Source organism: Solanum verrucosum, unplaced genomic scaffold, assembly GCF_900185275.1.
Source record: "Solanum verrucosum unplaced genomic scaffold, falcon-dt-bn FXZP01000205.1, whole genome shotgun sequence".
NCBI lineage: Eukaryota > Viridiplantae > Streptophyta > Magnoliopsida > Solanales > Solanaceae > Solanum > Solanum verrucosum.
Window position 1 is genome coordinate 2,307,086 of NW_026019950.1, and position 144,179 is coordinate 2,451,264.

Here is a 144,179-nt window from a genome sequence, read left to right on the forward strand (position 1 = left end):
GGATGATCTGGATGAAATATCTTCCTTAAAGTCTTTTCTTCATTTCGAGTTTCAGATCAAAGATTTAGGCCTTGCTCATTATTTTCTTGGTTTGGAATTGATCAGAGAGGAACAGGGGTTGATTGTGACTCAGAGACAATTCACCACTAATCTCATTTCTGAGTTTGATTGTCTTGACAAGAAACCTGTTGTTTCTCCTTTGGAGCCTTCCACCAAGCTTCGTGCCTATGTTGGTGATATTCTTCCTGATCCGCTTATTTATCGAAGACTTGTCGGCAAGCTCAATTGGCACCAATAATAGATGTTTTTTGGCTCAATGAAGAATGAAAAAATATCACATTCGGTAGTTAATAATGAGATGGATGATATACAAGGTTTAGACAATATTCTTCCTTTGAGCTAGTATTTAGGGTGTGAGTTAGGTTCAACACCTAATTTACATGGTATTAAAATAGAACTCATATCTCCTAATGTTGGGACCCCAAATTAAAAATTATATTGCTCAAGCTTCATATATCCAGCCCAGGCATGAGGTGGGGTGGAGTGTTGAAGAATGAAAAAGTCTCAGATAGTTAGTTAATGCAATAAATAATATCTCATATATATGTATAAGGTCTGGACAATTCTCTTTTTTTATCTAACTTTTGAAGTGTACGAGTTAGATCCGAGATCTAATTTAGAGCAATGAAAATATCATTTTTGGTAGAGTGGCTGATGAATTTTGCTTTAGTAGGCTTATCACGTCTTGGTGGATTATGTCACATATTTATATCTGTATGTATAATGAAATTTATTGCAAATTTAAAATGTTAATGACATGTTAAGTATAAGTGGCTGATGCTAATATGCTTTTAAATTTACGGATTACGCTTCACAAAAAAGTGTGAAGACCAGCCTAATCCATTTATCATGGAATTAGTCTTCTTGATAATTATTCTGACATATTAATGTATACATTTCCATATTTGCAAATTGCACCTTATCAACTTGATTTTAATCAATTTTTTTCTTCAAAATCATCGCTATCAACGATCATATATGGAAATCAGAAATTGCTATATATCAACTCCCTCCATTCATGTTCCTCTTAATGTAACAATATTTCCTTATTAGTCCGTCTGAAAGAAGTGTATATTTTAATTTTTGAGAATAATTTAATTTTAAATTTTTTATATCAAGCATGTTTAAGACTACAATAGTTTCACAAATCAACAATTTTTTTGTTAAATCTCAAATAGTGCATCATATAAATTGAAATGAATGAACTATTAAATTCAAGTTAAATTTGAGGGGCGAAAGATACAATTGTTATAGTGATATTTAATGTTGAAATATATTTTTTTAGCAGCAATATTTATTTCTGCAAAAACATTTTGCGGCAGTTGAGTTAGTATCATTGCATTCAAAGTCGTTGAAGCCTTTAGCGGCATTTATATAAAATATTGATCATAAAATACTCATATTTTATTATTACCACTAAATATGATATAACTATAATTATAAATCATTTATTTGTTATATATAGTGGCATGGAATAATTAAATAGTGTGTCCAAATTAATATTCGCAATAGAAATATTTTCTAGTAATGCCTAAATTTGTGTATAATAGTATTGTCTTTTGAACTTCTTTTTTCCTTTAAATTGGATAAGATTTATTCCATTCCCTTTAAAATAAAAAAGGGAAAATGGTGGGAGACAATAAAACGACGAACCTTTACGAAAGAGTACTTTTTTTTTTTTTAATCGTATGTACAAAGCTTTTCTTATTTCACTTCTATGTTTTCTTTATCGTTTTCTTCTTCTATTACTTAACATATTCTCGAGTTGAATGCCTTTTGAAAACACTCTCTATCTTCATAAAATAATGATAAAAGCTGGGTATAATTTATCATTTTCAAATCTACTTGATAAAACTTCGAATTGAATTATGTACATTCTCAATTATTGAACAAAACACTATAAATTATATTTTGGTTATAAAATTAGAGTAAACAAGAAACAATACAAAAAAATGAGAGGTCTTGGATTTGATTCTCTCTGAATATTGAGTTGCTTTTTTAAGGAGCACTTTAAAGACTTTTTGGTGCAAATTCGAATTTAGTCGAGTACAGTGTAGATATCTGATACTGGATGGAGACAAGAAAAAAAAGGCAATAGAAATAGAAAAAAATGAGCTTTTTTTTTCTTTTTATTCAAGTGGGTATAATATAAACTCATATGTTTGTATTTATAGTACTGTTACATAAAGACATTCATACAAAAGATAGTCATAAATATGATGTATTAACCAAGAATGTTGAAAAGGTTACGAAAGTGTGAGAGATTATTACAAAGATTATGAAGGTGGAGAAGTAATTAATTACGTAATAATGGAAATTATCGTATACCTTAAAGTAATGGACATCCATTAATATAATAATATAATTAACAAGATTTTGTTATTTTGGGGGTTCTCTCTTTTCTTGTACAGGTTGCAACTTGCGACAAGAACAATTGGAAATTGTCACGGAACACTACGTAACAGGCAATTCTATTATCTATAATAGTAATAAAGTTGGTTCCGTCTATCAGTGGCAAAGCTAGAAATTTTACGATATTCAAAATTTTAATGTATATCTCTAAATAATTTATTTTTTATTTATATACACAATATTATTTTCTACTAGCACAAATCAAAATATAATTTTTCGACAAAAAATATCCAATTATCACTCCTTGGACCAATATAGCTATGCCACTACCGTCGACCACAAAATAGCTTTTATTACTCGTGGTGTTATAATGTTATTCTATACGTTTGAAACAAAAAAAATAAATTATTATTATACATATGACATATCGCTTGCTTGATTTTTATTCTTTGTAAAAAGGTTACATAAATTATTTAGACTTCATTCAATAATAAAATAGTTGATCATTTCATGTACTTTTTGAGGGATATATGGGAAAGAAGTATTAATCTCAAATAGTTTTATATTATTGTTCAGAATGTAGTTATTAATTACACCACCAAGAATAATGGTGATGGGTTGATTTATGCTGTGATATGAAAAGCTAAGTAGTGAGTTAACACGGTTATAATTAGTTAAGGGTAAACTAGTTTCCATCAGTTAGTTATAACAACCTTCAGAATGTTAGTTAAAAGAAGGTTAGTTACTAACAGATAATGTGATGTATAAATAGTCCTTCTAGCATTGTAATCTATTGTTTTTTTTTTATCAATAATAGAGTCTTCTTCTTCCCTAGATATTTTCTCTCTAATTTCTATATTCCTCTTTTACGATCATGGTATCAGAGCAAGGCCCGTCTCACCCGAAGTTGGGACCTCCAAAATCAAAATTGTCCACGAACCAGATGCTAAGCACCGGGCGTGAGGTGGGGTGTTAAAGAATGACAAAAGGCCCACATCGGTGGTTAATGAGATGGGTGGACTCCTTATAAGGTTTGGGCAATCCTCCTCCCTTTGAGCTAGCTTTTGAGGTGTGACTTAGGCCCAAGACCTAATTTAACATGGTATCAGAGCTCTCTTACCAATAGCTACTGGTGAAAACGAGTTGGATCTAGAATCAAAGGATCATTGTAGATCCATTGATTCATTGTTGCTGATTTCTTTCAACGGTAGATTACAGTTTGAAATTTGCATTTTTTTGCTTCCGCGAAAAGAGATTCATCAAAGCAGTTCCAGTCAGGTGTTGAATCAGAGTTTGATCAATGGCTCCTGATAATGTAGCAGTGGATCTGGCTCAGAATCTCAATATTAGTCAAAATGTTGGTACATCTGCTCATAACAATGGCAGTTCTTCTTCAAATCAAGGTATCGACTATAATCACCCTCTGTTTTTGAGTCCTACTTATATCAGTGGGATCAACGTGATTTCTTTTCAATTGCTTGGTATTAAAAATTATATGTTGTGAAGTAGATCGATTCAACTAGCTTTGTTAAGAAGAAACAAGTTAGGGCTGATTGATGAGAGTTGCAAGAGAGAAGTATATGGTGAGGAACTATGGGGACATTGGTAAAGTGTTAATGTTATAGTGTTATCCTGACTAATGAATTCTGTTTCTAAAAGCTTGTTGAGTGGTAGTGTTTTTGCTTCAAGTGTTTTAAATGTGTGGAATGACCTGAAGGAAAGACTCGATAGAGTGGATGGATCTAGGACATACAGTTTGCACAAATATATAGTTTCATTACAACAGGGTACTGCTTCTGTATCTGTGTATTCACAAGACTTAAGACTTTATGGGATGAGTTTGAGGTGTTGGTACCATCTCCTTGTTGTAATTGTGAAAAATCGAAAGGTTTTGTGGAACATATGAATAGACAGAAATTATATCAATTCTTAATGGGATTGAATGAATCATATAACCAGGCTAGGAGCCAAATTCTTATGATGAATCCTTTACCATCCATTAATCATGAATATGCTATGATTATGGGAGATGAGAGTCAAAAAGCAGTAGTTCATACATCCAGTAGTAGTTTGGGACTGAGTGCTATGAATATGGAATCTTTTGCCTTATATTACAAAGTTCGTAGTAGCTCAGGGGTGAGTCAAAGGTTCAAGAAGAACTCTCTGCTAGTTTGTGATTTCTGCAACTATAAAGGACACATCAATGAGTTTTGTTACAAAATTGTAGGATATCCACCTGACTTTAAGTCTAAAAAGAAGAGTCAGGGAAGTGAATCTGGACAGTACAGTCAACCTTCAGTAGCTCAGGCTCATTTCTCTTATGGTTCCAACACAAATGTACAGGTTCCTGAGTGGGGAAAGAAAGTTGAAAATTCTCCTTATCATAACTTTGGTGGTGAATCTATAGCTGAGAATACTAAAGCTAATATGCAGTTAAGTCAATCTGAGAAAGATGGCAAGCAACTACTTCAGGGTGCACGTTCACAAAGGATAAGTATGATCACATTCTCATAATGTTTAAGCAGCAAAAACAAGAACAAGCTATACCTGATTGCAGTGCAGTGAATACTGCAGGTAAAGCATTTTTTGTCTCTGCAAATAATAAGGTGTGGATTATAGATACGGGTGCTACAAATCATATGGTGTCTAACTTGGAAATGTTGTCCAAGAATTCTGTGACAAAACTTTATACTCTTAAAATTGTTTATCTTCCAAATGGTGATACTACTAAAGTGACTCATGTGGGTACTTGTGATGTGTCAGCTAACAGTGTCATTACAAATGTGTTTCACCTGCCAAACTTTCAACATAATTTGTTGTCTGTAAGTAAAATCACAAAGGAATTAGGATGCTCAGTTACCTTCTTTCCTCATTTTTGTGTTTTTCAGGAACTTTACACTGAAAAGGTGAAGGAGGTTGGTAAAGAAGAAGGAGGATTGTATTTGTTGTTAAGCCAGTTGACACATGGAACTGAAAGTGAAGTGAAGAAGTCTGTTTGGGCTGTTCCTAGAGTGCTCTCCAGTATAGAATTGTGGCATCAAAGATTAGGGCATGTGTTTTCTATAGTACTTGCTAGAATGTTTGATATGAATAAAGACAGTATGTGTAAGGTTTGTAAATGCACGGTTTGTCCTTGTGCTAAGAAGACAAGATTACATTTTCCTTCAAGTAGTATTAAAAGTAATGTTTGTTTTGACTTGATACATGTTGATGTATGGGATCCTTATAACACACCTACCTTTGGTGGTAGCAAGTACTTTCTCACAATAGTGGATGATTTTTCAAGAAAGACCTAGATTTTTCTACTCAAACTTAAGTCTGATGTGTATGTGTCTCTTAAGTTGTTCTTGCAATATGTTAAGACTCAGTTTGGTAAGACTGTTAAAATGGTAAGGTCTGACATTGGAACTGAATTTCTTAACTCAGTATGCAATACAATGTTTAAAGATTTGGGAATTATACATCAGAGATCTTGCCCCTATACCCCTCAGCAAATTAGTGTTGCTGAAAGGAAACATAGGCATATACGTGATGTTACAAGAGCACTCAGGTTTGAGGCTAAAATTCCTTTGACATTTTGGGGGCATTGTGTTCTGGCAGCAGTATATCTGATCAATAAATTACCAAGTAGTGTGATAGATCACAGACTCCTTATAAGAGATTGTATGGGTGCTCACCAGGTCTGTCTCATTTAAGAACAATAGGTTGCTTGTGCTTTGCTAAAAATCTATGTGAACATGATAAACTGATGTCCAGGTCAAGATCAACTGTTCATATGAGATATTCAGAAGTTCAGAAGGGGTATGTACTATTTGAAATAACCAATAGGTCCTTCTTTGTCAGTCGATATGTTATTTTTAGGGAAGATGTCTTTCCCTTTGCCTAGGAGAAGGAGAATAGCCTGAACACTCACATTGTGTTTGAGGACACTGTCCAAGGATTATGTGTGCTGTATGAAGATTTTAATCAGTTCTCTCATATGCCTGAAGTAGAACAGGTACAAAATGGAAGTGCTCAGGTTATTGATACCACTGTGTGTGACTCAACACAGGATGTTGTCCAAGCACCTACTAGAAGGTCCACTAGAACTACACATACTCCTAAATGGATGAGAGATTTTGTCTCATTGAATATCAGTAAGGATGTGCAATATCCATTATGCAACTACATGAGCTATGATCACTTGTCTCCTTCTTATAAATGTTATATTGATGCTACTTCAACTGTCCAAGAACATGTGTCCTATGCAGACACTATTAAAGACAAAAGGTGGGTAGAGGCCATGCAGATTGGGATTCATGCTCTGGAGACCAATAACACTTGGGTACTCACTGACTTGCCAATAGAAAAGAAACCTATAGGTTACAGGTGGATATACAAAGTAAAGTACCAATCTACTGGTGAAATAGAGAGGTTCAAAGGAAGATTGGTTGCTAAGGGCTACAGTCAGCAAGAGGGAATAGACTATCAAGAAACTTTTTCCCCTGTTGTTAAGATGGTCACTGTGAGAACCATAGTGGCTCTGGCTGCCTCTAGACAATGGCACATTCATCAGATAGATGTCTTTAATGCCTTTTTACATGGTGATTTAGAAGATGAAATTTACATGCAGTTACCTCAAGGTTTTGTTAGTCAAGGGGAGAAGGTGTACAGACTGACAAAGTTTCTTTACGGACTCAAACAGGCTCCAAGAAAATGAACCATAAGCTAACAAAATCTCTCATCAAACTCAGTTTTAAACAGAGTCCACATGACTACTCTTTGTTCATTAATAGATCATAATAACTGGCAGCAGTCTGAAGATGATTGAAGAGACAAAGAAATCATTACAACAAGCATTTAAGATGAAGGATCTAGGGGAATTGAAGTATTTCTTAGGAATTGAATTTATCATGTCAGCTGATGTCATACTTATGCATCAGAGGAAATATCCCCTGAAACTTATAACTGAAGTTGGTCTTTCAGCAGTAAGGCCTGCTGGAACTCCCATTGACATTAATGTCAAACTAACATCTAAGTTGTATGATGATCATATACATAAAGGACAGGAGGAAGATCCCTTAGTAGATGTAACAATGTATCATATGTTGATAGGGAAATTATTGTACCTCAACATGACCAGGCCTGATATATCCTTCAGCACTCAGACCCTACGTCAATTCTTGCAACAACCATAGAAGTCACATATGGATGTTGCACTACGAGTGGTGAAATATCTAAAAAGACAACCTGGACAGGGAGTATTATTAGCCAGTTCCTCTGATCAAAAAGTTACTGCATTTTGTAATGCAGATTGGGCATCTTGTCCACTTACCAGGAAGTCTGTAACTGGATAGATGATCAAAGTAGGGAGTTCTCTTGTGTAATGGAAAGCTAAGAAGCAAACCACAGTTCCAAAAAGTTCAGCAGAAGTTGAATACAAAAGTCTTGCATCTATGTGTCTGAACTAGTCTGGCTGCTTGGATTATTAAAAGAAGTAGGTGCTGAAATACAATTACCAGTTCAGATATATTGTGATAGTAAAGCAGCAATACAAATTGCTGCAAATCCAGTGTATCACGAGAGGATCAAACACATTGAGATCGATTGTCACTTTATAAGAGAAAGGTTGCAACATGGGCTAATCAAAGTCAATTACATACCTACCAAAGAACATCCTGCTGATATAATGACTAAAGGACTATCCAGACTGCAGTATGAACATCTTATATCCAAGCTAGGAATGCTAAACATTTTTGCACTACCTAGCTTGAAGGGGAGTGTAGTGATATGAAAAGCTAAGTAGTGAGTTAACACGGTTATAGTTAGTTAAGGGTAAACTAGTCATTTCCATCAGTTAGTTATAACAACCTTCAGAATGTTAGTTAAAAGAAGGTTAGTTACTAACAGATAATGTGATGTATAAATAGTCCTTCTATCATTGTAATCTATAGTTTTTTTTTATCAATAATAGAATCTTCTTCTTCCTTAGATATTTTCTCTCTAAGCTCTAGATTCTTCTTTTACGATCAATTTCATTCTTTAAGCAGAGGTTATGGATTCTTGAGAATAGAATTTTTTTGATGAAAAATGATTTTCTTTTCGATAATTTTTATATGGTATGAATTTAGATTAATCAAACTTGGGAAGACGCATTAGTTGAAGGAAGCACAATGCATTACATTGAACTAATTTTGTACTGTACATCTAACTGCGGGCCTAATTTTCATTACTTTAATTGGCTATAAAATTTTCACAATTCTTTTTTTTCTCTATTAGGGTTTTTATACAAGAAACAGATCGAAGGAATATATTTCATTTACCTTTTTTAGGGTGGATCCGACTTTGTGTTCATTACCTAATAATAAAATAATATGTATTTGATGTGATTTGCATGCATCTGAGATGTTAGATACATAGGAGAGTGGCGAGCAAGATGAGAGGGAGACGAGCGAGATTTGTTATGTATCTCAGATACATGCAAATCCACTTGGATACAATGTATTTAGAATACATTACACCTAATTTTGATCTCATGTATCCTGAGATACATGTATCTGGACGCACCAAAATCTGATAAAATTTGTAATATTGCAGACTAAAGTATCAAGTAATTAGCTTCTAAGCTAATGAAATTTATGTAAGCTAACCTGAGAAATATGTAGTTAACACACACTATTAGGTACATTTTCACGGTAAAAATCTACTTAAGTACTATTTGCAATTAAAATTTTAAAACAAATGAGAACTCGGAAATAGAATATCAAATACAGGAGGAAGTAATATTTTATATATATATATATATATATATATATATATATATATATAAGTACTATTTGCAATTAAAATTTTAAAACAAATGAGAACTCGGAAATAGAATATCAAATACAGGACGAAGTAATATTTATATATATATATATATATAACGTATAAACCATACATGATATCGTGATTAGTAGTATTCCAAATAAATTTGGAAATCATGTAACTCCTAGTTACTTTGTAAATATGGATCACTAAATCACAAAATAGTACATTACATACAATTGGACCATGAACATGTAGATATAGAGTTAAGGCCCAGTTTTTAAAGAAAACCTTGCAGAAAAGGGCACTCAATTATAAGGATTAGTTTAATAGCACCCTCCAAAGTATTAATGTCTTCCCACTTTTAAACTTGAGAGTTAATTTGGGAATCTTCAAGATTTTTAGCATCTTTACCCTCTCCATTTTCACTGTCCAAGGATGAAATATTAACTGGATAAACTTCGCAATTGACTTTTGTGGGCTGCTCTTGATCCACCTTTACCACGGTGGGTAATTCTTTTTCTGTTGCGACGTTGTTTGACTTAGAATTTCTGTATATTCCATATAATATCATTTGGAGCACTCCAAGTATCATTCCCGATATATTTGGTACCTGATTTTTTATTATGTGCCGGAAGAACAACAATTAGAAGAAAAACCAAACATTAGTCACATGAATTTATGGGGCACAAATTATGTTAAGCCAATTTAACTTATAATCCTATTAGGTTATATATCTAAATAATAATTATATGCATGTAATTGTTTATCCTAGATGACATTTAGTGTGTTTATGCGACATTTTTCACAGATTGAGAGTCAATTTGACTAATCTTCGTGTTAATTTGGATCAACTCAACATTTTAAAAATTAAACTTAGATTTTTTAAAAGTAACACAAAAAGTACTAAGACAAGTATCAATCTTTCTCATTACAGTTCAATGAAAACATATATTTTTAAATGACGATTAAAGCTCAAATAGTTTGAATCTCAAAAAATAAAAAGTGTCACATAAATTATTATCAAGGGAGTATATATTTACCGCGACATAGACGTCCTTCAAAAGCAAACCATACAAAAACCACATTACAGCACTAACTGTAAGAGCTAATGACAAGTTAAATGGCATGAATTCCACACTTTTGGTCCTTATTACACGTCCCTGCAATTTTACAAAAGAAAAAAAAACAGAATTAAATGGCGTTTATAATTAGAGAACTGTCAAGGGACTAAATAACTAAGTTATCATAATTTAAAATTTAAAGAACGCCGTAAGCCCCTAACTATAAAAGCATCAAAAGAATCATGACTTTTGAACTTTCACCTTATTAGTGAACGTTGGATTAACCTACCCTATTTTCCGTAAAACGAAAAAATAATATATATATATATATATTCAAAGTGAATTACCATAATGCTTAGAGGAGCAACAAATACACTGATAGAAAAAGCCATGCAAATCCATCCAATAACTTCAGTTCTTTTTGTTCCTTGGCATAAAATTTGTGTGACGAAAAGAATCAATCCAAAGACACCAAAATTCAACAGTAGGACAAGTCCTAGTGTTTTCATCTGCAAGACAATTTCAAATTTCATAAATCACAAAATCGCGTTACAATTAAATAGGCACACATATATGAAATTTTTATGTATATATACCCTTGCTTTTTTTGTAGCGTAAGTAAAATAAATCGCGACGTAAATGGTCTCAGCAATGCAGCCAAAAGAGTTGATGGTGATGAGAAGTGTAACATTGGTTTTAACCATTGCATAGTAAATCCAAAGCATTGCACTAAATAATCCAACAACATATGGTAATGAATGGAACCCTTCTGATGATTTCTTCTTAACGATCCTGTAAAATGTTGGCCTGCAAAATCATGATATGTTAAAATAAAAATAAAAAATCTATATGTGTAATTATTTTTGGAGAAATAACTTACACTGGGGCAATAAACACCATGAAGGAAACTAAGTTACCTGCAACATTGTCACAAATGGAAAAGACATATTAATTACTTCTCCTATATATATTTCTCAAACAAAAAAAATTATTCTATTTTAATGCATGTAATTATAATTTTATCTATTTTGAGGTGTTAATTTCTTAGTAAGAATTAGTTTAGATATACTTCCTTGATCCAACTAGATTGTTATTTGTAAGAGCATATTAATAGAAACAAAATAGAACCAACTTGCTTGAAAAGAGTAATTCTATAGCTAAACAGTAAAATTGGTTGCTGATTCTATGCTACAAGTGAAGTTAATAACTAATAAACAAGGCATGCACATGAAAATATGATTGAAAGTTTACCCAAAATGCCAAAGGTGAAGACCAAAGGATGAGTATGAGAGACACTAGTCATTTTTTCTTTTCTTTCTTCTCTTCTCTAAGAAAGAATTAGAATTAAAATTAAGAGTAAAATGTAAAGGCTAATTAGTGTTTGTTGATGATAAACAAGGATGATGGTCACATATTTATAGTACATGAAGAAGATTTGTTACTTAAGCACGACAAAATGCTGACACTATATATTAGTCCCCACTAACTAGAAAAAAATATAATTAAACTAGCTGGAAAACTCCCATCTCCTCCGCAACTCTAGCAAAACTAAATATTAAAAATTCGTTTAAGCACCGTCAATAAACAGTTTTCACACCATTAGACAGTAATAGTTAGGTAATAACAATATTTAAAATTCTATATTTTAAGATAGATATTTTTGGGTGATAGTACATGCAAATTTAAACTCTTTCATCAACTTCAAAAATAAATATTCATTTTTAATATATCAAAAAAAGATAATTATGTTTTTTTAGTTTCTCAAATCGTTTATTAATAAATATTCATTTTTAATATATCAAAAAAAGATAATAATATTTTTTTTATTTCTCAAATCATTTATCAAGACCTGAGACTTAAGTTCTACGCTTTGATCAGTAAACAATACTTCTTTTGTTTTCTTTTATTTGTCACATTTTGCTTCACGAGAGTCAATTTAACTAATCTTCTAAAAGTAAAATTGAATTAGATAAATTCAATATTGCAAATTTAAAATTTAGATATTTAAAAATTATATAAAAAATTTCATAGCAATATAATAAAATAATACATCTTAAAATATTGATCAAAATTCATACCATTTAACTTTTTAAAAAACAAAACGAACCACGACAAGTAACAGGGCAGAGGCGGAACGGGGGGGGGGGGGGGGGGTTGTAAATCGGGTCATTAATTAGGTAATTATAAATTAAAAAATAATGAAGATAATTGATAATTTAATAAAAAGTACAAAAAAATTATTATTACGGTTTAAATTTAATAATAAATAATAATATAAAACATCTTTTAAGATAACGATGCATGTAACTTAATTCGAAAAAGGAATGGGACATAGCATTTCATGGCCGTCTATTTTTGGACTGAACTTTTAGTCCATTGTATTTTCACCAGAAGCTTACAGTTACATAGGAGATCTAATAACGGAAAGAGAAAAAGAAGTGGTAAATACTTACTCGATATTTACGTTAAATCAATTTAAATTATTAAAATTGAATAATTAATTAAATAAATAAAATACACATTAACTAGTTATAATAAAATAATAGTTATGTATATTCTAATATATATATCATATATATATCTGATATGTTGATTTAACGTAAATACTTGATACGAATAAATTTTTACTGAAAAAGTAAAGCCATAGATCTTGGTTGTTAGATAAAAGTGTTTAATTAGACCTAGGAACTTTTTAAAAATTGGTGCTTTTAACCCAATATCTAAGCTAACCTAGTCAGCTTAACATCCCTTTGATAGAAACTATGCTGGATGGCAGCACTTCATAACCTTGTGTTTCCAAGAACAAAATGACAAAAACATCCCTTAATGATGGGATTAATTAATTAATTAATTAAACAATTACTTAAACATAATTCTAAGTAACTTTGATCTTTTAATTTCGTTGAAAATAATGGTCATTTTTTATTTTGTCAAATAGACTTTCTGTTGAAAATGGTCAATTGTCACGTACTTGATGGCAATATAATTTGTTCAATTAGCAAAATAATTATGTTAAGTATGGAAAATTAGCTAGTCAAACAAATGAAATAAATGTGTTAGCTATAGACACCACAAAAGAACTTGTCAAACAAGTCCAGTGTGTAACGAATGATCAAGTGATATATGGGTGGCTCATTAACGGACAAAATATTAGAATATCGTCTAATGTTCACAAAATTTTAGGCTATGATATAAAATTTTCAATTTAATCAAAAATGATTCTTAAATTATAGATCGTTGTCCAAAAAGACCTTTAAATTGTAAAAAAAGAATAAGATCATTTACTATATAAATAGCTGCCAAAAAAAAGCTCGAGAAACTTTTTGGTGATATATATTGTATTCAATGTGAGTGTGACATAATTAAAATTCTCGTGATAGTTTAACCATTTTGTTATTCATATCCAATATGGGCAGATTAGATATTTTATTTATTTTCAAGTGATTTACTTTATTAGTTAATATGTGCCTATTTACCACCCCTAAATCCTAATTGTATACTATCTTGTTACAAAATAAGTGGTCATTTAACCTTCTAGATAATACCTTGCAAAGTGCCGATTATTTAGATGCATAACATTCTTTTACGAGTGATCACACATTTTGCTCATTTCTTTGACTAGCTAGTTTTCCATGGTTGACATGAATCCCCCCCCCCCCCCCCCTTTTTTTTTCTAAGTGAATTAATTATATCAATTAAATAAGACATAATAATTTATGAATAAGATCTGAGACTTAAGTTCTACGCTTTGATCAGTAAACGATACTTCTTTTGTTTCGTTTTATTTATCACCCCTAAATCCTAATTGTATACTATCTTGTTACAAAATAAGTGATCATTTAACCTTCTAGATAATACCTTGCAAAGTGCCGATTATTTAGATGCATAACATTCTTTTAGGTGTGATCACACATTTTGCTCATTTCTTTGACTCGCTAGTTTTCCATGGTTGACATGAATTCCTTTTTTTTTTCTAAGTGAATTAATTATGTAATTCCATCAATTAAATACAACACAATAAAATACAATATAATTTTATGAATGAGATCTGAAAAAAATAGTATATACGTAATTTTATTTTTAACTATGTAAAATAAAGAAGTTGATATCGATTGATCCTCAACATTAATCCTCCTCTTTTATTCAAATAATGAGTTTGATACAGATAATATCAATGTGTTTCCCCCATTAGAACGTGACACAATTAATTCAACACGAAGTCTATTCCAATCTTGGATTAAAAGAAAAAAAAGTAACACATGCATAATAATTGCATATATACAGTACTAGTACTTATTTATTATTGACTGTCAAATTGAATGGACAGATATTATACCACCTTTTTATTTTTTATTTTTTACTCCAATAATTCAGCACTTTACGCCTATTTCATACTCTCTTTTTTTAATTGTTATTACTTTTTTTTCGAGACCCTTCAGACACATAGCAGTACTCTTTTTAAAAAAAAATTATATATATGAGTATTTATTTAACATTACTTGAATGCCCCTATAACTTGCATCTTTCATTAGCAAAAAGCACTATACAATACAATATTAATGTACCTACGATACAATATCTCTTACGGATTATTTGGTAAAGTATATTAGAAATTAAAAAATAATGTATGTATTAGTTTTCTGTATTATTAGTATTTTATTTGGAACATTTTTTTAGTCTACGTATCACTAGTTGTGCACTTTATTATGTATTGATATGTATATTACTAATATGAGTCTGGAGCCAAAAGGATAAATTTTTTCCTTCAAAAAACAAAAACGGCACATCAAAAAAAAAAATTAATCAAAAGGGAAAAATCGCTACTGCCGGAGCGATTTTCTTCTGATAAAAATTGACACCGTTCCGTTAAAAGAAATAAAAATCGATTTTCTCTAAAAAAAAATTCTTTTTTTCTTTAAAATCGCTGCTAAAACAGTGTTTTTATAAATTAAAAAAAAAAAGTAAAAATTTAAATAAATCACTGCATTTGTAGCGATTTTGATCATTTTTATTTATTTTTTTAAAAGTTAAATTGTTGCTATAGGTCAAATCAATTATTTATTATAATATAGTTATAATATAAATGCAGTGTACTTATAGATTTATTTTAATTTTTAATTTACAAAATGCTAAATTATTTTTTTACTTTTTAACTCACTTGAATGGCAGCGATTAAACTTCAAATTTCTTATTTATTCGATTAAAATGCTAATCGTTGTCAGGGCAGCGATTTATGTAAAAAAAAAATTAATTTCTAAAAGAAATCGCTGTTATAGCAGCGATTTTAAAGAGATTTTTTTTTTTTTGAGAAAATCACTGATTTTTATTTCTTTTAATGACGTCAATTTTTGTCAGAAGAAAATCGCTCCGTCAGGAGCGATTTTACCTTTTGATTTTTTTTTGATGTACCATTTTTGTTTTTTGAAGGAAAAAAATTACCCTTTTGGCTTTGAATTCTTACTAATATCATGAATATGCATGTATTAATAATACAAAGGGTTTGATGTACCGTTTAGTGTGAAGAGTATTTTACTAAAAAAACATATTTTCTAATAGAAGTTATGCAAAGTATTTTATGTTTAATACACGTAATCAAACACTGCATAAGAAAAATATTAGTATAATTAATACAAGCATTACTAATATATTCTATTCAACATTATTTTTATACACTCTATCAAACGACTCCTAAATATTTGACTATGTACTTACAATATTGTAGATAACTAGATATCAAAATTTTGTGGACTCTATGAGATGAATCCAATTTCAGCTAAGGTTCTTGGAGACTACTTTACCTTAAACCTTGGTTAATATAATGCTTATATACAGGGTAATATATTCTTTAAAAAAGACATCTCGAATATCCCATAAACTCTTGCAATATTTACAAAAAAATCAAGATATAATCGGACTCTTCTTCACAATCAAATACATCAGTAGATACACAAAGAGATCCAAATAATTCTACATTCGAGAAATATGTAATTAACGTCCTCAAATCAAGGAGAAAAATTCAGAGAGAAGAATCAAAGAAAAATATATTTATTCTCATATTATTTATTAATAAAATTATAATTTCTTTATAGTTACAATTTATTTTCTATCACTCTAAAATCGATCGTGAACACCTATATATCTCCTCAAATTAAGTGTTCCAAACGAACTTATAAACTGTCATCAGCAAAAGGGTATTGCGCTTTATCTCTATATTGCTTTTTAAATGTCACCTGTCATTACCCAATTCATAAGTTACAGACTTTGTGTTTGTGGTCGTCACATGTGGAACCACATGATCTCATCATTAAAACTCCTTGTATTTTAACACACTACTACGATAAAATAAAACATTAAAGATAGACAATTTTTTTATGAAAATAACAATAATTCCATCTATTTATAAATTAGCGACAGATTATACTAAAATTCAATTAGATAGAAGTTATTTAGTGATAAATTAGATAAATATTACTGATAAAATTCGTAGTTAATTTCATATTTTTTAAATAGTAGCATATAGAAACTCAAGAAACAAACTCTATTTCTTCTATATTTTTGTATAAAATATTAGGAGTATTTAATTTGTTGCCATAAAAGGTACTTTTGCCGAACCTTTGAACAAGTTAGGATTGATTTTTGAAATATTAGGTGTTGTCGATTGCATGAAGAAGATAATATTTATTTTACGTGGTAATCTTTCTATCAATAGAATAAGATATCAAGATTTGTTTACCCTATTAATTTTTTTTTATAGCCTTAGACAAACATAGTAAGAATTAATCAGATGGCGAATTTAAAATTTATTTTTTTTACGACTAAAATAATATAAAGATATTTTTATATGCCCGTGGTATATGTTAGTTGTTTAGCTTCCTTTTCTTTTGAATTATTAATATAGAATTTTATTTTTGCACTCAACTATCGCCGCTAAGTTTTGCATATTTAATATCACCAAGATTAATGGGTTAATTTGAAGATTAATCACAATGTATCACACATCATTTCGAGTATTTATGAAATCAATGTCTACAAGTTTTTTTTTTTTTGTGTCTCCAAATTACGAGCAAAGGTAACTTGAAGTCATTACTATGTCGTCGTGATCTCCGTCGTACTTGTCTTGATAAATCATTTATACTGATATTAGTTGTTACACTAAAATAACTTTAAAAAATACTATTCACATGGTGAGATATTATCAATTTAAAACAAAATTTGTGTGATTTTTACAAAATATATTCTTATACCTAATATTTAACTTCCTTTTCTTCTCAGTTACCTATATGAAATTTTATATGCATACTCAACAAATTTGGAACCAAATCATCCACCAAAATAATTATAATCGTTTTCTTAATTATTTTTTTTCTTTACAAAAATCATAAATCATTTTCTCATTATTCTCTTTTTCTTAATTATTTTTTTCAATATAAAAATCATAATCATTTTCTTATTATTCTCTGCATAATACATATATAGTTACGCAAAGTTAATGGATTCAAGCATACTTTGTCTTGTATGTAGATTCACCCCTGCATGCTCTTATGGCACAACACCTCCACCATCACTCGATAAGTAGAAATATTATTGATTCTCTTGTACTGAGAAAAATAAAAAAATCCATACAATATAATGTATAGTAACACTGGATTTAGATGTGTGTACTCTGATTGGGCAGAGTAGCACGTCGAGTTATTAAATACATCAACTATTTGTAATTATTTTTGTAAGTGATCTAATTGTGTAAATCTTACGGTATGTATTGTAATTTACTGAGTAGCTGAAGATAACAAGTCCTCGTCATAATAAAGTTGCATGTAATTAGGCTAATCACTTGTAATCTATTGTACTTAATGTTATGATATATTTTCTTAGTGAAAATCTGGGACCAGTTATAGATTTTCTTCTTTCCAGTTCATATCCTCCCTTCATTAATTTAGCCAATTAATTGATACAAAATAATTAATTAATGGATACAAGATTCACTAGAGTTAATGGGAACAAAAATCTCTACATCGTAATTTAATTATGGAATTTTAAGTGTATTCTTTATGCTTCCTTGATAATTCTCCGAGTTAGCTTTTGAGCATGAATAAAACCAAAAATCCATATCTTAACATGATGTAATTAGAGTCACACTCATTTCAATTCTTGATTTATCTGATGTTGGATACTCATATTATGTTGTTTACGCTTCAGTTGACAGATCTAGGCGGGCATACTACAGGTCTATAGAGAATGCATGTTAATAGTCGCACATAGTTTTTGACATGGGAAAGTGCACTCTTTATTTGATCTTGATCAATCTACAACTACCGAAATAAAATTCTAGAATTGAATCATGCCCAAAATTCATTTCTTAACCCAATTCAATAGCTGCATAAGGAATAAAAAGAGGAACAATTTGCTGCGTTATAATAACTTACTAAGTAATAATTTGAACCGTCACTATACAACAAATTTTAACTACCACTTAGTACTTGAGAATTAATTAAAGTGATATATAGTATCTATATACTTTGAAAGACTTTTTAATTTGATTGGAGTTGCCATCAGTTATTGTTGGAGAAACCAATAGTGTTAAAAGTGCACTTCCATTATATGAGTGTGTACAATCATATAAGAATTTTATTGTATTCTACTTGCAGTTTGGAGAAACTTTTTCATTAACAAAGTACTATAGCAAAGTATATTTAATGTAACATGAACCATTTCCTATTTAAGAATCACATAACAGAGTTCTTAATTTGACATTTGGAAAGTTACTTTTTATCAGATAGATTAAATAACATAATTTTGTAAGATTGGCGAACACTAAGAATCACATAAAAAAAAATGTTCATCAACATCTGGAAAGTTTTAAGTTGCTTTTATTTAGAAAATTATAAGTTCAATAATTATAGAATGTACTAAATTTGGTAAAGTTGGACGGCACAATAATATCACTTCATTCCTACCTAAATGATACTACAAAATATGGACACAACATAAAGTTGTAATTTGTGAAATATTTTCAGTTTAAATTTTATGCAGAGTCCAAGTTCTAATGTTAGTAGCTCCTTCAAACTTTCAAGTTAGGGGTGTTCACGGTTTGGATAAAAATCGATCCAAATCGAAAAATCAAACCAAACCGATAAAATAAAATTGATTTTATTTGAGTTTGGTTTGGTTTGATTTTAGATTTTTGAAAACCGATAGTATTTGGTTTGGTTATGATTTTATTCGAAAAAACCGAAGAAATAACCGAACCAAACCGATGAATAATATACATATATTTTATTAATATACATACTTAATATATTGTTTTTATAAACAATTTTGAAGATCTTATATATATTTTCATTATAATTTACTTATTGAAAGTAAAAATGCCCAAGATGAAAACATTTATCTTATTGATTTCATGTATATGAGTGTCTATATGACAATTCTTTGTGGGACTGAAAATGTTATTGTCTCTTCATTCTAGGCCAAATAGTGAATTTCAAAGCTTTATTGATAGTAAATTTAGTGATAGAAAGTTCAGTAATTTAAGTCATTCTAACTATTTTTCATTTTGAATGGATTGTTATCACTTTTTCATATTTTGAATGAATTGTTTCATTTATTTATGGTTAATAACCGAACCAAACCAAACCGAAATCGAACCACCAAATCGATAAATGTATATTATATTTGGTTTGGTTTGGTTTTGATAATTTTAAAACCGATTAAGTTGGTTTGGTTTTGGTTTTGACCAATAACCGATCCAAACCGACCCGTGAACACCCCTATTTCAAGTATATTCAGCTAGTTTTGAGAATAAAAGTTGATTTTTATAAAATAGGAAATCATTGCTAGTAGTAACGACTTGTCACTAGTTTATTAGCTTTGATAAGAGAGATAAAACTCGGAAGCATGATATAGTAGTAGTAACTTGTTACTATTAGATTTTAGGAGTAGCTGATTTGGTCTATACTAAAAAGATATAAATTGAAATGGTGAAGTTGACGTCATCGGTTCTATGGTGTAGTGGTTAGCACTCTGGACTTTGAATCCAGCGACCTGGGTTCGACTCCCGGTAGGACCTTTTTTTTTCTTTTTTTTCCGCTATCAATTTTTGGTTAATTTTAATAGCAACGCTATACACTGAGGGTGTGTTTGGTATGGAGGAAATGTTTTCTCGCAAAACAAGTGAGTTTCTTATTTATTATCTAATGTTTGTTAGCTAAGCAAAAAATATCATTTCAAGGGTATGATAGTTATATGTTATCTAGCAAAACACTATCGAGGTGACATATGGTGGGGAGTGAGAGCTCGGGGTGTCCATAATTAGGATTGTCACCGGGAGGGGGAGGGTATGGGAGTGGGATATGGTGGGTAGTGAGAGCTCTGGGTGTCTGTAACTAGGATTGTCATGGGGAGGGGGAGGGTATGTTGGATGGGAGATGAAGAGATAATGAACTAGCAATGACAGTTATGCAACTTGTTTTACTACTTTGATTAAGAAGTTATTTTTCTCAATTTTAAGGAACTTGTTTTTCTAGATAACGGAGAATTGTAAAATATTTTCCTCCATACCAAGTACCAACACACCCTGAAAGCCAGATCCTTGTACAGGCCCAACCCATTTCACAAAATTATAAGCCCAACAAATACAATAACTAAAAAGATCCAATAAAATTTTGGGCCACAAAGAAGGCAACATTGGTGGGACATGGCCGAATTCACAAAAACTAGCAATTTATTGAAGTTTGACCATCTCTAAATTATCTGATATTTCAATGGGGAACTTACTAAATATCCATTCGGTCATCTAGTTTATCGATATAGCCTAAGTATACACTACCTATATACTTCCGCTATATAAATCTGTGTGCACACTATTCATTTTTATGGCCGATCGTCTTTCTAAAATTCTTTTTTCGCTAGCAAAAGTTTAGTTTTTATACATATATATATCAATGTAACGTACTACAGGGAATACAAAACCGAGATTGCAAAATTATAAGCCCAGTAAGATGCACAAGAAGGAAAAATTTGGGCCAGAAAGAAGTCAATTTTGTTCGTTTTAACAACTAATATAACATATCATTTTTCTCCACTAATGGTATAACTAAGGATAAACAGATCCAATTCGAGTTAAGTTGAAAGTAGGTATTTTCATTTCGAGTGAAGAGCAAATCTAACATTAATTGAAATTCGAGTAACGAAAAATTTATATTCGACATCTTATTTAAAAGAACTTAATTTGAAAGATCGTTAAACCTTTTTGTAAGCTTATATGATAAAAGAACAACCTTTATCCTTTCCCTTTCTTCTTTCTCTTATAAGCTAGAGTGTAAGAATGTATTTCGCACGATTCTAGTATTGTAATGCAGAGGTGATATTTTACCTTCGTTCATGCTATCTTTGGCATATCTATTGATGCCCCTTGTGGGAATCTTTAATTAGGAAAAAAAATACAAAAAAGTAGGAGTAGTTTCGTGTAAAGTTAACAAGTTGTACATAACAATAAATAAATAAATATCTAAAAATAAATTAATGGTAGAAAACATAGAATATTTAATAGGTGACAAATTAAGAACTAACGATATATTTAGTAAAGGTGTAAATTTAACAATTGCTTATCTCGTTTCTAATTTTGTTGGTCTTTAATTTGACACAATATTAGATACCAACTACAGTACTTTTTATTTGTTTGAACTGTTCACTCATTTTTGTCTTATAATGATTGAAGATTGCTTATTTGAATAGACAAAAAAGAAAAAGGAGAAAAAAACAAACAAATAAATGGCTACATAAATTCAGTGGCGGATCCAGGATTTTGAGGCTGTGGGTGCCACATTTTATGAATAATAGCGTGATTTCGAAATTTACATAGGAGAACTCTAATAGCCCATTTGGCCCCAAAAGTGGTATTTGATCATAATTTTTAGGAGAAAACGAGTGTTTTTGACAAGTCGCAAAACTGTTTTTCAAAATCTAAAAGAAATAGATTTTCCTTGAAAAAATGTTTTTTTTTTAATAGTAGACTTTTTTATCTGGTTGATAAAAATTACAATTGGATATGGTTGATAAAAACTAATAACCATTATCAATAGAAATTGAGAAATATTTTTTTGTAAAAATTAGGTAAATGACATAGTATAAGAAAGAAATTACTTTCTTTCCCTACTCTTTCATTAATTACCAAAAATCCCTTTTTTTAGTGTTTTTCGGATACATAATATAGCAGTGCGGATACTTAATATAGCAGCACGGATACTTAATATAGCAGCGCGGATACTTTAATTAATAACAGGCGGATACTTAAATTATTAAGTTGTTAGCAACATGGATACTTAATTAACGGGCGGATGCATAATATACCAGCGCAGATACTTTAATTAACAACGGGCGGATACTTAAATTATTAAGTTGTTAGCAGCACAAATACTTAATTAACGGGCGGGTGCATAATATAGCAGCGCGGATACTTAAACTAATAAAGTATCCGGTTAAGTTGAATTGGGGGAAAATAAGGGATTTTTGTATTTTAGTAAAAGAGTAGGGAAATATTGAAAATAGGTAAAGAAGTGTTGTGTATTTAAGTAATTTTTCCTATTTTTTTTAAATGATGGGCCAAATACTAATTGCGATTCATAAGTGTTTTTAAAATTAATTGATCAAACAGAAACTGATACTTATCAAAAATATGTATTTTTAAAAACATTGTTGGAAAAGAAAAAGAAAAAAAAGAAATTTCAAAAAAATTTCATTTTAAAAGCTTGTTCAAACAAAGTATAATTTTTTTATCATTAAAATTAGCATACTTAGCATGTTGGTTTGTTTTAATATTAAAGGATGTCATGGGTTTGAATCTCGTCAACCTTAATATTCTTTTGTCAAATAACAAAAAGGTGTGTTAATTATATTTGTAAGAAAAAATGTATTAGTCAAGATTCAAACCGCTGACCTTAGGGGGCTTAACTTGACGGGCATGCCATTGGGCTACATGATCATTTGTTAGTGGGGGTGGCATGTACTATATTTATACCAATTCTGATACATACATACCTATATATATAGAGTTTCGATCAAAATCACTGGATGCCATGGCACCCCACGTTATTACGTAGATCCACCTAACATAATTGTCACTTGGCATGCATCATATTAATCTTCATTATGTTAATACAGTTCCAACTAATTAATACGACTTCGTAACTATCTTTGTTGATTAATATTTTTGGGACACGTTTGCCTTTTGCGTCATGCTTCTATACTTGAAAAAATGTGGTCAACTTTCCAATACGTTGGCTATTCATGTTTGGCCAGCTCCACACAGTTGAAAGATTTTATTTTTTTTCGCTCGGTGTCCGATATCCATCTTGGAAAAAATTTATCTGCATTGAGAACAAATTATGGAATCAAGATTAGACTGCTACTTACGAGAAAAAAAAATTATATTTAGAAAGAACATAATTCAGTAATTAGATTATTATGTGAATGTATGTGTTAGCTTGAGTCATCTTATTCTCTTCTCGTGTCATATGGAATTATGGATATGACATTGTGGTCAATGAAATGAATTACAAATTATGAAATATCATATTAAAATTTCACTTTAAAAAAAAAAGCGATTTTACTATTAAAAAAACATTCTTTTACTGATAAGGCTATCTGAATTCTGATGGACAAATTTTGTGCCGCTATTCTAAGAGACTTTGCTAGGTGTCTTTTGAAAAATCAAATACTTTTATTCTCAAATTTTAAAGATATATTTAGAGATGTCTCTCGCTCAATTATGATAAGCGCCTTCTTATAAGTTTTAATTGACTATTCCGTGAGACTCTCTAGGTGCAAAATAAAAATAAAATTAAAATTCCAGACACTATCCCTCAAGAATATTAAGAGATCGATATATACTTAATTCTTAATTTTAATAAATTAACGTACGTCTCTCAATATATAATGAGTACTATGTATCAATATTATATGATTTTGAAAGCATCAAGATCGTCCATTAGTATATTTAATTTTTTCTGAAGGTAAAATATCAATGGATGATCGAGGGGTTCTAATGGTATTTTTCGGAGTCCTTCTTGGTAAAATTAACCGATCACGATAAATATGGATAAAACTTGATTACAAATGGACATACCTCAATATATAAATCTCATATGGAAAAACTATATTTTTTAGTAGTGTATTCTTTTTTATTTGTCAAAAATTCTAATTTACAAATTAAAGATTATGATATTTATGTTGATGGAGAATATATATAGTTACAAATGCTTCATGAAATTAGTCAAGGTGCGTATGACATAACACTCGATACCGAAATTATTTTACAAAAAATGGATGCTAGCTTGCTAGTGATAGCTTTGCTACTCATGAAGACCCCACGTTCCATTACTCATGGATGGCATCGTGTTGGAAATAATTGGATATCTTGTGTTTTTCTTCTGGAATAACCTAAGCATCGATATAGTTTGTTTGTTGTAATAATGATAATAGAGCTAACAGCCTTCAACTTTGCCGGCATGCAGATGAACTCCAACACTGAATTTGGAATAATATTTGGGCTTGCTTTTGCTTTAGGTTTTAGTTCAAACTTTGTTTCAACTCTATTTCATTTTATTGACACCTTTTTTTTCTAAATTAAAATTCTAATAATGTTACTTTGACGTTAGTGAAACTATTTCGTTCTTTCAAGGATTACTTTCTTCCTCTCAATTTATTTGATCAAATAAAGAAAATTTTGTTATGTTATCAAATTGTTTTTATTAACATCTCTTTAGTACTTACTTTTAGTTGACTTTTCTTCACAATAAAGTGTTAAGTGTGATTAAATAAGAATAATACCACTAATGTGACTTTAAAAAAATGTGACATCCTCATTTAGACAAGCTAAAAAACAAATATTACATAAATTATGACGAAAAATAATAACGATTATGATACATTAAAAATACTTTGACTTAGAAAATATTACTTATGGCACACTAAAAATTAGGTTCTATTTTAAAGACAGTATAGTTTCTTATTTAAAGAAATCACTCCATTTGCATTTAATTTAATTTATTGTTAGATGTTATAAAAAAAATTTACTTTAATTATTAATTTGACTAAATAATCAGTGTGAAACGACATTTTTTGTTACATTGACCTGTTTCTTTTTACCCGCTATTTATAAGCCGCGTAAGTCACATTAAAAGAGTTAAAGAGAGAAGAAAAGAGGCAAAAAAGCAGAGTTTCAAATTCCCATATTTTGTTTGTTGTCACTTGTCCCTCTTCCTCCTCCTTCAATCATTTCAATTCCAACTCACACACTCTTCTTCCAGCTAATAATAAACAACTACATATCTACTTATCAAAATTCACTGCTTCCAACCAACAAACGCCGTTCGCCGTCGCCGGGATCTGGCGCAATGGCTACGCGTGGCTGACTTGTTCTACGCGTCGTCAGTTGAAGTAATACTAATAAAAAGTTGAGAGAGAAGAGAACGAAGTCGCCTTTTTTTCGTTTCCTTTCTCTTTCGTTTTCATTGACCTTTTCCTTATTCAACTTGTACTACTAAATATTGTATCCTTTGCTTTATTTTAATTGATTGAGAGAGAAGAAAAGGATAAGAAAAAAAAGAGAGAGATGTATGGAGTGGCTCCGCCCAAAAGTTCAGATTCCGGCGGTGGTGCAGCCAATCAGGCCGCCTTTATACGGACCTATCAGGCCTGGAAGGGAAGTAATGTAAGTGATTTGACCTTTTTCCTCTACTCTTCTATTTTGAGACTACATGTAGGTTTAAAAATGAGTATTACTGGGATCTCAAATTTTCTTTTGGAACTTCATACTTTTGTTTACCAGGAGTCTTAGCGATATGATTCTGTTTTTCAAAAGTTTGATTAATTTGTGATTATTCCTTTATTATTTTGTCTGTTACCTGTTTGAGATCGTTGAATAGCTACTATTGATTTGAATCCCCCCGTTTTTCCTGAACTTAGTGGATTGTTTAAGCTTTTGCCTGCTGAATTTAGCTTTAAATACCTGATACTTTTGGAATTATTTCGTAATATGCTGTAAATGTTAGATTTAGAATGATGGGGAAGGCAGACAGATAGTTACTGTTTGGACCTCTGATTGTCGTCCTTTTGAAACGACTAAAGAGCATTGGTTCTATGGCTTCTAAGCTTCACTTCTCCAAGTGGTGATCACATTATATCTTCCGCTGAGTCATAGCCACAAATTTGAACTCTTTCCCCTTTGAATTTTCTTTTAGAGTGTGATGGCATGGAGCGGAGTTTAGTGGATGCATTGTCATTTGGTTCCAAGATAAGATTATTCAAGTCAATTGAAATGAAAATATGATAAAAGATTTGAAAATGCAACTACTTTTGCTCTCAGAATAGCTGTTGCTGTGATAGTAGGCAGATTCCTGCAGTTTGTAGGGTTTAGTGTTCCATGGACTCTGAAGTGCAGGAAATATTTGGTGGTAAATATTTCAGGTTCCAATGTAGGCAAGGGTTTTGTAGTAGATGCAAAGTAGGAGAAGTCTCTCTGAAGGAAACAAAAGTAGCAATAATTGCGTTGATATTCCCAAGTCTTCTCTTACAAGTACCTACCCTAATTCGATGAGAGCTTAACTGCTGTAAAATTGACTCTAATAAAAGAATACACATTAAAGAGGCATTTGTAGACTCCAAATCCGAACATTTCCTATTCATATGATATACTTGAACAAATTAAGTTGACATTACCATACTTGACCAAAGAAGATAGTGAATATAACAATTTCACAATTTTTCTGTAAAATACGGCAAATCAGGTAAATACCAAATACCTTTATGAGGGTACCTCAGAAGGAAGGATAGAAAGTAAAAAAAAGAAACAAATAAGGTGAATGGAAATCAATACACTAATTAAAGCTCTACAAAACTTTGAGATGCCTCAAAATTCTAGTTGGCGCTAAAATTAAGCAACTACATGTACTGTTGACAAGCTATTCAAATTATATGTATTATTGCTATACTTTGACATTTCTTTGCAATAACAAAGCTTCTTAAGGCACATGTCGTGATTGTGCATACTTTTTTCTTGACATTAGAGCTTCTTGATTATGCAGAAATTTATTCTACAAGGAAGGTTCATCTTTGGACCTGATGTCAGGTCAGTCTTTATGACTATCTTCCTAATAGTCGCCCCAGTTGCTGTTTTTTGTGTCTTTGTTGCGAGGAAATTGGTGGATGATTTTGCTGGTGACTGGGGGTGGTCAATCATGGTTGTAGCTGTTGTTTTCTCAGTATATGTAAGTGTGTATATTTTTGCGTCCACTGACAACATGATTTGGATTTTGCTTGTGTTTAATTTCCTGATCAGAAACTATATATGATTTCTTCTATAATAAGTGAATTTATTGGATTGGTTTGATAATAGTCTTTGTTTTTTTGACTCTGTGCCATTGATTCCACTATTAGTAGTGAGGCATAATGGAGCAATTTCTTTATATTTATAGAGATAGGGGACACAATTCATATGGATATAGTAAGTCTTGCTAGGGCTGCTTTATGAAATATCTAACTTGATAGTTCGATGGTTGTGTGTCCTACTCAATACCATGATGCTAGTTCATTCTAAAAAGTAAAAACTTGACTACTTCCCCTAATAGTTTGACTACCTGTTCCTTGGTCAATGTTATTTATTTGCTCGGGCTATTTCTTTTTCCTGGTCACATGATTGTAATTCAATATTGGCATTGGATGATGAAGTGAGTAGTTGGAACCGATAGGTGATGAACATCTTTATTTTGCACCAGTAGATATATGGCAGAAAGCTTTTGTGATTGTGATGATTTAAGAATTCTGATTTTGATTGTAATGGATGTCGGCATTTATATCTTTGTACCTCAGACACATTTTAAAGTAAGAACACTATCTGAAGAGGTGAAGACATTGCCAAGGACTTGGCTCTTTTGATATGCCCGTAAAAAAGTGTTGGATCGATGATTATGTCAAACGCGTCTACTCAAAACAAGGGATTGGATATATCTTGTCCAGACAGTGCAGATTACATTTTGAAGATATGTTGGATTTGAAATATTTAGTTCATGTTCTTCCAATTTTTGTGGTTGCACAAACCGAACCATTGCCCTTAACAGATATGGATGTTGTTTTCGAAAGAGTGTTTACTAGACTCTATTGTCAACAATTGAAATCTACTGAGCAAAAGGGCATCGTGTATTCAAACAAAGTGAAAGTCCTCTTACAGAGAGCATGATGGATCTAGCATTGTCTCAGTGTAATTAGAAGCTTGGGAGGAGAGAGCCAATAGTTTAAAGCTCTATATGGTAAACAAGGTTTATGCTTTGCCAAGCTAGGAAGGGAATAGGCACGTATGTTTCTGAAGGTAGAGCAATGGTGAGATCCTTGTGCAAGTCCATATAAAAGCTGCTGATAAGTTGGGAGAATCAAGCTAGTTTGAAAAAACGGTGAAGATTGTATAGTGGCATCGTTGGGAGTAATGTATCACTGCTACTTTCTGATGACAAAAATAAGATTTATAAATCTTTACTTATCTGGGGGTCAGTGCTCTCCCGCTAAAGTTAGCTTTGAAGTTCTTCAGAGATGGGCAATTGTGTGAAGACCGAGCAATGAGAGTCTGATTGAGAAGTCCTGTTCTCTGGTGAACTTGCTGGAGTTGAAAAAAATCCTTCTCTTCATTAGTTTTAGAAGCAGAACATATCGATTGCCAACAGTTTTAGAAGTTTGTACTTCATTCTCAAAGAATGACGAATGCTTGACAGTTAACTTGGGTGAATGGTGTTTGGAAGAGATTGAACTAATTCCACGAGGAACCTAGGGAATATAGAGGAGAATAATTACAGTTAAATATTCACTTTATTGGTCTAGAGTGACGTTTTCTTCTTGAGAAATAACTGAAATGACAGAATTATTTACCATAAATGAATTTCCCTTTTTTTTTTTTTTTTACAGATATGGATATTTTAAAATCCACATTTTTAACTGGACACATAAAAAGTTTATGCCCAAATATTGAGATAATAATATGTACCTTATATGTGGTTCAATTTTAGCTAGCAGAAATTTGCCAGATTTCATTGCGCTTTCTCCGTGTGCAGAATTGCAATAATTGAAATTTTCTCGCCTTACTTGATCTTTTACTGTGTTGGCCATACCTTAGTGCTTTGGTGATACTGGCTTTTTATTAGCTTTCTAGGAGGAGTGCATTAAACTTCTGTAAAAGCATTACTCCTTGCATCTCATCTTGTTTTTGCATTAGTCAATTCATCTTGGAAAATTTGAAGTTGCTTGAATATTCTCTGTTGTACAACTGTACAAGGGAGTGAAACTAGGTTCTTGCAGTCTTATGTTTACTTTTTTTGTATCACATAAGGTGGACCTTTGTTTTCCCTGAGTAGCAGATAACCTTCTGAATTCTTAGTAGGAAAAAGTTCGTAATGTTTCAGGCTGATGTTTTCAAATAAATGAACTATTTAATGGGTAGTTTTTACTGTATCTTTTACTTTACCGCTACAAAATTGTGTAGATTTATGAGTAAAAACATATAATAATCATCATTTTTCTTTACAAAGGTCATAATGCTTCTTCTACTGACTTCTGGAAGAGATCCCGGTATAGTTCCTCGCAACCTTCATCCTCCAGAACCAGAAAACTTTGAAGGGAGTGCTCAAGCTGGACCTGGTCAAACTCCCCAATTACGTTTACCCCGCATCAAGGATGTGACTGTCAATGGAATAACTGTGAAAACCAAATATTGTGACACCTGCATGTTGTACAGGCCTCCACGTTGTTCACACTGTTCAATTTGTAACAACTGTGTGGAACGTTTCGACCATCACTGCCCCTGGGTCGGACAATGCATTGGATTGGTGAGTATCTCGTTCTAATTACAAGCATCTTCTTTTGCCAATAGAAGCTGTCAAAAAGAAATGCTTTTTCACATAGCTCTTGATCTTACAATGCATTCATGGCATTTTCCTTTAATAATCATCCTAATCCATGGTAATTTGTATCATACGGTGGTGGTCATTGATTTATTTATTTTTCCATTTAGTTCTGAATTCATTTGCAGTATGAGGATAAATTGTATGTTTCTTTTTTTCCTTTAGTTCCTCTTTTCTAGTTATTAAACTTCTCAGACTGTGGCGTAATCTGCACTTTTGCATGCACATCTAAGCTCGTCTTTATGAAAAAATCTGTAATGCATAGCTAGGCAGTCACTTGCCTTTCTCAAAAGATACTTTCTGCCATTTATATTTTGTTTTTCTTTCTCCTGAATCCATAGAACTTCACCCTAAAAACATATTCCTGGATAATAAGTTACTTCCTCTCTAAGTAATTAGGTTAGAACAACGCATGAAGGAGCTGCAGTTTGTCCATTTACATTTTCTTCCATAAACTCTTCAGGCTAAGGGTTTGTAGCTGATATTGCCATTCTTGCAGTGGTATGCTTTGACCAAGTATTAACAACAAAGCAGATTTGATATTTTTCTTTGCCCTGAGAATCTTTGTAACAAAACGGGTGTCCTCTTTTTATTTCATTAATATGTTTAACGAAGTCTTTTGAGACAACTTTTCTGATTGTGATGATTGATATATTTCCCCTTTATCTAACCCATTGAAAGAATCTTGCTCTTGAAGCTGTGATTTTGGTAATAGGGTTGAGACATGTATTAGACTTTGGGTTTTATAGTTTTACTGGCAGACATTATGCCAGTCACACAGCAAAGGCTTACTTCCATAATGTCTGAGCATTCAGAGAAGTTTTTGTAATGTTAGTGCTATAGTGTTCTTACTCTAACCATGTTATGTTTGTTGGTGCAGAGGAATTACCGTTTCTTCTTCATGTTTGTCTTCTCAACAACCCTCCTTTGCTTATACGTGCATGGCTTTTGCTGGGTGTATATTAAAAGGATCATGGATGGTGAACAGACGTCAATCTGGAAGGCAATGGCCAAGACTCCTGCTTCTATTGTGCTAATCATTTATACATTTATATCAGTTTGGTTTGTTGGTGGATTGACCGTCTTCCATCTATATCTTATTGGCACAAATCAGGTAGTGTTAGGTTCTTTAATTTAATCCCCTTCTTTTTCCTATTGTAAGAGTCAAACTTAACCTCATGTTCTAGGATGGCTTCCAAGTTTGGGGATTGGAGTACAACCTCTTTTGACATTTGCATCTTTTGTGTGCTTGCAGTCAACATATGAGAATTTCAGATATCGGTATGATCGGAGGGTCAACCCTTTTAACAAAGGTGTACTTCACAACTTCTTAGAGATATTCTGCACTAGTATACCTCCTTCCAAGAACAACTTCAGAGCCAAAGTGGCGAGAGAACCTGGAATACCACCTCGTGAAGTTGGAGGTGGTTTTGTTAGTCCAAACATGGAGAAAACAATGAGTGATTTAGAAAGGGGAAGGAAGCCTTCTTGGCATGAAGAAAGGAGAGGAGCAAATGAATTTGAAGGACAGACTAGAAATGATAATCAATTTGATAAAGACGAAGAGCTATCGGTTATATCCGCAGAGCTAAATGGTGCCACATTGCCAGATGGGCGTAGTATACTACATCCAAGGCGCTCTAGTTGGGGAAGAAGAAGTGGAACCTTGGAAATACCACCTGATGTAGTTGCTATGGCATCTGAAATTGGAGACTCAAATAGGATAACTGTCAGTAATGGCGCTTTCTCAACCGAAAACCAGCAATAGTGATTGACCTTGGTATTTTTCTAAGCTATTGTAAAAGAACTGACAATTGTAAAGATCATTAGCCAGAGTTTATGGGTGGGATCAACCCTTCTGACTTTATCTTCCAGGCTTCTTTGTGTGTATATTATTATTATTATTATTTTCTTTTCTTGTGTGAAAGGCAACAGAAATTCTTTGCAGTGTGTTTATTTTGCAATAGGTTCAATGTTTAATTACTGGCAACACCCAACAGCTTAAAGGCAAAATGAAAAAAAATTCATCCAGTCTGCCGTAATTTATAAGAATTGGGATTTAGGTATATATCAATTTGCCTTTCTCGTGAAGGGAAGGAAGTGAGTAAAATAAAAATGAGAGCATCTCTCAGCATTTAGTAATCAGTAACAACACCACATGAACTGTATTGTGCAACAAGAAAATTTTACTACAAATTTCTTCACTGCATGCTCTGAACCCGTTTCATTATGAGCATGCTCATCTCCATGTATCGTTGTGCACAGTGACTTAAGCAATTATATTCACTGGAGCTGAACTTGCTTCCAGGAGTACCAGTCATGCATTTGTCCCAGCAGGAACTTGTAAGCTTTGCAACTACTTCATTGACCATGGCTCTTTCCTTCTCTTGCTGCATAAAAGGAATAAATCAGGTGCTAATATTAGAAAACTGTACGCACAGGGAAAAGCAGACACCAACATTCAAACCGAAAACTGGCATATTGTCAAAATTATATACAAGTTGGGGCAACTAAATCAAATCAAGCGGTCAAGTCATGCACTGTCTTCTTACAAGTTCCAACACGACTAAGAACCTAATATTTGTGGAGACATCTCAAAACACTGCAGACAAGTCAGCATGGAACTTTGACATTGGCAAATATATAACAGCAAAAACGATAAGACGTGGAAAGACAAGAAACAGATTAAAGAAAAACCTTAAAAATAAGTATTGTTGGAATAACAGATGGGTTTATTTTTCAAAATGCAAATTGACTAGAGTATAACATTTAGCAGAGGCTGCAAGTTACTCAAACAAATAATAATGAGAGAAGATCACCTAAAATGGCTTGATAATGTCCTATGTACACCTTTATATGCATCGGGGCCAATAGAAATGACAGGTGCTGTAAGAAGTGAGATAGACTAAAATCACATAAAGAAATTTGTCGAAAAACATGTATACAATAACACAACAGAAGTGAAAGATCCATAACAACGGATGCCAAGCCTAGGCGTGAACTGATTTTTTTAGCTCAATTAGAACAGGATTTAACGCCTAGCCCACTAGTGCTACACTTAAATTAGTCTCCACTGTTGGTAAGGAGTCTTTTCTTCTGAGAACGTTGCAAGTAGTCTTTGTTGTCTCTTTAAAGATAAGTAGTCTGGTGTAAGAATAAGTACTACTTATAAGATTTAGGGAACCTCTAGTTTTAGACAATTTTTAATTTGCCTTAAAATATAAACTACTTGGTACTGAATAAAACACACTTGAACATTGTATAAGTGGATATAGATGATTCAGATAATCAGCCCCAAATATTTTTTGATTGAATAGTTGATTGACTAATATTGATTAGATTATATAAGAAAAATCAGCAATAAGATGTTCTTATCTGCTGTTGCACTAAAAGAGATGCCAAGTGCCAACCATAAAAGAGTCGCAAAGGACAAGTTTGCTTAGTAAAAGTTAAATCATACATCGATACTACTAACTCATACACACACGGACATACTGCATATGGTTCTCAAGCTGATTTCATTTGATTTACCAAGGCCAAACACAAGGGCGAATGGAGTGTTCAAGCACTAGTTCATCTGAACCCAATACTTCTGATGCAAAGTATAAATTTAGAGGTAAAAAGCAACTAAAATTGTAACAAATAGTATGTCTGAACCCATAATTTTAAAAATATAATAAGTTTGAACCCATTAAATTTAAATCGTGGATACACCTCTGGTCAAACAAACAATGGGGATCAAAATGACAGACCTAAAGGAGTTCACCGCACCTAATAAAATCTAGTATACTAGTACTGTTCTTCTCATTTCGTCACTAGTGTATGTGTCCTAGATACAGATTTCACAGCTTGAGAACTATTCGTGAAGAGTGCAAGAGAATCATCACATATTGATTATGCATATATCTTTCAAAATTATACCAACTACAGCCAAGATTAAGCCAAAAAAAAATTAAAATCAAATCAATAATTTTCCTATCCATAAAGTCATTCAAATAATATCCACAAGTGGATCTTAGTAGCTCAATTGGTAGGTTACCTAAACTTTCACCTTATTGGCGAGGGTTCGATTCCTTACCTTCTGGTCCTCTCCACTATTATTTTTCCCCAAAAAGAAACATAACTGAAAAGAATGAATCCTTCTAAATCCAGAGCAGCATCAAAGTATATATCCAGAGACATAATGCTCAAATAAAATTTTCAAATTATATCAATTTACAGAGAAGAAGCAAAACAGAGATCCTAAATACACATCAAATAAAATTATAGATGATATAAAAGCTTACATTGAGAAGTTGCTGCAATTCGGGAGACGACGTAAAGGCTGAAGGATCCATGCAACTTTTGGGGAACAAATGCTACCTTCTGGTTTCCGTGAAAATGGTTAAGATTTCTGCAAAACCCTATGCAAAACCCTAACAAAAAGTCGATCGAAGCCGACGGGTCGTATGAAATGGGCTACGATTGGATCCGAGAGGCCCGTTTTCTGTACCAAATTGAGATTATTAGCCCAATCGTTTTATCGTGTAACGCATAAGCCTGTTAAGGATTCATATATTAGGCTAATTTATGCAAATGCCTCTTTTTAGGTCACTATTTAAATTTTGTCTCTGTTTTAACTTGTACAAATATAACACTCATAAACTTACTCCTCTAGATAATGTTAGATTTAGATCAAATATTTGCTTAATTTTGTAGATAAAAGTTTGACGATTTAAAATTGCAATTAAATATTATCACATAAGACTTTTTAATTTGCTCAAATTAAAGCAATGTTCAAATCGTGAAAAAAGAAAGTGTGTCATTTACAAAACAATTATCCTAAAAATATATATATATATATAATAGCCAACAAAAATTTCACTTCACAATACAGTCAAATCTCGTTATAATGATAATGTTTATTTGAAAATTTCATGATTGCTATAGTGAGGTAGTGTTATACATGTGTATTGTCATTTGCTGTTTAGATCTCGTTTAGCTGTTATAAACAAAAGTACACAAAAAATTAACTTAATCATTAATTTGTGTATCAAGAAGAAAAAATGTAGTATTTGTTAACCAATTTAACCAAAAACTAGAAAGAGTATGAATGTAAAGTTGGTGCACCAGTAACCTTTTCTCGTGAACTTATAATCATAATTAATAACAATTTAAATATATTATTATCATTGAGGAATATGAAAATTATTTTCGAGAGACCCTCAACTCAAAAGTTAGATCCTATAGATTAAGTGGATGCATGAAATGAGGAGTAGAAGAGAGAGCTGACTTTTATGACTTTTTTTTATTTTTTTAATCTTTTTTAATCTTTTTCATATGATGAGCAGGCAGCTCTTTTAGAGAAACACTAAAGTTGGTACTAATTTATAAGCAACATCTTCTCAACGAAGCAAAGCACCTAATATAACCAAATCAATAGTCAAATGCCCCTTTCTTAATTAGGATCTTTGCTTTTCTTTTTTTTCTCAAAGCTAAAAAAGCATATAGCTTTTTCCTTCCTTTCTTTTAATTTGTTACTTTCGAGCCAAAAGATTTTCAAAAAAACAACTATGGCCCCAAAAGAAATGCCACTTATTCACTGTACCAGATTTCACTCACTAATTCCTTTAATTAATCAATAATTAATGTATGGGGATTAATTAATTAATTAAGGAAAAGAAATGATTAATACTGAGGCAATTATAACAAAGGAGAAGAAGATGTGGAGCGATTAGCCTTTTAAGTCAGAATTCCAATATATAACAAAGTGAAAGACTATGCATCTATTAGTTCAATCAAAAAGTTAAATAATTTGATATGAGGTCATTTTTAATTCGAAAGAAAAAGGCGGGAGGACAAAGATTTTTCTCATGTTGCAAAGCTACTCTCTCAGTTATTTAAAAAAAAATTAAAGACTATATATTTGAGTTCACACTAAATATAAGTTAGTTAGTTTAACGACTTTTGTATTATGATAAAATCATATAAATTGAAACAAAGAAAGTTATTTTTTTTCTTATTCTTCTTTCTAAATATTGAGTCTGATTAATAGAAGCTAGGAATGTATATTACCTACATATTTCAAACAGAATTTGGTCTCTTATTAAGTAGCTATTTGAAAACTTTACTTTAAACACATCCACTTTCATGTTTTATCATAGTGTATATGTGTCCTTATGTTTATTTTTCCTTGTATAATTTTCAGTCACTATTGCTTTTTATAGAAAAATAAAGAAACATTTGTAAGCGTGAATATTATAGAGATAGGAGGTTAGACATCCACTATTAATGGTTTACTTTACTGCTTTATATTACTTTATAAGTTTGAGACAAAATAATGCATTTGCTTACATATTGGATTATGACTCAATTGTATCGAAAATGCAGTCACAATAAAGTAAGTAAAGGAAAAATTACAAAATTTCCACATTTTAGTTTACTTATTACCATTATCTCCTATAAGTTTTACAAATCTCCAAAATCCCTCATTTTCGCGCATCAGATTAGTGTATTCCGCGCATCAGATTAATGTATTAGCGCTTAAAGATTAATGTATCTCGCGCATCAGATTAGTGTATCATGTATAAAATGTAATGTATCTTACTTAAAGATTAATCTATCTCGCGCATCAGATTAATGTATCAACGCTTATATTATTATATCCATTTGAGAGATTTCTGTAATTATAAACTTTTAAGGGATAAATTGTAATTTTATCTTAAAAGTATGTCATTTCTGTAATTTGCCCTAAAGTAAACCATAGCATTTTCTTTAAAGCAATAATCTTAACTTAAAATAAAAATAAAAATTGTCATATGCATTTACCTATGATTTGAATTATAATATATCAATAGTGAAAAAACTATACAATCATTACTACAAATTTGACTTATTCAAAATAATATAAAGGGAAAAAGGATAAATATACCCGAACTATCGTAAATGGTATGCAATATCCTCCGTCATTTTTTTGGGACATTGATGCCCCTATCATTCAAACACTAGAGCATATATAACCTTTATACTAACGAATATACATGCACGTATCATAATCTTATCCACCTATCCGACATTTATTAACGGATAAGATTGCGCCATGTGTCCATATTTAGTCTTTCGTTAGAGTGAAGGGCATATATGCTCTAGTTTTTGGATGGCAGGGGCACCAATGTCCTAAAAGTATGACAGAGGGTATCTGCATACCATTTACAATAGTCCGGGGTTATATTTGTCCTTTTTCCCAAATATAAATTGGGAGTGTCATGTGGCTTTTTTACATTTGTTTGGAATTATATCAGTACTCCACGCGCTTATGTTTCGTGACAACACGATTTATATGAAAATGAGTCAAAAGAATGTATTTATAGTGAATTTAGATAATTCCGTGAATAATAGAACCTTTGCAAACTTTAATAACTATTTTCTTAAAAAAAGGTCTTAATTTAAGGGAGGCTTTATGTTTTTTCTCTATATAAAACTATGCATACATATAAGTTTATAGGAAGTTTGGGTGGGTGGGACATTATATTACTATAGGTATTTATTTATTTATTTTAGTGAATATAGGTACTAATAAATACCAACTTTACTGCTTAAATACACGAGGGCGTGCAACTTTAATTTACCGGGCTCGTGCATCTCTTTTTCTTATTATATTACTACAATATTAATTTAATTTATATGTTGGATAAATTTTTATTTTTATTTTTATTTTTATATGTTGGATACTTAGTAGTCAATTCAAGGGCAAAAAGTCAAATGAAAGAGTCATTTCGTTTATGGCCCTTTAACATTTTCACATGCTTTTGAAATATAAAGTAAAGAAAAGATATATAGATCTTTTTTTAAAAAAAATTTTTTGTCCCTACACCTAATTTTATTATGTTCTAATTATTTCTGTAAGGTTATGTAGGGAACGACTTCCAAATGTATTAATAATTGGATATATAGTTAATCTATAAATAACCACTGTGATTTATCTTTTTCTGGAATTATCTATGAATCTTCCCTAATTCTCGGCTACTATAACAATATGATATATAGCTACGAAATTATTATCTATGATATGAAATTTATTGCAGATTATTTATTTATTGTTATAAAAATTATATTTCATATTTAAATAAGTGAAGAAATAAAAGGCATTTTCTGAATTGCTAGCTAGTTGTATTTCATGTGGAGGGGAATTGTATTCTCTTTGATGAAGTTGCTCGTGTTGTTCGCTTTCATTACAAGCTAGTATTACATTGTGTGCGGCCTCTAAAGAATCCCAATTAAAAGCTTTTGCTTCTCTTTGAAGTTTTTAAGGATACCATAAAATATTCTCTCTTTTTTTCACATGAATAAAAAAATACAGTTACCTAATCTAATTAACAAAAGTAAAAGATACCAATGTGAGTTGTGGTGCAGTAATGGGACTGCTTCAATCTCAATTGGAGGTCTCAGATTCGAGCCTTGAGTTGTGGTGCAGTGCTGCCTGCTTATTCCCCTTGGCTACCTCATCTTCATTTAGATGTTATTTGTTCATTCAATGGAAAAAGCGTGGGATCCACTTAAAATTTTAATTGTGAACTTGCCTTTCAGGATCCTTCATAAGATGGGGCCATGAAAGTTTTTTATGGGCTCCATTTATATTTTATACTTATTCTGTTTATTCTTATTTGTTTAATTTTAATTTTACACGTCTTTTAAATTAATATTTAATATGCGTATTTTATTATAATTTTCATTATAACTGATGTATAGTCTTAGATTCTGAAAAATAATTTAAGAAATAAGTAATTAATGTTGAAGATAAATAATGAAAAAAAACTTCTAATACTAAGAGCGAAAGGTAAAAGTAAAAAAGAAAACGTGTGTGCTTTTTCAAAATTATTATTGATTTAGGATATTTTTGTCATTTAATAATTTTCACTTTATTATTTTATTTATTTATTTTAACAAATCAAGACAAGTTTATTATTTCCGTTCAATACTATTTTTATCCTTAAATAATTGTATAAAGTAATAGTAATCAAAAATAAAATTTAAAAATAATTAATAATTTTAAATTAATAAAAGTTTAAAATAAATAGTATAATATTTTTATGTGAACAATTTTAATTAACTAAAAAAGGATATAAAAATAATTAGTGAAATAACTGAATAACTAATTATATTAATTATATATAACAAAATTGTTAAAAATTATAATTAAAAAAACTACATAAATATTTAAGGAAAAGTTGTATAAAATAGCAAACTACTAATTCAAATTAAATGCTATAACCACAGTTTCATTTAATTGTAATTTGTAGGAAACAATTGTCATTCGCCTCTCTCCCTAGAGAATCTCGCTCGCCACTCTTCCAGATCTCGCTCACCACTCTCCTAGATCCTGCCTCTCTCACTTTATACAAACACAAATGTATCAATTGCATTTCTGTTTGTATAAAGCGAGAGAAAATTGTATATACAAATACAAATACATATATTTTCGTCTTATAAACTTATAATTATACAAATATAGATCTTCCCCTACCAGTTCGTTTTTGCCTGTCTCTCTTTCTCGCTTTATACAAACACAAATTATACAAATTACAATTTATAATTTGTGTTGTATAAAGCGAGCGAGAGAGAGAAATTTGATATACAAATGTTTTATTTTGATTCAATTGTATACAAATTCAAATTTTATGTAGATATACAAACACAATCATTGATACATATACATAGTAATTACATATATTCAATTATCTAACTGATATACATATACAATCGCTGTGCTTTTATATAAACGAAAGGACTACTAGCGATTTATACAAATCTGATGCTCCATAGCAAACATAAAGTTTGCTATGAAACGCAATTATGTAAACTATAGCTATAACATACAAATATGATTTTTATGTTTGTTAAACCTAAATTTTACTCTATATTTACTAGTATCTTATATACAGAAAGAGTGAGACAAATCACTTATGTATTTTTTAATTAAGTATTAATAAGGTATACATAATATTGATATAATACTTTTTTTACATTATCAAGTACTACGATATGATTCATCAATTAGTTATGTTTGTAATCTATCTTATACTTCAGGTTACTAATTAATCTTCCTTAATTATAATTAGTTATATATCCAGATCTAGTAATTATCTTTTGGACGACATAATTATTGAAAGCAGAGAGAAGATTTGGAAATTTCTATTTCTTATTACTCAATCATGATAAGAATGTGTTACAAGTGTAAGCTCCTATATATACAATAAAATCACCAGTAAAATTGTGCACCATAACTAACTAACAACTTCTAACTACTTGAAGTCAATTTACAATTAAGTCCCTAACTAACTTTATGAATGACGAACTAACTAACTAATTAAACTACTATCTTCAATATTCCCCCTCAAGCTAGATGTATTGAAGACATTCAAAACACCTAGCTTGGCAAGCAAAAAATCATGTTGTGATCTTCCTGATCCCTTTGTCAGCAAGTCAACCAGTTGGTCTTTGGTGTTGATGTAGCTTGTTTTGATCAAACCTTGTTGCACCCTTTCTCGGATAAAATGACAATCAATTTCAATGTGTTTTGTCCTCTCATGGAATACATGATTAGCTGTTATTTGTATGGCAACTTTGTTGTCACAATGAATGATAACAGGATCATTCAAACTCTATCCCAACTCTTTGAATAAATTTGTCACCCAAACAACTTCAGCAATTAGTGTTGCAAGGCTCATGTATTCTGCTTCTGCAGAACTCCTTGAAACAGTATTTTGTTTCTTTGATTTCCAAGCAATTAAAGACTCTCCTTACTTCAGTAAATATCCAGTAACAGATCTTCTAGTGTCGGGGCAGGCAACCCAGTCTGCATCACAAAAGCCACTAAGTTTAGCCAACTTATCAGAACTCATAAGCAATCCCAGACCTGGTGCTGCTTTGATGAATTTGACAACTCTCAAGGCTGCATTCCAATGAGACAGTGTGGGCTTCTGCATGTATTGACTTAAGCATTGAACTGAAAATGTTATATCTGGTCTGGTATTGGTAAGGTAAAGTAGTTTCCCAATCAGTCTTTAGTAACTGCTTACATATGTAAACAACATATCATCTGAATCATGTTCCACACTTGTGAGCTTCAAATTGCACTCCAAGGATGTAGATGAAGGTTTAGCCCCTGCTAATCCAATTTCAGAAACCAATTCAAGTGCATACTTTCTCTGGTTCATTACAATGCCCTTTGCTGATCTGCAGAATTCAATTCCCAAGTACTCCAGTTCTCCTAAGTCCTTAATTTTGAAATGATAATGCAATACTTGTTAAGTTTCTTGTATCAATGTTGGATCATTTCCTGTTATCAGCAGGCCATCTACATACACAAGTACAATGACAAGTGTTGATCCATTCTTTTTTGTAAACAATGAATAATTTAGCTGACTTTGTATGTACCCAGAATTAACCAAGGTATCAGTCAATTTGGTATTCCATTGCCTAGAGGCTTGTTTATGTCTATACAATGACTTAACAAGTCTACAAACCTGATTCTGCTTCTTATGTTCAAAGCCCTTAGGCAACTCCATATACACTTCATCAACTAGATCACCTTGTCGAAAGGCATTGAACACATCCATTTAATAAATCATTCACCCTTCAAATGTTGCAATATCAATGACAGACCTTACAGTGATCATATTTACCACTGGTGAGAAGGTTTCTTGATAGTCGATTCTTTCATCAATCTGATTGTATTCCTTAGCTACAAGTCTAGCTTTGAACCTATCAATTTCACCATTTGCCTGGTACTTGATTTTAAAAACCCATTTACAGGCTATTGCATTCTTCCCAGGTGGCAATGGCACAACAGTCCAAGTCCCATTGTCTTCTAATGCTGTTATTTCCTGTTTCATGGCCTCCACTCATATGTGGTCTTTGATTGCCTTCTCATAAGTCCTTGGCTCAGTTTCAATAGACAGTTTACTCAGATAAGCCTGATAAGGGATGAACAAGTGGCTATAAGATACATAATTTGCCATTGAGTAGGGACACTCAGAGTCATTCACAAAAGTCACATATTCCTTCATCCAAACAAGAGGATGACAAATTCTGGAAGAAATTCTGGGATTCACTACATCAGTAGTATTTTGAATCTTAGTTGCTTCTTGAAATGTAACTGGTACATTTGATAAATCATCTTGGGAAACTTCAACACTGTCAGTCCTAACAGTTCCTTCCTCAATATCTTCATTGTCACATAGCTGACTGGACACACATGCACTAGTGTGTGTTACTAACTCATCATCATAGACATTAAAATCAGCGGCATGTACTGAACCACTAGTGTGTGTTAACTAACTCACCATAATAGACCTTAAAATCAGTGGCATGTACTGAACCTTTGATAAAAAGAGGCATGTGTTTGTCTTGCAACTTAGTAAAAAGAAACACATTCTTTTTGAAAATGACATATATGTTTACTATAAACTTCCTGAGATTCAGATTGTACTAGATATAACCCTTTTGAGTTGATGAATAACTCATCATAACACATGCTTAAGCCCTGGGAGAAAACTTATCATTTTTCACAGGTATAGTGGCATATGCTAGGCAACCTATTGTTCTCAAATGATCAAAGGTTGGATTGGTTTTGTGAAAAACCTGATAAGGTTATTATTTCTGTAAAACTTTAGTGGGTTGCCTATTTATAAGATACACATCAATGGTCACACATTCACCCCAAAATTTGATGGGAATAGACCCTTAGAATCTGAGAGCTCTTGCTACTTCAAGTATGTGCATGTGTTTTGTTTCTACCACTTCATTTTGTTGTGGAGTGTATGGACAACTACTCTCATGAATGATCCATAAAGATGTCAATAATGAACTACAATCTTCATTAAAGAATTCAGTCCCATTATCATACCTAATCTTTTTTATCTTCCTCTTAAATTGAGTCTCAACAAGTAAGAAAAACGATCTGAGTATACCAAGAACATCACTTTTCAATCTCATTAAAAATAGCCAAGTCATTCTTAAGTGATCATCTACAATAATGGTTAGAAAAAATCTGAAACCATTATGTGTAGTATGTTTATATGGTCCCCATACATCAACATAAATTAGATAAAAAATAACATTTGTCCTAGAAGTACTAACATGAAAAGGAAGCCTTGTTTGCTTTGTTAGAGGACAAACAGAGCAACCATCACATAGTCTTACAACTGAGTTACCATCTACTAAAGACAATTGCTTGAGAATCTTAGCAGAAGAATGCCTTGTTATGTCATATCATACAATCTGAATTATCTACCTTTGTCATGACTGCCTTCTCATTATTCTTCTCTGCCCTTGCTTCAACAAATTTATTAGGGAAGTAATACAAGCCTTTTATCTCCTTACCAATTTCCCTTCACCTCTCCATTGAAGAGGTCCTGAAACAGGCTAAACATAGGGAAAAAATGAACATAACAATTTAGTTGTCTTGTGAGTTGAGACACTGACAGTAGGTCATGCTTTATAGGTTCAAAGCTAGACTTGTAGTTAAGGGATACAACTAGACTGAAGAAATTGACTATCAAGAAACCTTCTCACTAGTGGTAAAGATGATCACTGTAACGTCTGTCAATGCTATTGCAGCAGTCGAAGGGTGGATGAAGATAAAAATGATGATTCCTCTTCGATTCAATCACTTCGAGTGTTTCCATTGAAGCGACCACAATTGAAGCCATTACTTGTTCTTCAGTTGCTAAATTCTCCATTGTAGAAGTGAAGCTTTTTCATTAATGGTGATTCCCAGAATTTGGCTATCAAGTTGAATCAAACAATTATTGATTCACAGTGCTCTGATACCATATTGAAAACAGAGAGAAGATTTGGAAATTTCTATTTCTTATTACTCAATCATGATAAGAATGTGTTACAAGTGTAAGCTCATATATATACAATATAATCAGCAGTAAAAATGTGCACCATAACTAACTAACAACTTCTAAGTACTTGAAGTCAATTTACAATTAAGTCCCTAACTAACCTTATGAATGACTAACTAACTAACTAATTGAACTACTATCTTCAATAATAATACTATAAATCTTTTTTATAAGAGTTTAAGTTATAAAACATAATTTCTCCGCTCATTTTCTATATCAAACCAATTCTAGGAAAATGGGAAACAAATTCTCATTGAAATAGTAGGAAGCTTTCTTATTTTTTTTTAATGAAAACATATTGATAGATCTAAATTAAATCTTATGCCATCAAAGTTGACATCAAGCTATTGACCTTTTATTTACCTCTTCCCTCGTACAATGACGTCTTTTATAAGAAAATATTTTTTTATTATATTTTCTTTTCTCACCATTCAATCAAAATATATGTAAAAATAGCCACGAAATATTTTGAGTGAAAAATAATGATATGTTAAAAGTATTATATACACATCATTGGTATAAACACTACAACAAAAACAACTTCTAGCGGCAATAAATATAGACATTAATAACGAGTGTTAAAGTCTTTACCGGCATTAGTTAAGTGTCGTCATTAGAACCAATGTCGCTAAAGACTTTAGGGACATATACAAAGAGTGTTAATTGCCTCTACAAATACGATTTTAGAGACAATTAAACTATTACCATTAATTAACTGCCGCTAATGATCATTTTTTATGTAGTGAAAAATAATTTGTCATCATGTCCCCCAAAGCATATTTATAAACAAGTCTTCTAAAAATATGAAATTTGTGATCTTGAAAAATAAGGTGCGTAACCTTTTACACTAACAACAACATATGTATAAACTAAACTCTTTTTTCGTAGTGAGTATGCAAATTAAAATTAACTGAACTCTTTTGAATATAGAAGGAACATGCAAAAGAGATTAATTAATTTGTGTTGGTGTTGACAAATATATTCTGCAGGAACTTCTAATAGAAGTATACGCAAGGAATCGTAAGGATTAAGAGTTCAAACTTAACCTTACTTTTAATATAAAAAAGATAAGATACTTTTGTCCCATGATCACATAGGGTCCCTCTTCTACACCTCACAAAAGATTTTTTTTTTTTTTTTTATTTAAAAAAGCTGCGTTTAGAAAATCCTTTTCCTTTGCTCTTACTATAAATACTCACTACGTACTGAATGCTTCTACTCATCAGTACTCTTCCAAGAAAGTCTCTCGATTCGTTCTCTCTTAAATAAATAAAGCTTGTGTTGATCGAGTTGATCGAATAATTTAATTAATTGATGGACAAGTTCAATTTTGTGAAAGATGGAGCGATAAAGCTACCTCCTGGTTTTCGATTTCAACCTACTGATGAAGAAATTGTGTTTCAATACTTGATACGTAAAACATTTTCTTGTCCCTTGCCTGCTTCTATTATCCCTGAAATCAATATTTGCAGTAACGACCCCTGGGATTTGCCTGGTAATTAACTTCTCACCCCTCTAACTCTTTCCTACTTCACTTTCGTCCCTTTTTGTTGTTAGTTGCATTATGCATGCAAAATAATTTGCTTATTCTTGTACTAATGGTATTTATCAGTACTGACAGCGTAAAGAATTTTTATATTATTAAAACAGGTGACATAGAGCAAGATAGATATTTTTTCAGCAACAAGGAAGCTAAATATAGGAATGGTAATAGAGCAAACAGGGCAACTATAGGTGGCTATTGGAAGCCAACTGGTTTAGATAAACAAATTATATGCAGTAAAAGAAAGCCAATTATTGGGATGAAGAAAACTCTTGTTTTCTATAAAGGAAAGACTGCTTCTCAAGCTTATAGAACTGATTGGATTATGCATGAATATCGTCTTGTTCTTCCCAAAAATTCATCATCCAATTTACATGCCCATTTCAAGAAATCATCTCAGGTATTTAATGCCCCATTTTTCTCTCAGTATTTAATTACGTTTCAATTCATGTGACACTCTATTTTAGTTAAGCCAGTCAAAAAGAAAATGACAATTTTTTATATGAGAACACACAAGTATAATTTCACAAGTGATGTATGGAGAGAGTAAGATGTATGCAGACCTTACAACTGAGTTATGTCAATCTACTATTTTGCAACACAAATATATATAACTAGTTTTTAGATCACAAATTTCAAAAAAAATCTTTTCATCTTAAATTTTTTACCCAGTTAAACACCAGTCTTCACACTAAAGAGAGTAATATATATGGAGTATATACTACTATCATATATATTAGTGGCATGCATAGAGTGTTGGTGTGTTGTCACAATTTTACCGTTAAATAGTTTGAGTCTGAGACTCAAGTGGGGGTTTCTAAAGTTTTAATTTATTTCATGTCCAAAATAAATATTTACATTCATTTATTTATTCAAAATGCATGGATCATGTCACCCCTTGATAAATTAAAAATGTCTCTCTAGCTAGCTGTTGTCAAAAGTTTAATCTAAAATTATCTATTTTTGCATTTTGCAGAATTCATTGGTTCAAATAGGAAATTGGGTTCTTTGTCATATATTTTTGAAGAAGAGAAATGGAAAATGTGATGAAGAAATTATTGAGGGTGATTATCATGATGATAATTACAAGGCTAATGATGAACATAATATAGTTCAACCAATATTGTATTATGATTTTATGAGGGAAGATAATTTGAGTGATAGTAGAGATGCAGCTTCCTCTTGCTCTTCTTCTTTGAGCATTAATGATGATGCAAATGAGGTTTCTTCATGTCCAAGTAATCTACTACAACATCAACAACCTACTAACCCACATCTTTAATTCATAATATTGTACTTTTCTTGTTTTCCCATTGTTTAATGCAATAATATTTTCTTCTAACAAATTAGAAGAAGGATTATCAGTGTTCTCACTTAGAGAGATACTTTATTTTCTTTCTATCGCATTAATTTTCAACATTTGACAAATGGTTATTTTAGTTCACTTGCTTTGTTAAGAGTTAATTACTATAGTATATTAATTCGCTTTAGCACGCCTTAATTTTATTCTTTAGATAATTGGAAGTTAAACTAATTCAAATGCTGATTTTGTAAATAATAAACATATATATGTAGTGTTAGAGTTTATTTTTAATTGTCCGGAAAAAAGAATAATCCATTTATTATTGCTTACACTCAATATTTTATATAGCTGATACAAGGGCCATCTGTTATATAAAATAGTTTAATATATTAATTCGAGAAGTGAATTTGAACATTTTTTCTCAATTAAGTTGACACGTGGATTCAACCCCGTAAATCCTAGAATGTAACTCTAAGAACTGCAGTTAAAATAAAGAGCAAATACAAGACGATTTGCTATGATAAGAATATAATTTGAATGATTTCAAAGTATAATAGAGTAAAATTAAGATATTTTATATAGTAAACGAATATAAATCTGAACCTTGAATATTTTTCTAAAATTTAATTACTTAATCCACTGGCAATTTTAGTAGTAGTAGTTAAAATCATTTGTAGAATTCAATTTCCGGAAGTAGTATTATATATAACTAACCTTTTCTTACATATACTTCCGTTCATTTTTACTCTTCATCTATATTTCGCTTTTCGAGATGCAATATGCATGTGGATGAGAAAATTAAAAAAGGCACTTAAGGCAAAAAAGTCAACTAATGCAATGAAAAAAAAAGGGGAATTATTTCTAAAAAGTGAACACAAGTATTCAACTTTTTGACATGATTTTCTAGCTAGATGAAGCTGTGCTATGTACGAATAAAAAGAGTGTAACTTTTTGTTATTTTTCAGTCCAAAAAATGATAAAAACATAAAGCAGGGGTTGGGGAAGAAGCAAGCAAGGTATATACTCTTTTCTTTTACTGTTTTTGTGTGCTAAATATATTCTAATCTTTTTATTTTATTTTATTTTTCTATATTACGAAGCCAAAGAACATTTGCACATGCGCCACTTTCTTCTTTCTTATAGCGGAAAACTTTTTTAAAAAAAAAAAAAAAACTAATATTTTCCCCAAAGTAAATGTAAAGCCGCAAAGTTTTTCTTTTATACCTTTTTACTAAATTTCATTTGATGTGGGAGGGTAGAGCTGTCAAAATTAGCCCAAATTCGTATAACTTGTACCCACCCACACAAAGTACGTTTGAATGGATTTTGATTTTAATTAGAAATTGATATAAATAATCAAGAAGTATATGATGTTTATTTTGTTTGAATGATTATAATGTAACTTTGATAGGAGTCTACAAAATTTTCAACAAGTGATATCAACATTCGAATTAAGAAGAAATAAATGAATAAATCATTACTATGACAAGTAGCATCATTTTTTCACAATTATACCAATATTTCAATTTTTGCTAATAGTTTATTTAGTAAAAAAGTTCGACAAACCGCTTGAGGCAAGGTGTATCCGTCTACCGTCCATGTTGATAGGTATAAAAAAAATTTACATAAGCATCTTGATAGATACTAATGAATAATCTGATAAAAATGATAATTAACCAATTATATCACAAATTAAAATTTAGTTGTATATATTTCTATATAATAAAAGTTACACTATGCACGCATATAATTAACTTATATCCATTGTAATTATACTAATTAAAGAGTATTATAACAAGCTAATGTGATGATGTGAAGAATTATATAACTTAAATCCTTATCATGTTAAGTTAAGGTAACAATATTAAGCACATACCTAGTAATATTCCTCAACTACAAGTGGAAAAAGTTCAGTTCTTGAGTTAGAAATATACAGATAAATTAAAATACAAAATAGTTGAAACGTGATTTTGTAATACCTTTAATTACTTGTTCACATGATTGAGGCCCCAACAAATATTTCTGCTGGCTTTATGATGAAAGAAGACTTCCACATCGAAGGCAGATGAAGTGAATCGGACTCTTATATAATTTTGAAACTTTTTTTAGAAATTAAATTACATTTAGGGTGTGTTTGGTATGAAGGAAAGTGTTTTCCTGGAAAATAAGTAGATTTTTGACTTATTTTCTCATGTTTGGTTGGTGAGTAGAAAATATTTTCCGGAAAATATTTTTTAGTGTTTAATTTATGAATGAAAAATATTTTTGAGAAAATATCTATTATTTTTACTAAAGAGTAGAAAATAATTATTGAATTGAAAATATTTTTTAAAAACAAACTATAATTTTTATTTTTTTATTTTTTTTTTGGGGGGGGGGAGGTTAGGGAGTAGGGAGGGATAAAAAATTGAAGTTGAAAATATTTTTTTTTAAAATAACTTTAAATTTAATTTTTCAACAAAAGAATTGTAATATGATGTTAGAGGAGAGTTTTGGAAAATATTTTCCTTCATTTTTATGGAGGTCATTTTCCTTAAATTTGAGGAAAATAAATTAATTTGAAAAATATTTTCCAAAACATTTTACCTAACCAAACATGAGAAAATTAAAAAATATTTTCCGAAAAATATTCTCCATAGTACCAAACACACCCGCAATGTTCATTTACCACATGATGTCAAGAGTAAAGTCGAACAGATGACTTGAAAGAAGAATAGGCTCTACTCTTTCAGTTGTTTTATAATTCCTGAGATTAATTTCACAAGATTTAATAGTCTAATTATCTATAAACATAAGCTCGAGATTCTTGAAATTAATTTTTATTTTTCTAACAAATACTAATTGTTGTTTTTTCATTAATTAACTTATCAAACTAAACCGAAATCCATGCTCGTCCACATCCCTTCAATGTTCAATTAACCATATTCCATTTTGATTAATTATTATTTTTTTAGTTATTGTGAAAAACTTAGAACACATGCATGCATTTCTTGGATATCTTATATTCCTCTTTCCTGGAGGATAAAATCCTTTATCATTAATTATAGTAAGTTCCTAAAAGGAGAAAAAAAATTTATCCATATATAGTCAAAATCTCTTCTTTTAGGGCCTTTCTTCATCATTGTCCTTGGCTAGCTAGCTACCTTATCATAAATCAGCTAATTTTACGTACGCTGATCTTCGTCAATCCTAACTCGTTTAGGATTGAGTCATAGTTATTATTGTTTTCGATCCGTCTAATTAAAAATCTTGAAAAATGGGGGGTGAAATCTCTAGGGTAAAAGGCAAGAACAATATGATCCCCCCAAACTTCCTTCGTCGACGTTTACATGACAAGAGGAAAAGAAGGCGTTTTCATAGGCCAACAAAACAATCTACACCTTCAAAGAAAGAATTGCTTTCATATGCTATAGAAGATGATGAAAATTTAGAAGGAAGCCTAGGAAAAAGTGAGTATGTAATTAAGGATATTAAAAAAGTTGAAGCAAATGATGATCATCAAGAAAAAGTGGCAAAATTGATAGAAGCAATCGTTCAAGAAGACGACGACGAAGAAGAAGAAGAAGAAGAAGAAGAAGAAAGGGATCATGGAGATGTTGAAGATGATGATAATAATAAAGATGATCAAAGGATGATAAAACGTAGTTATGATGATGAGGGACCTGGTTCACCAAGTTTTAGAGTATATTTCACAAATAATAACAATGTTGTTGAAGACAAGAAGATTAATGAAGTAATAATTGGTATGTATTAATTTACTTTAATCAATTATCATAAAAAAGATATATAGAAACCATAAAAATGTCATTAAGACTCTCTCAAATATATGCATGTCCTTGTTTGTGCATGACGATTAATTGAATCTCCTTCATCGAAAAATTATATTGACCCCTTTAATATAAAGAAAAATTGTAATAAAATGGCAAAGAGGATTCAATAATTGTTTTGGTCACCATAGATGTTAGTTATAATTAGGTGTGACATTTAATCGCCTGGTATATAATCCTCGTTCCGCCACTGCCAATGTCTAGCCAAGTCTAATTTATTGCCTAACCTGATTTTCCTCTCTAACCATTTAATGTGTAATGCAGGTAACAAGGATGTCATTAAGAACACAACTCCAATTGCAGCTACTAATAGACCAACAACCCTTATTGCTGCTACCATATCATCAACAGAGGTATACATGCATGTGATTCTTTAATTTTTGTCAAATATAAATGGCAATTTTCCAACTTTCATATGATTAGTGTAATGATTTTAGTTATTAAAATACATAATTGTCAAGAAAATTTGTAAGTTTTCAAAAGTAAAAACAGTTGCCTTTAGCTCTATATCAAGACAGTTAAAACTTTTCCCAGTCTTTTGATGACAGAGATGTTGCAACTGTTAACTAGAAGCTGTAGGATTATCCAATTTATTCAGAATTAAAGCCCAACCTGTTGTGCAATGCATTAGACTGAACACATTATTCTGAATATGAAGCAAAGATAACAAGCCAAAATCTATGTTGTCGGGCTCTCCAAAAATGTTGTCGCGCAAGTGTGGGATTCAAAAATACACTAATTTTGGAGTATCCAACATGGTGTTATATTTTTGAAGAGTTCGAGCAAACATAGGTCATGTTAGGTCAAAACTACTACAGGCATTAACTGTGAACTCGTAATACCAAAAGTATAACTACTTCAATGCTAATGCCACTAGCTAGAAAATGCAGAAAAAATTCTATGATCAAAGAAGTTAGTATTTCAAATATTTGGTTGATGTGAGTCTGTACATGGATTATAGTCAATCCCATCTAGCTTGGATTGAGGCAGAATTGTTGTTTTATGCATGTGCCATTATTATAAACAAATCTGCAGTCGTTTGCTTACTTTTGAGCTTTTTAACTGCAAAGATTTTACTCTGGTCGCATTTTTCTTTGAGGGAAATAAACAAAAACATAACAGGAATGTAACAAAAACAGATTTCGTTAAACACCAGAATAGCACAAACACTAGAGCAGCTAAACATAAACAGATCAGATAATATCTGGCATATATAAAACCAAAAGAATGAATAACAGTAGTAAACTTACATTTTCATGCAGGTGGTGCCTGTGGGCAAGAAGGTGAAGAAAGAAACGAAGAGGAAGAGTTTTAAAAGTGCACTGTCAAAGAATATGCTGAACGTTCGATCTTGTTACTCCAGGCACAAGCGCACCCATATTCTTCCTGGAAAAGCACCTGCTTGATCAAGCACAACACATTAACTTGATTGTCTTTTTGGAAACTTAAACTCATCACCCTTTGTTTGCTATGTTTACTGGATGTAAACAATAATTTAGCAAATCAAATAGCAGGTCCACTGTAATGAAAAACTCAGAAATTAATATTAATTGTATAGACTTAAGAGATTGTATATACCTCTTAATTCCAGAATGTCTTCTTCTTTTTCTTGTTCTGGTCAACACGTAGTAAACTATACTTTAGCAAATCAAGTGATGGAGAAATCTCAACTTCTTTTCTACCAGATTTTCAGAAAGTTTCTTCATGGATGGGGAAGCCAAAAAGGATTCACAAATGGCTCATCTATACACGCATGAGAGCTTGCACACACTACATTATGGTAGATAAACATGTGAACTAAAGAGAATAATTTCAATTATTATAAAACTGGAAAAAGATGCAGAATTAAAGACATGGAACAGAGGAATAAGCTTTTCAGCAATTGTATCTCTCTAAGAGCAAATTTAGTAAATTACACAGAGAACCTTAGAGCAACTAAATACAAAACAAAGGGCATTGACAACTAGCAGGGAATTATAACAAATGATCAATCTTCATTCAACAGACCAGAAATCCCATTTGGCATCTACAGAGGGCCTCAGTCAATCAAAAAGTTCTTCCAGACCATTTACAACCATGTCTTCACTCCTGCACAAACAAATTATTTCAGGATAGTCAGTACTCGGATTTTGTATCTCAACCAGAGAGAAGTAGATGAGCATGTTTCAACATAAACATTTTACAAGATATACGGGGTTAAATAATGGGGATGGGAGATTTAATACACATAAATACCTATTCAGAAGTGAAGGCAGAGGAGAGAAATTCTTCATCCTCCAAAAATATCTGCAGATTCTCTGTTTTCATCAAGAACTCAATAGCTGCCTCGTCAAATTCCAGGATGAACCCCAACTTGATCAATTCAGCCAGTTGAGGAACAAAATCTTCTTTCTCCTTTAGAATTCCCTCAGTAACAACTTCAGAGAAATATGTCGCATACTCAAGCTTGCTTTTGTAACCACCTGATTTGTCCAGCTTCTGTAGGAAGATCTTTGAACTTTTTCTTTCCCAACAAATCATTCGGCTCACTTCCACATTCAGGACTTCTCCAGAAGAAAGTGACAAACTGCAATCCATAGTTATTGGTTCTAATGTCGCAAAAATACTGACATCCATGAGGCATTTGAGAGCTTCATGTCTCTTATGCACTTCCATTTGAAGTAAAGGATCAGCAAGGAAGCCAAGAATTAACTTAAACAAACCCCTCCCCCCAATGAAGATTTCTTTTGGCTGCACCTGCTTAAGTCCATCACAATTAACAGAAGACAGGCTTTTCTTCAAAACAGATTCAGACAAATTACGAACACCAATTTTGCTGTAAATTTCAAGTAGCTCCTGTCGAGGCAAAGATTGCAAGCTTGGTTGTGGATACCAAACGAACAAGTGATGAGAAGAAGACTTTTCAAATAAATCCTTCAGATAGAGATCATCACCAATAAAAACATCACGTTTGTCAAGCATCAAAATTTCCTTTTTCAAGCCTGAACTTGCAGGAAGTTTTGACAAGTTTTCAGACAGAAATTTCTCAGTTCGTGAGCTCCAGTGCTTCACAATGAACTCCCAGAAAGTTTGGCACTCTGATTGTGACAAACTGCGGCCAGCATTTTCCCATGAATTCCATAGCTTGATAAAATCATCAAGAGAAGGATTGCTTTTGACACCTAATTTGGAGAAGAAACTGAGCAGTTCCCTGTCGTAGTGCTTCTCTAGGACATGCAACTGCAGGCCAAAGTAACCACTTTTGTCATGCAGAACACAATCATCACAATTCACCCAATCTCCATCGTTATCACCATTTGGAATCCATATTTTTCTAGCATCTTCTTTTGCTGGTTCCCAGTTGAACTTGCTCAAGTACTTATAGATCCGAGTGATAGTAATCCTGCTGGAATGTGAATCAAGATAATCAGCAAGCAAAGAGCATCCATCTCCAATTTCAACTACAACACCAAGAGACTTGAGCTCTTTCTTATATGATCCTATGTTGGAGCCATAAAAGTTTTCATCGATGAAAGGACCATCTTCAGGCAGTAAGATAGGATTCCACTGAGGACCAAACAAAAAACACTTATCTGGTGACCTGTAACCAGCATTAGTCTTCATCCATTTTCTAGCAAGCTTTAACCGCAAAGCAATCAGATAATCATTATTATCCACCTCCAATTTCTGCAAGCACACTAACAATGAGATTGCCGCTGGAACAGTAATGACGCTAGGGTCATCAGAAAATCGTAGGCTTGCAGGCACAAACTTTGCCCCACTTTCAAAAGTCACCGCAACTCCCAAACTCTTAAGTTCATCCTTATACTCATGAATGCTCCTTCCGTACCGAGCCTCACTATCATCAATAAAAGGCAACAAAGAGATTGAAGAGAGAGCTTCCCAAGCTGAATCAAAAAGTATGCATTCTTTAGGTAATTTATCACCAGTTCGAGTTCGCAACCACTCGACCTCTTGAATGCAACTCTTAAGATCTGAAGGAAAATTAAAGCTAGTTTTCTTTAACTTTCTGTAACATGAAAGAAGGGAATGAGCACTATCTTTGTTTAATGAACCCTTAGATGTCTGCTGCCTGAACACAGCAACAAAAGCTTTAGTTGCCTCCTCAAAATTAACCACCACCCCTAATTTCTGCAACTCGCGTTTAAATGACAAGATATTGCTTCCATAGAAATTTGTATCAATAAGAGGAAAACTGCAAAACACCTGCAGCAGGCAGCCCCACACAGGATCAAGCAAAACACATTTAGCTGGAGTTTTCCACCCCATGTTTATGGACTTCATACATTTGTTATCCTTAAGTGCCCTGCATATTTTTTCAGATGATCTCAGGTTGCGAATACACTTCAGGATCAAGAACAAAGCATCAGAACTCAGGCAACCTAAGCGTGTTGGAGATCTCAAGTTGTCAACAACGAGCTGGTAATTTTGATTAAAACCAACCACCACTCCAAGCAGCTTTAGTTCTGTTTTAAAGGAAAGAATTGCACTCCCATAATGCTTATTATCAATAAATGGAATGTCACTGATCTGTGAGGCAGCATCCCACTCACTGTCCAAGAAAACAGACTCTTGTGGGCTCTTCTCACCTTGAGTAGTCTGCAACCACGGTCTATCCTTTATGCTATTGATGAAGGTATCTGGGGAAAGATATTTCTCCCGCAGATACTTGATGAAATTGAGTATTGACATCACATGGACTTTGGTTAAAGTAGAATAAGTTGCCAGAGACATAAAATGTTGTCCAATGTATTCACATGCCTCTTTAAATTCAAACATGACACCTGTTGTACTTAACTCCTCCTTGTACTGTATTAGCTCACTGCCATAAAACCCCTGATCCACTAATGGAATATCTACAATAACTGATCTATTTTGCAGCAGATGTCCCCATGATGAAGTATGGAAGAATGATTTTGATGGAGGTCTGTAGCCTGGGCTACCACTTAGTGATACCTTCAGCCAGCTTCCCTCCCTTATGCAGGTCAAGAATCTTTTTGGAAAGGAAAACCTGTTCCTTTTCATCTTACGAATCCAATCTAACATTAGCAATGCATTTTCCTTGGTCAGTGGAGAAGCCATACTAGAAATTTCTGCATCAGGAGGGGGTAGGTCTGGAATGTCCATAGCTGCAACATTGTTCTTGAGAAAGGCCAAAAGCTCTTCCTTGCTGATACAAACTCCAGCATAGCTGCCAGAATGCAAATAATCTTCTCCAAGCACAACATAGCCTTCATCTTTCCATGGGTTTGAACCAATCAACTGCGCCCATTTACTTCCATTTGCAGGCACCACTACCCCTTTCCTCTGTCTCGTGACATGTCCATAGTGATCAACAAGCGGCAGTTTACGGCATAAAGCAGCAACTTGATCTTTATATAAATAGTTCCTTGTAAGGGACTGATGTAAGAAGTGGGCTAAAGCCATAGCAATCTTTCTATCATCACTGTGTGAGTTAAGAAGCAGAACAGCATAGTCATGCACATTCACAGATCTCACCTTGACCTCATCTTTAAGCCAATCCAAAACTGTCTGACTTTTAGAATGATCCCCGACTGCTGCTTGTGTTGATTTGGCAAAGAAAAGATGATTGACAAAACGAAATTCTGAGTTCCAGTTGATCAGCCAAGAGATGTGACCAGGTTCACGAGATAAAAGCAACGAATGATCACCATTGAGCGCTTCATATATGCTACACAAAACTACATCGTCATCAAAATCAACGTACTTCAAAAGTTGAATGTTCATCATCTCAGTTGTCTTGAAAGAAGACGACCATCTCTCAGCAACAAATGCTAAAAGTTCTAAGTAAACATCCTCTGAGACTCCCAAAACAAAATTGGAACTCTGAATGCACTTTGCATACCATCCATGGTCAACTTGTTTCACTTCCAGAAAGTTCAAAATGTGGTTGTACATCTCCTTATCAAAAGCTGAGTTTACGATGAATCTTCCATGGGATGAGATGCTATGCAATACAACCCCCTGCTTCCTCGCCTTGGTCAGCAGATTCCAGAAAGCAGGAAACAACCTACCAACGTCATTGGGTTTCTGAAAGAACTGTTGTTTCACATATGACTCACATGGAATGATACTTTCATCCAACAGTTTTCTTTTAATGGAGTCTCTCACATGATTAAGAATTGGATAAGGAGATTCATTCACTGGCAGAAAGCCAAACATATGAGTCAGAGTAGAAATGGGAGCATCTTCACTAGATCTCACAAGTGAAGTGAAAGCATTGACAAAAGCAGAAGGAACACAGTCAAGAATGCCCTGGTTCCATATGTCATCCAGAAGGATCGTCTCCCTTGACGATGCTAGAAGAAAGTCAGCCTGAATAATGAAGGGGAAGTTTGTAACCATCTCTGTGGGAAGAAAAGCATAAATCCCAGGAGAGCTTGTTCCCCTGTTGAGGCGCTCTCCGTTGGGAAAAGCTAGAGTGATTACCCACTCATCAACTTCCATTCTTCTATCCACCCTATGCTCCCGCCTGACAGGAAACTTTTGTTTCCACATGTAGTAACTGCATTCCCCCAGACCAGATTTTTCATCAGCTGAGAGATGGAGCAGGTAGGATTCAGCATCAATGTTTTTCTTCTTAACAAAATCAGTCTCACTAGAAATGGAAATAGCACTGACTGTGTTAAGCCTGGGATCCTCATTGTCTTCCCTGACTGAGAGCTTCTTTATCTTTGAAAGAAAGAGAAGAACTTCAGGATGAATGCTGGAAAGCTTCTGTTTAACAGGTTTCACCTTGTCAGATTTCAGCGGAAGCACTAAAGTTGTGGCTGGAAGGGTAGCAGAAGATCCATAGACTTGTCTAATAACTGAAAGAGTTGGGTTTGCCTCCACCCATTCAGGTACAATATAGCCTACATTGCAGTGCTGGCAAGGTTCCTCGCTGAATCGTATCTGATACCCGTTGCTGAAGATGTAGGGGCGAGCAGTGATGAGAAACACACTCTTGAAGCCAATGCCTGAGAGAAAAATGCAACAAGTTCTTTTAGAAACAAGTTACAAATTGGGATAAGGTATATGCATATTCAATTAAGTAAAGAAAAACTAATAAAGATTCATCAAATCCAAATGCATTCCGTTAATAAAACTCATCAAGAAACTAGAAAATGATCAATTTTCTATTCAAAAGATAATGTAATATGAAAAGAAGAAGAAGCAAACAAAGGGCAGTCAGGTATAAATCCATGATCAAGAACAGACTTATTGAAGTTGGACGTGAATATATCTTGAATTGGTCTCTGAAGGGAAAAAATCATATGCAGTTTTTCTAGACTACAATGCAAGTTTAAGGGTCTCTTTTGTGTGCCCAACTCCAAATATTTGAAAGTTGAATTATAAAGATGAAAACTAACACATGCTGGACTATCACCTGACATCTCAAGGCAAAATTTTAACTGAAATGTAACGTATTTAAACAGATCATTTTGGCATTAAAAAAAGGGATGATGAGGTTAAATGGAAACAAACCTAAACTCCTCATTAAAAACTATCAGAGATCCACTAATCAAAGAAATACTAATAAGATATCAGTGTTCGCTCTTGTAACTCTTGTTTAGTATAGAGGAAAAAGAACAGAAAAGATAGCACTTCATTTTGATGAAAGCAAGGTTTTCCTTTATACAACAACATATCCAATGTCATCCAACACAATGGTATCAAGGGAAAAGAGTGTAGGCAAACCTTACCTCTACCTTAGAGTTGAGGTAGAGAGGCTTTTTCCGATACACCCCCGACTCAAGACAAAAACAGTCTAGAGAAAGACATAATGGGAAGTACAAGATATTAGGTGTTAACTAAAACGATTTATGGTCAGGCAAGCTCAAACGATTCAAGACCTGTTAACTAAAACATCATTCCAAACAAGTCAGAGTCAGCTTTATGAACCAATCTGCACGTGTTATATTTTTTCCACTATTATTAAATGTGTCTTCTAAGCAAATTAAGTATTCTAAAACCATAGTTTCTAAACTATTGGAAAAACATAAAGGAGAAATGATTTATGATGACTATGAAACATTTTCTTATTTGCATTTTCTTATCACATATTACTAATAGGCATAATACATATATTGGACTCTAAACTTGACTTCAAATTTTAATTTTGACCTCCAACTTTCATAGTGCACAAACAGGCACTTTAACTATCCAACCTTTTAATAAATAATCACGCGAATCCTACTTGGCAAAACGCGTGATGTGCACGTATTCTGCGCGAGTTAGGAGTAATTTTCGAGTCCCACAACAGTAAAAAAATGCTGAAATGACAACTCTACCCCCAGATTCCGGCCAATCTCCGGCAACCCAAAACCTCCGTTCATTTTCTTCTTTTTCAGGCAAAACGCCACCAAATACCCAGCCATTCTCCTTCTTCCTCACACCGGAGCACAACCCATGAAGTGAACCATGAAGTGAACGAGCTTCAAATTCGCTAAACCCACCAAATACCCGACCCAAACCCATCAGATCCGCCATCTCCGGCGAGAATCCAAATGACCCCCCCCCCCCAAACCCCATGAAAACAGACCCAACAACCACAAACACCTAAACCAAGAAGCCAACCATCAACAAACCTCTAAGCTCCGTCAAACAATGAGCTCCAAGCTCTAAAAACCATTAGGAAGAATTAATTTTGATTCTTGTATATAAATTAAAATTAATTTTAATTTTTTTTAGTTCTAAAATGACGTGTAAAATATTTAATTAGTTGGCAGCCATTGAGTGGCTCACTAATACACGTTGGAGCGTTTGCATTTCACGCTCTTTGGCTGCAAAAATCGTGTGTTTATTTATTTAAAAGTTGGATAGTTAAAGTATCTGTTTGTGCACTTTGAAAGTTGGAGGTCAAAGTTAAAATTTGAAGCCAAGTTTAGGGTCCAATATATGTATTATGCCTTAATAATATTACTGTTGAACGTCATTTGAATAGGAATGAAAAGAAATACTAGAAAACTTACATTTATGTTTATTATAGATTTATGCAAATGTACTTTTTCTTATTTGCTTGATTTTCTCTTTTTCGTCTTGGACTGTATAATTTATCTTTCACTTATGATATTAGAGGAAATTTCCTTAAAACAAAAAAAAAGTCTAACCATGTATAGCAGGTTCTCTAACCAGTTAACAATTGGGTGAGTTGGGTCAAATTAAAGCGGATAATAATGGATCAAGACAACAAATAAGTCGAGATTCAAATCCAATCCAAATTTGGTCGGGTCAAGTAATTAATGGATCATTAAACTGGTCAATACCCGACCCAATCCAATCCAATCCAATATTTAATGAATTAAAATTGTTTGAGCTAATAAATGAGGGGGCAAACGAGAGTTGGGGTTTAATTTTGACAGCATAGTATAAGCTAGTAAACAAAAAGAGACCCAGATATGAATAATGAGTTGATTTACAGTAGAGAATTGGGGAGATTAAGTACCTTTTTCGCCGATGTATCCACGCTTGCGATTGCCCTTCTTGGTGGAACGGCCGACGCTGCATATGGACTCAATGTTCTTCCGGGAGAATCCTTTTTCGTTGTTGAAGATCAAAAGCGTCGCCTGAGCTCCGGTCTCCGTAATATCTTTTGAAGTTACCACGAATTCCAGCGAGGGATCCACGCCTTCCTCGTACTCGTTATCCTCCGCATTCTGCAATTACAAATATAATTACCACTCACACCTTTTTATATATACGTACGCCTGCCTGACTTGCTGCATTAAGGGGGAATTAATGTATATTTTATTACAATATATACTCCTGAGTATTAGCATTTCAAAATGTCTTCTTGAGAAATTAATTAATACTAGTTAATATTAAGATTGAAATAAAAATGTCGTTTTCTTAATGTGCTAAATTGTAGAAATAAAAATGAAAATTATTTTCAGTAATGTGTATGGACACTTACTACAAGTACCAAGAATGGTTTTTTACAATCACTCAATGTTGCTTGTCTTTTTTTTTTCTTTCTTTTTTAAAGGTTAATATACTATATTTTTAAACAAGTACAAACATATATAGTAGGTAGTATTGTAGTAATGTTTCGCAATGGCAGTAAGATTATCAAAATAGGCTAACTTATTACAACTGGTTAGAGTTACTATTTTACTAGGCAATCTTGCTGGCCTTTTGTCAAAATTACAACCCACACATAAAATACTTTATTATGCTGCTACTACTACTATGACTACTTTTACAGCCAAAAAAAAATATAAACAAAATGATTTCATTTAAAATAAAACCATTTCTGCTGAAAAAAATTTCATGTAAACTACTTTAAACATTAATACTAAAAATATAGCCAAACTCCAAGATATTATCTACATATTGTAGTGTGACTGACATTATGATCAAATAAAACACCAATAATAAATGATCGAAAAAAGATAAATAGAAAGTAAGAAAAAAAGCCATATAATATCCTAAACAATTCACTCGACTAGTTTACAAAATATATATACATATTGGAGTAATAAGTTTTGTCGAACTGTACATATACGGAGTAGTAATTAGTTTAGGCAGAAACAAAGCAAGAACCTGAATGAGTTCCATGAGGAAATGGACATCCTTAGCATAAAGCTCAGCAGATAGATTCTTAACAGCCTGATGAAGATCCTCTGTAAGTGGATTTGCTTCACCTCCTATTGAGAACTTGCTTCTCCTTATTTCTTCTATGTGCTCCTTTGGTGTACCCATTCCCACTGTCGATCGATGATCACCAAAATAAAACTGAATATATATGCTTATAATAGTACAATGAGAGAGGTGTTTTGTTTGAGGAATTTATAGAGAGTGTAGATGGAAACTGTTGAAAACTCACTCCTTGAAGAAATCTAGTAGACTCCTAGTCCTAGGTATTGACGAGGTGGGCCATCTTTAATTTTTTCCAACTTATGTCTAGCGAGTCATAAAAATTTTAAGGACGTAAAGCATAATTTATGAATATTATAATGCAAAAATGTATATTTATATTTTACGAAAAAAAGTTTTAAATTTTCAATGACTATTGAGAAGGACAATAACCATAATTTCCCCCAATTTTCCTTCTTTTTCTTTAACAAATGAACTCTTAGAAGTATATGTGATACAAATTTTTTATTAATCGAACAGTCGTCTTAATGAAGGAGTAAAAATATAGTCAATAGTCAATTTTGATCTAATAAAGGGGAATGGGGGAGTACTCACATAGCTTGATAGATTATGAATAATGGATAGATAAAAATAGACGGAGGAAAAGGGGGTAATTGCCTATCATCGTACCTTGGAAATGAAGTTTTAGAAGACAAAGGGAGAAAAGAAGTTGGTACGGAGCATATTGACCTTTAAATGTTCATTGGTTTCTATGGTATCTTCCCTAACTTTGCTATCTTTTTCCAAGAAAGTAACTAATGCCACTTACTTAGGAAGAATCAAATTTGTCGTTTCCTCTAGCTAGTCTTTGCATCAGTCGATCCCACTCTCTAAGTTATTTGGAAATTCATGAACATGTTTACGTTTCATATTACCCTTCCTTGAGAACAATTTGATTTACATGACATACACAGTAGCGGAGCTAGGAATTTCCTCAAGGGTGTTCAAACTTTAGAAAAGTCGATAAATTTTTTTTTTTAACGGAGTGGGTGCACGAAACTTTTTTTTTCTTAATGAGTGGGTGCACCCAAATTTAAAAATTAAATTACATATCACTTAATAACTAAATAATACAAAAACCTACAGTTCAATTTATTATATATACAAATATTAGACGATGTTTTACCTATATACACAATATAATATTCCAACAAAAGGTGTTCGCCTAACAACCCTTACATGGCTGCAACTCCACCCTTGGACGTACGATTGTTTAAAAAAATAAATATTAAGAGAACGATAACTGTTTTAGATGTATTTTCATCTTTTGATTGGAAAAATCAAGCTATTCCAGAACTATTTCCATTTTTCGTTTTGCTAAAATTGAAACAATAACTTTTATTTACTCACATCACAAGTTATTGCAGGCATGCATCAGAATTTCCTTACAATTGATTCATATCTTCAAAAAACTAATTAAGACATAATAGCAAGTTAATTTTATAAAGAATGTAGAAGACTTCACAGGGAGCCTTTGTAGTCATTTTCATACATTATGGGTTTGTGGGGTCATCGTTATGCCTTTTTTCATAGATTAGTGTTTTCTTTCTACTTCTACTATATTATAAAAGGGAGTTTAGGGCCAAGTATAATATATAATATTCAAGATTGAGACTTTTCCCAATCTTAAATATTATATATTATACTTGTGGGACTTTTAAAAAGAAGTTTATGCTCAAGTATAATATATAAATATAATAGAACGTGGGCATAAACTCCTTTTTAATTCTACTATAATAAACTCCCTTTTAATTCTACTATATTATAAAAGGGAGTTTAGTATATATTTCACAAATGGAAAAGTCTCAATCAAGGAAGCAACATATATCATTTACAAATGACTTAAAAAGCATTAAAAATTACAATAATTACCAATTTAAAATATTTAAAAGTTATATAATAAAATAGGTCAACTCTCAGAATTCAGGCTCACATATATTGGGACAGAAAAAATAACACATGTCATTTTAAAATTACCAAAAAAGTATTATAAATAATAATAATAATTAACAACTTAAAATATCTGAAAGACATTTTAAAAGGGTTAATTTTGTAATTTTATCCATATCACATAAATTAGGACAAAGTGACCAATAATGTACGTTATTTCAAAGTTAAATAAAAATATTATAAATCACAATAACTAATAACTTAAAACATTTTTTTAAAAAAAATATGAAAATTTGGATGACTCTCCAAATTTCATTTGTGTCACATAAATTGAGACAACAAAAATAACATATATTGGGTCCATTTTAATTTATTTGTCTTATTTTTTTTTATATTTAAAAATTGCGTAAAAATACTATAAATCATGATAATTGACAACATAAAATATGTTTTGAAAAAAATACAAAAAATTTCACTGATTCTTGAAGTGAATCTATCGTAAAAATACTATAAATCATGATAATTGACAACATAAAATATTTACAAAATGTTGTATGTGGGTAGTCTTATTATGCCTTAAATAGCGTCAAAGAAAGTACAAGTTTGTAATAAAAAAACTTATTCCTTTATCCACGCAAACAATCGCTTCAAAAATTCGATTATTAGCCCCAAAACATACCATTTATATTATTGGGCCCGTGCATAGCAAAGGCAACATTATCTAGTTATTTAAATAAAAAGTTGTTAACGACCTTTACAACTTTTGACAATGGGATATTTCTTTCCACGTCTTTGCTATTCACAAATTGTACCAACATATAATATAATGCAATGTATAATTGACGTGAAGTGCCAACTGACACAATTACTTCATTTGTTGTGACATAAGCTACCTGATATAAATATGACATTCTGTATATCTTTTATTCTAATGAAGATACCTTGCCTTGAACCATTATTTCAACTTTTTTTAAAAATAAAATAAAATAAAAAGATCAGCATAAGTTATGGAGTCAATTCTCTAAATGGTCACTCAAGTTTAGAGAATTGCCTTAAAATATCATTTATGTTTCATTTAGGACCAAAATATCACTCAACTATCACTATTTTCCTCCAAATATATTTGACATTCCAAAAGTCCCGCTCTCTCCTAGTTGACATGACATGTCATTAAAGTCTTTTTTTTAATAATAGACTAATTTAATTCATTAAACTCATTTAACTAAAATAATGATCATATTATTTTTTAAAAAGATATATTAATTTATTAAAAATAAATTTTCATACTTAAGAATCTTTTATCATAATTAAACTTTTTATTTTTTTTATGTTATGAAGAATAGGCTTTTAAAACGTACTATAAAATCATCAATTTTGAATACTTATAAACACATACATTCAAAAAAATATTGATATACAAATCACTCATAAATGCTAAATTACATCAATTAATCATAAATTGTATAATGAATCAATAATATTAAAGGTAAATTAACTATTACAATAATATTAATTGTGTATTTTGAAATTCATGCTTACAATTTTTATTTTTTTGAAAAAATAGAAAGTGAATAATATTATATTTTTTTATCTAAAAAACAATATTAAATACCTCAAAAGTCTCCTTCTATTCTTGTCATGTCATTAAATCATCATTTAAAAAAATAATAGACCTATTTAATTCACCAAACTTATGTCTCTACAAAACAAATATATAAATTACATGAGAATTTATGAAGATTATAAAAAAAAACTAATTCCTTTATATATTTTTACCAAACAAAATTCAATGAAAAAACTTCTGTATGCAATTATTACCTGGTAATTTTTAAAATTTCTAAGTAAATTATTTGAAATTTTTAAGCAATTTTTTTCATTAAAGTATTCAAATAAATTTGTAAGGTTGACAAAAATGTTGGTATGAAAGAGAAAATTATTATTTAATTTTATTTTATTTTTTATTTTTTATTCTATATTATATTATATTTTAACTTCTCATACAATTAAACACCAATATATATTCTTATCTCATCCCAAATTTATGAAATACAAGTAATAATTAATTGAATTGACTATTTTAATTCAATAATATACATATTCTATGAGATTAATTTAGTGATAAATAAAGATCAAAATTTTATTTTCTAATATAAATATTATTCACTTTCTATTTTCTTTTCAGAAAAAAAGATATTGTAAGTATAATGGATTTCAAAGGACCAAATTAATTATTTTTTAATAGTAAATTGACCTTTAATATTATTGAGCCATTATATAATATATGATTAATTGATGTAAGTTGACATTCATAAGTGATTTATTTATCAATATCTTTTTGAATATATGTGTTTATAATTATTCAAAATTGATGATATTATGGTAAGTTTTAAAAAACTATTCTTCATTGCATAAAAAATATAAAAAATAATTATGATAAAAGATTCTTAAGTATGAAAAATTATTCTTAATAAACTAATATATTTTTAAAAAATAATAATATGATCATTATTTTAGTTAAATGAGTTTAATGAATTAAATTAGTCTGTTATTAAAAAAAAAAACTTTAATGACATATCATGCCAACTAGGAGAGAGTGAGGCTTTTGGAGTGTCAAGTATATTTGGAGGAAAATAGTGATAGTTGAGTGATATTTTAGTCCTAAATGAAATATAAATGATATTTCAAGGCAATTCCCTAAACTTGGGTGACCATTTAGGGAATTGACTCTAAGTTATGAGAGATCAACCAGTAACCTTAACATGTATATTAACAATCAAAATGTGTGTACATATAGTATTGGGACAACATTTATGTCTTCTTCATAGAAAGTGGTTTGAAAAGGACATTTATATGTACAAATTACAATATCAAAATACTTTAATTTTTTCATGAAAGAGGATAATAGACAAAAAAAAAATAAAGATTGACAAATTTATGTTGGGTGTCCTCAGGGGACTCGGGAGTACACACATTTAATTTTTGTTCTTACAAGGTGGGGAATGAACTTTCACGTAAAAGATTTAATAGTCAATTAATTGAACTATTAAAATTTCTCATTACAAAAGTAGTAACACGGAGTTGTTTTTTCCGTTATTTAGTTCAATTATATAGCTTGATTTGATCCCTATTGAATCTCAGGGCCTGTATTATTGTTACTTGGACCTATCGACTAGATAGTTGTGCGGAAGCCCAATATAATAATTTCGAGAAGCTCCTTTCAACATACTCAAGTCCAGCTCAAAAAGTTACTGTAAGAAAAAGATTGGCAAGTTACTTGGATTTTCCTATGCTCATGAGTCATAAGCATATATGGGAAAAAACAAGGGGAATTTTTGTATATAACAACTCAAAAATAACTTAATTATGCTTCATAGTTATAGTTTGCTAATTACGATTCGTAGCTACAATTAAGAGGGAGGAGAGAGGTGAGCAAGAGAGGGCAGAGAGACAAATTGTATATGTATATTTGTCAAATAATGTATATATGTAACTGGTATACGTATGTGTTTGTTTATTTGACAAGCGAGATTGGAAGGGGGAGGAGAGAGGTGAGCGAGATTGGGAGAGGGAGTTGAGAGGCGAGCAAGAGAGGGCAGAGAGTGGAGAGAGGCGAACTATATATGTATATATGTCAGATAATTGTATATATGTAATTAATATACATATGTAATTGTATATATGACGAGTGAGATTGGGAGAGGGAGTTGAGAGGCGAGTAAGAGAGGATAGAGAGTGGAGAGAGGCGACCTGTATATGTATATCTGTCAGATAATTGTATATATGTAACTAGTATACATATGTATTTGTATTTATGGCAAGCGAGATTGGAAGAGGGAGGAGAGAGGCGAGCGAGATTGGTAGAGGGAGGAGAAAGGCGAGCGAGAGAGGGCAGAGAGTGGAGAGAGGTTAATTGTATATGTATATTTGTGATACAATTGTATATATATGTATAATTTGTATTTGTATCTGTATAAGCGACGTAATTACAGCTAAAAGTAAGTTGCGACCCGTAATTAATTCAAACTATAGCTATGTTAGCTAATTAACTAGAATATATTTGTTTATCCACGTAATTTCCCCCAAAAAGAACCTTAAAAGTTAAGGCATAAGTAATCAAATGATATTAAATTGTTTGTATAATCCACTTAGATATTTTAATTAAAATTAGTATCTATTGAACATTTTAGTCGTAAGAAGTTTATATCTATTAAACACAAATTAAAAATCAATCTACAAAAGATTATGCATGTATCTCACACGATGATGTTACGGAAAATCAACAAATAAACAATGACATGTGTCATAAAGACTCAAAATAGTAGTAATAAAAATGAATTATTAATTTAATAAATGAAAAATAATCGGCCAAAAAAAAACTCATTTTCTAAACACACACACCAAACAAAAGTGAAATACTTTTTTTTTTTTGCTACATCAACATTTTGTGTTTGATAAATATAATTATTAAATAATTTAAGTGTTCAATAAATATTATTCTTAATTAAAGTGTCCTAAGGGATATTTGGTACAATAAATAGTCACTATCTCACAGAAGCAAGTGGATATTTGTATAGTGATGCATTAGCCTTTTTTTTTCAAAGAGGAGAGGCGCGCCTGGATGCCAATATTTTAAATTAAGCCCAGCCTACTCATTCCATCCAAAATATCGAGATATTTATATTAAAGTTTTATTAAATTATAATCACGCGTATTACAAGACCCATTTTGGAAACAATGCTCTCAACATACTTCATTTGTCCAACAATACTTATCCACTATTGACTTTACACACTTCTTAAGAAACTATAAATAGAAATGTAATTTTACTATATTACCCTTTGAATATAATAAATACATTGTCTTGAAAAAATGTAATAGGAAAATGACTATAATTAATGATATGGGTAAATTAGGAACTAAGTGTAAAATTATCCATTGATTTCATAAAATGGACAACTATTGTTGAACATTCCAAAATAGTATAGTGGACAACTATTATTGGACAGAAAGAGTGACTTTTTTTCATTCTCAAAATTCAAATTTAATAACTTGAAGGTGAAGAAATTTCAATCGCTCCGCAATGAATATCAAGTTAGGTACCTACAAACAACACATACAAAGCTTTATCATATATTCCCACAAATAAACTGTAAAGTAAGCTATAGGGTGCATTAGTAGAAAATATTATCATCTACAACACACATTCAATTTAGGAAAATATTTATTTGTGCATCAAAATTATAAATGTATAATATATACTCCCTTTGTCCACTTTTTGAAAGTTAATTTGATTAATTTTCAAAGTTAAATTAGATTATATTAATTCGATATCTTAAACAAACAAAAAATTAGATATTAAAAAATTATACGAAAAGTACTATAAATTACAATTTTTTACATATCAGTATGATAAAAAAATATATTGTAAAATGTTAGTCAAAGTTCTTATCATTTGACTCTGCAAAAGGAAACCATGACAATTAAAAGTGCACGAGGGTAATATAAACCTATTACTTGAACTACTTTAATATTTATTTTAAATTTAAATTATTACAATTATACTACTCATTCTATTTCATATTACTTGTTACAATATATTTCTCTTTTCATAATTTAGGTAATGTGACTCTCGAAAAATGAAATAGACAAGTATATAAGGCGAGAACTCCACATATTTACAATTTTATATCATGTTTTATTTTTCTTTAACTATGGTCTGTGGCAGGAACTATGAACTCATAAAAGTATAAATACTAGAGCAGCCAAACATAAACAGATTTGATTGATGTGAGTCTGTACATGGATTATAGTCAATCCCCATCTAGCTTGGATTGCGGCAGAATTGTTGTTTTATTATAAACAAATCTGCAGTCATTTGCTTACTTTTGAGCTTTTTAACTGCTAAGATTTTACTATGATCGCTTTTTTCTTTGAGGGAAATAAACAAAAACATAACAGGAATGTAACAAAAACAGATTTTCCTAAACACCAGAATAGTATAAATATTAGAGCAGCCAAACATAAACAGATTTGAATATAACATCATATAAATATACTAATAAGAAATTATTAATATAACAACGTAATTACGAGTGATAATAAATTTGAATTAATTTAAATTTATTTATTATTTTTGTATTTAATGTTGGAAAGAGAAAACAAAAGACGTGTTCTTTTTATAACAATTACCAAGATATTATCTAACTATAATTTAGAAATTTAAATTTTACCGCTCTTCTAATTTATTTGTTTTTAATTTCCGTACTTAATGTTGTAAAGAGAAAAAAAAAACCATATTTTTATGGCAGTTACCATGGTGATTGTCTAACCACAATTGAGGAATTTTAATTTAACATGTCTTCTATTTTTCTTAATTTAAATTTTAATTATTTTTTACTTTCGTATTTAATGCTGGAAAGAGAAGAACAAAATACGTGCTTTTTTTATGACGGTTACAAAGTAATTGCCTAACTATTTAAGAATTTTAGTTTTACCAAACTTCTAATTTATTTGATTTAAATTTTATTTATTTTTTATTTTAGATAATAATCTCAACCATTACTCAAGATCTAAAAAATTTCTCCCTGCTCTAACTTGGTAAATTAGTATTAAAACAGGTTTTAAAATTTTTTAAATGACTTGTTTATGTCTAAATTTTCTTTAAAATTAGATTGGTTACATTTTATATAATAAATATGCATACAAAATCATTTTTATACACTTCTTTACTTGAAAGAATGAATAGTATATGTATATAATCTTTAATTTGAACATATATCAATATCATACAGTTGAATAATTTATTTTTGAACACCACATATCATACCAAATTGATACATGTAGATCAGTTCAAAAAAATTAAACCACAAAAATAATTTTATGAACCAATTATATACACAAGTAGTTGGAAAAAAATATTAGTCTCAAATAGTTTAGAAACATTTGTTTGAAACCACAAATTAAATCATAATCATATAGCACATTCAAATCCTATATTTTTTGAAACCTGAATATATATCAACATAATATAGTTGACAATGTTTATTTTTTTTAAATCACATATGATACCAAATTGATACAATAGAAGAGTACAAAATATTGTAACAATAATTTGTACGAAACCACAAATTAAATCATAATCATATAGCACATTCAATCCTATATTTTTTAAAACTTAAATATATATCAATATAATATAGTTGACAATTTTTATTTTTTAAAATCACATATGATATCAAATTGATACAATAGAAGAGTTCAAAATATTTGAACAATAATTTGTACGAAACCACAAATTAAATCATAATCATATAGCACATTCAAATCCTATATTTTTTGAAACCTGAATATATATCAATATAATATAGTTGACAGTTTTTATTTTTTAAAATCACATATGATACCAAATTGATACAATAGAAGAGTTCAAAATATTTGAACAATAAATTTTTCAAAATCACATATGATACAAATTGATACAATAGACTAGTTCAAAATATTTGAACAATAAAAATCAGTTTATAAATCAATTATTATATACAAAATGATCTAAAAATTCGTATTTCTCACTAGTACACTATGTGTATTCATACTCCAAAATTTTGAAATGTGGAAGCGACAAGTATATAAACTGAAATTAATAATTAAAAAAACTCGATAAACATAATCTATTAAATTAGAAATAAAAAAAACTTTATCTATTTATAACAAAGAAATAAACCAAACAAGCACAAAAATATGATTATAGACGATGCTTCAGGTGGATATCAACCACATATATTTCTATTGTGCCCTTTTGACTACATGTGATCAATATATCTACCTGAGAACAAAAAAAAAATTAATGTCATGATGATGAAATATGCAAAATCCAACAAAATTATTTATATACCGTCTTTAAAACCATAATGCATACAATTTTCATATGATCCTCAAGTTCTCACATTTTGAACAGTCAGAAATTTAATATGAATCAATTTTTAATAATGTCATGATGATGACATATGCAAAATCCAACAAAATTATTTATATACCGTCTTTAAAACCATAATGCATACAATTTTCATATGATCCTCAAGTTCTCACATTTTGAACAGTCAGAAATTTAATATGAATCAATTTTAATACTCATGTATAATTGCAAGATGTATTTAGACCAAACCACAATTCATAAATACAAACCACACAGTTTAAATCATTATTCAAACCACAATTTATACAATTTATTTTCGTTATTATTTGTATGAAATAAGTTTTTAAAATATACCTCTTACAATCAAATTTCATACAAAAATCATCAAAATTCATTACAAAAGATGAAGAATTTAACACAAACTGCACCAACAAAGCTAAAAAAAAAAATCAAAATGAGAAAAATGAATACGTAGTATCCAATTTCATTAGTCACTTTATTACAACAAAATCAAAATTGATATAGTAAAAGATACAAATAAAATAATCAGAACCCACTACAAAAATTTCATTTCACTAATAACAAAAAAAAACCGTCACGAAAAAAGAACAAGAAATTAACAAAAAACATATACAAAAAAAGAAAAAAAATTCAACAAAATTTTTTTATCGAAGAATTAACTTTCAAAACAAGATAAACGAACCTATTGTATCCAAAGTAATCACGTTACTGCTAAAAAAAAATCTAAATCGGTACAAAAAAATAAAAAATAAAAACGACATAAAAAACAAACCTGTAAAATTATCAACCTCCGTGTTGAATCAATATTGATGACAATCCATGTATTTTCTGATTAAATTAACAATAATAAAAATGGTGGAAGGTAGCAAAAAAAAATGATGAACAAAGCAGAGAGAGAGAGAGAGTACTGATAATTGTGATAACAATCAATTAAACAAGAGATAATTAAGGGATTTAAACAGATTGAGAGATATTTAAGGGAAAACTAGAAAGTCCTGTTAGGACTAGTAATATATAATCTTTAATATGTCATTTAGTCAGTTTACTCCAACTAAATGATTCATGTAATCAACAGGCCACATAGAATGTGTACATCCATTGTTGTGATGGAGAAATCTCAACTTCTTTTCTATCAGATTTTCAGAAAGTTTCTTCATGGGTGAGGAAGCCAAAAAGGATTAGCAAATGGCTCATCTATACGCGCATGAGAGCTTGCACACACAACATTATGATAGATAAACATGTGAACTAAAGAAAGTAATTTTAATAACTTTAGAACTGGAAAAAGATGCAGAGGACCAATCTTAAAGACATGGAACAGAGGAATAAGCTTTTCAGCAATTGTATCTCTCTAAGTGCAAATTTAGTAAATTACACAGAGAACCTTAGAGCAACTAAATACAAAACAAAGGGCATTGACAACTAGCAGGGAATTATAACAAATGATCAATCTACATTCAACAGACTTCTCGCCAGACCAGAAATCCCGTTTGGCATTTCACCAGAGCAGAAAACACCAGAAAGTTCCTCCAAACCATTTACAACCATGTCTTCCCTCCTGCAGAAAATATTTCAGGATAGTTAATTATCGGATTTTGTATCTCAACCAGAGAGAAGATTAAGTAGATGATCATGTTTTAACATAAACATTTTACAAGATATAATGGGGATGGGAGATTTTAATACACATAAATACCTATTCAGAAGTGAAGGCAGAGGAGAGAAATTCTTCATCCTCCAAAAATATCTGCAGATTCTCTGTTTTCATCAAGAACTCAATAGCTGACTCATCAAATTCTAGGATGAACCCCAACTTGATCAATTCAGCCAGTTGAGGCACAAAATCTACTTTCTCTTTTAGAATTCCCTCAGCAACTACTTCAGAGAAATATGTCGCATACTCAAGCTTGCTTTTGTAACCACCTGATTTGTCCAGCTTCTGTAGGAAGATCTTTGAATTTTTTCTTTCCCAACAAATCATTCGGCTCACTTCCACATTCAGGACTTCTCCAGAAGAAAGTGACAAACTGCAATCCATGGTGATTGGTTCTAATGTAGCAAAAATACTGACATCCATGAGGCATTTGAGAGCTTCATGTCTCTTATGCACTTCCATTTGAAGTAAAGGATCAGCAAGGAAGCCAAGAATTAACTTAAACAAACCCCTCCCAATGAAGATTTCTTTTGGCTGCACCTGCTCAAGTCCATCACAATTAACAGAAGACAGGCTTTTCTTCAAAACAGATTCAGACAAATTACGAACACCAATTTTGCTGTAAATTTCAAGTAGCTCCTGTCGAGGCAAAGATTGCAAGCTTGGTTGTGGATACCAAACGAACAAGTGATGAGAAGAAGACTTTTCAAATAAATCCTTCAGATAGAGATCATCACCAATAAAAACATCACGTTTGTCAAGCATCAAAATTTCCTTTTTCAAGCCTGAACTTGCAGGAAGTTTTGACAAGTTTTCAGACAGAATTTTCTCAGATCGTGAGCTCCAGTGCTTCACAATGAACTCCCAGAAAGTTTGGCACTCTGATTGTGACAAATTGCGGCCAGCATTTTCCCATGAATTCCATAGCTTGATAAAATCATCAAGAGAAGGATTGCTTTTGACACCTAATTTGGAGAAGAAACTGAGCAGTTCCCTGTCGTAGTGCTTCTCTAGGACATGCAACTGCAGGCCAAAGTAACCACTTTTGTCATGCAGAACACAATCATCAGAATTCACCCAATCTCCATCGTTATCACCATTTGGAATCCATATTTTTCTAGCATCTTCTTTTTCTGGTTCCCAGTTGAACTTGCTCAAGTACTTATAGATCCGCGTGATAGTAATCCTGCTGGAATGTGAATCAAGATAATCAGCAAGCAAAGAGCATCCATCTCCAATTTCAACTACAACACCAAGAGACTTGAGCTCTTTCTTATATGATCCTATGTTGGAGCCATAAAAGTTTTCATCGATGAAAGGACCATCTTCAGGCAGTAAGATAGGATTCCACTGAGGACCAAACAAAAAACACTTATCTGGTGACCTGTAACCAGCATTAGTCTTCATCCATTTTCTAGCAAGCTTTGACCGCAAAGCAATCAGATAATCATTATTATCCACCTGCAATTTCTGCAAGCACACTAACAATGAGATTGCCGCTGGAACAGTAATGACGCTAGGGTCATCAGGAAAACGTAGGCTTGCAGGCACAAACTTTGCCCCACTTTCAAAAGTCACCGCAACTCCCAAACTCTTAAGTTCATCCTTATACTCATGAATGCTCCTTCCGTACCGAGCCTCACTATCATCAATAAAAGGCAACAAAGAGATTGAAGAGAGAGCTTCCCAAGCTGAATCAAAAAGTATGCATTCTTTAGGTAATTTATCACCAGTTCGAGTTCGCAACCACTCGACCTCTTGAATGCAACTCTTAAGATCTGAAGGAAAGCTAGTATTCTTTAACTTTCTGTAACATGAGAGAAGGGAATGAGCACTATCTTTGTTTAATGAACCCTTAGATGTCTGCTGCCTGAACACAGCAACAAAAGCTTTAGTTGCCTCCTCAAAATTAACCACCACCCCTAATTTCTGCAACTCGCTTTTAAATGACAAGATATTGCTTCCATAGAAATTTGTATCAATAAGAGGAAAACTGCAAAACACCTGCAGCAGGCAGCCCCACACAGGATCAAGCAAAAAACATTCAGCCGGAGATTTCCACCCCATGTTTATGGTCTTCATACATTTGTTATCCTTAAGTGCCCTGCATATTTTTTCAGATGATCTCAGGTTGCAAATACACTTCAGGATCAAGAGCAAAGCATCAGTACTCAGGCAACCTATGCGTGTTGAAGATCTCAAGTTGTCAACAACAAGCTGGTAATTTGATTAAAACCAAACACCACTCCAAGCAGCATCAGTTCTATTTTAAAGGAATGAATCTCGTTCCCATAATGCTTATTATCAATAAACGGGATGTCACTGATCTGTGAGGCAGCATCCCACTCACTATCCAAGAAAACAGACTCTTGTGGGCTCTTCTCACCTTGAGTAGTCTGCAACCACCGTCTATCATTAATGCTATTGATGAAGGTATCTGGGGAAAGATATTTCTCCCTCAAATACTTGATGAAATTGAGTATTGACATCACATGGACTTTGGTTAAAGTAGAATAAGTTGCCAGAGACATAAAATGTTGTCCAATGTATTCACATGCCTCTTTAAATTCAAACATGACACCTATTGTACTTAACTCCTCCTTGTACTGTATAAGTTCACTGCCATAAAACCCCTGATCCACTAATGGAATATCTACAAGAACTGATCTATTTTGAAGCAGATGTCCCCATGATGAAGTATGGAAGAATGATTTTGATGGAGGCCTGTAGCTTGGGCTACCACTTAGTGATACCTTCAGCCAGCTTCCCTCCCTTACGCAGGTCAAAAATCTTTTTGGATAGGAAAGTCTGTTCCTTTTCATGTTACGAATCCAATCTAACATTAGCAATGCATTTTCCTTGGTCAGTGGAGAATACATACTAGTAATTTCTGCATCAGGAGGGGGTAGGTCTGGAATGTCCATAGCTGCAACATTGATCTTGAGAAAGGCCAGAAGCTCTTCCTTGCTGCTACAATCTCCAGCATAGCTACCAGAATGCAAATAATCTTCTCCGAGCACAACATAGCCTGCATCTTTCCACGGGTTTGAACCAATCAACTGCACCCATTTACTTCCATTCGCAGGCACCACTACCCCTTTCCACTGTCGGGTGACATGTCCATAGTTATCAACAAGCGGCAATTTACAGCATAAAGCAACAACTTGATCTTTAGATAAATAGTTCCTTCTGAGGGACTGATGTAAGAAGTAGGCCAAAGCCATAGCAATCTTTCTATCATCACTGTGTGAGTTAAGAACCAGAACAGCATAGTCATGCACATTCACAGATCTCACCTTGACCTCATCTTTAAGCCAGTCCAAAACTGTCTGACTTTTAGAATGATCCCCAACTGCTGATTGTGTTGATTTGGCAAAGAAAAGATGATTGGCAAAACGAAATTCTGAGTTCCAGTTGATCAGCCAAGAGATGTGACCCGGTTCGCGAGATAAAAGCAAAGAACGATCACCATTCAGTGCCTCATATATGCTACACAAAACTACATCTTCATCAAAATCAACATACTTCAGAAGTTGTATGTTCATCATCTCAGTTGTCTTGAAAGAAGACGACCATTTCTCAGCGACAAACGCTAAAAGTTCTAAGTAAACATCCTCTGAGACTCCCAACACAAAATTCGAACTCTGAATGCACTTTGCGTACCATCCATTGTCAACATGTTTCACTTCCAGAAAGCTCAAAATGTGGTTGTACATCTCCTTATCAAAAGCTGAGTTTACGATGAATCTTCCATGGGATGAGATGTTATGCAATACAACCCCCTGCTTCCTTGCCTTGTTCAGCAGATTCCAGAAAGCAGGAAACAACCTACCAACGTCATTGGGTTTCTGAAAGAATTGTTGTTCCACATATGACTCACATGGAATGATACTTTCATCCAGCAGTTTTCTTTTAATGGAGTTTCTCACGCCATTAAGAATTGGATAGGGAGATTCATTCACTGGCAGAAAGCCAAACATATGAGTCAGAGTAGAAATGGGAGCACCTTCACTAGATCTCACAAGTGATGTGAAAGCATTGACAAAAGCAGTAGGAACGCAGTCAAGAATTCCCTGGTTCCATATGTCATCCAGAAGGATCGTCTCCCTTGACGATGCTAGAAGAAAGTCAGCCTGAATAATGAAGGGGAAGTTTGTAACCATCTCTGTGGGAAGAAAAGCATAAATCCCAGGAGAGCTTGTTCCCCTGTTGAGGCGCTCTCCATTGGGAAAAGCTAGAGTGATTACCCACTCATCAACTTCCATTCTTCTATCCACTCTATGCTCCCGCCTGACAGGAAACTTTTGTTTCCACATGTAGTAACTGCATTCCCCCAGACCAGATTTTTCATCAGCGGAGAGATGGAGCAGGTAGGATTCAGCATCTATGTTTTTCTTCTTAACAAAATCAGTCTCAGTGGAAATGGAAATAGCACTGACTGTGTTAAGCCTGGGATCCTCATTGTCTTCCCTGACTGAAAGCTTCTTTATCTTTGAAAGAAAGAGAAGAACTTCAGGATGAATGCTGGAAAGCTTCTGCTTAACAGGTTTCACCTTGTCAGATTTCAGCGGAAGCACTAAAGTTGTGGCTGGAAGGGTAGCAGAAGATCCATAGACTTGTCTAATAACTGAAAGAGTTGGGTTTGCCTCCACCCACTCAGGTACAATATAGCCTACATTGCAGTGCTGGCAAGGTTCCTCACTGAATCGTATCTGATACCCGTTGCTGAAGATGTAGGGGCGAGCAGTGATGAGAAACACACTCTTGAAGCCAATACCTGAGAGAAAAATGCATCAAATTCTTTTAGAAATAAGTAACAAATTCGGATAAGGTAATATTCAATTAAGTGAGAAAAACTAATAAAGATTCGTCAAATCCGAATGCATTCCGTTACCAAAACTAATCAACAAACTAGAAAATGATCAATTTTCTATTCAAAAGATAATGTAATATGAAAAGATGCAGCATACAAAGGACAGGCTGGTATAAATCAATGATCAAGAACAGATATATTGAAGTTGGAAGTGAATATATCTTGTATTAGTCCCTGAAGGGAGAAAACTGTACACAGTTTTTCTACACAACAGTGCAACTTTCGTACAAAAATCAAGATTAAACTGAAATATAACGTATATAAACAGATCATTTTGGCTTAAAGAAAAAAAAGAGATGATGGGGTTAAATAGAAACAAACTTAATCTCCTCTATAAAAACTATCATTGAGCCACTAATAAAAAAAAATACTAATAAGATATCAGTGTACCCTCTTATAGCTCTGCTTTAGTATAGAGGAAAAAGTAAAGAAAATATAGCACTTCATACAGCAAAAGCAATGGTAAAATAATCCAGAGAGCAACAGACCCTAAAAAAATAAGTTACGGTCAGTCACGCTCAAACGATTCAAAACCTGTTAACTAAAACAACCATTTCCAAACAAGTAGGTGTAAGCAATATGAACTAATCTATGTGTTATATTTTGTCTAATATTATTGAACATGTCTTCCTAGCTGATTTAGTATTCTAAAACCATAGTTTCTAAAGCATTGGAAAAACATAAAGGAGGAACGATAAAATAATATTCACTCTTTGTATTCGACAACTTAAAGCTTAACGAACCATAAAGGCAACCAACAGGTACGACAACCAGTAGCAACACTTTAACACTTAAACTTTAGGCTTTATTTGGACATGATTTAAAATCACATTGATTTGAACTTAAAGATGAAGTTTTGTTTGGACCTTCAATATAGATTTCTTAAGTTATTTTTTTTTTTCTGATCAACATGAAAACCCCATATTGTGTAAACTATCAAACTTTTCTCAATTCTTATACAATCATATCAAATGAGCAAACCATAGTTTATAAAAAAGGCATCAAAATATGCTAAGGCGTTGCATCGATAAATTACATATCTCATTTTTTTATAAATGCAATGTTTGTTATTTCAAACTTTCAAATAAACATAAATAAACTTAATTTTTTAGAAGTCCACGGTAGTTGTAACTAGTTATTCTTTGCTACTAAATTCTCTTTTCTTTTTTTACAAATTATAAAGTATTATATCTAAAAAAAATTAAATTCCCAAATCCAAATTTGAAATTTGAAATCATGATCAAAGTGTTGACACTGTGTAGTATAGAAAGGGGAAAGTTTTGAATTTGGTAGGATCTAAGGAGAAAAATGAAGCCAAACCTAAGAACAAAGTTGATTCATGCACTAATACTCTACATGAGATGTGTGTGGCTCAACTTAGATGTAAAACAGATTTATCACATCTTATGACAGATTGTTTAAATTTAAGGAACAATAATTTCACAACAACAATATACACAGTGTAGTCCCACACAATGGGTTCTTGGGAGAGTAGAGCATATGCAAACCTTACCTCTACCTCAAAGGTGAGGTAGTGAGGTTGTTTCCAATAAACCACCAACTCAATGCAAAATAGTATACGAAAAAGAAAGACATAATGAAAGTACAATAAACAGTAACAAAACAACAGCTACAACAAAGTAATAGATAGTCAAAAAAATCAAAGAATAAGAAAGTGCAAGAATAGTCATGCAACTACCAGTAAGGGCAACAAGACAAATTAAAGCACCCCTACCTACTAGTAGGGACGCACACCTAACCACTAATTTTATCTGAGGTCATGTTAAGGGGCACTAATTTGTTTTCCCTTCTTCTTAGCACAAGTTGTTGTAGCTTTTGACATTTAGCTTTAATAAAAAAACACATGTATCCTTCCATGCTATTTGCTAAAATATATTGTAGAATAATGTGATTCTCTCTCAACTTATGAATAGATATAAGGACAACGACAAAAGCTACAATATCCAATATGATATGCTAGGACTTTTGGAATTTGGACATGAAGATTGTAATTGGAAGGTGAAATTATGAGGATTGAGAGGAAGGAATAAAACAAGAGAAATGATGAATTGTCAAGATGTGGTCATTGCCCACGATATGGATATTACAGATGTAATAATTACACCGTCTTAAATTTGCATTTTCTTATTACATACTCCTAATATTACGGTTGAACATCATTTGAATAGGAACGAAAAGAAATACCAGAAAACTTACGTTTATGTTTCTTAGTAGTAAAATTAATCTTTGACTGAATAGTTTATCCAAAAGTACTTTTTCTTATTAGTTTGACTCTTTTTTTCTTCTTGGACTATATAGTGTTTCTTTCATTTTTGATATCAGAGAAAATTTACTTAAAAAAGAAATGCCTAACCACGTAGGTTGTCTAACTAGTTAAACCATATAAACTAGGGTGACAATTGGGTGGGTTTAGTGGCGGACCCATGATTTTCGTTCAGGGGGTTCGAAAAATAAAAGTATAAACGTGTAAATAAGCCTTTAGAAATGGGACCCTTGAATTCTTTTGGGTTTAAAAACACACTTTTAGCACGTTTTTTAAAATTTAAAAAAAAAACTTGAAAAACAGAACTGAAAATTAAAAAAAAAAAAAAAAGAACTAAAAAAGAAAACGCTGTCACAGGGAATCGAACTAGGGACGTGATGCATTAATTTTAAGGGTACTTGCCACTGCGCCATCAATTTCTCTTTGTCATTGAGGGGGTTCAAAATATATACATCTACAAAAATATAGAAAATTTACCTTATATATACCGTGTTATTTTTTGCCGAGGGGGTTGGGGTGAACCCCCTGGAACCAACGTGGGTCCACCCCTGGGTGGGTTGGTCATAATGAATCAAGACAACAAATATTTCAAGATCCAAATCCAACCCAAATTTGATTGGGTCAAAACAGGTCGAGTAATGGATCATTAAACTCAGGGGCGGACCCACGTTGGTTCCGGGGGTTCACCCGAACCCCCTCGACAAAAAATTGCACTGTATATATAAGGTAATTTTCTGTATTTATGTGGATATACATATATATGTTGAACCCCCTCAATGACAAGGATAAAGAGATAGCCCAGTGGCAGGTTCCTTGAAAATTAAGTCTTATGTTGAGGGTTCGAATCCCTGCATTAGCATTTTATTTTTTTCAGTTTCAGTTTTTTTTTTTTTTTAAGGTTTCAGTTCCGTTTTCACGTTTTTTTTAGTTTTTTATTTTATAAAACATGCTAAAAGTGTGGTTTTAAACCCAAAAAAATTCAAGGGTCCGCCACTAAAATTAAATACTACTACTTTCTTGAAACTTTGTTTTGTTGGCTTATATATACACGCTTATACTTTTATTTTTCGAACCCCTGAACGAAAATCCTGGGTCCGCCACTGATTAAACTGGTCAAGACCCGACCCAACCCAATCCAATATAATCTTTAATGAATTGAAATTGTTTGAGCTCATAAATGAGAGGGCAAACGAGAGTTGGGGGTTTAATTTTGACAGCATAGTATTAACTAGTAAACAAAAAGAGTGCCAGACATGAAGAACGAGTTGATTTACATAAAGAGAATTGGGGAAATTTAAGTACCTTTTTCGCCGATGTATCCACGCTTGCGATTGCCCTTCTTGGTGGAACGGCCGACGCTGCATATGGATTCGATGTTCTTCCGGGAGAATCCTTTTTCGTTGTTGAAGATCAAAAGCGTCGCCTGAGCTCCGGTCTCCGTAATATCTTTCGAAGTTACCACGAATTCCAGCGAGGGATCCACGCCTTTATCGTACTCGTTATCCTCCGCATTCTGCAATTACAAATATTATTACCACTCACACCTTTTTATATATACGTACGAACCCCTGGCTGGCTTGCTGCATTAAGGGGGAATTAATGAATATTTTATTACAATATATACTCCTGAGTATTAATTAGTAACATTTACAAAATATCTTAATATATTGAAGTCGCTGATAAATAAGTTTAGGGAGAAACAATATAATGCATGAACCTGAATGAGTTCCATGAGGAAGTGGACATCCTTAGCATAAAGCTCAGCAGATAGATTCTTAACAGCCTGATGAAGATCCTCTGTAAGTGGATTTGCTTCACCTCCTATTGAGAACTTGCTTCTCCTTATTTCTTCTATGTGCTCCTTTGGTGTACCCATTCCCACTGTCGATCGATGATCACCAAAATAAAACTGAATATATATGCTTATAATAGTACAATGAGAGAGGTGTTTTGTTTGAGGAATTTATAGAGTGTGTAGATGGAAACTGTTGAAAACTCACTCCTTGAAGAAATCTAATCGACTCCTAGTCCTAGGCATTGACGAGGTAGCTAGGTTGGGCCATCTCCAATGAATTTGATTGGAAGTTCAAAAGGTAAAGTTAATTACCTTATTTTCTGTTGTTCAAATTTATTTTATTACAATATATATAAAGTATATATTCTTTTCTCCATGTTCAAGTGAGAGCAATTTATTTTTAATCTCAATAGTATGGTTCGACTCCTAGTCCTAGGCATTGACGAGGTGGGTTGGGCCATCTTTAATTTCTTCCAACTTAAGTCATAAAAAATTTAAGGACGTAAAGCATAATTTATGAATATTAGTATAATAATGCAAAAATGTAAATTTATATTTTATGAAAAAAGTTAAAAAAATTTTAAGACAAAAATTTAAGACCATCACAGAATAGGACAATATTTGATTCTACAAGTGATGGCGTAAGAATTTTGGAATTGGTCCTTTTACTTAGATCATGGCGGACCCGAGTTAATAAACTATATATACCAACTTTTCTTCTCTTTGTTAATGATGTATGTAAATCTCCAATGAATTTGATTGGAAATTCAAAAGGTAAAGTTAATTACCTTTTTTTCTGTTGTTCAACTTTATTTTATTACAATATATATAAAGTATATATTCTTTTCTCCATGTTCCATTTTATTTTTAATCTCATTAATATGGTTTGATAATTTATATATGTGCACCTGAAATTAAAATTGATGTGGTTATACCTTAAGGGCGGATTTTAATTAGATACAAAACTTATATAGTATTTTTTAAGGAAAGTATCAAATCAATATGGATCAAGTAAAATGAGACGAAGGAGTAAAAATTCACATATGAAACGTGAGTTGCAATCTTCACATAAATTATTTCCCTAATGGGAATCTATTAATTTTGCCGCATTGGCGTAACAATCGAAATCATAAATTTCAATGTGAACAGCTCTCCATTTCATATCATTTGTACAAAAAACATGCGTTAATGTGAAAAAGATAGAAACTTCGCCAGGAAGGAGGCAAACAGGGAACTACGAAGAGGGCTTGCATTAGATTTAAATGTACACGTCTTTTTCAATGACTATTGGGAAGGACAATAACCATAATTTCCCCCAATTTTCCCTTCTTTTTTTTTTTAACAAATGAACTCTGAGAAGTATAGTATAATTTCACAAATGAAATTCGAGAAGTATATGTGATATAAATTTTCTATTAACCAAACAGTCTTAATGGAGGAGTAAAAATATAGAGTCAATAGTCGATATTGATCTAATAAAGGGGAATGGAGGAAATACGTATAACGGACAGATAAAGATGGGCGGAGAGAGAGGGTGAGGGGGTAATTGCCTTTAATCATACATTGGAAATGAAGTTTTAGAAGACAACGGGAGAAAAGAAGTTTGTACGGAGCATATTGACCTTTAAACGTTCATTGGTCTCTATGGTCTTCCCTGACTTTGCCTTTAATTAATCTATCTTTTTCCAAGAAAGTAACTAATGCCACTTACTTAGGAATAATCAAATTTGTCGTTTCCTCTAGCTAGTCTTAGCATCAGTCGATCCCACTCTCTAAGCAGGGGCGGACCTACAGTGGTTCAAGTGAATTCATATGAACCCATTTCGTTTAAAAATAACATTATATATATATATGTATATTTAATTAGTTTTTAAAATTTTATATGTATATATTAAATTTTGAACCCACTAACACAAGTCTGAAGCTTAGCCGAGTGGTTGAGGGAGTTCAATTTTCCCAGCCAACGGGGATCGAATCCCCATTGCCACATTTTAGTTTTAATTCGTTTTTTTTTATATATAAAACGTTCACACATAGTTTTGTCCTCTATGTAGGTGTAACTTTTGTCCTTTTAGTTAGAAACTGAGTATAAAAAGTAGAACAATTTTTTATTTTTACAATTAAAAGTCCAATAGTCAATAACTTTTGTTCTTTTTGTTTTAAATTATTTTTTAAAAAAAAAAAACTCAACTATAAAGGCACTAATCCCTATTATTCTCAATTCTAAAAACTCTTTTGTCTTCTTCTTTGTTGAATGTTTTTCGCTCTTGATTCTAGTCTTTATATATACATATATGATTATTGTGGTTATTTTTTATTTCTTCAACTAAAAAATCCCTTGTCATTCTAAAATCAACAAAAAATTACAAATAATATTAGGTATATTTCTATGTATTCGATTATGAAATTAAGGTTATAATTATTTTATTTAATATTTTATTTTTATTTGTTAAATGTTGAATGAAGAGAAATCATTCATAAAAATTTTAAGGACGAAAACTGTTGAAAACTCACTCCTTGAAGAAATCTAATCTAATCTAGTCGACTCCTAGTCCTAGGCATTGACGAGGTGGGCCATCTTTAATTTTTTTCAACTTATGTCTAGCGAGTCATAAAAATTTTAAGGACGTAAAGCATAATTTATGAATATTATAATGCAAAAATGTATATTTATATTTTACGAAAAAAAGTTTTAAATTATTAAAGATAAAATTTAAGACCATCACAAAATAGGAAGGAAAATCCAAATGATTTAATAAAATCACTTCACAATAATACAAATATATTTATCTCGCATAGATTTATTGATCCATATAATTCAGTTCATTAAAAAGTGGACTGATATGTAGATCAAATGATTCCTTAGAATATTTGTCAAAAAATTAAAAATATTTTTTATTCAATATATAGTCACGTAAAAATAAATAAATTATTATGTACTAAAAAAAAGATGAAAAGAAAGATAAAATAATTAAAACTTAGTAAAAATTTAACAAGTAATGTTATGACCATTTTTAGTCAATTTCAATCTAAGTCGACACAATGTTTAAGATAAATGATTTTTTTTTAAAAAAATTATCATTAAAAAAATAAGTCATTATCGCTATAAATCATTTCGTTATAAATAAAATGAGAAATTTAAAATTAAATTGTTACTAAATTTAAAACATGACATTTTATTATAGATTGACAAAAATACAAAAAATGCCACATAAATTAAAAAAACATACAACACTACTTTTACCAATTTATGAAACTAAATTACAATATACTTATAAATAATCTTATTATTTAAAGATTTTTTACACATCATATAACTTCAAAATCTTCCAATATTCTACTTATTAGAAGAGTGGGTAAGCTCCTCAGTATCAACATGTATGCTTGATGTCTCTTAAATTATTTTTGAGGGTATTTAAGTCTTCCTATAATCTATTTGTTATTTTTGTATAACTTAACATGAATGTGTCCTACTTTTTTACTCTCTATTTTGTTATCTTCTTTTTTATTACTTAAATTGTTCCATGCAAAATATTAAATATAACAAACTTTATTACCTTTTTAACACTCTTAAAAAGAAATTATATAAAAGATTTAGTTGAATCTTATCACTTCATTTGTGTTACATAAATTCTAGTTCAAAACAAGTGAATTGTTCAAAGTTCAAAATAAATGTTTGAATTTTTCTTTTTCATTTTTTGACCTTCATTTACATTTTTAGGTAATAAGTTCAAGATAGTTAATTGCTCATATTTATAATTTTACTTTGAATTATTTCTATTTTCAAAAATTGTATAACAATAATTAAAAGGGTAAAACTGAAAAATGACATTCAATTTATGTCCTAAACATTTTTTAAAATAGATATTCATCACCTCACAAATTCACTTAATACAGAGTAAAGAGAGTAACATCCAAGCACGAGCACCTTGTGTCTAGTTTGATTCTACGCGTAAGAATTTTGTAATTGGTCCTTTTACTTAGATCATGGCGGACCCGAGTTAATAAACTATATATACCAACTTTTCTTCTCTTTGTTAATGATGTATGTAAATCTCCAATGAATTTGATTGGAAATTCAAAAGGTAAAGTTAATTACCTTTTTTTCTGTTGTTCAACTTTATTTTATTACAATATATATAAAGTATATATTCTTTTCTCCATGTTCATGTGAGACCATTTTTTTTAATCTCAATAGTATGGTTTGATCAGAATTGCCCCGGAGGATAATTTATATATGTGCACCTGAAATTTAAAATTGATGTGGTTATACCTTATGGATTCATTTGGATTAGATACAAAATTTATACAGTAACTTTTTTTTAAGAAAAGTATTAAGTCAGAATAGATCAAGTAAAATGAAACGAAGAAATAGATATTCACATATGAAATGTGAGTTGCAATCTTCACATAAACTATTTCCCTAATGGGAATCTATTAATTTTGCCGCATGTTTGGCGTAACAATCGAAATCATAAAATTCAATGTGAACTATGCGTTAATGTGAAAAAGATAGAAACTTCGCCAGGAAGGAGGCAAACAGGGAACTACGAAGAGGGCTTGCATTAGATTTAAATGTACACGTCTTTTTCAATGACTATTGAGAAGGACAATAACCATAATTTCCCCCAATTTTCCTTCTTTTTTCTTTAACAAATGAACTCTTAGAAGTATAGTGTAATTTTACAAATAAAATTCGAGAAGTATATGTGATAAAAAATTTCTATTAACCGAACAGTTTTAATGAAGAAGTAAAAGTATATTCAATAGTCAATATTGATCTAATAAAGGGGAATGGGGGAGTACTCACATAACTTGATAGATTATGAATAATGGATAGATAAAAATAGATGGAGAAAAGGGGGGTAATTGCCTATAATCATACCTTGGAAATGAAGTTTTAGAAGACAAAGGGAGAAAAGAAGTTGATACGGAGCATATTGACCTTTAAATGTTCATTGGTTTCTATGGTATCTTCCCTGACTTTGCTATCTTTTTCCAAGAAAGTAACTAATGCCACTTACTTAGGAATAATCAAATTTGTCGTTTCCTCTAGCTAGTCTTTGCATCAGTCGATCCCACTCTCTTAAGTTATTTGGAAATTCATGAACATGTTTACTTTCCATATTACCCTTCCTTGAGAACAATTTGATTTACATGACATACACAGTAGTGGAGTTAGGAATTTCTTCAAGGGTGTTCAAACTTTAGAAAAGTCGATAATTTTTTTTTTTTAACGGAGTGGGTGCACGAAACTTTTTTTTTCTTGATGAGTGGGTGCACCCAAATTTAAAAATTAAATTACATATCACTTAATAACTAAATAATACAAAAACTTATAATTCAATTTATTATATATACAAATATTAGACGATGTTTTACCTATATACACAATATAATATTTCAACAAAAGGTGTTCGCCTAACCACCCTTACATGGCTGCAGCTCCACCCTTGGACGTACGATTGTTTAAAAAAATAAATATTGAGAGAACGACAACTGTTTTAGATGTATTTTCATCTTTTGATTGGAAAAATCAAGCTATTCCAGAACTATTTCCATTTTTCGTTTTGCTAAAATTGAAACAATAACTTTTATTTACTCACATCACAAGTTATTGCAGGCATGCATCAGAATTTCCTTACAATTGATTCATATCTTCAAAAAACTAATTAAGACATAATAGCAAGTTAATTTTATAAAGAATGTAGAAGACTTCACAGGGAGCCTTTGTAGTCATTTTCATAACATTATGGGTTTGTGGGGTCATCGTTATGCCTTTTTTCATAGATTAGTGTTATTTAAATAAAAAGTTGTTAACGACCTTTACAACTTTTGACAATGGGATATTTCTTTCCACGTCTTTGCTATTCACAAATTGTACCAACATATAATATAATGCAATGTATAATTGACGTGAAGTGCCAACTGACACAATTACTGCATTTGTTGTGACATAAGCTACCTGATATAAATATGACATACTGTATATCTTTTATTCTAATGAAGATACCTTGCCTTGAACCATTATTTCAATTTTTTTTAAAAAAATAAATAAATTAAAAGATCAGCATAAGTTATGAGAGATCAACCAGTAACCTTAACATGTATATTAACAATCAAAATGTGTGTACATAGAGTATTGGGACAACATTTATGTCTTCCTCATAGGAAGTGGTTTGAATAGGACATTTTTATACATACAATTACAATATCAAAATACTTTATTTTTTTCATGAAAGAGGCTAATAGACAAAAAAAAAAAAAAAAGATTCACAATTTATGTTGGGTGTCCTCAGGGGACTCGGGAGTACACACATTTAATTTTTGTCCTTACAAGGTGGGGAATGAACTTTCACGTAAAAGTTCTAATAGTCAATTAATTGAATTATTAAAATTTCTCATTAGTAGTTACTTAGATGCGGAGTTGTTTTTCCGTTATTTAGTTCAATTATATGGGCTTGATTTGATCCCTATTAAATCTCAGGGTCTGAATTATCGATTAGATAGATAGTTGTGCGGCCTTGTGGGGAAGCCCAATATAATAATTTGGAGAAGCTCCTTTCAACATACTCAAGTCTAGCTTAAAAAGTTACTGTAAGAAAAAGATTGGCAAGTTAGTTGGATTTTCCTATGCTCATGAGTCATAAACATCTATGGGAAAAGCAAGGGGAATTTTTATATATAATTACTCAAAAATAACTTAATTATGCTCCATAGTTATAGTTTGCTAATTACGATGCTACAATTAAGAGGGAGGAGAGAGGCGAGCGAGAGAGGGCAGAGAGTGGAGAGAGACGAATTATATATGTATATTTGTCAAATAATGTATATATGTAACTGGTATACATATGTATTTGTATATCTAGCGAGTGAGATTGGAAGAGGGAGGAGAGAGGTGAGCGAGATTGGAAGAGGGAGCAGAGAGGCGAGTGAGAGAGGGCAGAGAGTGGAGAGAGACGAACTTTATATGTATATCTGTCAGATAATTGTATATATGTAACCGATATACATATGTTTTTGTATATATGGCGAGCGAGATTGGGAGAGGGAGGAGAAAGGAGAGCGAGGTTGGTAGAGGGAGGAGAAAGGCGAGCAAGAGAGGGTAATTGTATTTGTATATGTGTCATATAATTGTACATATATGTATAATTTGTATTTGTATATGTATAAATGATAATTACAACTAAAAGTAAGTTGTGAGCCGTATTTAATTCAAATTATAGTTGTGTTAGCTAATTAACTAGTATATCTTTGCTTATCCACGTAATTTTCCCCAAAAACAACCTTAAAAGTCAAGGCATAAGTAATCAAATGATATAGAGTATTAAATTGTATGTATAATCCACTTAGACATTTTAGTCAAAATTAATATCTATTGAACATTTTAATCTTAACAAGTTTATACCTATTAAACACAAAATAATAATCAATCTACAAAAGATTATGCATATATCTCACACGATGGTGTTACGGAAAATCAACAAATAAACAATGACATGTGTCATAAAGACTCAAAATATAGTAATAAAAATGAATTATTAATTTAATAAATGAAAAAAAGTCGGCCAAAAAACTCATTTTCTAAACACACAAACCCAACAAAAGTGAAATACTTTTTTTTTTTGCTATATCAACATTTTGTGTTTGATAGATATAATTATTGAATAATTTAAGTGTTCAATAAATATTAGTACAAATTACTTAACTACACTCATTTACTTACCTTAATATCCATTTATCCCTACTTATTTCAAAATTTTCAAAAATTCCTTATTTACCTATGTATCCCGTGCACAACGCTATGTATCCCGCATATATCCCGTGCACAATGCTATGTATTCCGCTATGTGGAATGTATCAAATCTAATGTATCCCGTGCACAACGCTATGTATCTCGCTATTTGGAATGTATCAAACCTAATGTATCCCGTGCACAACGCTATGTATCCCGTAAACATCATTTTTAAGGGATTTTTGGTAAATAAAAAACTAGAAGGGATAGGATGTTATTTAGTACTTATAATATGTGGTTCCTATAATTTAATTCTTAATTAATGTATCTTAAGGGATATTTGGTAGAATAACCCTTCCGAAGCTCAAGAGCCCAATCTAAGATGCAACGGACCAAGTAGCTAAATAGTCACTATTTCACAGAAGCAAGTGGATATTTGTATAGTGATGCATTTTTTTTTGGAAAAATTAGCAATTAAGTCATAATACCTAACATAATTAGTCAAAATAACAACACTTTAAAATATTTATTTAAAATGACAGAATGACAATATTTTTATAAAATAACATGTATTCAGATTTTAGTATTTAAAATTAATTTTATTTATGGAAAGATTCCTATATTGGACCAAAATATATACCAATAACTGTTTAAAGAAAAAATAAATTAAACCAATACACATTAACCTTTTTTCAACTCCATTCACGTTTCTTCCCCACTTTTCACGTTTCTTCCTCACCTTTCATGTTTCAAGTTTATCTTTCTTCAAGGTGCTAAATTGTTGTTCATCAAGAAATCTTCTTTATTGTTAAATGAAATCTATTTATTAATTCAAGCAGATTTATCGATTGACAAGGTAATTTTCATTATTCATTTTGATTTGATATTTAAATCACCGATTCTATATATTACGGATTTTCAGTCAAATTTTTCAATTTTTATGTGATTTTGTTTAGTTATTCATCAAATAGTTATGATTTTCAATTTTTTCAATTTTTTTTGTGATTTTCTTTTAATCTTTCAGATTTTGGAGAATCTAGAAATTCATATGTATGTTTATTTTGTTTGATATTTAATACATTCTAATTTTTGATAATTTCGAAATTCAAATTATCAAAAAATTTGTCTTCATATTTGAGATTTAGTAGATTGTAGTAACTACATTAGCACACATACATCATATATTGTTTGATTTTTTTATACATTCATATTTAATAATTTCGAATTTTGCTTATAGGGTTACTAATGCACAAGTGAATACGAATTCAGATTCGGTTTTGATGGAAAAAAAATCGAAAAAAAGAACATAGTAGATGAAGAAGAAGAAGAAGAAGAAGAAGAAGAAAGACAAAGTCAAAGAAGAAGGTTACAAAATTGTATTCATACCACAACTGTATTCCTATTAATTTTTGTTTGTCAATTATTTTTCTTTTACTCATCATTTGTATTTTTATTTTAAAACATTGTATTTTTTTTTTAGTTTGTAGTAATTTAAATAGGTATATAATGTATTCGTCACAATTCTATATCTTATGATTGAATACATAATTTATATAATTGTGACGAATACATTATAAGAAGGGAAATGGAAACTTATTGGTATTCATTTTTTCGTTTGAAATACAAAATCATACTGAAATACAACCTGATATTTGAAACACAAACTTAGTAAGACATATTTTGTATTTTATTTGGCTAAAGCAATATAATTTTATGAATACATAATATATAAAATTGTGCGACGAATACATCACAAAAAGGGGAATACAAAATTATTGGTATTCATTCTACGTTTGATATACAAAATGATATTGAAATACAACATGATATTTGAAATAAAAACTAAGCTAGAAAATACTTTCTGCAAATTTAAAGTGAAATAATAATATAACAAAATTGGATATTGAAATATAAATACAATTTATTTTGAATAAACTTATTCTATCTATTATATATGTATTCATCGCAATTGTATTTTTCAATATCATTTTGACCTACAACTAATTGTATTTATATTTTGGTATATACTACACAACTGCCTTTATTTTTGTACTTGAACTAGAATGTCAAAGAGTTGTATTCATAATAAATCAATACCAACATTTTTTGTATTTTAAATTAGTTATACATATCATTAGGTATTCGAATACATTTCGGATGAACACATTTTCAAAGAAGTTCAAACATTTAAATATCCAAAACAGTGGGCATTAGAAATTTTCCAACACTTCCACTCATATAAGATATAAAATACAAACTACTGTTTCCAAAAAAAAATGAAATTCTTAAGAACAAAGAAAAAAACTCTAGAAAGAAAAATGACAACTTGATGTTAAATTTTTTTTAAAAATTACCTTTTTTGAAATTTTTTGTTCCATGATTTTCTCTATTCAGTTATTAATTATTTGTATTCTTTCAAATTAATCAAAATAAAATAAATACATAACTCAATCCTTAACAAACTAAAATATTGACATTTTAAATAAATAGTGAAACTATTGCTAAGGAGTCCCATTAAAAGCTAAAATATTGTTGTTTTGAAAATTTTCCCTTTTTTTTTTCAAAGAGGAGAGGCGCGCCTGGATGTCAATATTTTTAATTAAGCCCAGCCTACTCATTCCATCCTAATATCGAGACATTTATATTAAAGTTTGATTAAATTATAATCACGCGTATTGTAAGATCCATTTTGGAAACAGTGCTCTCAATATACTTTCTCTGTCCAACAATACTTATCCACTATTGACTTTGCACACTTCTCAAGAAATTATAAATAAAAAGATGATTTTACTATTTTACCCTTTGAATATAATAAATACAATGTCTTGAAAAAATGTTATAGGAAAATGACTATAATTAATTATATGGGTAAATTAGGAAGTAGGAACTAAATGTAAAATTATCCATTGATTTCATAAAGTGAACAAGTATTGTTGGACATCTCAAAATAATATAGTAGACAACTACTCCCTATGTCCCTAATTACTTATCCACTTTTTCTTTCATAATTGTCCCTAATTACTTGTCCATTTTGACAAATCAAGAAATGACAAAAAAAATTCCACCTATTATACCCTCAATTAAATGACTAATTACTTTGAAAAATATAGAACTTTTCATCCACTTCATAATTAATATGAGTAAAATGGTAAACTCACAATGTCATTAATTGTTTTCTTAATATGTGTATCAATTCAAAAGTGGACAAGTAATTAGAGATAGAGGGAGTATTATTGAACAGAGAGAGTAATTTTTTTTCCACTCTCAAGCAAATTTCATACCTCTGATTGAAGGTGAAGAAATTTCAATACTCCGCAATTAATATTAAGTTAGGTACCTACCAACAACACATGCAAAGCTTATCATATATTCCCACAAATAAACTGTAAAGTAAGCTATAGGGTGCATTTGTAGGAAAATATTATCACCTACAACACACATTCAATTTAGGAAAATATTTATTTGTGCATCAAATTTATAAATGTATATTATATACTCATTTTGTTCACTTTTTGAAAGTCAATTTAACTAATTTTTAAAGTTAAATTAGATTACATTAAATTTGATATTTTAAATTAAAAAAATTAGATATTCAAAAATTATACGAAAAGTATTATAAATTACAATTTTTTACATATCAGTATGATAAAAGAATATATCTTAAAATATTAGTCAAAGTTCTTATCATTTGACTCTGCAAAAGGAAACCATGACAATTAAAAATGTACGAGGGTAATATAAACTTATTACTTGAACTACTTTAATATTATTTATACTACTCATTCTATTTCATATTATTGTTAAATCATAATTCAGGTAATCTGACTCTCGAAAAATAAAATAGGCAAGTATTTAAGGCGAGAACTCCACATGTTTACAATTTTATATCATGTGTTTATTTTTCTTGAACTATAGCAGGCCGCCAATGAGAGATTATTCTGATAATAAAATAACAAGAAAGAGGAAAAAGCCACAGTTAGCGTGCCTCTCTCACATTCCCAATTTTGTCGCTCTCGACTAATTGTTCGCGCCCGCCTCCACCAAACACCTAATCTACAGGTATATTATCGATTAATCAGATCGAACCTTTGATTTAGAATTCATACTGAATTTATAGATATATATGTTCTTCTATTGATCTGGTGAACTTTTCAGTGTATTTGATTTGAAAAATCGGTGTGTTATCTGTTTGTTTTGGTTGTCAATAGGGAATTTGATAGCTAGAAGGAAGCGGATATGTCTGGGATTATCAATCGAAAAATGGCCACCAGAGGCATTTCTGCTTTGGTGAGAATTGAACAAGTTTTGATCTTTTTTTTTCAGTTGATTTTGATAATTTTTGTTTCTGAATAATGAAAAAATGGTTTATTTGTTTTGTTGGATTTCAGAATATGAATCAGTTCCTGTTGGGAAGCAGGGTATTTGCATCTAGAAATTTTTCTTCAGCAACTAAAGAGGTAATTTTTCACTTCTCTTTTGCACTTCAATTTGCTTATTTGATGTTTAGTTATGTTGATAGAAAAAAAGTAATTGTTTTAAACTTGTGTAGATGACTGTCCGTGATGCTCTAAATTCTGCTCTGGATGAAGAAATGTCTGCGGATCCAAAGGTCTTTATAATGGGGGAGGAGGTATAAATGATTTTCTTTTTCTTGTTTTTTTCGATTTTTCTTTACCTCGCAAGGTAGGGGTACACACTACCTCCTTAGACATGCTTCTGCAATTTCTTCTCGTGAAAAATTGACCTGTAATTTTAATTCTCTTCAAAATTCTGTGTCATTCAGGTTGGTGAATACCAAGGAGCCTATAAGGTTAGATGTTCTTTTCTCACCTTGATTATTTATTTCAAGCTTTCTCTTTAATCCTGTATTCACTACACATTTATTTATTTTTATCTGAGTTTCTCTGTTCTTGACCCTTTTTCTTCTTCTGCATTTGTCATCAGATTACCAAAGGGCTATTGAATAAATATGGTCCACAAAGAGTTCTTGATACACCTATTACTGAGGTAGATCCTTGGGATTCAATTACTAATTAGCTGCTCTTGTGGATGAATTTATATGTTAAGGTACTACAAAACATTTTTTTATGTTGTTTTATAGGCTGGATTTACTGGAATGGGAGTTGGTGCTGCTTACCATGGTTTGAAGCCCGTTATAGAATTCATGACTTTCAACTTTTCAATGCAGGTCAGACTTTTGTTCTGTCAGATGCTATGTTCTTCTGAATTCTGTTATTAATATTTATTTGTTATTTCCTTGAACATAAATCTGCAAAAACCATCCACCAATATCATTGCCAGAGGCCCACATGTGGTAGCTGTCTGTATTAGTCAACTATTAATGTTTAGCTTGTTGAGATGTTGGATGATATAGTTGAGCACAAGTAAACTTGCAAGAGGTCGGATCATTGTTTTTGTCAAAGGCACGCTTAAGCCCTGAAGCGAGGCTCAAAACTTCTTGAGCGCTTTGCATTGCTTAATATGCGCTTCAGTGTCGTCAATGTTTTATGGCATACTCTCCTTGCCAGTTGATATTTCACTTTATTGTTCTTTTTTCTAGTTTCTTTGTTCATATATTTTTGTCATTCATGCTTGTAATTATTAGTCTTGGACTAAATATATATTTATATTTTTTTCCCATTGAGCTTTTGTCATTGAAGCACACACTTTATTTGCTATTTGGGCTTAGAGAGCCAAACATACCTTAGAGCTTTTTTGCGCTTTTTGCTCTTGATTACGCTGGGATTATGTCATGATCAATTAGTTGGTTTGATAATTTGAGATGGTATTGCCTGTCATTTCTGTATTTTCTGTCTTGTGCAGATTGTATTAAATTTAGTGCAAAAAATCTTAACAAAATGTCAATGTGGGAGGGAAAATTAGGTTGTAGTCTTTGAGGACAAAAGGTGATTTTGGTATTTTGGCACTGAGCCTCGGAGTTGGACTGCATTAGTGAACATTTTCTTCTGCTTGTGTTTCCTCAGGGGCAATGGATTCCCATCATTACTTCAGTTATAAAAGCTTGCAAAGAAGAATGCCTTATCGACACAACTAGAATATTATTGTGTTAAGGTTGTCTTAAGTTAGAGGAACTGTGGTCTGAACTAAATATAACACGGTGGTACTAAATATAAACGAGGAAGTTACTACTAGGTCCTTGTTTATATTGAACTAAAAACTAGGAAGTTACTACAAGGTCCCTGTTTATATTGACTCTGTTCAGTCATTGTGGACACAAGAATCTGATGTCTCTTGTGGTAATATATAGCTCTAAGATGCATGTAACTGTATCTTTGTTGTAAGATGCTGGTTGGCACACAGGCTGTATAATCAAGTAATTGTTGGTCAAATGGTATGTAACTTTATGGGGCTTGTTTCCTTCAAATTGGAAGTTGGATTGGCTCACAGGCCATACAATAAGTAATTGTTGGCCAAATGGTGTTTAACTTTACTGGCTTGTTTCCTTCCAAATTGGAAGGAACAACTTCCTCCAACAGTATTAGGAGGAATGGGGATTGTTATTACTTTCTCCTGTCAAATGTTTTTGCTGCATCTTAGTCTTTCTCTTTGAATAAACAATAGAGATTCTACTTAATTGGACCATGACATTCTAGTTCTGGCACGTGACTAGCATTTCAGTTAAGAGATTTTAGTGAAGTTACTACGTATTGATATCATTTTTGTACAAATTGTTATATTGTCAAGATTTCTTGATTATGGTTTATACCTATGAATGCTGACTGAAGGTATAATCTTTTGGAATTCATGCAGGCAATTGACCATATTATCAATTCTGCTGCAAAGTCAAATTACATGTCTGCCGGTCAGATCTCAGTCCCCATCGTCTTCAGGGGTCCTAATGGTGCTGCAGCTGGAGTTGGTGCTCAACATTCTCAGGTATGTTAGTGAACCGAAATGTAGCTTGTTGAGTTTCCTAATGTTGCTCTTGGAGTTTCCTTAAAGTTAGGTTAAACCAAGCTATCACATGTGTATACTGTCAAAAGGTGATGCAGTAAATATTTGGTCTTTTTACATTGATTTATCTGTTTAATATCTCCGAACGACCTATCTTTTCTGATCTTTGCCTCTCAGAGCTATTGGTACTCATGAACTAGAAAGGGTGAGAGTTCATCTTTAGAGATGGATTTACAAGAAATCAGACTTTGTTAACTTGGGTCAGCTGAAACTCTTTGAAAAGGTGACGAATCTACGAAGTAGTTATTCAGTGAGTGAGTTTTTCTGGATGGAAAAGCAGTACTTAAGAAGAGTTAAAGCCCCCCAAAACAGAATATGCGGTTAAGCACGTTTCTAAATGATGGTCAAACAGTACAAATGATTAAAGACTTAAATACATAGCTCCACACCTATTTGATATTTGATTACTCTTTTCCAACAAGTGCATCCCATGCAAGTAATATATATGGGAGCTCTCAACCACTTCCAAGTTTCATCAGCATTGCCACATCGTCAAATCCAACAATGCCTCCTTCATAGCTCTTATACCAAAAAGAAAGGGATCATTACACCTTAGAGACTTCGGGCCCTCTACTTATTTGGGCCTCCCTTTGGGTGCAAAATGCAAAGTACTTGAGATATGAAATGGAGTGGTGGAAAAGGTGGAGAAGAGGCTGAATGTGACCCGTGGTGGTGGGGGGTAGCAAGTACCCTGTGGAAATTGCTATTATTGTACAATGGATGTTTGAATTAGTTATTCTTATTGCAATTTTATGTACTAAATTCATATATGTTGGTATCTTTTAATTTTCCATAAACAGTGTGCTTCACGTCAAAGCAGTGCACGCTTCATTTCTTGCTTTTTGCGCTTCCAAGTCCCATGACTGTTGTCATATTTTGCGCTTTTCACTTTTATAAACAATATTTTCTACTGTTACAGGCAGCAATAGAGGATGACAAAGAAATACCAGACATATAGTCAGGTGTCCACCAAATCTAATTGGTGGACACCGTTACATGTCTGGAAAACAAAGGAGAAGGGAGTAAAAATGTTAGATGAGTTTCTCATCTATCATTTGGATCTCTCTTCAAGTGTTCATCGTTGCCCAATAACTAGTTTATAGCTATTGAGCTACATCTGGACTTTACATCATTATTCACTTGTGATTTTTGTTCTAAATTTTAATTTACCAGTTTCAAAATAAATAAATAGAGGACGACAGAGGAACAGGAAGTATGAGATAGTGTCAGTAGATGCATCTCCAGAACTTTGGGTTTCTTCCCATGATCATTCACTGCATTTTGTTTGATTGTGTTATTTAAGCAAGTAGACATACATGTGAGTTAGTCCTTGCCATCAAGGTGTATGCATGTTTGTATGTCATATGCATCTAAATTACTATAGGTCCAACATTTCTTCCTTTTATTATCTTTCCAGTGCTATGCGGCGTGGTTTGGTGCATGTCCTGGATTGAAGGTGCTAGCTCCATACTCTTCTGAGGATGCTCGCGGCCTGCTAAAAGCTGCTATCAGGGACCCAGATCCTGTTGTTTTTCTGGAAAATGAATTGCTGTGAGTTGCATTGCTGAGTTAGTTATTCAAGTGCGTTCACTTTTCTCCTAATATCTTATTATCATTGTGCGACTTGAATGATGCAGATATGGTGAGTCTTTCCCTGTTTCTGCTGAAGTTCTTGATTCTAGTTTCTCTCTTCCCATTGGAAAAGCTAAGGCAAGCTCCTGCTTTCTGTCATTGTTTCTATGTATATTTTATATTTTTCTGTTGTTCCTTACTTTACAAACATTGGCAGATTGAACGTGAAGGAAAGGATATCACAATTACTGCTTTCTCAAAGATGGTTGGTTATGCTCTTAAGGTTCGTCTGTACTTACCTTAGATGAAGATTTAAATTCTTGCATGTAACATGTCCTTAATACAATGCTTTGATTAATCCTGTTCTGCAACTCATGATCCACTTGCTTTTGCTGATTTTCATCAATAACTAAATATTGCTTTGATTTGGTTTTTTATTAGATATTTCATAGAAACTATATAGCATGATACTGTTTCTATCTATAATCATTCATTTCATGCGTTTGAATCTTGAAGGCTGCTGAAATTCTTGCAAAAGAGGGAATTAGTGCTGAGGTATGTGAGACTCCAGAGTTCATAGTCTAGTTTTGTCTTTAAATTTTAAAATGGTAATGTGCTTTAAGGTTTCAGCTTTCATTTCACTTCTCATCCTTTGTCTTTCCATTTTATTCGGGCTAACAGGTCATAAATTTGCGCTCTATCCGACCACTTGATAGATCCACCATTAATGCTTCTGTGAGGAAAACCAACAGACTTTTAACTGTTGAAGAAGGGTTCCCACAACACGGCGTTGGAGCTGAGATCTGGTTTACCACATACTTCCTCCCCTAATGCTATTACAATTCCATGCAATAACCACCCCTATCCCCCAAAAAAGAACGCAGAAAAAAGCTTTATTTCCTACCTGTTTTTAGTCAGCCAAGCTTACCAGACTATATTTTCCTTTTGCATCAGTGCATCTGTGGTTGAGGAAAGTTTTGAGTATCTTGATGCACCAGTTGAGAGGATATCTGGGGCTGATGTTCCTATGCCATATGCAGCAAATCTAGAAAGAATGGCTGTTCCACAGGTTAGTACTCAACTTCTTTTTCTCCCTTTTCAATAAATTGGAGCAGCTTTCATTTGATCCTAGTTATGGTTTTTGTGGTAAAAATGGTAAATATGATTGATCATTAAATGGGTGGACAAGGGTGCCTAATCAGCCCAAAAGGGTGTAGAGGTGGAGGGTGAAAAGAAGACATGATTAGCCGTTAATTTGTGTGCTCTCTGCAATTCTGACATAACTGAATGGTGTTGAAAGATTCGTGTTTGATGTACTCTGGAAAGAGGATCAGCTGGTAGAATGATTCATTAGGATCAGTATGCCAGCACGATGTCCTGGAATGAGCTTCCTTCTATCCGGAGAACAGTTGCCTATTAAATATCCAGGAGTGAGCTGAGGATTGTTAGTATTCGTATCATACTAACTAGTGCAGTGTTTGCCACGTCATATCAGTTGAGAAGCATAGGGAGAAAAAAATGGGAAAAAGTTTGCAACAAAATACTGAGAGATTAATACAAGTGTATGTAACTGCAAATTTTATGAAGTCTTATCATATCAACTCCCAAAAAATGGTCATAGGTCATTAACATGCACACAGCTATATATGCGTAAATATTGGAGGTATAAAGGTGTTGTACTTAGAAAACAATTGATAACCAAGAAGCTCATAGGAAATAGATCTTCTCATCCCTTATTGGTGAATTGCTAATAACAGTTGACACCACTGGTTGTCTTTCCTTCTGAAATATTTGAATCTGCCTGTTCAGATTGAAGATATTGTTCGAGGAGCAAAGAGGGCATGTTACAGAGCAGCAAAATCAGTTCCAATGGCTGCAACTGCTTAAGCTTTGGTAGGAACAAAGGCTGCCAAGCCGGCTCTATGTGGATATTGATTCTTTATCCGCCTGCGAGTGGATGCTTCTAAATTTACCATCCTGAGAAGTTTAGTTTGTCCATGAAAAAAGAAAAAAGCTAAATGTTAGAAATAAATCTCGTAGAAAATAAATTTTACCGTTTTCTTTGCTCTCTTTTCACTGGTTTTTACCAAATGTTATGCAAGACAAACACATGCTACTACTGATGGAAGAGAAAGTAGTAGACACCATTGCAACTTCTTTGTCAAGTTTTGACTGCTGATGGTTCACGAGAACAAACTCTGCAGTGATATGTAATATGATGTATGCTTGCATTATTTGCAAGCTACAAAACAACGAATTGATCTCAAATAACGCCAATCCAGTTTTTGAAGAGGCTTGGTGTAACTTGTTAAATTTTTGTTTATCGAATAACCTTAGGATTATTCTACTGTGAAATTTTGACGATTTACGTGATTGGTATGAAAAATTGGCTTGAAACTTTCAAGAACTCCACGTAAATCCCCATTGTGAAGGAAAAGAGGCCAAAGAAGTCTACACCAGTCCCAGAATGAGACTTGCAAAACTAAATGAACTGAACTCTTACTGAGCATTACTTTTTTATTAATAGAGAAATCTGAGACCAGGGAGGCATAGTTGAGAGATCGATGGGTAGTGACACCTGTATCTTTCTCCACTTGATATTAACGTATTGTTTGCTGTAGGATTCCAACGAGTGATGTGCCTCTAACCTACTCATCACGTATTGCACTCTTAGGGATCATTTGGAGAGGATTTTATCCAGAAATAATATTTAAGTGGCCTTTAATCTGTTGTTTGGTTGCCAAGGGTGGGATAACATCCCTCCCTGGAGGTGGAGGTGGAGGTGGAGGTGGAGGTGGAATAACAATCCCAAGATAACTTATCATGTGATGGGGTAGGTAAAATAACAAAAATACTCTCCTTAAACCTCACTTTTATACACCACTTTACATTCATGTATATTAACATAACTTTTAACAACATTTATAATAACATTCACAATCTTAATTATTCGTTGCTCTTATGATAATATATTTTTCTATTAAAAAGTTACATTTTATAAATACAATTTTTATTTATGAATATAATATAAGTTGAATTTATTTGCCTAATTCTTATGTTTATTTATATTTTGATTTCTCAATGTTCACTACACTACTAAATTGCATATTTTTTATTAAGTAGTTTATTACTCACTTAAAAATTATATTTTATATATCAATTAAAATGTAAATAACTTTAATAATAAAATTTCTTTTACTTTTAATAAACTTAAAATGGAAGTTTTATTTTTAAGCTAAATAAGATGAAGATTTTATTTTTAAACTAAATAAGATGAAAGTTTTATTTTTAAGTTAAACAAGATGGAAGTTTTATTCTTAAGTTAAATAAGATGAAAGTTTAATTTTAAAAACACACGGCACAATTATGGAAATGCACACCCAAAAATATTTAAGCTAAATAAGATGAAATTTTTTATTTTTAAGAATGAATAACTAAACTGGCAAAGAACAAAAAAAACTAAATAAGGTAAAGAGTATTTTTGTAAACAAACAATTTATTCTTAGAAATTATGCCATGAATATAAGTTTGAATATGACAAACCAAACAAGCAATAAAAATTAATCTCAGCATAACTTATCCCAGTATAACTTATCCATCATAACTAATCCTAGCATAACTTATATTCAAACCAAACGACCCCTTATTACCAAACAACGTATCACGTGTTGCGCTCTAATCACTGGCCAAAGCTTTGGGTCAGCTCTACTGAGCATTACTTATCACACATAATCACTAGATCATAGCTTTGGGACAGCTCTACTGAACATTACTTACTACACAAAAACTAAAATTAAGCGTTGTAACTTCTGTAATCAGAAAAAGAAAAAAAAACAAGTTGAGCTTATTTCAAGCAGCTACCAGATGACGGAACAGCTTGGAAAAGCTAAGAACAAGAAAACCCAACGCTTACAAATAGATGAAAGCAAGACTTGAAAGAAAATGAGAAACCAAGTAATTACCTAAAGGCTTCAATGAGATTATGACTTGCAACTGTACAATGGATGTCAGGTGTAAATTATAACCCCAGAATCCATATGATACACAAAACTGTTGTATAATTTAATTACAAAGTTTAAAAATAGAATACAGTAGCAAGCAAAAGGGAGCCAAAAATCCTTGAAGCCACAAAATTTATTTCTTTGGGAAATTTTCTCTTATCTATGGTGACTAAATGTCTCTGAAACGGAAGCTCTACCCCTCAGTCTCATCATATCTATAGATGGTCTAAAAGAAGAAGGAAGGAATGCATGGATAAATTTGCGAGGCGGAGCCATATGAGGCTCTTCTTTCTTGGTTCTCCTCTGCCTCGACGTCCCACCTGTAGTTGTGGTGCTTCTCAAAGATCGTGACTTTGGATCAAAACTTGAATCGAAAGAAGCATCAGCTATACTGAATGATGCAGGGCCATTATGTGATGCATTAAGAGGGTATCCAACTGCTCCATCTTGATGTGGTGGAGGAAATTTTTCACTCTTGCTCTTAGCATTAGCCTGTGTCATCATCCTCCACCTCTGCAGAAAAATAAGTGGGATGAGTATGAGGATGCAAAGACAGAGTAGGAATTTGACAGAGAAAAGAGTAGCAAGTGACAAAGGGAGCCAGCATGAAGGGAAATGAGTTGATATTAGGTCCAGCAATCCTTAGTCCTAGAGTTATTTGGCTCTACATATCATCTATGCAAAGCAAAGTGATTTACTGAGAAAAAGGGTGATGCAAACACTCTTCATATCAGGGTTTAAAATTTTAACAAACACAGCACATCAGATAACACATAACCTTTTGCTTGACGTCTTTGTTAGCCCCATATGTCTAATATAGAATGAGCACCTTTCAAGGCATTTATAGACAGGAGCAACGTGCAGAATAAGGAGAAAAGGGATAATTTTACGAAAAGTTATGGGACTAAAATACACTAAAAGGATTTCAAAATATGAAAAAGTGGGGGTGTGGTGGCTCCCTGCCTGTACACACTCCTTGGTTCTGAACTGGTTACATGTGGCTAAGAAACCTAATTAAGACTCGATAAACTACCACTGCATTTTACTGGGACAAAAGCTGGACAACAAAGAAAACGTAATTTGTCTCACTTACATCGAGGTTTGGTTGGAGCTCTGCATTAGCCTCCGGAGCTGGAATTGCACGACTAACTTTCTCACGTCTCACTTTCTTGACACCATCACCAGTGTGAGCTTTTCCGTGCAAACCACTTTGCCTAAAAGGAAAATAGGTCTCAGTAGATGCAAGCCATGGTAAAATAATTTCAACATTATTTAGACATACCTCCTGGCAGCTTCATCTCTTAGTTTTACATCCAATTCCTTGCTAGGAGGATATTTTGGCAAGCTTGAAGGCTCGCAAGGATATGGTTCAGTTGTAAGGAACTGTACAATACAAGTACTCATATCAGAAATAAAATACAGCAAAGGCCTTGGACGACGTAAGATCTAAGCACATGTGAGTCACAGCAGGTTGGAGGAGAGAGGTTCCTGAGGGGAACTTTTAAGTACAGTGGTGAAAGATCCCCGTAAAAGAGCAAAGAGACTAGGAGGACAAATTGCTCAACTGTTAATTCTCATAAAAAATTGAACAGCGTATCATGAATGGAAAAGTTCTAGAGAGTCGGTATGCTGTTTGCAATTAACTATGTATATCCAGTAAGACATTTTCCAATCATCAGCCATTACATCATCAGGATTCTTGATTATTGAGCAGAGAGGTATAAAAGATTAAAAGTGAGCAACACTTTTGACATTTCTTGTTATCCATTAATAAAGCATTTAAACACACCCAATTCTACTAAGGGCAGCGCTCATAAATACACTTCGGAAGATTCCCAAAGTATTTCCTTGAAGAAATGCAGACAGTCAGTGTACTCTCAGTTTAGACAACAACAAGACATGTTACAAGCACAAGAATCTTGATGCAAACAGTGAAAGAGAAAGAGGAGCTACAAGGATACAAAAGAAGGATAAAGGATCATTTATGAGCATCTAGGTTCCCAGCAAAAGAAAGAGTCTAGAATCTAGATAACAGGTATCTTGTAGAAAGCAACCAAAGAAAGAACTAGATAGGAGGAGTTACACGACTTCTAATCTGCAGAAACTAAATAAATGCCGCTTAAAAAAAAAAGAAATAATAGACATATTAACAGCAAACCAGGGAATCACATACCAACGAAGCAACCTCTAACGTTTGACAGTATTGATTTCATTTTCAGGAAATATTCAAATGATCAGATGACTTACTTCGCTGTTCAAAGCTGCAGTTGCTGTGCCTCTTTCATCAGGATCGATAGCAAGAAGTGTTGCAATCATAGGATGTGAAGAGGGTGGAAAATCCTTGAATGTATCGTCAATGCAGCGTTTATAAGGTTGTTGTGGTTTAAACAGAGTAGCATTTGGTAACTTGAATTTCCTCCAATACTCCTCGGATGGAGAGCCACACAACCTAAATATTTTATGGAGTTGCTCAACCTATGCAGTAAACAGCCAAAGAGTGTCCAAGTCAGTCAATTTACTTAACCTCTATGCCTCAAGGACAAAAAGATATAATTAACTATCAAAAAGATTCAGCAATGTGGCTTGAAAGTCAGATTATTAGTTTGGGCAACCAAGAATGTAATCAACAGCATCTCAATATCTGATTTTCTGGAGAATAAGAAGGCAGTTTATATCAAATGTAGCACAAAGAGTAAAGCACCTCCGTTCTCCCAGGAAATATTGGCTTCCTTGTGAGTAACTCAGCCAAAATGCACCCGGCACTCCACAGGTCAACACCAACACCATAATTAGTAGCTCCAAGCAGAAGTTCAGGTGGACGGTACCAGAGAGTCACAACACGACTAGTCATAGGTTGCTTGTGTTCAGGATCATAAAATGAAGCTAATCCAAAATCAGCTATTTTCAGAATTCCTTCATTATCAATCAGCAAATTGGAACCTTTTACATCACGGTGTAGGACTCCATTATTGTGACAATGCTCTAGACCAGAGAGTAACTGTTTCATGTAGCACTTTACCTGCAATAAGATATAAACTAGACAACTCAGCTAGTAATTAATACTTGCCAATTCATTCAGGTATATGTTGAATAAATAGGGCAACCTCTTGCATGACCACAGATAATTGATTAGCTATCAATTCTGTTATTCGTGTAGGGTGTGTTCGCTGTTCGGTATGAAGGAAAATGTTTGTTAGGAAAATAAGTGAGTTCTTACTTATTTTCTTGTTTTCCGTACATAAGCAAAAATGTTATCTTAAAAGCATTTGTATATAATCTAAGACAAAAACTATGGGAGGTGAGGATGGGGGTGGGGTGATGGGCAGGGGGCTATGTGGGTGGGGGTGAGGTGAAGATGAGGTGTGTTGGAGGGTGAAGAGGACAAAATCTTGTGGAATGCCATTTGTGATAAGTACTGTTACATGGTTTTGTTGGGCATACCAATCCTTGACCCTCATTAAAAAAGATAATACAACTACTGCGTCTCAATCCCAAACTAGTTGACAAAATGTTGTTTGTATATTTTATTTAGTATCTGCTATGCAAATGGTATGGCTAAAAATCCTGTTTAGATCATACTCTCGCATTTCTCAGGTGTTTTGTCTTGAAGCAGTGAAACATTTCCACAAAATGGGGTCCGGGGAGGGTAGAGCCTTACCACATATTAGGAGGTAGAGAGGTTGTTTTTGATAGACCCTTAGCTCAAGGAAAAAACAGTATAGAAAAAGAAATAATGGAAGTGAAGAAGCCATGGCAAAATACTATAGACAACTTGACAAATCATCTTGAGCAGTAATCACAACAAGAAAATACGATAACCGAAGTACAAGAAACAACCTATAGTAACCAAACTCAAATGACAAGAAACTACACTGTAATACTACAACGAAGGGGTCGTTTGGTAGGGTGTATAAGAAAAATGTTGAATAGAGTGCATTAGTAATGCATGCAATAGTAATGGATGGATGCATTAGTAATGCATGTAATAGTAATGCATGCATTAGTTACGCTAAGATTATTTCTTATGCAGTATTTGGTTTGGTATACTAAAAATAAGATGCATTGCATAACTTCTATAAAAAAAATTATTTGTTACAAAAATACCCTCCAAACTCTTTAGCTTTGGTTAATGGAAAATGTCTTCAGAAGGATTTGAGGGGTAGTTATGTCATTAATCAACCTATGCATGTGTTGAAACCCTTTGTATTACTAATACATGGATATCCATGGTATTAGTAATCCATACCTCAATACACAACAAAGTGTATAACTGACCAAACAAGATATTAATAAAACACAATGCTAATGCATGCATTATTTTTTCTCATATACTCTATCAAATGACCTACGGAAGGAGATCAATAAGAGCATGTAAAGGAAATATCCATATGCCTTTTCAATACATGAAACTGTGCAAACTCAATATATTTTCTGAATATAATTCTACTTGAACAGAACAGAAAGAAATTTTTACAGGAAGATCATAATTTTTTGTTTTGTGAGGTAATATCCCTTTGCTGAGTGAATTGATGGGAATTTTCGATACATCTAAGGTACCACTATTTCACTCAAAGGCACAACTAAAATGCAATATCTGTAACTAGCTCAGCATTGGATTCCCAAACTACCATGATTGGGCCCAATGGCCTTAAGAAAAGACTAGCAGTAACATCAGAAAGCACAAGAACGAAAGCTAGAAGACAAATGACACTACATAATTAGAGCAGATAGACCAGATTCCATAACGAAAGGAAAGCCAAATTACACAAACAAAATAACAAAACAAAGCAAAAAAGGTAATTTCGAAGAATAGTACTCAGACAAGCACACTATTTTTGGGGAAACTAACTATCAAGTCTGACCTATACATTAGACAAAAGCCAAGATAACACCAAGAAAGCATACAAACACACAAGTGAATATATCAAGTTAAAAGTACATCAACCACCTCCTCTTCTGTAGGTAAAAAGAGACATTAGTAATACCTGTGATTCACTAAATTTGACCGTTTGAACAGCAGCTAGACCAGCCAGATCATGCTCCATGTACTCGAAAACAAGGTACAAACTAGACGACATTCTCGAAGTTACCAAACCTTCAAGTTTGATGACATTGGGATGGTCCAGTTTTTTCAAAACAAGTATTTCTCTTGCCATGAACTTCACACTCTCTGGCTCCAATGTATCAAACCTAACTTTCTTCAATGCAACAATCTTCCCTGTGATCAAGTCCTTTGCTTTATATACATTGCTATATGTTCCTTGCCCAATCTGCATTCACACACAAACAGGCAAATTGAACAACAAAAGTACAACTACCAAAGCCTATTGTACCAATTCCTTGAAATCCACCCCTAGGCCCTAAAAATTGTGCATTCCTTACTTTGTATCAAAGCATTCATTATTGCAATACAATTAAGGACACACATAATTACTTTGTACCCCATTAAAACATAGTACATTGCGCTAAAACAGTGATACAAATACAAGGCATTAATGATTACCTTTTCAATTTTCTGGAAGGTATCCGCTCGGCGAGGAGTCCAATCTTTTATAGCATCTCCAGCAACGGCAACAAGCCACGGCGGCCACCCTTGCTGATTCGTTGCAAAAGAGTTTCCCAATGTTCTGAAACTGTAATACTCAGACACCGACTCTGTACGGTTTGGTCCTTCTGCCTCCACCGCTGCCGGTGGAGGTTGAGTGATCTTCACCTCATCCCCTGGAGCTCCAACACCACCGTCGGAAGCATTCCGATTGTTAGAATTCTGTGTCCTCCCGTCACTACCAATTTTTCCAAAAACACATCCCATAATAATCAGTGAAGTAAGTTTAACCAGTCATTTTTGTTGTATATTCAATGTCACCAAAAACAGGGCAGATGAAAATAGCTAGATTTTTTCCTAGCATTTATTGCAAATCATGAAATCCTCTGTGGGTTTATGGAGTGGGGGTGGGGGTGGGAGTGGGGTGAGTATGCCACTGTGTGTATTAAAAATTTCGTACCCAAATCGAAAACTTCTCATTAAAAATGAACCACAATAGATTTAGAAAGAGAACACTATAGGGGCATGGCTGTGTGAAGTGAAAAAGGAGGTCAGTTTTTCAGTTGAGGGGACTTTGGGGATTTCTCCTTTCTATATTTTACTTTTTAAAAGTTCTTTTTCTCTTATGTTGGTATATATGATGTTGTACTACTGATTAGTCTGTGTCAAAAAATTAGGTCAAGGTTTGATTAAAAATAAAATGTTAAAAATTGGTAGTCACAAACTAAAAAGTCAAAAGGGTGGGTTGGTTTTGTGAAAGACATGCTAAGAAAATGCAACCTTTTACTAGTACACTTCGGAACTTTTGACTCTTTTCTTTTATTTATTTGTGTTACTCGCTCCGTTCCAAAATAGTAGTCGCGTCAAATTTTTTTTAGAGTCAATTTAATTAATATTCAAAGTTAAATTAGATTATATTCATTGTACACTTGGGAACTTTCGACTCTTTTCTTTTATTTATTTGTGTTACTCGCTCCGTTCCAAAATAGTAGTCGCGTCAAACTTTTCTTAGAGTCAATTTAATTAATATTCAAAGTTAAATTAGATTATATTCATTCAATATTTTTCAATTTTACGGAAGTATCCAAAATAGCGGTCGTATTTAACTTTTTCAAAAGTCAATTTAATTAATATTCAACACTAAATTAAATTATATTAATTCAGTATTTTTAAATTGTATGGAAAGTATTATAAGTTTGCATTTTTTAAATATTGATATGATAAAAAAATACACATTAAAAATGTTGATAAAAATGTATACAATTTAACTTTAAAAAAGGAAATTGTGACCATTAAAAAAAGGAAGGGAGGGAATATTTTTTTTGTTCAATCATCATTTGTCAAACATGCTCCTCTAATTAATGACATGATAGATAACGGAATTTAATTTATAATTAATGAAATGAGAAAAGTAGTAAATGATACTATTAAGTGTTATTGTACTTGCTCTAATGTCTTCTTAGATTAGATGTCCTAGACTCTAGGATCACCATGGATGTTAGCTACATAATCTACTTGTAATTAGGAGTGTGAATAGTATAGAAGATATTAATATCATATCAAAATTAAATCTTTTGATATTGAAGTATTAAAAATCACATTTGAATATATAGTTATATATAAAATTCATATGTTATTATTATATATGCTGATAACAAATATAAAATTATAATTAGATAAAATTAATTATTTGACATTGAAATTTTAACTACTTTTATCTTGATTAAAATGTGTTTTTTTAAATGATTGATTAACAAAAGAAAATTGTGTTGTACTTTATGTTGAATATTTCAACATGGGTAAGATATTATAATATAATTAAGATGTTTCTTTAAAAACCGCAGTTATAATTTCCTATTATATAAGTATATGTAAGTTGAGGTCGATCAGATTAATTATTTACCATATCGCAAAATATCATAATCAAACTTTAAAATAGTGAATCATATCAAATTAATTTAATATGATAATGACATAATATATTAAAAATCAAAAATAAAAATTACTGAACCAAAATTTTCAATACCTTACTATGACAACCTCTAATTGTAATAGTAATTGGAATATAAATCTACTTGTTGATAAGAACAAGTGCACATAAAAAATATTCTCTCCATTTTAATATGTTTCTTATACTTTTTTAGTCAGTTTTAAAAAGAATGTCTCTCTTTTTTTTTTTTTAGCAATTTCTTAATTTTAACTTTCCACGTGATATGTTGAATATCACAAAATTAAAAAAATATTTCGATACATTTTACATATCTTTAAGTTAAGACTATAAAACACAAACATCTTTTTTTACTTTTAAATTTCACAAAATTACTTTTTATAGAGTGAAACCTGACATGACAGGAGGTCTCTGAAACTATTCCTATTAAATACTTAACACTACATTACTTATTATAGTGGAACAACATATGGTAAAAATTTATAAATCCTACATGCGACTACTATTAAAATAAAAATGTGGAGTCATATAATTATTAAATTGAATGAACAAAGCATTAGACAATGGTTTATATATTGGTCAGAAACTCACCTACCTCTCTGGGAGTATTTAACAAATAGCATCTTTTGCATTTATTACGATTTACGAAGCAATGTTTTTGGGCGAGGTTACCAATTGTAATCGGCCCCTACATCATTTCACATGTTTCTCTAAAACAACAATTATACTTTTTTCATCCCAAAATAAATATCACTTCGCTAAACAAAGAAGAAGTTATTTTAAAATTTTAATATATTTTTCCAATTATATATTTGTATTAAAGAATTACCTTTTCTTAATATATAGTGCTTAATTTTCAATAAACATTAATAAATAGGAATAATTTAGTAAATTATATTTTGTAATGAGCGTGAAATAAGTTAAAGTGATTTTTTTTAAATAAAGGGTGTATTATTTTTTTTATCACAAAAATGTAAGGTCAAAATATTTGATAGCCTTCTCTTCCATCTATTTGAGTTAACCTGTTACAAGAGAGGACAATTTTTTTAGATAATGTGTAAGTACAGTATAATGATGTCCACTATTGTTATAGGTAGAATACATTTATAAAAAAAAATATATATCATGAAAAATTAATTTGAAAAAACTAATCTTAATTGATATCACGAAATATTGTTTTATCCCATGATCCTCTCATACATGATGCAACTTTTTTCCTAATTTAACAATGTTGTAATAATAAAAGGAATAATGACATTAATGAATGGGGGATTGTCTTTAAAATAAGTTGTGTTTGACTTAAAAAATCTAAATTGTCAAATTTAGTCGTTTGAACTGAAGAAAAAAGAGAAGCTTTGTAGTAGCTAGTTTGAAAGGAATAAAATGTAAAAGTGGCTACGAAAGACTGAAAATGACTTAAATTTCAGAACTCACTATACAAAGTCCAAAAACATAAAATGGAGGACTTTTTTTCTACAAAAATAAATAAAAAAGAATTCCGGGGTGGGGGAGTGGGGTGGGGGGGGGGTTGACGGGGATATTAGAGGTCCACAAGAAGAATATAAGGAAAAGTTTCTCAAGGTATAGGTAGATTTCCACTTATTATAATAATAAAATATGGTGGTCCTAGGTTTATTGTCTAACTAAGACTTTTTAATGTATTTTTTTCAAAAAAGAACAGAATCAAGATAATTATTTCAAAGGGGAATACAAATTGATACGTTGAAAATTTGATAAGAACCCAAATCATATTATATATACTTTTAAATGAAAAAAAAAACTCAATGAAATGTTATAGCTAATCTTAGTAAAGATGGGGGGTTTATATGGAAAAGATAATAATTTGGAAAAGTAACATAATGACTTGATTCATAGAACTCCCATCCTATTTAGCAAAGACACTCAAGTGTGTTTTACTCTCTTCATTCATTTTTATTTATCACGTTTTATTTTTTGAAAATTAAATTACATAATGTTATACCATAATTACAAATAATAGACTATTAATAAGCAAAAAGTGAACTAATTAGGAAGTACATTCCAATCATGATTATATGCTTATAAAGTACGTATATATTTAATTATTAAAAATGTAATGAGGGAGAAGAATCATGAAAGTCACCACATTCAATGTGGTAGGTAATGGGGTGGGGTTGCATGATGGTATTTGAGAGACTGATAAAAAAGAGAACACAAGAAGCTCAGTGCTACTTCACAAAATAAGCTTAATTCTGCATCCCTTCTACAAGTGATCATTGGCTAGTCCTTCAAAGGGTGTTGCTATTCTAAATGAAAATTAAAGCATAGCATCTCTACCTAGATTATGTATAAATGTTTCCTTAATAATACTTTCTGCTTATTTATCAAATATTTAAAAAAAAAAAAGAAATCCCAATCTTATTTTTCAGAGAAAACAGATATAATGAAAGTATATTTTCTTTAGGAGTACCAAATACACCTTTTGGTAGAAAAATGCATTAGCTGATCTAATGAATCTACTCAACACGATTTCAAATTAGTTGGACTAATAACCTTCAAATATCGAATATAATGCCAAAAAAATAAAACACTTTACACCTTGATGGATGTGGCTTTCTAACTGCAATACTAGTCACCAGAAAAGTGAAAGATGCTTAGTTGATTAATAATTAAGCATAGGTTTGGGAAAGTGAAACAAGCTGTAAAATTATGATGTTTTTGGAGCCAGGTTGTTTGCTCTGATTGGGAGAAAGTTAAATTGGCCAATAGGGTTGGGGAAAAAGGTTTAAGACTATTTGAAATATAGAAGTATGATGGGCCTATAAAAAGTGAAAAAAGGAAATGTAAGACTAATGTTATTTTTGTGGGGATTATATTGCATTGAGATTTTATGAGAATGATTAATAATAAGAGAATTAATGTTATACCATAATTACAAATAATAGACTATTACACATGAATTACTTAATTTAAAAGAAAATTTTGTCTTCAACTAGTATATATAATCCTTGCACTCTTAATATACCTATTCTAATAAAGACCAATTCAAGATTTAAAATATGTGTTCACAATCAAATATTTATGAATATTTAGTGAACTTCGTAATACATATATAAGATTAAAGAATTGAGTAGCCATTTATTTTTGGTAAAACTCTAAGCCATTTGTATTTGGGCAAACACTGCTAAATTCACACATGTTTTTTTCCACATTCTATCTAGCATAAAGTAATATTAAATTCATGCATAATTTAATGCTTATATAACATCAATCAAACAGTACATTAATCATGCAGCACTTGTTTCTTTTTATACAATCAATTAAATTTATATAACATCATTCAAACACTACATTAATTATGAAACAATTACCTATTATCTCCTAATTAATCAGCAGGTCAATTCAGAAGATTTATTAAATTAAGAAAACAAGAATACACTTCAGAGTTAATGCCCGATAGGGTACGTTGTTGTTATAGACACTAAATTAATAAATTTTTTCATTCAAATTTGGACTTAAAAGTTAAAATAGTAGTAGTAATTGTTTGTCATCTTCAACTCCTAAATTCGGTAGGAGAGACTTCCTCCGTTTAATTTTTATTTATCATGTTTCACTTTTCAAGAGTCAATTTGACCAATTGTTGAAGGCTTGAAGCTAAACTAAATTAAATTCAGTTAATATTTTAGAATAAAATTTAAATATTTAAAAAATATACGAAAATACTTTAAGTTGTAATTCATCTTATATTAATATAATAGCAAATACATCTTAAAATGTAGGTTAAAATTCGTATATATATATATATAGTTTGACTCTCGAAAAAGGAAACGAAATAAGCAAAAGTCAACAAAATGGTGTAGTAAGATAGTTTTTGAGCTAACAACCGGTTAATATGTACCTTTTTGTGATGTCGATTTGATGAATTAAAAGTTCAATTGTTCAAAGAAACTTGATGAGCAATGACAAGTATAAGAGTAGTTTCATTTGATAATCATCATTCCAACATGTATAACTTTTTATTTATTATAATGATTAATGACCAATGAGTAGAACTTAGACAATTGGTTGCCCGACCAACAATATTTACATTCGCTAATTAATATATATATCAACAATATTCATTTTCACCGATGAATATAGAACTTAGTTGATTGGCTGCTTGAATTTTCACATTATTAATGGGTGTTTGATTCTCCACGTTATAATTCCCTCCAATATTTCTCTTTCCATATCCTCAATTTTGTTTTATTTCTTTAAAAAAGATTTTGTTGATTTAATTATCCTTGTCTTGTAGTGGCCAGTAGGAATAATAATAGTCAATGATCATTATTCACTATAATGAAACTTGACTTCAATTTTCTTAAGTAGAGAAAAGTCATGTAACACAAGGTTTGAATTTTGAGCTTATGGGCCTTCTCGCTTGGACTTGGTTTACACTTTACACTAATGAAATCTGCTAAAGCTAAGGCTGATTCATACAAATTCATATTCATAATTCATTTGATTTGTATAAATCTATAATTTGTATAATTCGGTTCTTAATTGAATAAATCCAGAATTTTGTATATGTTTACTCTAGCTATTTGTATACAATTTATGAAAAATTCACAATAAATTACCATGTTTGTATATTGACAAGCGAAATATACAAACGGGGTTCTGAAAATGTATAAATACATAATTGTATAGACATAACCTATTTGTATATTCGCAAACGAATATAAAAACGAGCAGAAATATACAAACCACAGCCTCCATAGCAAACAAAACTATAGCTATGGAGTGCAGTTATCGAAACTATAGCTATAGAGCCTTATTATGTCTATTATGTTTGTTATTTCTAAATTTTTCTCTTTAAATTTTGTTTCTATTTTTGAAAGTTGTAGAATATAACCATCACTTTTCCGAACAATATTAGACTCGGTCTAGTGTTATATTATATATATATCGCTCAACTTTATGAATAAAAACATTAGACTAACTTTAGACTATTGTCTAACATTTTTGCGTAAGATTTTCAATTTTTTCTCGAAAGAAATCTCTAGACCATAATATATAAGATTATAGATTATAAGAAAAATAAAGAGAGGTTCAACAGGCAAAGATTTAAATAAAATTTCATACTCCATTTTCTTAATCAGCTCAGACTCAATAAAAGAAGAGTTGAATTGCAAGTTTGTTGTGGTCTGATTCCATTATCAAGGGGTTATCAGATGGTCACTCAACTATCCACTTTTGCCTCAGAAAGTCACTCAACTTTTAATTTTCACTAAAAAGTCACCATGTAAGTGACTTTCTGAGGAAAGACTGGATAGTTGAGTGACCATCTGAGGTATTAACCCCATTATCAAGCATCAACAATCAATCATCACAAAAGTTGCAATCAGAAGTCATAACGTCTCCTTTATTACCATATAAAAAAAAATCTTTGCTTTCTAATATTACCTTATTCTAAAAATTCCAAATGCATCACTCAACTAACATTCTATTTGACCAACACTATATTAAGGGTAAACCTCAATAACAGACCTTAATCCCAAGATAGGACTAATCTTGTAGTCACTAAATCCAGCATCAGAGAAGAGTTTTGCCCATTCTTGTTCATTTCTTTCTTTTCCAGAAACATGAACCATCATCAGCACATCTGAAAACAATTGAGTTTCAAATGATTTGTCATCTCCTTTCTGATTATCAATCACAATGTCAATCACAATCACCTTTCCTCTATTCTCCTTGCTCGGAATTGCTTCTTTGCATTTCTTCAGTATCTTAACACAGTGTTCGTCGCTCCAATCATGTAATATCCACTGCTTGTCATCAAACCATAAAATCCATTCAACACAAAAAACAAGACAAATAGAAGAAAAGCTAAAACACGAGATAGTAAAATCAACATAACTTTTAGTAGCCCATTCAATCCGACTAAGACTAAACTAGTTGAGTCATGATCCATTTGTTAACTTAACGTAACAAATTGAACTTAAAATGACTCATCAAATCACCGGGTAATAACGGATCAAATTGCAATTCAAACTATTATCATGATCTGTCATTTGATTACTTTTGACCCAATTCATTTTGACGCAAGCAAATTATGAACGAATTAAATGAAGGACAAGTACCTTTAGTAAAATTGTATCGGCAGATAGAGCAGACTTAAACATGTCTCCACCAATATAGCTCAAGTTTTTGCCCCCTTCCAAGCCTTCAACAACATGGGGCAGATCGAAAACAGAACATTTCAACTTTGGAAAAGCATTAGAAATGGCTTTAGCCACAGTTCCAATGCCGCTTCCAACGTCCACCAACGATTTCAACCCTTCAAAAACTCGCTTACCATTTTTAATCAACACACTCATGATCAACAGTGCATCACTTCCCATAGCTTCGTTAAATAAACGGTTTAGCCTCGGGTCATCCCCTGCATATTCAAACAACGGCTTCCTATGAGCAGTCGCGAATGGGTACCGGTAGAGTCCCCATTCGCGAACCATTCACCGAGTGAGTGCCATGGATCCATTAAAATGGGATCCAATTGTGCTTCAACAAACAGGGCTAGACTCAACGGCTCATTTTTAAGGAGAAGATGCAAAGTTGGAGTAAGCAAATAACCTTCTTCTCCTTCAATAAAAAAACCAGCATGGATTAGAATACGCATGAGATGATAAATACATTCGTAACCTTTCGATTTGTTGATAGGGAGAGCATTCACTAAATCGGATCGAGTCATGGCTTGGCCATGGCTATGAATGATATTTGGGATTCCGAGCTGAATTGCACATTTGAGTGACATAGAATTGACGTAATTACGTGCGAAATTATAGAAGATCCCCTTTAAGATCAAACAATTCCATCGAATTGAGTATGATTGTATGTGTGATAGCATCTACTATACCAGGAATATCAATGAGCCCGATTATTGCAATTGTTCAGGATAGCCTTTTTTAGCTTCTAGGGTCTATTTCTTAGTTCAAGATCCCTCTTACTAACTGGAATCAAAGAATTAGTAGATCTGTTCCGCCCAAAATGGGAATGGACTAGGGTTATGAACTTATAATCTGATGATCGAGTCAGAGCGTAAGCTAGTGATGCTTTCGGCTACTGGACTTTCGCCATCTAGGGTGCAACATTCAGGCTGCTTCGCCTAGTAGCACGACGCTTGTATTGCTCTCCCACAACCCCGTTTTCATGGTTTAGGCTGCTCCCATTTCGCTCGCCGCTACTACGGGAATCACTTTTGCTTTCTTTTCCTCTGGCTACTAAGATGTTTCAGTTCGCCAGGTTGTCTCAACACATGGTTCAATATATGTGCTTGAGCAGCGAGGACTTCATTAGTTTCGTCTCCAATCTTATTAGGCAATGCCATTTTTGTGAGATTTTTTCTTTGAGATGTGTAATGTTGTGACTATGAATTCTATATTTATAAGAGAAATTAGAAGTGTTGACACCCAATTTTGACCCTCCCCGATAATAATTAATTTGCGAGCTTCTTAATTTTCAAACGATTTAAAATAATTGACTTTTATAACATTCAAAATATTTTTTTCAAGTTAGTTTTTTAATAGGCTGTCACTTTTATAATTTTTAAATAATATATGTATATTTTTGAATTTTATAAATATTCGAAAATCGTCTCAAAAGGTTTTGTTTAACTAAATAATTGGTTAGTTTGCTTAGTTATTAATTATTTATAATTTTGAGTTAATTAGCATTTAATAAAATTTATTTTTATATATAATAAAATTAATTATTTTTATTTCATGAAAGGTAAGAAGCTCATTAATTAGTTATGCTAATTCTTCCTATTTAGATTTTAGCCGATTTTGCAAATTAAAATCAATTTGGCTATATTTCTTTTTATGATTTTAGTCTTTTCTTTTACCTCCTTTAAACCTTTAAGAAATCAATTTGAGCCTCTTTTTCATTAACCCCTAGCCCACTCCTAAAATTCCCAGCCCCTCCATGCGTTCCAACCCATCATTTTTTTTTCCACTCTAATTTTTAATTAGGAAAAACTATCTAACTAGACATACTTTACTACCATATATACTTATTTTACCTCTAGTTTAAAAAAATTACACATAATACCATTTTAAATATTTATACCATATATTTTAAAAGATTTAATCAGATACACAAATCCCTTAAATATAGTATTGAATAATTATCTTAAAATTTAAACTCCTCAATTAATGGTACACAAATTATTTTCTCATTACCCTACTGTTCACCTCCACCCCATCTCTCTCTCTCCCTTAACCAAATTGTGGTAATCAACATCATATACAAACTCATATTCATTATCGTCATGGTCCGTACATCTTTTCTATAAACTTGTCATTAACTTGCTTCTTTCAGATGTCTAATATTATCCAGAAGAAGTTCAAGGTTTTTTCAACATAATTGTTGTATCAATGAGGTAAATTATTATTATTTTTCATTATTCTCATGTATCTTGGTTTACATTCCGTTCATGCATTTGAGATAGAGTTCATATTGGTGTAAAATTTGATTGTATAAACTTTTACAAATTAGGTTTTTGTCATTGTAGGGTCTTCATCCGCCAACATTCAAGCCGGAAATTTAAGATACAAGGAAGGAATTGATGAAGAAGATGAAGTTTACAATTACAGAATTACTATGATTTATGATTTCGTTATTTTAGGAATACTTGTTAGAGTTGATACACAAGTATCTTGTAAATCTGTTTGGTTTGTTAATTATTCAATAATTAATGAAATAAACTACACCCCTTTAATTCAACATAATGAATTGTGTATCTCAACTTTTAAAACCGATAGATACGTGTATCTCACGAAAAATGATACATGTATCTCAAGGCCGAAATATTCGAAAATTTAAGATACAAAAGAGGGAATTAATGAAGAAGATGAAGTTTACAATTACAAAATTACTATGATTTATGATTTCATTATTTTAGGAAAACTTGTTAAAGTTGATAATCAAGGATCATGTAAATCAGTTTTGATTGTTAATCATTCATCCATTAATCCTTTAATTAAGGAAATAAGTTATACCTCTTTAATTCAAAGTTATAAATCATGTATCTTGACTTTTAAAATCGATGGATACATGTATCTCGCGAGTAATGATACATGTATCTCAATTAATTCTCTAATTAAGGAATTGAGTTACAACTAATTAATTTAAACAAATGAAATATGTATCTTGATTTTAAAAGTCGACAGATACATGTATCTTCTATAATTTTCAAATTCGATTTTAGATACCCATGAACTAGAATGACTCAATAATATTGTGATATTCGCCATGATCAAAAGAAATTTAGAAAATTTGGTGATTCAAAAGGACGATAATTTGATGAAGAAGATAAGTTCAGAAAATAATTTGATGATATTAGTTGTTGATGATAAGATGGAGCCATAATTACATTATGGTTGTTATATCTCCCATAACTTACTCCTTTAATTAAGGAATTAAACTAAAACAATTAATTCAAATTAATTAAAATATGTATCATATCCTTTAAAACATGTATCTTTTAAATTCTAATAGAGTCATGTATCTTAAGGTTTATTATCCATGTATCTTATGAACGAAAAATGATATAGGCAGTAATATTGAAAACTAATGGAATTTCTAGTAATTAGGATGTAAAGTAGTGAGATTTATGTAGTTTACCCTTTTAATTATGGCAGCCCACTTCCAGCAGCCCATACAGTGCCAGAACCGACCCATCCCCATCCCTTTTTCCCTTTTAATCCCACGCCAACACATCAGCAGCTACAAGCATACAACGTACAGCAACAGCAACAGCAACCAACGAGAAAATGATCAAAATGGTCCTTAATGTATAAGAGTTGTTTTATGTTGATCCTTAATATATTCCACATGACTTATATGGTCCTTAATGTATTATAAAAGAGGATCAATTTGATCCTTTGACCTAAAACTAACAGATACATCAAAAAAATCAGGTTAACTTTAACGTCGGGTCCCACATGCAAAATTTAAAACGCTCAAAAGTTTTCTCTTTCCCCTTCATTCTCCATTTTCGGATCTGTTTTAGAAGAGCTTGTGGATATTATTTTTTTGCTCCTCAACCATTAAAGCAAACTTCTCTCTTCTCATTTAGCACAAATTTCACTGCAAAATGTCAAGAAAGATGAAGTTTTTCTCATTTTAGTTCATCTCTGAATCCCCAATTGCTACTCCAATTCAAAGATGCTAAGTGATTTTAATAGAAAGAAATTCTGGAAGTCTTTCATTGTTGTTGTGTAAAAAATTGATTGTTTTTTAAGATACATACAGAAGATCTAATCAAAGCCCTGTTAGAAAGGGATGAAATTGATTCACGATCAATGTTTTTGATTTCGAAATTAGTAAAGAAACGGAGTGAAGCTGAAAGTATTTGAAAATGGACAGTAGCATCATGCGATAACATTAGTTGAAAAGGAAGATTGAGACGGAGTCGATATCTCTAGATTAGAAATGAGCTTGAAAAAAAGAACGAAAAGGTGAAAAAAAATGAAGAGCAAATTGGTTAATGCCAAAAGTAGAGAGAATGTGTGTTGGTATATTATCTTGTATGACTCTACTCTAGATTTGATATCTAATTGCGATTTGATCTTTTGAATCATCGTGCAAGTCAGTTTCCATAGGTTGATCTGTAATCTTTAGTGTATGTAATTGTATAGACAACTTCTTTTCTCAAAAATATGGTGCTTTAGCTTTTATAATTGAAGTGCAGATTTTACATTAAAAATTTGGTCCCTTGTCATTGTAGAATCTGGTGCAAATTGAACATATCTGGTGCATTTATTGAGAATACCTGGTGCATCAATATTGAGAATTTTAATGTAAATTGAGCATATGTGCTTATAATCAATGGAAAAATTTGGTGCATTGAAACATTTTATTAGCACATCTGGTGCACTTTTAATGAGCACACTCATGTCTAGTGAAGTATTGGCACATCTGGTGCACTTTTAATGAGCACACTCATGTCTAGTGAAGTTCGGAATGGATATGATGTACGTAGATCTTATCCTTACCTTGTGAAGATAGAGAGATGGTTTCTGATAGATTCTAAGCTTTAAAAAAGTTACTTCAAAGTAGATACATCCAAGGTGAAATATCTATGATACTTGATGTTGTTGTAAGGGCAGCAAATAATGATAACTAACAGGGAAGTGATGCAATTTTTGAAGATCTATTTGCTTGCAAAACAGTTTACGTAGCTCTGGTGCTTATCAAGGGTTGGGACCATTTATCCAACTCCAAGATTCTTATTTCAATTTTTATACGATCACATCTTTCTCATATCGATCAAGGCTTTTTTTGGGTTTGAAATAAGGGGACAAGAAGTAAGAGCATAGATCCTTTAGATTCAACGTCGCAACTTATCAAAATCACATTACATGAGTTAATTCAAAAATATGAACAAAAGCAACAAAAGAAATACTAAAGTTAATTTGTAATATCTTCACATCAACCAGCTACTAGCATGAAACCAACAAAATATCTTCACTTCAACCAGTTAGCCGCAAAAACTCAAAAAATTCTCCACTTCAATCAGCTATCAAATAATCAACAAAAATATGGCCACTTCAAAATAGCTATCCTTCTGAAACATATAAAATCACCATTAACTAATATATAAACCCAAAAAAAAGAGTAGGTGTGGCCAAATAAAAAAGATACCAGATTAAATATTCATGTCGGACGACGCAACATTATCATCATGGATAAAATTTGTTCTTCTAACCTGTAGAAGGAAAAAAATCAGATTCTTTTAAGATTTCAAGCTAACTTACTTAGGTATAAAAATATTTACCGGCAACTTTTCAGGTACAAATGAAGTAGAAGGCATCCTACAAGCTGACTCAAAAACTCCTCCTTCTGGCTGTACATAGTTAAACTTGCAAGTTCTCGTATTATGGCCAGACTTGTGACATCGACTACAGTTAACTGATGTTTGCTTCTTCTTCATCTTAGTTCTACTTGATCCTACTTCATCTTGTTCTTTCCTTCTCAACTTTTGCTTTCTCCCAGACTTATTTTGTCTTGAAAAGATTGGAGGCAAAGGAGGGATCTTGCCTGATTTAGGCCACAACTGTGAACCATTTATTGGAAGAATAGCTGGTTCATAGATTCGCTTATACATTTCCACATTATAGCAGTCATCCACATAATTAATAACCTCGTCATTTTTATGCCAAATTGCCGAAATAGCATGCTTGCAAGGGATTCCTGTAATGGTCCATTTTCTACAGCTACATTTTCTGCCAGCAAGGTCCACAGCCCAAATGTCGCTCACACTTCCGCCAAGAATTTCAAAGTTCCATTCATTCGACTTTTTAGGAATAAAACCAGCAGCATCTTTTTCATTTTTGTGCAGAATACTCTTAATCCGAGGGCAAATATCATCAGAATTCCATTTATCAGCTTTATCCCTATTAGCTTGTAATCTAGCCATAAGAAGATATCTTAATTTTTCCAACAAAGTGATGATTGGCTTATCTCGAGCATCAAGTATCATACTATTAAACGATTCACACATATTATTCAACAAAATATCACACTTAGCAATGGGAGAAAAATGTGATTTAGACCATTCAATAGGTTCCTTTTCTTTCAACCATATAGCAGCTTCGGCATCCAATTTAACAATGTCATTGATGCGAGCATTAAAAAATTCCACAGTTGTAGCACTTGCAGCAGCCCAAAGCGCACATTTTAGCGAGGAACCACTAAAACCAGCCCTCTTAAAATTATTATGAAGATGTCTCACGCAAAATCTATGACTCACGGATGGCAAAACTTCATTAAACGCTTCAATGAGACCTTTTTGTTTGTCCGACATAAAGGTCCAATCAACTTGATCATTAATCTCCAAATCATCAATTAAGCAGGTCAAAAACCATGACCATGTCTCCCTAGTTTCCTTTTCTACAACTGCATAGGCCACTGGAAAAATATTATTATTGGCATCCAAGCCAACTGCAGTCAACAACTGATATCCATACATTTGACCCTTCAACCAACACCCATCCACACCCAATATTTTTCTACATCCAGCCTTAAACCCCTCCTTACAAGCAACAAAACAAACATAGATTCTTTGAAATCTATATGGTTTGTTCGGCATTTCGTTTTGAGTTAGCTTCATATACATTGAAGTTCCAGGATTTGATCTTCCAATTTCAAGGCAGTAGTCCCAAAGGATGGAAAATTGTTCTTTCACATCTCCATCAATTAATGCAAGTGCCTTCTTTTTAGCCTTTCTAGCTTGAGCTAAAGTAACATGAGCTTTAAGTCCCACACTGACCGTGTCTCTAAAGTCAGACAACTTCCACTCTCTGTTTTGACTGATAGCATCAAGATACATTCTTGCAATGAAAGAAGAGGTTATTGTCTTGTTACGATGGTTCCAACGTTTGCAGGTATGCTTGGAATCATAAGTTTTAATCTGAAATGCCTTGTCTCGATGCATTACCGATGCCATAATTACCCATTTACAATCTGAATTTCTACACTTCGCTTTTGCTCTTTTTCCATCATTTTTTATCCACCTAATACTCTTCCCAGCTTTTACCTCATGAATTGATACCGCATTTTTGAACTCCTCCCTGCTTCCAAATGTATATTCTAATGCTAATATAGGATGTTTTGCTTCAGTTTTTGGGTTATGCTTTGGAAAATGAAAGCACTCATTATCAGAATCACCATTCAAACTCTTCTGATCTTCAGAGTCCACACAATCTGAATCTCCATCTTCATTAGACAATTTCCTCAGAACTTCGTCATTAATAAGTTTCCTTCCATCCTCAAAGCTTTGCTTTTTTTGTCCATGTCTTTCAAGGATGACATCGTCACCGGATAATTCATTTTCTGAATCTTCAAACTCATCAGAATTGTATGTGTCACCACATTCTATATGCTCTTGATTTAATGTACAATTTGTGTGGCCTAGAATCTCACCTGAATCTACTTCAATGTAGGAGTCCAAATGTTCAAAATACAACTCAACTACTCTATCATTCGGGATAAATTTTTTAATTGAGAGAGCTTCTACTTCAGTAGACACTAATCTCCACCTATCACCGAACTTTCCAAATTTATGCCAAAATATTTCCGAGTCATTCATATAGCCGCACATAACAGCCATCTGCTTCAAATCTGCTAAATTAAGGTTTTTTGCTTCAACATAATCAAAATAGTCCACCATTCCTCCAACATAAATTTTCCTTGGTTGATGCTTCATTAGTCCCATATGATTAATTTTAATACTAAAAAATCCAGCCTCGAACACCGGATCTGTAAAAAAAAATTATGAGGACCACCTACATATAATATTTTTGGGACCACTAGTGAATATTTTTTACGAGATTAAAGGCTTAGGTTCTGAGACCCTTATCTAAAACTTTATGCATTTGTTGAAAAACTCAAAACTAACAAAAGACAATACTTTTACCTAGACAGAGACATAAGAAGTCATAAGAGAAACAACAAGCAGAGTAGTAAAATACACGCAAAACATAAAATCTAAAAACAAAAATCTTACCATAATATAGAGTTGATTCTTTGTCACCATTTCTTTTGATGAACATTCTTGGTAATAAAGAAGAATGTAAGTATTTTTACTGCATATAGAATTCTATAGTGAAACTTCAAAGAGATGAAGATGGAGAAAATTAGGGCACCTTTGGCGCTATGGCTTATGAGGAGATGAGAAAGTTTTCGCGGTTTATTTTGAAGTGGGACCCGATGTTAAAGTTAACATGAGTTTTTTGATGTATCTGTTAGTTTTAGGTCAAAGGATCAAATTGATCATCTTTTATAATACATCAAGGACCATATAGATCATGTGAAATATATTAAGGGTCAACATAAAACAACCATTATACATCAAAGACCATTTTGATCATTTTCTCGCAACCAACCCACCCCTACGCTTTCTTCCTCCTGCGTACAACCCGGAAAATACAGCAAATCAAATGAAACCCAGCCAAAATCGCTGCAACAGCAGCAAAAAGGCACTTGCCTGCACGCAAAATTTGTCCTTGTGGCCTTGAGATGGAGCCACGTCGCGCCCAATGACGGGTGAATCAATCCGGAGCGTCAATTCGCCCTTTCCTCTTCCGAAATGGGACGAAACTTGCAAGAAAAAGGGTGTTTGTCCAAATTTGTGAAAGATTTTTGATTTCGAATTTGGAATGGGCCTTGAACCTGTATTTTCGTCCCTTTTCCCCCCATTTTTTCCGAACCCTATGTGGATTCTATATAATTGCTTTGGTTCACTGTTGAAAGAGGGGGGGAATTTTTTCTTGAGTTTAAAAATTTTTGTGTTAGAGAATCATTAGAGAAAAGTGAGGAGAACATTAAGAGGAAGTCGCTGGAATTTGGAAGGAAATACAGTAAACTAGAAGTAGAGAAGAGGATCATTTTTCGACACTAGCTTCATTCGCTCCGCTTGTTTTCTGTCGAGTTTCTTTCGAAGTGCACGGTGGTGGTGAAGTCGTTGCTCTGTTCGCTGTTCGTTGTCCCAGGGAGCTGCCCAAGAAGAGGTGACATTCTCATCCCTACTTTCTTGCTGTTCCTCTTTGTAAGTAGTGTGTGTTGCTTCGTTACTGCCTGAATGACTATTTCTTTATTTTTTGAGTTTATGTGCCTCTTAATATGACTTGAAAATTAAGAATGTTGTATCCCCTGTTTGCTGCTAGAGTATTATGTTTTGAGGTGCATTTTATTTAGTCTTCTCCAAGTTTCTTACATCATGGTCTCATTTGTGGTCAAATCTTTAGTCTTTAGTTACCGTTTGGTTCGATTCTTTCTTTAACGTTATTACCTAAATGTCTTTTGAATAGCCTATTAAGTCCATAGAAATTTGTAGTCATTTGAGTATAAATCTGGAAGTTATAAAGATCTGTTTACATGGTGAGTTTTACGTTTCATTGTTCAAGCTTATTCCGTCATCTGCTTCATTTGATGTCTGAATGTCGTTTTGGTATGCCCTCGTTTCAGTGCTTTACTTCCTTAGAGTGTTTCGAAGATATAGTCTGATTCTCTTTAATCTCATTTAAGCTTAATAGAGCCTTCGTTTGCTATTGTCGTGGGTTTTAATCTTAGTTGTCTACGCTTTCTTGTTGTCCATAGCATTTAAAGAATGACTCGATTTTATAGGATTGGTCTGATGTATTTTTGATTCCCTAAAATGATTTGGGTGCTTTGAGTTTAATGTTTAGTGACTAAGTTTTAAGATTAGTCATGCTTCTTTGAGAGTTGCACAAGTTAAATGTTATTCCCCGTCTTGAATGAGAGTTTAAGTGATATCGATTTTTTTTATTTTCTCATCCCTGCTGTTTTGGTTCATGGTCAAATGCTCAAATTTAGTCTATTCTGTACATGGGTTTATTATTGCCTTTGCTTAGTTTCATACTGTCTTTTCTTACTTATTTTTATTTTGTTTTAGCTTAATGACACCAACCTCAATAATTTGTTCCATTTTTTCGCTTGATAATTGTTTCTCTGTTATTATATTTGTCTAAGTAGCTATGCCTAAATCCTCTCCATTTGACCACTATTAATTTGATTGTTTATTCGTCATCATATTGTAGTATTTTATTTTATCATGTAAGTCTCATTTCATCTTTAAGCAAATAGTTTGTAAGTGTTGTATGGAGTCTTTGGGTCATCTCTGCATTATGTATAGTGAACCAATCATGTGTGTTTTCACCTTATTTCTATTTTCATATGCCTTAGTTATATTGTAAAGTTTTAAAATATGTTTCATTTCTAATTTCCATCTTGTTTTATTCTTTTCCTATGCATGAACTGCTTCCTTCCGAGTCTTCGGAGGCTCCCTCCCCTTGCATTTCGCGGAATTAGGCCTTATAGGCCCAATTCTATGTTTCCTATCAAGTCCAAAATAATTGATGTACAGGTCTCGGAGTTGAAAGAATTCGAAGCAGTGGAGAATTGAAAGGATTGGGCCAAAAAGCCCACCTTTATTTTCAAAGAAGTTGTATTTTGTTATTTTGGGCCTAAGCCCTTGTCGTCTTATTATTATTTCTGTTAGAAATTTAGGACGGGTGAAAATTGGGCCTAAGGCCCAAATAATATTTTATTTCATGTTAGTTTAGGACAGGTGCAGGTGACTCAAATGGGTTAAAAGGCCAAAACGAAAATAGGCCCAAGTACTGGTCCAGGTGGACAGAAACCAGATTTGGGCCCAACCCTCTTTCCCTCCTTACTTTACTGTGTTTGTTTTGTTTGTTAGTATTTGTCGTTAATCTTAGGGTCGACAAGTTCAAATCCCCGAGAGATGCTCATTTCGTTTTAACAATGTAACTAAACCGATCATCTTTTCGAAAGACTTAAAAGAATAAATTTTGAGAAGTACCTCACTTAAATAATAGGTCAATATTTCCCTTTTCCCTTTTCCCTTTTTAAAACGATTCTAACTATAAAAATTGTTCTATTCAAATTAAGTTAAACGAATTTAGTCAAATATATAATTGTCGGATAACCACATTAGTGGACATTTTAGGTGTTTTTAAAACCTTCCTACAATGTTAATAAGAACCTCGAACCCTTTTCAAGTTTTCACTAGATTCCTGTTTTAATCTTGTGAAAATGAATGGTTTTCTTGATTTTTCTTAAAAATTACGTGGTGACTCTTAAAACCAGTCTAAAATATATTTTTAAGTAAAACAAGAAGATATGTGATAAATAACATGCCATATTTAGAAGAAATGAGGAGATTTACTATACTTAAAATTTGATTTCTTAAGATAAGGTAACTATAGTGATCAATCAAATTCTTTGTATTCATCTATTGGAAAGTCATTTATATTTGATGACTTTCCTTCTAAATATGAAATATTGTCTTGGTATATCATTCACATTTGACCAAAATTTTCCAGTCCGAAAATTGTACTAAAACATTTATTGTTAGTAGGTGTTTGGTCATGCGATACCATATCACGATATGAAATTGTGAGATGGCATCAGTGTTTGGACATGCGATTTTACGCTGATTCCATCTCATGATTCCATATCATGAGATGTGATTTCATATTCTTCAAAAACCATGATATGAGAATTCTATATCATGATTTGAGATATTTTTAATACAAAAAATAATCCACAAGTTTATATTTTGTTAAAACAGCATCACATTTATATCTACTAACTATTTATTTCATATATAAATAAAATTTATAATCACATCATTACTTTATAAAATTTATTATTCTCACCAACATATAGTCTTTTAACTCACACCAACTGATTGTTGAGTAATAAATTTGTTCTCTTCATTTACTCCAACACCTAATTTATTACTTCTACCGTTTTATATTTATTACAACTCAAAGTAACAATGTTGGTTCGTCTTCTCGGTCACATGATCGAGAAATGCAAGTTTCAACCTGAGGAAATTGTCTGTACTATATGGTAGGATTATGTTAAAGACTAGTACACTACAATTTATGTTCAATTTTTTTTATTGAATTAAAGTTGACGAATTAAAATTGGATGAAACAGTTACTTAAGTGGAGAACAAATAACTTTGTTATAATTTATTATGCGATTTTATAAAGTTTGTTTATTTGGTAAGATTGAATAAACAATTAGGGCTACTTTAATAGTTTTACAACTTATGAAATTCTTATGTTTATGAGGAAATATACAACACAAAAATTTCATATTGCATGTCCAAACAAAACTTCAATTTCAACTTATAATTCCATAATATGATATCATATTGCATGGCCAAACTAGCGCTTAGTATATCTAATCTTTCTAATTTTACATGATTAAAGAAGATTTTAATTTGCATACACTCTGCATTAGGAATTTAGGATCATTAATAAAAGGAAAATAGATAAATATACAAGAGGCGGTTCCTTTGTTAACACATAGGGAGATGAAGAATAACATTTCCAAAATAATGCACAAACAGGGGAACATAAGATAAGAGTATTGGCTTCTACTGTATGTTATTGGAACGTTACATAATTGGGCTAAGCCTTGTGTTTATTTGAACTTTTGCGATCGACAAGAGTAGATTAAGGATAAACCTCAATCACCGATCTTAATGTTGTAGTCACTAAAACCAGCATCGACGAAAAGTTTTGCCCATTCTTGTTCACTTCTTTCTTTTCCAGTAGCATTAACCATCATAAGCATGTCCAGAAAGAGTTGAGTTACATATGACTTGTCGTCTTTGTTTTGATCCATCACTATTTCAATTAGGATTACCTTTCCTCCATTCTCCTTACTTGGAATTGCTTCTTTACATTTCTTCAATATTTTTATACAATCTTCGTCGCTCCAATCATGTAATATCCACTATTTGCCATATAAATCAAACACAAACAATTAATACATGTATAGTTATACATCAAATTGACAAAAAGGGGGGGGGGGGGGGGGGGGCTGTGTATTACAAAGCTATACCTTAAGTAAAATTGCGTTGGCAGAGGGAATGGAGTTAAACATATCTCCTCCCACAAAGTTCAGGTTCTTGCTTCCTTCTAGCCCTTCAATTACATGAGGGAGTTCAAAGACAGTGCAATTTATTTGTGGAAATGCATCCGCAATAGCTTTAGCTACGGTTCCAGTACCCCCTCCAACATCCACCAATGATTTCAACCCTTCAAAAATTAGCCCCTTACCATTTTGAATCAACACACTCATGACCAAACGGGCATCACTTGCCATGGCTTCGTTAAATATATGGTTAAATCTTGCTTCATTCTCTGCATATTTGAAAAATGGCATGCCATGAGCGGTTGCATATGGAGTACTATTAGAATCGTCACTGACGTTGTTGAACCATTTGCTGAGAGAATGCCATGAATCCATCGAATTTGGATTTAGTTGCAAATTCAAAAACGGGATCATGCTCATAGTTTCATCTTTGAGGAGGAGACGTGAGGTCGGAGCAAGTAAATAGCCCTCCTCAGCTAGTTGAATAAAGAAGCCATCATGAACTAGAATACGCATGAGACGGTAAACACAATCATGAGTTTTAGCCTTATCATTATTGTTGATGGGGAGGGCCTCTACTAAATCGGAGAGGTGCATGGGTCGGCCATGGCTATGGATGATATCTGGAATTTCAAGTTGAATTGCACATTTAAGTGACATGGAGTTGATGTAGTTGAATATATGGTTCCATATGTGTGCCTGAGCGGCCAGAACTTGTCTAGTTTCGTCTCCAATATCATTATTAGGCAATGCCATTTTTGTGATACTTATTACTACTAATTTCTTTGAGATGCTCAGGGTTTTTTATAATGATGATCAACGTCTATGCATAGTTATAAGATAAGAAGAACGAGAGGACCAATCCAGCCTTCATCGTACAGCCTACCAAAATGAACTTATCTTTAGTTGTTGGCGCACATTTGAGAATGCATTCTAGTATTGTACGTTACGTTGGCCCCCCACCAAAATTAGTAGGAAAATCATATTCTATGACATAAATTTCACTTATTCATGATGGAAATTTTTTTAGGAAAAAATACCTATCTAGACATACTTCACTATCATATATCATATTTCTTAATAGACGTCTAGAGGTGAAAGTGAACAACTAATATGAAATGATGACTAGTACTATACTACTATTGAAGAGAGGGTGCTAGGTTTTAACGAACAGCATGCAGGCTTTGATTTCATGAGATCTTTATTTTAATAGTAGTAGAATAAGTCCAGATGAAATATTGACATGTAGCATCCTTCACATTTAATGAGTGAGACCCTGTCATTCAAATGGGGTGTGTAGTAGGCAGGTTAGGTCATGCCAGAAATATTAATAATGTCCTCAGTCCATCATTAAGTGGCATGCGAAGGAAGAGACAAACTTGCACATGTTTTATACACATCTTTTTTTAAACACAAATAATTAATACTTTTATAGTGAAACAATTTAAATTGACAGAAAAGGGTCGTGTGTGTATGTATTACTGTAAAATTAGGTCTTAGGCCTAACTCACACCCTAAAAGCTAGCTTAAAGAGAGGACGATTGCCTAAGTCTTATAAGGAGTGCACTCATCTCATTAAACACCAATGTGAGACTTTTTGCTTTAACACCCCACCTCACGCCCAGTGCTTAGCATCTGGTGCGTGGGTAATTTTTGACCCACCTCACGCCCAGTGCTTAGCATCTGGTGCGTGGGCAATTTTGGGCAATTTTTGACCCACCTCACTCCTAGTGCGTGGACAATTTTTTATTTTTTGGCCACAACATCGGTGACATGGGTCTTGCTCTGATACCATGTAAAAATTAGGTATTAGACCTAACTCACACCCAAAAGCTAGCTTAAAGGGATGAAGATTGTCCAAACCTTATAAATAGGTGCACCCATCTTATTAACCACCAATGTGAGACTTTTTGCTTTAACAATTACAAAGTTATACCTTAAACAACATTATTTTGTTTCATAGCATCCGTAGCAAAATGTAGGGTGGCTAAAAAATAGCTACAATCTTTACATGGTCTGTGGCTAAGAATTTATACTTCTAGCTACAGATTAAAAATTGTATGTAGCTGCAATAGAAACAAGTTTCTGCCACAAAAATAAACTTATGGCAAGTTATTTTATTCTTGTGCCACTACAAATAAAATTTATAGCTATATTTATATAGTTGCCACAAGGTGTTGTATTGTAGCAAAAGATCTAATTTATTTGCCATAGAAATCTGAATTTTGTAGCTAGTTTTGTAACTTATCTCGTGGCAATAGTATCATATTTGTTATGAATTATAAAAATTCATAGCTATAACTCAATGTATTTGTCACAAATATTTTCATATTGTAGCTAAGAATTCATACCTTTAGCCATGAAATATATAGCATTGAAGCTTAATAAGAATTACTTGCTACGAAAAAGTATTTTTTTATCCATTTTCTTTATACGTGGCAATTATATGAGCATATGTATACCTACGAATTTAATATTTGATAGCTAAAATTTCACAACTCATTGTCACAAGATATAAATTGTAGCTAAAAGTTCTTCATTTGATATGAAAATGTGTATAAATAGTATTTCCGTGGCAATTATATATGTTTTGCTACAAATTTAATAAAATTATAGCTACTAATTCATATAATGTAGATAAGATTTAACACAAAATTTATAAAAGATAGTGTGAAATATAATAAATTGTTTATTGTATATAATGTATTAAAAAATACTTAATAAAGATTCAACAATGTCTTCTAAAATAGCGAAACATCATTTTACTCAAACATATCAATATTCTTTTACAAGAGAAAACAATTATCCGTATCACGTCTATTTTGATGCTTTCATCACTCCTTCACAAGCTGCAATAACAATTAAAAAATTAAGTTAAAAATAAAACAATGACGTATTCAATTTAATGATATGAAAAAATATATATTTTTTAAATTACTTACGGTTATAGAATCTTTTGAGTGTCGACCTTGAGCTGCAACCATCATTTGAAAACTTATAAATAACATCAAATATAAGTGTCTATAGAAGTAAATAAGATCAATAATAATAACGAATACTTGTTGAATTTGATGATTCATGTTCTTTCATAATTGCGATCTCTTTTGACTCATGATTCCTAAGAATACTTTCCTCAAGAAAAGTATTTATAAAAATATCACAATTCTTTGGTAATGTGTAAGTTTGGACAAATTTTCCTTATGCAATTTATAATTAATAGTCATGCTCATAACATTTGAATCATCAAAACATTCCGATAATATATCATAATCAGGAATAATCCTATCATCTATCATATAAAAATAATAATTTCCTTCCAAAATATCAAATTCTAGTGAAATAAAATTGTAGCAATCATAAACAGAACCAAAAAAAAAATAAAAAAATAATATACTCCACAAGAGGAAATAGAAATAAAACATGGTTATTATATCATCTCATTGAATAAAAAAAGGGAAAAGGGACGGATTTACCCCCGAACTTTAATAAATCGTACGTATATGCCCTCCGTTATACTTTGCGTCCACATAAGCCCCTGCCGTCCAATTATAAGTACACATATACCCTTCTCACTAACAGATTTCTATTTTTTTACACGTGTCTTAATCCTATTGAACTACCCGTTTGACCCCTTTTTTTAACCCATAACTTAACTATTTGCCCCATAACTCAATACCCACCCAATTTCCTCTAAAATGAATCATAATTAAAATACCCAAATTAATCCTATTGGTCCCCACGTCATCCTTTCTCGCCGACTTACAATCAGTGAACTCCGCAACCTTACTTCCCCTGTTCCCCATACCTTTGCACCCTTCTTCCCCATTATAGTATTTTGGTGGAAACAAACAGGGGCGACGACGATTTCGTCACTATTGATGGAGTTCGGGTTTTCGATCCGAATCTTTTTGTCGGGTCGAGATTTGTTGATCATGGGTTAGATGGGATTCTTCTCACTGGATTGAACATGTATGAGGACACTCTGTGCCAGATGAGAAAAGGGTTTTTTGCGCCGGAGAAAGTGGAGCCCTTCGCTCATAAATCTGGCCGGCATTCTGCGTCGGCGGTGAAGAATGGGGGGTTTTCCAGAGTTATGAGGAAGCATCGGAAACTGCAGTATCGCCGGATTTGGAAGAGTAATTACAGTGTCCGGCGTAACTGCAGAGAAGATGATTTCTAGGGGCATTACTGTAAATCTCGACTTTCTACTGGGGTAAAATTGTCTTTTTTTCGAGGATATTCAATATTGTACAGAAATGGAAAATAGTGAGAAATTATATTTTCTCTTTTACTCGAATATTCACAATTGTGAAATATCAATGAAAATGAATATAATTGTTCTGTAAATTTCCATTTTGGCGATGAGAAATTACTCTATTCTTTCACTTCATTTTTGTTGTTTCGTATAATTTTCCACCATATTTTTTTAAGCATTAATATGAATAAATAATTCTTTAATTTCAACTTATCACAAAATTTTAAAAACACGTTAATACATTATATGACACGTTTTTCATTTAAGTTACACAATTCAAAAATCGGGTGGGGACCAATAGTATTAATTTGGGTATTTTAATTATGATTCATTTTAGAGGAAATTGGGTGGGTATTGGGTTATGGGCGGATAGTTGGGTTATGGGTTAAAAAAAGTGGTCAAACGGATAGTGCACTAGGATTAAGACACGTGTAAAAAAATAGGGGTCCGTTAGTGAGAGGGGTATATGTGTACCTATAATTGAACGGCAGGGACTTATGTGGACGCAAAGTATAACGAAGGGCATATACATACCATTTATTAAAGTTCGGGGGTAAATCTGTCCCTTTTCCCATAAAAAAATATTATGAAAGTGAAAGAAAAAAGAAAATTAAAAAAAGAAGAAGAAAAATGTACTTGGCTACGGTGAAATCTCACAAATCAAAACAGTACTTTGTTAAATCATATACTTAAAAGCAGGCAAATAAAAAAGTTAGTATATAATTTTTTTTTGCAGTGACTTGGAAACAAAAGTTGAAATTGGGATGTATATTAAACTAGTAAAATTACCCGCATTTCGCGCGAGAATTTAATATCACGAAATTTATAAAATAATACTTAAAATTTATTAGACATTAAAACTAAAAAATCTATATTATCTTACATACAAGATTACGTAGTAACAAACATTAATAATGTCAAGGAAAATGAAAATTATTACATCGTATCATTTAGCCTTAATAACATAGGCATAAATTATAAATTAATGATTGTAAAAATACATATCAGGATATGTAACATAAACAATAGTGTCAGTGAGTCACTCAGCATGAGCAAAGTATACAAATATTTAATTGTAAGGAGGAGGAGGTTCAGAATTTTCATTGTGTTTAATGAGAGGAAATTCCTCTATTTATAGACAATAAAGGGTAGTGTGAACAAATGTTTATTGTGCCTTATCAGAAAGGTTACAACTATTTGAAAAAGTTGCAACCCTTCGAAAAAGTCACAACCTTTCATAAAAGTCGCAACTCTTTATAAAAGTCGCAACTCTTCATAAAAGTCACAACTTTTCATTAAAGTCGCAACTCTTCATTAAAGTCACAACTATTCATAAAAGTCGCAACTTTTCATGAAAGGAAAGGCTAATTTTGTAAATAAATAAATTAAAAGGGAATTCTGATTTGTGGTGGTGCCACATAGGCGGGCCTAATCATTTTAATTAATTCATTATTAATTTAAAAATTGATTTACTACTTTAGTTTATTATAAATTATAATGCTGATCGTTTTGAAAATTCTTTAAATGTTATATATATATATATTGTTATTTTTTAACATGTCAGCTTTCATATCAAGAGTGGTTTGCTGCAATATTAAAATTCTATTTGGAAGGAGAAAGAAAAATCTATTAGGTAAATAGATGAATCAAATATATTCAAATACTTGTGATTTGTGAATGATAGTGATTTATTCAGCAAAATTTCATATGTTAAACTTTTTTAAAATTCTTAACGCGTTTTTCAAGTTTGTTATAATTCTCTCTCAGATAGCAAAGTTACAGTATTATACAAAAAGACTATAGAGATGAATATGATCTTTAAAATAAAATAATTAAGAAAAATAAATAAAAAGATTAATAAAATTACCGGGCAAAGAAAAGTTTCACATAACTCTTCTTTTGCCTAATTTTAATTATGTATAAATTATTTTGAGATAAAAGAGATACCCATATTTTCTAAGGATGTCATTTATTTCGGAAACATGTACAAAATAATCCAAAATTCAATATGAAATTAATATAATTATTCCTAAAATTATAATAGGAAATTTAACCTAGAAAATAAAATTATTGTATTTCAATTCACATTATAACTAACTTGCAACAAACTAATTTTAAAAAATCACAAAATGTGATTTATATCTAATGTTAAAGTATTCTTCAAGTCTTATTTCAATTATACTATAACTACATACAAACTGCAACAATTTAAATTTAAAAAGAGTAACAAATTTTGATACATAGCTAATAATAATGTATCCTTCAAGCTTGTAAGAATTATCAAAATTCAATAAGAAGTCAATACAATTATTTAGAGAATTTATAATAAAACATTTATCCCATAAAAAATAAAATTATTAAATTACATCTACATTATAACTATGTACAAACTTGCAACAAATAATTAAAAGAAATAAATTTGATATGTCGGTAACAATAACTATTTTCCAAGCTTGAATTGTACATATACTTCTCACAAGTAAGGCCATACACCATTCTTCTTTGTTTCCTAATAACAAAAATTTTGCACAAGAATGATATATTAATAATGATGGCAAAAGCAAAAAAAAAAAAAAAAAAGGAATTAAGAAGCTTTTTTTTTCTCGAAAAAAAGTTTCAAATGAAGGAGTAAATTAGTAACTATAATGAAGATTTGAGAAGAAAACTATTGAATGAAAAAGGAAAAATGTTATGAAGTGAAAATGATTTTCATTAGTATTTATAGTGAAAAAATAAATTAAAAACATAGCATATAAAAAATACTAACGGATTTGAGTGTAATTATAAATAAATGAGTATTATATGCATTAATTGTACCTAATTTAGTGTTAAATTCTTTTTAATAATAATCATTAATACTATTTAACCCATTTCTAAAGCCCTTTTCTGATTCCTTTTTTACGTTATATTTTATTTTATTCCCATGATCTCATCTTTATTGTTATCTATTTATTTTCATAAATCTTCAAGGTAATGAAGGAATCACACAACGTGGGCTGCAATCAGATTCAATTGGGCTTTTACTGCAATCTTATGTTTAATTGAGTTTTATGAAGTTTTTATTAGTAGTCATTTAATTAGTAGCAGAAATGAAATAAAAATGCAATTAAAAATATAAAAAAAATGTCAAAAAAATGAGAAAAAAGATAAATCCAAATGCTGGCCATAGAAAGGTGTCACATCACCTTTTCTATATCCAACTTTATATTATTATATAGATTAGGAGAAACTGACGTGTGGGTTGATTTCTTCCTTTCGGGGGAAAGGTTTTTTTACGGATTTTGACTTATTATATAAAAAAAAAATATAGGAAATGAAAGAGCTAATTTAGGCATAAAATAATGAGAGGGAAATAACTTGGAGGGAAATCTTTTTGCCTTTGTTTTGAATTTCGATGTTACAAATTACTTGCTTTTTTTAAATTTTTTTTGATATAACTCATTAATTTTTTAATAAATTAGAAGATTTTTTTTGTGAATTCATCCATTTCCCTCCTAATATTCAGAACAATAAGAAGGTTTTAATACAATTAAATTATATTTAAAACTTAAAATCATTATCTAAAAGAATTTAAATTAGCTACGAACTTTGTCGCATTTATTGCTTTTATCTCATAGCTAAAAGAATTTTGTTGCCAATTTAATGCTAAATATTATTAATGATAGATTTTACTATTTGATTATAATATTTGTTTGTCACTAAATCTTATTTTTTTTTGTAGTGATTAATTATGTGGGTATATAATTTGGCCATGATTTGTTACAAAATTTGAAAAAAGTACTTTTTATTTTTGAAGTTATATTTGAAAGGAAATTTGTATTTGACCATAAATACAAATTGAAATTGTTTTTGACTTTTTATGAGTATTTGGAGTGAAAAGGGTGAAAAGACCTTTTTGTTATTTCCCCAATTCTTCAAAATTCTAGAATTCAAGTTGAATTTTGAAATTTTATGACCAAACATGATTTTCGTAGTTCAACTTTTGGAGAAAAACAAAAATTCATGATCAAACACCTATAATTAAGGTCATATAAAATTAAATTGAATCAAATTTTATATAAACATCTAATTACATTAATTATGTTAAAATTATTCTAAAAAATAAAGGTCCAAGTCAAATTACAATTTTCATGTAGTACTTGTTTAAGATAACAAATGAACAACCCTGGATATTGGTGAACTTTGTTTAAATTGTATTTGAAACTTACTAGATATAAAAAGAAATAATAATAATAATAATAATAATAATAATAATAATAATAATAATAATAATAATAATAATAATAATATTAATAATAATAATAACAAACAAAAATTCATGATCAAACACCTATAATTAAGGTCATATAAAATTAAATTGAATCAAATTTTATATAAACATCTAATTAGATTAAATTTGTTAAGATTATTCTAAAAAATAAAGGTCCAAGTCAAATTACAATTTTCATGTAGTACTTGTTTAAGATAACAGATGAACGACCCTGATTATTGGTGAACTTTGTTTAAATTGTATTTGAAACTTACTAGATATAAAAAGAAATAATAATAATAATAATAATAACAACAACAACAACAACAGTGTAATCTTAGTGCAATTTTGCGAGGGCGATGTATATATTACCTTATCCGTGAAGATAGAGAATATTTTCGAAAGACTCCTAGCTCAAGTAAAAAATACAAGTTAAGTTTAGAAAAGAAATACACTAATGAAAAAGTCATATTGAGAATAAACAAAGAACAAGGCTATTTATTTAACATTTATTTAAATTATATTTGAAATTTAAAACTAAATCGACTAGAACAATGTACACTTATTATTATACCAAGATATATTATTTTGAGAAAATAAGTTCGAGTCAAATCTAACAATTCTCAAAGTACTTGAACAAGATGAAATTTGAGGTGAATTAGTGAAGTTAATTTTGTTTAAATTTAATATAGGTAATCAACCAAAATTAATTAAACATAACTCTTTTTATTTAATTTATATTTAAAACTTATTTATTAAGATCTTTTAAGATAGAATAATTAACATCTCTAATTAAGATAGCTAGATAAGTGTATTGTTCGATAAAAGAGATGTGACTCAAATAACAATTCTGAACACAACATAAAGTACCTCAAAACTTATGTTTCATCTCGTATTAGATAAAACGTCTCACCTTAATTGTGCTCATGTTCTTTACAAACATCAGTTAAATTCATAATAAATTTTATTGTAGTTATCATTTTTTTTTTTGTCAATTGTTAAATTATTGTAATTAAATTGATAATTATGGAATTTGAACAAAAGAAAACTACATGTATCATTCCCTTCATTCACTTTATTTAGTCCACTTTGGACGTTACACCTCTATAAAAATGACTATTGGTATGACTATTTTACAAGATATTCATATATTAATTGATGTTTAGGTCTTGAAAAATAATTTTAAAAATAAGTAATTAATAACTTTTAACGTGATTTTCTTATTAACATCCACGGTTTGGTGCAAAACTTGTTTCCTTTCCTCTTTAAGTTGCGGTACTCTCATATTTGTGTGTCTCGTGTTTATATTATTTCGTAATGACAAATAATTGTAATTACTAAGTTAATTACTGCCACAATTTTGATACTCAAAAAAATATTTATTTAATTATAATATTTTATTTTAAATTATATTTTATGGATAAAAGGTTATTATTACTCCAATTAGTTTCAACACGATGGTGGAATGAATTATAATTAATTATAAATTTTATTATAGAAAAAAATCAATGACTGTATCATTTAATATGCCACAAATTTTATAACTTGAAAAAAAATATCTATTCTGCTATTAATTTTTCTTCAAATAGTTTATAGTGGTTAAAATTTATCACTACTATGGCAATTTCACATTCGTGGTAAATATTAACAATTAGTTACGAAATTTTATTTTGGCAAAAAAAATTATGGCTATTTTCATTTATTTATTGCCACAATCTTTATAAACTGAAGCAAAATTATTTATTTAGCTACAAATATTTCTTCAAATAACTTATGGTGGCTAAAAGGTTGTTATCACTATCGTAAATTTAAACTCCCGGTAAAAATTGACAATTGGCTACGAAATTTTATTGTAACAAAATATCTATGGCTACTTCGTTTAATTATTGCCATAATTTTTTATAACTCGAAGCAAATATATTTATTAGCTACAATATTTTGTTTCAAATAACTTATTGTGGCTAATGAGTTACTATTGCTAACAATTACTTTTATCGTGTGGCAAAAACTTATATTAAGCTACATAATTTTATTGTAGCAGTAATATTATAGCTATTTAGGTAATTATTGCCACAACTATTGAGAATTATAGCAAAAACTAGATTTTAGCTTTATCAATTTAATTTTCGTGGCTAAGAAATTTGATGAATTTTTAGATAGCCACGAAATTTGAAGTTTTGTGGCTATTACTAAATAATAGCTACGAGTTTTAGCTTGGTAGCTTAGATTCCGTAGCTATAAATACATTTTCTTGTAGTGCATTTTTGTGATACTTATTACTCTCTCTGTCCCAATTTATGTGATTCACTTTCCTTTTTGGTCTGTCCCAAAAAGAATAACACATTTCCTTATTTGGTAAATATTTACTGACATTATCCCTGTTTTACCTTTCTTGAATCTCATTATTTCAATAGTTGTACTCTTTTAATTTAAAGAAAAAATTATTGAAATACAGTAAAGTACAAATACTTTTCTCTTTTTCTGACAGTCAACCGTACTTTAAACAGTTTTTTCAATACTTTGTCATAACCTTTTAAAATGTAAAAGGAAGAATTGAAAAATTAAAGATGAAGTATCTCTACTTAGATGGAGTCCATTAGCTAGTATTTTAAAATTTGGCAAAAATATTGGCGCTAGAAACTGAAAATTTTAATCTTTTACCACTTTTTTTTTTTATGTTATCAATTTTTTGAAACTACAATTAAAATCATAAAAAAAATAAATTACTTTTACCTGCAATGCAAAAACTCAATCATTTTGAAGTCTATCTTCTTCATTGAAAGACTAAGGAGAGAGAATGGAGTAAAAATAAGAGAGAGAAATAAATATATTGAATTCTTTTGAATTTACATTAATGATTGATGTGACATTAACTTATGAGGAGAGAGAAAATGCATAAACTTTTCTTGTCAAATGTAGTATTTTTTTTTATTTAACAATTTAGACTTATTGATAAGGGTATTTTCAGAACATTTTAGAGTCTTTTTTCATTTTTCTTAAAGTTTGTGTCAAGTCAAAGTACCTTATATAAAATGGAACGAAGGGAGTAATTTATGTGATAATGATGAACAACGTACGTCTATGAGTTATAAGATAAGGAGAATGAGAGGACCAATTCAGGCTTCATCGTACAACCTACCAACATGAACTTATCTTTAGTGGTTGGCGCACATTTGAGAATTGTACGTTACGTTGGTCCCCCACCAAAAAATAATCACTTTTTTTCCTTAGAGACTTTTGTGTTTTTTGCACCTATGACGTCATCTCCTGCATCAGAGTGTAACATATAAACATGGAATTTCAAAAGCGTGCATCAATTGAACATTTTATCCAAATAAGAAAGAGCACCCGTACCCCTTCAAGTCATCTTCTTCTCCAAATTTAAACTTTTCTATTCAATGTCAGGTGTAGTATTTTTTTTTATTTTACAATTTAGACTTATTAATAAGGGTATTTTCAGAACATTTTAGAGTCTTTTTCCATTTTTCTTAAATTTTGTGTCAAGTCAAAGTACCACATATAAAATGAAACGGAGGGAACAATTTCTTTGATAATGATAATCAATGTGCGTCTATGTATAGTTATAAGATAAGAATAACGAGAGGGCCAATCTGGGCTTCATCATACAGCCTACCAACATGAACTTATCTTTAGTGGTTGGCGCACATTTGAGAATTGTACGTTACGTTGGTCCCCTACCAAAAACTAATTACTTTTTTTCCTTTGAGACTTTTGTGTTTTCTGCACCAATGACGTCATCTCCTGCATCAGAGTGTAACATATAAACATGGAATTCCAAAACGTGCATCAATTGTACATTTTATCCAAAAAAGAAAGAGCACCCCTACCCCTTCAAGTCATCTTCTTCCCCAAGTTTAAACTTTCTATTCAATGTCAGATGTAGTATTTTTTTTTATTTAACAATTTAGACTTATTAATAAGGATATTTTCAGAACATTGTAGAGTCTTTTTCTATTTTTCTTAAAGTTTGTGTCAAGTTAAAATACCTCATATAAAATGAAACGGAGGGAGTAATGACACCCAATTTTGGACCTCCACAATATAAATTAACCATCATGCTTCTTAAATTCCAAACGATTTGAAATAATTGACTTTATAAAATTTAAAATATTTTCCAAGTCATTTCAAATAATTTTATCATTTTTATAGTTTTTAAATTAATTTATATAGTCTATAAATTTTGTATACATTTATTAAATTTTATTAATATTCGAAAACCTTCTCAAAAGATTTTGTTAAATATTTGGTTAATTAGTTTAATTATATAATAGTTTATATTTTAAATTATTTAGTTTATAATTAAGTTAATTATTTTATTTCGTTAAGAGTAAGAAGCTCCTTAATTAATTTATATTAATTCATCTTATTTAATCACCAGCCGAATTTACTAATGAATTCAATTTGACTACATTCCTAATTCATCGGCTAAATTCGTAATGCGATACCTCACCCTTTAACCATTTTGGGCCTTTTATTTTGCAATACTTCCCGATCCAGCCCATCTTTTCCTCTGACCCAGCCCAAAACAAAAGAAAAAAGGAAAAACTACCTAACTACACATACATTAGTATCATATATACTATATTTACCTCTAGTTTAAAATAATTACACATACTATCACTTTTAATATTTATACCACATATTTTTAAAAATATACACAAATCCCTTAAATATGATATTAAATAATTATCTTAAATTTAAACTTCTTAATTAATGGTCCATTAATAAGTCAAAATATTTCCTACTACATCTATCGTTCTCCCCTACCCACGTCCACTAGCCCTCTTTCTTCCTTTTATCTTCTCTCTCTTGCTTCCTTCATTCTCTCAATACATGTTTGCATGTTCAAATCAATATTATACAAATAGGTTTATTTATTCTCATGTATCTTGATTTTGTATTGGAGTTAAAGTTCATAATATTCTAAAGTTCAATTTTAAAAAGTTTTTCAAATTAGGTTTTATATTTTTTGATTTTGTTATTTCTCAAACACTTTAATGGCTGATCATTCCTTAAACCGGATGATTCTTGTTAAAGGTAATACACATTAAAGGCTTGAGAAGTCATTGGAGAAATTGGTCTTAGAAAGAGGACACAAGATGATCAGTATAATTTTTATTTCTGTATTACAACTACAAGACCCTATATTACACACAAAACATGAATAATTCTGTGATGGAAGTGGCAAATTATCGAAAGCTAAGATATGCCATTCAGTACAAGTTCTTGTACCCATCTTTCATTACATGGACTGACTTTTCATCCGTCATTATTTAAGCCGAGAATAGATCTAAGCATAGGAAAGATCCAAATCAAGATGTAAGAATTACATCAAGTTTTAATTAACAGAACAAATACACCATTAAGTACACATCAAGTGCAACAATGTTGGATACACATTAGATATACATGTATCTAGTTAAGAGTTCGTGTATCTGAGTTAAGATTATTCAGATGCTAAAAAAAGGAAGATTTTGAAATATTTTACTTTTTTGGATTGATGATAAGATAGATACTGATCTACCGTCATGATTTGTTCCTAAATTCATGTTCAGTTACATTACATATTTAGATACACATAATTATATGTATATGCTTAATATGTATCCGAGATACATGTTTTGAATATAATGTATGAAATTGATACTTGATACATCAAATTAATACTAGAATATATAAAAGATACATGAAATTAAAATTAGATCGTATAAGTAGATACATGAAATTAATATTAGATCATATAAATAGATACATGAAATTAATACCAGATACTTATAACAAATAAACGAAATTAATACTAGATACTTCTATGATATATATGAATGTACTTGTATGATACTCATGTATCTAAGTGTTTAGATTGTTGGATACATCATATATTGATAATAGATACATCAAATTAATGAATTTATTATTTAATAATAAAATAAAATAAATCAAATTACATGACCAAAATATACATGTTTTTGTCTTTTATTAATAATATTAATGAATTTATTATTTCCAAGAATAACAAAATGAAATTAATTAAACATAGATACACTCCTTGATTTCCGCCTTATATTAAGGAATTTTATTAATTTAAATTTTCAAAATTAATTGTCCATGTATTCTGAAAATCCTCAATTACTTCTCTAATTAAGGAAATCAGTTACAACCAATTAATTTAAATAAATAAAATATGTATCCCAGTTTTAAAATTCGGCAGATACATGTATCTCATGGATTCCAACGTGTGTATCATAAGCATGAAATATGGTAGATGAAGTAATATTTAAAAGGGAAAATTGTATATAATAGCAAACTATTAATTTAAATTAAATGGTATAAATATAGTTTGATTTAATTGTACCTCATAGCAAACTGTTGCTATTTCACCTCTCTCCTGGTGAATCTCGCTCGCCACTCTCGTTCTCTTCCTTGCCTCTCTCATTTTTTATACAAACGCAAGTGCATAAAGTGCGTTTGTGTTTGTATAAAGCGAGAGAAAATTGTATATATACATTATATTTTCGTTCCCCTCTCTCCCCTCTCCCAGATCTCGCTTGCCACTCTCCCAGATCTCGCTCTCTCACTTGCCTCTCTC

The 144,179-nt window shown here is 31.6% G+C and overlaps 12 protein-coding genes, 1 non-coding gene and 2 pseudogenes across 13 annotated transcripts; 7 read left to right on the forward strand and 8 right to left on the reverse strand.

Moving 5' to 3' along the window:
• The first annotated feature begins 3,712 nt into the window (after window positions 1-3,712).
• On the forward strand, window positions 3,713-7,589 carry LOC125814012 (uncharacterized). The gene is made up of 8 exons (XM_049493488.1): window positions 3,713-3,871; window positions 4,372-4,906; window positions 4,987-5,153; window positions 5,301-5,522; window positions 5,775-6,092; window positions 6,169-6,213; window positions 6,299-7,039; window positions 7,188-7,589. Exons 1-8 carry the CDS (start codon window positions 3,713-3,715, stop codon window positions 7,587-7,589), a joined length of 2,589 nt encoding a protein of 862 aa, XP_049349445.1.
• A 1,973-nt stretch (window positions 7,590-9,562) lies between these two features.
• Window positions 9,563-11,578, reverse strand: LOC125813842 (bidirectional sugar transporter SWEET14-like). The gene is made up of 6 exons (XM_049493312.1): window positions 11,514-11,578; window positions 11,143-11,179; window positions 10,859-11,069; window positions 10,610-10,771; window positions 10,242-10,361; window positions 9,563-9,811 (listed from the first exon to the last, which is right to left on the reverse strand). Exons 1-6 carry the CDS (start codon window positions 11,563-11,565, stop codon window positions 9,563-9,565), a joined length of 831 nt encoding a protein of 276 aa, XP_049349269.1. The 5' UTR covers window positions 11,566-11,578.
• Window positions 11,579-20,256: 8,678 nt separating this feature from the next.
• On the forward strand, window positions 20,257-20,328 carry TRNAQ-UUG (transfer RNA glutamine (anticodon UUG)). The gene has a single exon. It is a non-coding gene; the product is annotated as a tRNA-Gln (tRNA).
• A 5,128-nt stretch (window positions 20,329-25,456) lies between these two features.
• LOC125813969 (probable protein S-acyltransferase 7) lies at window positions 25,457-32,069 on the forward strand. The gene is made up of 5 exons (XM_049493451.1): window positions 25,457-25,971; window positions 27,344-27,526; window positions 29,831-30,127; window positions 31,083-31,316; window positions 31,458-32,069. The coding sequence occupies exons 1-5, from the start codon at window positions 25,873-25,875 to the stop codon at window positions 31,968-31,970; spliced, it is 1,326 nt and encodes a 441-aa protein (XP_049349408.1). The 5' UTR covers window positions 25,457-25,872; the 3' UTR covers window positions 31,971-32,069.
• Window positions 32,070-32,219: 150 nt separating this feature from the next.
• LOC125813978 (mitochondrial import inner membrane translocase subunit TIM8-like) lies at window positions 32,220-34,598 on the reverse strand. Its single transcript, XM_049493457.1, has 2 exons — window positions 34,489-34,598; window positions 32,220-32,592 (listed from the first exon to the last, which is right to left on the reverse strand). The coding sequence occupies exons 1-2, from the start codon at window positions 34,537-34,539 to the stop codon at window positions 32,404-32,406; spliced, it is 240 nt and encodes a 79-aa protein (XP_049349414.1). The 5' UTR covers window positions 34,540-34,598; the 3' UTR covers window positions 32,220-32,403.
• Window positions 34,599-45,352: 10,754 nt separating this feature from the next.
• LOC125813976 (NAC domain-containing protein 83-like) lies at window positions 45,353-47,101 on the forward strand. The gene is made up of 3 exons (XM_049493455.1): window positions 45,353-45,589; window positions 45,745-46,037; window positions 46,614-47,101. Exons 1-3 carry the CDS (start codon window positions 45,409-45,411, stop codon window positions 46,917-46,919), a joined length of 780 nt encoding a protein of 259 aa, XP_049349412.1. The 5' UTR covers window positions 45,353-45,408; the 3' UTR covers window positions 46,920-47,101.
• Window positions 47,102-50,188: 3,087 nt separating this feature from the next.
• LOC125813977 (uncharacterized) lies at window positions 50,189-52,173 on the forward strand. Its single transcript, XM_049493456.1, has 3 exons — window positions 50,189-50,683; window positions 51,032-51,120; window positions 52,030-52,173. The coding sequence occupies exons 1-3, from the start codon at window positions 50,197-50,199 to the stop codon at window positions 52,171-52,173; spliced, it is 720 nt and encodes a 239-aa protein (XP_049349413.1). The 5' UTR covers window positions 50,189-50,196.
• A 594-nt stretch (window positions 52,174-52,767) lies between these two features.
• LOC125814013 (uncharacterized) lies at window positions 52,768-72,776 on the reverse strand. Its single transcript, XM_049493489.1, has 5 exons — window positions 72,702-72,776; window positions 61,313-61,504; window positions 60,216-60,426; window positions 53,003-57,747; window positions 52,768-52,855 (listed from the first exon to the last, which is right to left on the reverse strand). The coding sequence occupies exons 1-4, from the start codon at window positions 72,774-72,776 to the stop codon at window positions 53,003-53,005; spliced, it is 5,223 nt and encodes a 1,740-aa protein (XP_049349446.1). The 3' UTR covers window positions 52,768-52,855.
• Window positions 52,773-81,966, reverse strand: LOC125814014 (uncharacterized; the record flags this gene model as incomplete). Its single annotated transcript, XM_049493490.1, is given in 5 exon segments — window positions 52,773-52,855; window positions 72,925-75,110; window positions 75,113-77,659; window positions 81,342-81,552; window positions 81,757-81,966. Coding segments are annotated over 4 exon segments (5,154 nt in total), but the record flags the coding sequence as incomplete, so codon positions are not given.
• An 11,502-nt stretch (window positions 81,967-93,468) lies between these two features.
• LOC125813970 (pyruvate dehydrogenase E1 component subunit beta-1, mitochondrial-like) lies at window positions 93,469-100,412 on the forward strand. The gene is made up of 15 exons (XM_049493452.1): window positions 93,469-93,628; window positions 93,778-93,856; window positions 93,958-94,026; window positions 94,119-94,199; window positions 94,353-94,379; window positions 94,514-94,576; window positions 94,671-94,757; window positions 96,341-96,466; window positions 97,962-98,095; window positions 98,182-98,254; window positions 98,334-98,399; window positions 98,633-98,671; window positions 98,798-98,922; window positions 99,071-99,185; window positions 99,926-100,412. Exons 2-15 carry the CDS (start codon window positions 93,806-93,808, stop codon window positions 100,001-100,003), a joined length of 1,134 nt encoding a protein of 377 aa, XP_049349409.1. The 5' UTR covers window positions 93,469-93,628; window positions 93,778-93,805; the 3' UTR covers window positions 100,004-100,412.
• Window positions 100,413-102,048: 1,636 nt separating this feature from the next.
• On the reverse strand, window positions 102,049-108,023 carry LOC125813968 (probable serine/threonine-protein kinase At1g54610). Its single transcript, XM_049493450.1, has 7 exons — window positions 107,621-108,023; window positions 107,103-107,387; window positions 104,819-105,136; window positions 104,365-104,592; window positions 103,400-103,500; window positions 103,211-103,331; window positions 102,049-102,630 (listed from the first exon to the last, which is right to left on the reverse strand). Exons 1-7 carry the CDS (start codon window positions 107,927-107,929, stop codon window positions 102,274-102,276), a joined length of 1,719 nt encoding a protein of 572 aa, XP_049349407.1. The 5' UTR covers window positions 107,930-108,023; the 3' UTR covers window positions 102,049-102,273.
• A 7,007-nt stretch (window positions 108,024-115,030) lies between these two features.
• On the reverse strand, window positions 115,031-116,955 carry LOC125813973 (trans-resveratrol di-O-methyltransferase-like; annotated as a pseudogene).
• A 4,428-nt stretch (window positions 116,956-121,383) lies between these two features.
• LOC125814015 (uncharacterized) lies at window positions 121,384-123,837 on the reverse strand. The gene has a single exon (XM_049493491.1). The coding sequence runs from the start codon at window positions 123,835-123,837 to the stop codon at window positions 121,384-121,386; it is 2,454 nt and encodes an 817-aa protein (XP_049349448.1).
• Window positions 123,838-128,657: 4,820 nt separating this feature from the next.
• On the reverse strand, window positions 128,658-129,846 carry LOC125813971 (trans-resveratrol di-O-methyltransferase-like). The gene is made up of 2 exons (XM_049493453.1): window positions 129,036-129,846; window positions 128,658-128,927 (listed from the first exon to the last, which is right to left on the reverse strand). Exons 1-2 carry the CDS (start codon window positions 129,822-129,824, stop codon window positions 128,658-128,660), a joined length of 1,059 nt encoding a protein of 352 aa, XP_049349410.1. The 5' UTR covers window positions 129,825-129,846.
• A 2,944-nt stretch (window positions 129,847-132,790) lies between these two features.
• LOC125814016 (uncharacterized) lies at window positions 132,791-133,248 on the forward strand (annotated as a pseudogene).
• The last annotated feature ends 10,931 nt before the right edge of the window (window positions 133,249-144,179 follow it).

Excerpts from the sequence above, each read along its gene's own strand:
- LOC125813970 (XM_049493452.1), top strand. The coding sequence starts at position 93,806 with ATGTCTGGGATTATCAATCGAAAAATGGCCACCAGAGGCATTTCTGCT. Across the intron at positions 98,400-98,632 it reads TGGTTGGTTATGCTCTTAAG|GCTGCTGAAATTCTTGCAAA; the intron begins GTTCGTCTGTAC and ends TGAATCTTGAAG. Across the intron at positions 99,186-99,925 it reads AAAGAATGGCTGTTCCACAG|ATTGAAGATATTGTTCGAGG; the intron begins GTTAGTACTCAA and ends CTGCCTGTTCAG.
- LOC125813971 (XM_049493453.1), bottom strand. The coding sequence starts at position 129,824 with ATGGCATTGCCTAATAATGATATTGGAGACGAAACTAGACAAGTTCTG. Across the intron at positions 128,928-129,035 it reads CCAACGCAATTTTACTTAAG|TGGATATTACATGATTGGAG; the intron begins GTATAGCTTTGT and ends TATGGCAAATAG.
- LOC125813976 (XM_049493455.1), top strand. The coding sequence starts at position 45,409 with ATGGACAAGTTCAATTTTGTGAAAGATGGAGCGATAAAGCTACCTCCT. Across the intron at positions 45,590-45,744 it reads CGACCCCTGGGATTTGCCTG|GTGACATAGAGCAAGATAGA; the intron begins GTAATTAACTTC and ends TTATTAAAACAG. Across the intron at positions 46,038-46,613 it reads ATTTCAAGAAATCATCTCAG|AATTCATTGGTTCAAATAGG; the intron begins GTATTTAATGCC and ends TGCATTTTGCAG.
- LOC125813842 (XM_049493312.1), bottom strand. The coding sequence starts at position 11,565 with ATGACTAGTGTCTCTCATACTCATCCTTTGGTCTTCACCTTTGGCATT. Across the intron at positions 11,070-11,142 it reads ATGGTGTTTATTGCCCCAGT|GCCAACATTTTACAGGATCG; the intron begins GTAAGTTATTTC and ends ATGATTTTGCAG. Across the intron at positions 9,812-10,241 it reads TGAAGGACGTCTATGTCGCG|GTACCAAATATATCGGGAAT; the intron begins GTAAATATATAC and ends ATAAAAAATCAG.
- LOC125813969 (XM_049493451.1), top strand. The coding sequence starts at position 25,873 with ATGTATGGAGTGGCTCCGCCCAAAAGTTCAGATTCCGGCGGTGGTGCA. Across the intron at positions 27,527-29,830 it reads CTGTTGTTTTCTCAGTATAT|GTCATAATGCTTCTTCTACT; the intron begins GTAAGTGTGTAT and ends TTCTTTACAAAG. Across the intron at positions 30,128-31,082 it reads TCGGACAATGCATTGGATTG|AGGAATTACCGTTTCTTCTT; the intron begins GTGAGTATCTCG and ends TTGTTGGTGCAG.
- LOC125814015 (XM_049493491.1), bottom strand. The coding sequence starts at position 123,837 with ATGAAGCATCAACCAAGGAAAATTTATGTTGGAGGAATGGTGGACTAT.
- LOC125813968 (XM_049493450.1), bottom strand. The coding sequence starts at position 107,929 with ATGGGATGTGTTTTTGGAAAAATTGGTAGTGACGGGAGGACACAGAAT. Across the intron at positions 107,388-107,620 it reads CCTTCCAGAAAATTGAAAAG|ATTGGGCAAGGAACATATAG; the intron begins GTAATCATTAAT and ends GTGTGAATGCAG. Across the intron at positions 102,631-103,210 it reads AGCTCCAACCAAACCTCGAT|AGGTGGAGGATGATGACACA; the intron begins GTAAGTGAGACA and ends ATTTTTCTGCAG.
- LOC125813977 (XM_049493456.1), top strand. The coding sequence starts at position 50,197 with ATGGGGGGTGAAATCTCTAGGGTAAAAGGCAAGAACAATATGATCCCC. Across the intron at positions 50,684-51,031 it reads GATTAATGAAGTAATAATTG|GTAACAAGGATGTCATTAAG; the intron begins GTATGTATTAAT and ends TGTGTAATGCAG. Across the intron at positions 51,121-52,029 it reads CTACCATATCATCAACAGAG|GTGGTGCCTGTGGGCAAGAA; the intron begins GTATACATGCAT and ends ATTTTCATGCAG.
- LOC125814012 (XM_049493488.1), top strand. The coding sequence starts at position 3,713 with ATGGCTCCTGATAATGTAGCAGTGGATCTGGCTCAGAATCTCAATATT. Across the intron at positions 4,907-4,986 it reads TGCACGTTCACAAAGGATAA|GTAAAGCATTTTTTGTCTCT; the intron begins GTATGATCACAT and ends TGAATACTGCAG. Across the intron at positions 6,214-6,298 it reads TATTCAGAAGTTCAGAAGGG|GAGAAGGAGAATAGCCTGAA; the intron begins GTATGTACTATT and ends CCCTTTGCCTAG.
- LOC125813978 (XM_049493457.1), bottom strand. The coding sequence starts at position 34,539 with ATGGATCCTTCAGCCTTTACGTCGTCTCCCGAATTGCAGCAACTTCTC. Across the intron at positions 32,593-34,488 it reads AATTGCAGCAACTTCTCAAT|CAAGAGAAGGAAAGAGCCAT; the intron begins GTAAGCTTTTAT and ends CCTTTTATGCAG.
- LOC125814013 (XM_049493489.1), bottom strand. The coding sequence starts at position 72,776 with ATGGTTGTAAATGGTTTGGAGGAACTTTCTGGTGTTTTCTGCTCTGGT. Across the intron at positions 61,505-72,701 it reads CAAACGGGATTTCTGGTCTG|TTTTATTTTGGTGATCATCG; the intron begins GCGAGAAGTCTG and ends ATATATATTCAG. Across the intron at positions 57,748-60,215 it reads TGGATACATCGGCGAAAAAG|GCATTGGCTTCAAGAGTGTG; the intron begins GTACTTAATCTC and ends TTTTTCTCTCAG.